General features: G+C 39.2%; 1 protein-coding gene and 1 long non-coding RNA gene across 2 annotated transcripts; one reads left to right on the plus strand and one right to left on the minus strand.

The window, feature by feature from the left end:
* Nucleotides 1–8982: 8982 nt before the first annotated feature.
* Nucleotides 8983–49229, minus strand: tshz1 (teashirt zinc finger homeobox 1). Its single transcript, XM_084739366.1, has 3 exons — nt 49011–49229; nt 48327–48895; nt 8983–13605 (listed from the first exon to the last, which is right to left on the minus strand). Exons 2-3 carry the CDS (start codon nt 48364–48366, stop codon nt 10256–10258), a joined length of 3390 nt encoding a protein of 1129 aa, XP_084595492.1. The 5' UTR covers nt 48367–48895; nt 49011–49229; the 3' UTR covers nt 8983–10255.
* Nucleotides 49230–50101: 872 nt separating this feature from the next.
* On the plus strand, nt 50102–66780 carry LOC146313100 (uncharacterized). The gene is made up of 3 exons (XR_014772106.1): nt 50102–50483; nt 53239–53315; nt 66486–66780. It is a non-coding gene; the product is annotated as an uncharacterized LOC146313100 (long non-coding RNA).
* The last annotated feature ends 77399 nt before the right edge of the window (nt 66781–144179 follow it).

Below are 144179 nucleotides of genomic sequence, written 5' to 3' on the forward strand. Positions count from 1 at the left end.
GTCAGGTTTGGACAGAATGTGAATGAGACTCGTCACACTGTCCAAGGGTCTAAACCCAACCGCATGACAGTGGTTTCTCTCCCGCACAGCTCAAGATGAAATAAATACGACATTTGACATTCAAACCTGGCAACCAATACCAGGAATAGTTCAAAATAATGAGGAATTTGCGAGAGGAACCACAGCACCACGAGTGTAACCTATTTACCTTTTCTTAGGTCCTAAATAGCACATATCCGAACTCCAATAAGACGACGCAGAGTCTGTTATTAAACACAGACACACACATCCTGCTGCCCAAAGATTTTTCCTATGAAAACATCTATTTTCCAGTTTGGAAAGATTATCTTTTGTTTGCAAGAGCCGATTCAGATCACATTGTTAATTAAAGTTGCAAGCAGCAATGCAAAGGGGTCGAGATTATGCACACCAATTCTGAAGTCGATCTGATTAATTCTGTTGGAGGAGTTTGCCTAAGTACAACAACTGTTAATGACAAAATGACAAAAATGATAACTAAATTCAAAATGGCTGACTTCCTGTTGGGTTTAGGCTTTGGGTCCTGAGAGGCTGCTGTTTAGAGGCCGTGGCCAAGCCGTGTCACCATTGCCATCGCCAAAACCCGTATCAGATATAAATTTTCACTTCCACTGACTGTCAAGTTTCATGGATTTTCACTCACATTTAGCCCCTCAAATATATTTGTTCAGTTTGAATAGGGTCCTCATACCAAGGGTGATGTTTGTGCCATAATTACATGAAGTAAAAGGTATTTTATAGCTCTAACTCATCTGAAAAAGCACTTTTTCACAAGAAGACAAAATCAAACCCATTTTCTGGTCATGAAGCAGTCCTAAATTGAAAATCTGTGGAAAAATACAAAAGAAATGTTTTTTTTTCTCAAGTGCTTTCTCACTGTTTTGCAGTAGGTCCACTCCACTGATTAAATAAATGAAATAAAACAATGTTGAAATTATGGTATCTACAATAAAATGGCATTATTGTATATATAAATGTCTCAATATTTCAGATATTTTGACACTTCACATCACACCTGTGGGCTTTACAACAATAGAAAAACAAGGGGTTTGATAGATCCTAAAAGACACTTCATCCATTCAGCGCGCTGGCAGCTGTCATTATTCTCGAAAGAATCGACTTTGTCACTTCTCCATTCTTCAAGAGCCTCTCCCTCGGCCTGATGAATTATGTCGTGTGTATCTTCCAAAACAAGGCTCATTCCTGACAGGTACACAACACTTTACAAGATGGTTTTGACTGCCTGCAGATCTCAGCGGGGACAAACGTGTCAACAAGCGATCGGATTGAACTCTCTGTCCATGATGAGATGTCTCGTGTGATTTTAAACCTTCAGCTTCTCTTCAAATCCTGCATTGAGGCTTAATGTTTTTACAAAAATTTAAGGTGCTATATTGTTTACCTGTCAGAACGACTGCAGCAGAAAGAAATGAGTCTGCCACCTCGGGTGTATTTATTTGTTTTGTGAGAAACACTTGTGATTGATGCCTTACAACTTCAGACACCATCAAGGTAGAATCATCATTTGGGATGAAGTTACCATTTGTAATAATAATGATCAAGAACACAAACGGTCAACAACATCTGAATATTCTTTTATCATTTAACTTGACCACCAGACTATTTTGAGAGAAGCAGTCAGCAGGAACAAGAACAATGAACAATGATGAAATAATTTTAGGGTTAAGAAGTTAAATGCTTATTAACAGCAAAACATGTTCTTGGTATTTTATCAAATCATCCATCAAGAATATTAATCAAACATCCTGGTCGAATGTGACGAATGTTTACTTTCTCTGTTTTATATCTTTGTAAACTGTATTAATTGCAAATATTTGGCTTTTGGACTGCAACAATGCAATATATCTGAAACTGTCACACTGGGCTCTCACTTATTCAAATGTGCCACCATTTTTTCGAATAAGGCACCCATTGATCATGAATTATAACTAATGGACGTATTAATGGTTAATCATTTACTTAAAGCTGATAATAAGAATTGCAAAATTAGTCAACAAAACGTTGCCACCCTATCTAGTCCACACCGAGTCGGTTAAACAAATTATTAATATTATATTTATGTGCCGGCGAGGTGGAAAGTGGGACAAAGATGGCATCTCATAAAACCAGCACAGTTTAATAGTATTTTGATGTAGAACATGAAAATAAGGTTGTATGCAGGATGTGTAAGAGTAAATTGGTGTATAACCACTTGTTTGGTTGGTATTGTTGGTGCTAGCGCTGATTACGTTAGTCACACTCTGCAAACCGATATATCGTTTACTGGCCCACCCCTCTGACGCCGTGATCCTGAAGAGATAACACTGTTTTAACTGACTGCTTCCTGAGTGTTTTATTATTTAAACTAAACTATTTAAATGTAAAATCTGTTTAATCGACAGAGAAATTAGTTGTTAAGAACAACCCTGATGAGAACAATATTTAGGTTGTCGAGACTCTCTGTGACTGAATGGACCTCCACAAAAGAGCATTGAGGATCTTCTTAATGCACAATTTTTAATTAATTACCGACATTTAAAAACATTATTACTAAACAGAAAGGAAAACAACTGCAGCCACAAGGGTTTTTCACAACTCATAAAACTTTTTTTTGTAAAAATGTGAACAGATTTGTAAAGCATTGGAAAATTATTTGTTAACAACTAATAAAGCCACAACCCACAACTTATAAATACTAAAAAAAAGGATAATTTATTAGAAAATGGTATAAATCCTGCCATTTTTACTGTTTCAGTTTGATTTACTTCCTGAAGTTTCTCCAAACAACATCCTCTTAGTGTCCAGCTGTCATAGTCCAGGTTAGTGAAGCTCTGAGTAGATAAAAATGTTAATAAGCTCATAAAAGACACCTTTGATTATTACTGTGCACTCAAAGCAATAAGTTTTTTGCCCTGTGCTCCACTCTCAGGCTACATACAGGCTGACCTCATTCTTTGATTGGGCGAGCTTGATGTGACAATCGTAGAGGAAGCTCCTGTCTGCGTTCTCCTAAGAATACAAAAAATTACATAGCATAGTTTTTATGTTGAATTATCATTAACATAATAACCAATTTTTGAAGAAACATGTCCCTCCCTATTTCTAATATCAAACCCACTCCTGTTTAGAGCTCTGAAATGAACCAAAAACACAGAAAATGTTTCCACTAACTACTGAAGCACATGAAAATACATGTTCAGTGGTACATTCTTCATATCACTGACATTACTGCAGGGGAGAGGGATTTTTATAGATATCCTTCCCTCTAGAGACCACGTGTGTTTTGAAAGTGAGGTCTTGTTGTACAGAGATGAGATCAACAGAGGGCTGCACAGAGAGCGGAGAGGAGGGGGCACATGAGCGTGAGGTTAATTCACCGAATCCTCGCTGTCGGCATGAGCGCACCTGATATGCATGTCACCAGGATTCAAACGCTGCCTGCACCATCGTGTGCATCTTGCTGACACCAAATACTTCATGGATGTACAGATGTTGCTGCTCAGTAGCAGAACAGCTTAGTGCGACTCAGAGCTTTCCATTGTGATTATTATAAATGGATAACAGTCTGCATCACGACGCCTCTTGTCATAAACACCCTTTTGTTTAACATCAGATTTGTGCTGCTGTCTCATGAGCCTCTGCTCACCTGGTAATGGTGATGACACGGAGCCAATTTATTTTGTGTTCGCTTTAAAGCAAACAAGAGTCGCGAGAGAACAAACAAAACATCGACTGCCTGACAAAGTCATACAGTACGTGCAGCTTTTGTATCTGCTGTGACAAGACAAAGATGGCTTGTTATGGAGTCCACGTGTGAAACAGACAAACATGTCTGGGGCTGCATGTTTACAACATCGTAAAAATGTACTGGCTGACTGATCCTAAACGGGACACCTTGATGAAGTTACTCTACAACGGCTGAAATTATATCTTGCATGTAACGGTGTTTCAGGTCTTTTAATCACCAAAGAGGTTATGTTTTTGGTGGTGGTTGTCTGTTTGTCAGCAGGATTATGATAAAATTACTGAAAAGTTTCATTTTCGTGAACAAAATTGGAGCAATTTGAATGGTTGAATGCTGGGGACTAGTTTGAGCCTACAGATAATTACACACAGTGTGAGTGGAGTTCCTTAAGGCTCCACTCTGGGGCCTCTTCTGTTCAATAACTACATGCTACCACAAGCTCAGATTATGGAAAACAACAAACTATGTTACCAGAATTATGCACACGGCACTCAAACCATATCACCAAGGGACTGTAATCCCATACAAGCACTCAGTTAAGTGCAGTGAATTAACGATTGGATCTGCCAGCAATTTTTTTTAAATAGGAGATACAATATAAGTCACTGTTTTTGGAGCCAAGGAAGAATGATTAAAAGTCAGTGCCGAGCTTCAGTCAGTAATGGTTAAAACTGTAAACCAAGCCAGAAATCTGGGTTTGCTCATGGACTGAGACATGAATTTCACCAGCCATATTTAGATGATTACAAAGTCAGCTCAACAACTGTAACTGTGTCTCTACAGGTCTCTCTAAAAAATCAATCAGACAGCTGCAGCTGATTCGAATGCCATTGCTCATGTCCTCTCTAACCCCCAAAAAAGTGGATCACTGCACTCCAGTTCTGAGGTCTTTACACTGGCTTTCTGTCTGCCAAAGAACTGATTTTAAGATTTGGGCCAAAACACATCTACTTTCTGTCCCCAAAGTCAAACTAAACCTGGAGGGGCAGCATTCAGTTTTTGTGTTCCACAACAAACTCCCAGAAAACCGCAGGTCTGCTGCAACGCTCAGTTCTTTTAAATAAAGGCTGAAGACTTTTCCGTTTGCCTCCACATTTCATTAAACCAAATCTTGGCTTGGCTTGGCTTGGCCTTGCGTTTGATTAATATCTTAAACTGCACTGTAACTTTTACTTTCCTGTTTAATCTTTTAAAATTTTCTGTGTAATGTCTTTTTATATTGTCTTATGTTGCTTTGATAGTTTGTCTTGCCTTCTGTGTTTAATGTAAAGCACTTTGCCTTGTTGTTGAAATGTTCTACACAGATAAACTTGACTTGTCATTCTGAATCATTGGGCGGATACACAAATTATTTATTTATTTATTTTTAGCTTTAATCAACATTGCGAGACGGGGCGTTTGGCCTTGGTGGAGGTCTGTGCTGTCCAAGTGGCCAAGGTTTTTATTATAAAAGGCCAAAAACAAGTGTCAATCAATTGTTTTTAATATTGGTCTTAAATACTTGTAACTTGTTTAGTAAAACAAAATAATCAATTCCAGTGGCCTGTCAGAGACAACCTATGCCAAAAGGTTTTGAGATTTCTTACGTAGTCTGACTGATAGTCTAAACAGATTTGACTTAAAGTATTAAGTTCATAATTATATCAAAAAAAGAAAATAAGCATTTTTTTAAAAAACTGTAATCAGGAAAATCATGTTTTTGCTGTTTTAAATGCCAGACTAATTCACAGATGGCAGTTCATCTGGAATCCCTCAGTTAATTTTCACTTTCCAAGGATCATTATCAACGTGTGCAGACCAAAATGCCTCTGTTAATTGAACAGACCTACAATCAAACAGAACAACAAAACAAGTGACGTGACGTGCAAGAGGGCGCGTTGCTTGGTAAAAATGGTCACAAAGTTTCTCAAATTACAGTTCAAGCACACTGAAATTTGAAGTGGGAAACAGGGAACGCTACAACAGAATCTTAATGCTTGTTTGATTGGCACTGCTTATTTTGACAGTTTTATTTGAGTTTCATGAGCTCTTGACGTTTCACCTGCCCCTTATTTAAAAAATGATTGTTACTGGCTCAAAGACATCCAGGACAGGTGGAAATCTGAACAGGAAGGTGGTCAGAGGCATCTGTCAGAGCAAATGAAACACAAGCTTTGCCAATTTGTCTGTTTTCAAAGCTATAAGAATCAAGTGCTAAAAGAAGTGCTTTCACCAACTTACAGGATCAAGATTACTCAGGAAATGTGTACAAATGCATTACATCTTTGGACAGAAACAAATTAAAAAGATAACACATTGAAACAAATGCATTTTTAACTAAGAAAGCTGTGCCATTTGGTCAGGGTAGGGCGAGATTTCTTGCTTTAAATGATGATATTGAATGATAATGAATAAAATATGTTCCGATATTAAAATTTATATTATCTGCCAACTTGAGGGGTTTCACTGCAAAATTCAAACACCACAGTACATTTTGATGAAACGTGAGAGAAAAATTTCATGCAGAGAAAGTAAACTAGAAAAATCTTAAAAGTGGGTTATAGTCGGTTATGCCCTTTTCTGACTATTTAAAGTTTTTTTAAACTTAGAAGTGTCTTAATGGAAACAATCAATGGAAATGAAGTTGATGATCCTTAGAAATTGACCCTGTTTATTGTGTTCAATCAGTCGTCCTTGTTGCTCACATTAGGCAGCGTTACATACATTCTGCTCCTGCACACTGACGTCTATCACTTCCATTGGTATGCCTCTTCTCTGCATTTCTCACTGCTGCTTCTTATGTTTCCCCGCCACACAGAGCACGCTGCGAGGCACTGGAACTCCATTGTTTCTTGGGAAAAATGCCTCAGGCTAGTGTTCAAGAGCTGCGTGGGGTGGGAGCATGTCGACTTAAATACCTTCAGTGGAGACATGCCATGGCCTCTTTTATCAGGTGTCTCACTAGCTGAACTATAAAGCTTAGCTCTATGTTAAACCATAAAGTCAAATCCTGTTTTTTTATGACAATATTTTATTCACTTTTTTCTCCTCTAAAAGGGATTATGTCTCTATTTGAAATTGCTCATACACATTCTCTGATTTGGAGCTCATCATGGGGTCTGAATTGAAAACCTCACATTCATTTAACACTATATGAAAACATGTCACACTGGAAACGAGGTGCCATGTAAAAGAAATATGCAAATATAAAAGCAAAAATGGAAACATTCTGCTCATTCAGTAATGCAGCAAGCAATGTCTATACATAAGCTTTGCAAAGTTGGCTTCCTTCCTACAGCAGCTGGTAGTACATTAGTGTAACTGGACCTAATCGACATAAAGATGGAAACCTGCTGTCCAAGAGCTTGGACTGAAGGATTAGCTTTTTGGAAAAAAAAAGTTTCTTAGGGTTAAGTATGCCATAGCCAGCTTCCAGTTAGCTTAGCACAAAGACTAGAAACGGGGGAAAAGCTAGTCTGACTTTGTCCAACAGTTACAAGAAACACCTACAGCACCTCCAAAGCTCACTATATAAATTATATCTTTTTCTGGTTAATCTGTAGAAAAACCAAGGTACAAAAATAAGTTGGGGTTTATGGGATCTTACGTTTTGGACTATATCACCAGCTCAGCAACTTCACAATGACAACAGAACTCCAGGAAGTCACTGTGTCTTGTCAAGAATAACGCCTGCACGTAACCTCCGGTAAAACTGCAACTTTCTGCTGTAGAAATAAATTGATTTGTGTCAAATTTTGTTGTTCAAATTTTCCATAATCTTGGCCTATGCTAGTTAGTAGGCATGTGACGATACATCAGTTTGGATCGATTTATCAACGATCCAATATGATTGATGCTTTTTGCTTTGCTTTTTTATTTGTTTCCTGTCTGCTGTTTTAATTTTGCTATGTGAAGCACTTTGGACTGCGTGTTTGTATGAAAGGTGCTATATAAATAAAGCTGAGTTGAGTTTTTTTTTGTGAGCTCACATAAATGTAACCAGATGTGTAAAATAGACAAGATATTGCCTGAACTGAATCAATATAATGGCATATTTTGTGATATAAACAAATATCATATCAACATCGAAAGAGCTCTGAAAATACACCCTTCCTAAGGTTTTTCTCCCTTAACATCTAAGTGTATTTTGACAGTCAAACATCCAGTGACCTTCATCGTCATGGTTACAATGGTCAAATGATTGTTGTTGTCATGGTAACAATAATAAACTTGTGAATATTGGGAAACTGTCACAGTTTGGTTAGATTTAGGGACCAAAAATACTTTATGTTCATGAAAAGATCATGGAGCTGAGTTGAGTTATGTATGGACGTTTGGAGCAACGGGTGTTTTCAAATTATGGGCCATTGGAACAATGGCAAAAAGATGTGGATTATTCTTTTGAGGCTGGAGCTACCTCACCTCCCTCCCTCCTCAGCTTTGATTCAGGGGCACAGCAGTGAACTCAAAACCTGCAGTCTGTTTCAGCCTCCTGCTATCCCTTACAAAACAATAAGGGAGCCCACTCTGGAAGGAGCCGCTATCATGCTCACCCAAGGGACTCAAGCTCTGTCTGGCACCTGAGGACACTGAGCTTGTAGCCGTGTCAGAGTCGGAGATCGCGACCCTGCAGGGTGAGGGAGGGGGAGGATCTTTGAAACCTGTTGCAGGGGACACTGTTTCAAACACCCTCCGGTTCTTATGGAAGCTGCTCAGATTAAGAGGAGCTGTGGCTCACAGTGGGAAAGCTGCTGCTCCCTCAGTGGGACCTGGAAACGGTCCAGAGTGTGCCGCAGCCCTTTGAGGACAAAAATTTAGCGGATTTGATGTGGCTGTCGCTGTGTTTGCCCCAATTAAGCTAGCCAAGAAGGTGGCTCTGTTGGTGCATCATAATGAATCCTGCCTGAAAAATGGGAGGGAGAACATGCTGGATTTGAACATACTGTTCCTCCCAAGAAGTTGTTCAAACTTAACCCTTTTTAATTTCAGCATTTAGAATTTAATTTAGAGTGTGTCGTTTAAGTTTTCCCAAAATCAGTAAATGCAGCAGAGAAACACTGTCTCTTAAGTCAGTAAGGAAAATGTTAATAAAACCTGAAAATAAATATTTAAATGAAAAACAACAGAACAAAAATGATAGTGACAATGTTGGCAATAGCGTGTAGTGTGATATTGTGTTTCCACACTCTTGGAAAATCACTCAAACAACACCAGTTAAATCCAGGACATGGAGTTTATTTTACAACTGAGGATAAAAGAATGCCATTCTGAATAATTAGGTTGATGATAAAACCTGGAAATCTATTAGTGGGTGAGAATTTAATTTTTTTTTTTTTCATTGTTATGTACAGTACCATGCATCAGAGCAGATGCCAGTAAAGTTCTGTCATTTTATGTAAACCACATTGAAGGACCTACTTTTCACTGAAAAAGGACATTGTGGTCCAACAATATTCTGTAGTTTTATACATTTCCCCCCATATTTGTCTAGAAAATAACATTATAAAAATGCACACAGTACAAATAATGTTGAACTGTAAAGAGCAAGATATGCTGACATACATGTATACATACTTGCTGATTATTCATACAATAAGTTTTAAACTTCATTAATTTTACAACGGTAGCTTCACAATAATAAAATTGGTAGCCTACTAACGCAAATACTGTACATGAAACAACCAGGAAATGATATTTTACTAGAGAAACAAATATTCTAAACATTTTGTAAGAATTCCTGTGGTTTAATGGCAAATACAAAACAATATTATAGTTAGTCCCCCAAATTGCCATATTGATCAAGGGAATTAAAACTCAAAAAGGGTGATGTGTTGTCATTTTTACCCATACATTTCTTCATCAATTTACACTTCCTTAAAGTGCTGAAATTATCTTAACATCGTCTGTCACATGGCTACTTTTATAACCATATACCTTCATATAAACATCTATATCCACAATTTGTTAAACAGGGATCAGTTTTCTTATCACGGTTGGAATTTCATTAGACACAATATGCTCACTGTTTTACATAAAAACATGCACAGACAGACTGTCTCATAAATAATATGCAAGTTGTGTTGAAATATATTTATCTTTAAAAAATCATTCAAAAACAGTGATCAAAATAAGAGCATGGTCCAGTTTTTAAAACAACAGATGGACTTTTCCCAAAGGCTCAGATAAGATGCAGTGCATTAGGAAAGCAACAATCAGTCAGTGACTACATAGTGCCATGGCTGCTGCACCAATTTGGTACGTTTATGTCACCAAAAATTCAACTTTCACAACGTAGCTCTGAGCCGCTGCAATGCAAGGCCCTGTCATATATGGATAATTGAATAATTACAGTATGTGGTATTAAAGCTACCATATTTTCATTACAATATGTGTCCTAACAATGCTCGATACAGTTGTGGCACTATCTGTTTTGACAGATTGTAGCTTAGAGTTTTAGTGCAACATTAATCTGTCATGCTATCAGCTTCATCTTCATTGTTTATCAAACTTTTCCAACTCTTTCACAAAGATAAGATGGTCCTCTGGTGACTTTCCATGCGTTTTGCAAAGGTGCAATTTGATTGCATGTTTGCTCACAAATGTCCGATTGCACAGTTTGCACTGATATATTGAGCCTGTGTCTTCTTCGGCAAGTCCAGAGGAACCAAAAGTCTTGTCCTCCAGTCTGCTGACTGCTTGCTGCTCTATTAAGTCTATGGAAAGCTTAGAGAGGTCCTTCAGGGTAAACCCAAGGTGGGACTCCAAATGGTGAATGTAGGAGGAGGGAGTCCTGAACTGGGAAGCACAGTCACTGCACAAAAACAAAGGTTGGCCAGAGTCAATGTTTTTTAGGAATTTTGTTCCCCCTGTCCGTTTTAACTGGTATTTTACATTGGCCAGCCAATGTGAGATAGTAGTCATGGAGAGACCAGTGAATTTACAGATGTGAACCCGTTCCTGGGGTCCTAAGTCACTAATCACAAACTTTCCTTCAGGAGTCTCCCTAAGACTAGAGGCAAACTGGGCCTGGAGAATCAGGAGGTGCTGGGGATTCCAGTTGGACTGCCTGCCTTTCCGTCTTTGGATGGGAGACAGCTCCTCCAAGCTGTCGTCAAACGTACAGCCATCAATGTCTGATTTTTCAGAGATGGAAGAAGGGGTCGTAGACTTCGGCGTCAAACGGCCCGTCAGATTCTTTACCATGTCTGAAATATCCATCAAAGCATTTTCCCGTAGCGGCGGAGATGAAGACTGTGAGAAGTTTTTGAAAACTGGTTTGCTGTTGTTTACACCATCATTGCTGCTTGGTGTAGAAATACCCTTAGGTGTACTTCCATTGGTGTTTTTGGATTTTGTCAAGTCCATGGGCTGATCATCATCCTCATGGTTCTGACTTACAGGCTCTGCTGACTTCATCTGTGCAGAGTTGCTGTTGATCTTATAAAGCATTGCAAAGGGGTCTATGAAGGGGGTGGTCACTTTTGCAGCTTTCCCCAAGTGGTTATTCATGATAGACTGCAAAGCACTGAGAGGGTTGACAAGTGGTTGTTCAGGTGAGTGATCTGTGATGATGCTCAAGTTATTGCAGCCATTGCTTACAGGCCTTTTTGGCGAATCAACTTCACTCTTTATTTGCATCTCTATTTTACTCTCTGTCTGCTCTCCTTCTTTGCCTCTTGACTCAGGCTGGGCCTCTACCGCAGTATTTTTCACCGCCTTTGAAAGGTTTTCTGGTTTGGGTGAAGCTTGTTTGTCCTTGGGATTTGGCAGTGGAGACTTTGCAGACCTGCACTTACTCTCTACAGGTTTTTCCTCTTTTTCATTCTTTACAGAGGTTTTCCCTGTCACTTTCTCAACTAGCTCCTCCATGGCCAGCACATTGCTCTTGTGACTTGGAGGTGGAGAGGGGCTATTTGGTGAATGGATCAGAGTTCCCGATTCAGAGGACAGTGCCTTCAAACTGTTGCTGCTGAACAAAGGTTGAACCTGTGCACATGAAGGTAAGGTAGACTTTAAGGATCCATGGAGCTGATAGGCAGCATGAATGCTGGGGTATCCACCCCAGGTTGGGGTGCCTGTTTGGGCCTTGCTGATTGCACTTGAAACTGTATTCTCTAAAGACTTCAGGATGTCCAAGCCACCTTTAGGTGTCTCTTCCAAGTCTTCCTCTCTCAGATATTGGTAGGATCTGGCCTTTCCCTGCTTATCAGCCTTTTCAGGGGGATCTTCCTTCTCCTCTTTTATTTTCTTCTCTGGTTCCTTAGTTTCCATTTTCTCCTCCTCTGACTCTTCATCTTTCTTATCTTCATTTTCCTCATCAGGGCTAGCAGGCTGCACCGGGGAGTCAGGCTGCGACTTCCCATTGGGTGCTGGAAGTCGTGTGGTAGTCGGTGGCAGAGGAATTGATTGAATTTTCTCCTCAACGACAGGATCAAAAACTAACTGCTTACCCTTTTTAGAGGCTGAGTTAGTTACTTTGAGAAAGTGTCCTGTGACCATCATATGGGCTGTCAGCTGTTGCAAGGTGTCATGTGAACTGCCACATTCCATACATTTGAGAATTTGTGCCTTGCGTGCCTCAAACTGCCAAGTGTAACTGGCGCCGTTTTGGTAACCATATCGATTGTTTGGAGTGACATAAGGATTGGACACTTTTTGGTCTTTGGGAGACTCTCCTAGGAGAATGCCAGATGAGACAGACTCTGGTGAGCTGGGGGACATCAAGTCTTGAAATGCTCTTTTTTTGGTTGGGGGTACCAGCTTTGAGGTGAGCGCTGGCATTGGTTCTTTTAGAGGCACTTTCTGATAGTGTTTTGTTTTGATCATGTGAACACTGAGGTCTTGCAAGGATTCGAAAGAGTGGCCGCAGTACATGCATTTAAGAACTTTCTGGGCATCTTCTTTGCCCTCCATCTCCATCAGCGATCGCTTACGTGGCTTGGACCACTTCTTGCTCCGATCATCCTCGGTATCCTTATTGTCATCACGGTAGTGGCCCGTCTCGTTCATATGCACTGTCAGGCCAACGAGAGTGTCATAGGCTGCACTACAGTCCTTGCACCTGAACTTGCTGGCACCTGTGAACACAGGGCCATAGAGCTTATTGTTTTGCCTGTAAAGCTGCACGGTGCTGAAAAGGCTTGGCTCAGGAAGGAGTTGGTATGGGGTATGCTGCAGGGTTTTAGCCAACGCTGCCTGGTGCCAGTCATAGGCTAATCCTCCTGTGCTGCCAGAGCTTACACTGGTGCCACTGTTGCTGTTGCTTGACACTGTTCTCGTGGTAGTACTGCTGGTGGTGGTAATAGTAGTGGCTGAGGCACTGCTAGTGCTACATCTGCTCTTCAGATTGATGCTGCCTGGGCTGTGACTGTTCATGAAGCCATTGCTGCCTTTGTGATTGCTCCCATTGCCGTTACTAGCCGAATGACTGTTCCCTTGTTTACTTTTAAGCATGTCCAGAGCAATGCTAGACCAGGAGGCATCAGAGATCAGGTTTGCATAGACGGCTTTCATTTGCGCCAGACTGTCCTGTAGCGAGAGGCCGTTGATGGACTCTGTGCTCTCCCCTAGCTTCTCTTTTACCTTGTCCTGATCACTGAAGGAGGACGTGGTCTTAAGGTCCACCAGTTGATCACTGGTGGTGCTGAGTGGAGAGGCGTAACCAGCATCTGGGTTAGTGCCATTGCTGAGTGGAGAGTTTTGACAGCTGTAATGGTCTTTTGCATCCTCGTCATCATTGAAAAGATAGTCTGCATCTTGACCATCCAGGGAAAGTCCGTCATCTTGCAGATGTTCCTCTTCATCAATCTTATCCACTTTAAATTCATCCTCAGGTCCATAAGCTGTAAAACAAAAGGGAAAAGTGACATTAGATACTTTTTATAAATATACTTTGTGATACATTAGAATGACACCAATTATGCATCTGCCATCCCACTCTATGAAGGCAGTATGTACAATAATCCTAAAGAGATTTTTGTCAATAGTCCCAGCAGAGGACACACGTTTGTGATAATAAAGTGGCAAACATCCATATCTTGACAATGACAGATAGTCCTCTTCACTGCACTGCCTAATGAAGCTATTGAACACTACAGCTCAGCAAGGGTAGAGAGCAGAGATGAGCTACAGCACAGAAATGTTTCTGCTTAGTTTAAAAACTAAAAAACAAGCAAAATTTCAAATTACACAAAGAGCAAATCCTCAGAGTAGACACTACATATTAATCATGTGGTGAGATCTGTTCCATCACAATAGAAATGAAGACAATTTTGTCTCCTCACGACTGAAAGAAATAACCAGAAACCAGAAAATATGCCTCATTGATCGCTGTGTTAAAGACTCACTTTGATGTTGCCTTCACAACATATACTCGAGTGGTAACACTGAATTAATAAGATGAATATACTGTATATGCACAAACCTTTCAGTATATTCATCAAATATAAAACCATTTTCCTTATCAGCAAATTGAAATGCCAGAGCAGCCCATAGGCTCATAGTCTATGCAGAGTATTTCATTGTCTATTTTGCCGCTGTATAGCAACCATAGATCTATTCCTGACACAGATTTGCTCTATTCATCCAACATGCCACACATACTATGGATTCACAAGTAAGAGATAGTGGAGGAAGATGCCAGCTGCATCAGCCGTGCCAAGCCATGGTTGGCTGGAGTCAACTTGGCATCGGCTGTGGAAGTCCTCACAGCGTGATGCTAGGAAACGGCCAGTGGACATGACAAGCTGTGTTGTTACTGCCTATGCTCCCTGAGTACTCACAGCTTCAAGTGTGCCATTTTAAAAGAACAGAGAGAGACTTATAGTATCAATGGAAAATGGCTGCCCGCTCTCTATGATTTTCTCAAGTCATGTGTTTGGAGAATGATAAGATCTACATTATAACTCCCTTTAATCTGCAGATGACAGAGATAAAACATTAAAGAAATGAAAATAAATCATTTCCTACAATAGCAGAGAGATGAAAAGGTTTACATATGATCCTGGAAGCAGATTAAGAGAGAAATATTGCAGAGAGGCAGGGAGAGGGGAAAAATAGAGGGTTAAATATGCTAAAGCAGCTCCCCCAATCCATTCCTCGTAAGATTCTTGTCTGAGGTGCCAGAATCAGTCTCCAGTGAGAAGGCAGATGTGCTGTCAGCTTCAAACAGCATGTAGCTCTCTATCCCATAATCGGAATGGACATAATACCTGATGTTTGTGAGGTGCCAGTTACTGCTGCCTGGGAAAAGCTGGAGGTCCAACAGCTGCAACTCTCTGCCGCATATGTGTGTGTGAAGAGGTGTGTGTGGTTGTGTGTGTGTATGTGTGTGTGTGTGTGCGTGCGTGCATGTGAGAGAGAACATACAAGCTCAACGTACAACCATCCTCTTCCTAATTAAACTATTCCTTTATTCTTAACTGTACGCTCTTAATTATACACAGACAACGCTGAAATCATTCACTTGAGTTAGTCACTAAATTATAACACTTTTAGACACAAGGGTTCCAAAATGGTTCTTCCTGAATGACTGAGGTTCTACCCAGAAACATTTGCTTCTGAAGAAATCTCAAGGGTTCTTTGTAAGACTAAAGGTTTTATTAAGAACCGCTGTTCATTCAACAAACCATTTTGGAAGAAAGGAAATCCTTGAAGAACTCTTCGTTTCGTTCTTTGTACCATATGAATAGGTCCTCAGTAGAACCCCCTGGGTGCTTTCTAGACAAAACCTTTGGAATGTAGAAAGGTTCTCTGTAGAACACCCTAAATTGGTTCTAGATGAAACCCTTGGAATATAAAAAGGTTGTCAGGTGAACCTCTTCAGTGGGTTCTAGATAAAATATTTGGAATATAAAAACGTTCTCTTAGAGACCCCTAGGTGGGTTTTGTTAGCACCCTTGGAAAGTCATAAGATTTTGGATATAACCCCAGTGAGGTTTCTGGGTGGAACCATTAGACCATAGAGGGTTTCTCCTTTAGAAAAGCTAAACTGTGAAAGCTTTCACAGTTGGTTCTAGGTATAACCCTTTATTGTCAGGTTTTAGGTAGAAGTCTCCGAAAGGTTTCGAAGTGGAACCTTTATAAAAGGACCCAAAAAGGAACAAGCCAAAGAACGCTTAATGATTCTAGTTAGTACCTTTATTTCTAACCTCTTGCGAATGCAGCTGCACAGCTTCCTTTCAACCTGTCTCGTCGTCCCTATCGAGCTGCAGCCCACTGTATTGAAATCAATGCAGAACTGAACCCATTCAAAGTCAATGTGGTGAGAGGAGCTAAAGACAAAGCAGCTTAGCTGACAAAGTGAGAGAAACCTGACAGCAGTACAAACACACACACACACATTCACCCACGGAGAGCACACTACCACTAAAGTCTAGTCTTTCCCTGCCATCCGCCGTATGTTGCCTTGACAGGCATCAGTGTCAGGAGTGTGTCAGTGTCAGCCCGAGGTGTCAGTGTCCACGCAAACAAGCCCGAGAAGAGGTGGGAGGGGAAAGTAACAACAACAAACACAAGTCAGCCATTTTTTTTCTCCCCCTTGCTCGAGCCTCCTCCTTCACCATCTGTGTCAGAAAAGCTGCGGGTGCCACCGCCGGCTAATAAGGCAATCAGAGATGGAAAAGATGCTGACACGGCGGCTTTCGAGCGTCACTCAGAACAAAAGAGGAAGAGGAGAGGGAGGGAGAGAGGGATAGGGAGGGGATTAAAACGGGGGTGGAGGGGGAGGAGGGTGGGGGAGAGGTGTCTGTTGTGGTTGTCAGTCAAAAACGTAAGCCCACTTTGTGCTGTCAGGGAGGATAGGGAAAAGAGGGGAAGTTTTGAAAAGAGAGGAGAAAAGATGTGTTTAGCCCAGCGAACAAGAGGTGTGTGTGTGTGTGTGTGTGCGTGTGTGTGTGTGTGTGTGTGTATGTGTGCGTGCATGTGTGTGCGTGTGCATGTACCTAACAGAAAAAAACATGACAGGGAAACAAGTTTAACGGCATCCAACAAACTCCGTCCGAGATATCAGGAGAGAGAACGCAGTGTAATTTCTGCCTTATGTGCGAGTTTACAGGTGCGTGTAAGCAAGGTGTGGCTGATCACTTGTGTGTGTGTGTGTGTGTGTGTGTGTGTGTGTGTGTGTGTGTGTGTGTGTGTGTGTGTGTGTGTCAAGTGTCACAGTGTGTCAGGTGCATGCAGGGATGCAATGTGGCTGGCGGGGGGAAAGCGAAGCCATCTGCGTCTGGAGAGGAGCCTGTCACTATTGTTGTGCCCAGAGTCCAGGATTTCCTGCTGCAGACAGGTGACACCACAGTAGGACATCCCCCCAGTCACACACACACACACACACACACACACACACACACACACACACACACACACACCTCTCCCCCAAACTACATCCCTCCCCCAAGGCAGGAAGCTGTGTGAGGACCACACAGACACAAACACACACAACACCTTGCTTTTTGTGCACATTTGAAAGAACAAATGCAACTGAGCTGAGAAACCAGTTGAGAAAATTATTTCCTTGCTACCAAAAAATACGTAACACACATAGATAATGAAAAAACACGTATACACGTAAGGAGAAGGCCTCGGTATCAAACCTCAGTATCTGTTGTTACCATCTGAAATGCGTCCATAAGAACTGTTCGAGCTCAATGATTAATAAATACCAGCTGTCTGTGACCCAACTTGAGATTCGTCATGTTTTATGTTGTTTAAGTGTTTATTTTGTAGGTTTTCCCGTTGACTTTGGTGCTAACATGTTGCTAATAGGGTGAGTATACAGTCCCAGTGCACTGATTTAATTAATGTAGAGATAATGTGCAGGTTTCTTTCCTCGCTGACCGATCTATTGGTTGAAGAATAGGCAGAATTTCAATCACCAACACATTATTTGGTTGACTACTACCAGTCAGTAGAGCTGCAATGATTATGCCTATTTTCATAATTGATTAATCATTTCAGTCATTTTTCAAGCAAAAATGTAAATTATTTACAGGTTCGAGCATCTTAAACGTAGGGACTTGCCGTGTGTATCATTTATGATGGCAAAAATAAGAGTCTTTGGGTTTTGGATGAAAGAAGTAATTTGGGGATTTTACTTTGAAGTGATGAGCTGTTTTTGTACTATTTTTTTTGACATTTTATAGATCCCTCGTTCCAGGGGTCAGCTACCTTTACAGCTCTCAAAAAGCCATTTTTGGCCTAAAAAGATAAATAACACTTTGGTGCAGCAACAATTAAATTCTGTATTTTTCTCCAAGATTTTTCTTTCTTTGGTTTGGCATCCATAGCAAACATAACATATGAAAACTTAATAAAAAAGAACTGTTATTCATTTCCACTTAAGTTTTTGTCAAAACTTGAGCCACTGGAGACGGACAAAAGATCCCCCGGATAAGTTGATCGAAAGGAAATTAGTTGCCAACTATTTTGATCACTAATTAATCGTTTCAGTCATTTTTCAAGCAAAAATGTCAAGGATTTGCTGGCTCCAAGTTCTTGAACATAAGGATTTGTTGCTTTTCCAGCATCACTCGGTGGATGTCAGACATCCTGACCAATACTGAGAGATAACACGAGACAGGGCGAGATAACTTGAGTATGACATGACAGTGGCACAGCCCCCCTCCCCATCTGCTTCATACAGCCCACACACACCAAACACACACTTTCCCCTCTAAACCTTCTTCATTTATTCATGTTGTCTCGGAGAAGAGGGCAATCCTGGCTCTCATTTGCAGTGCTAATGTCCAATTCCGCCAGCTTTCACCCTGCTGATTTACCCTGCGTGGCCGAGCGCTGCCTTTGGAGCGGGGCGGCCGGCGAAGGCTCCCTCACACCGTTTAGCGGCCCTTCAAAACGGGAGCTCTGGCGTGGCAGTCTTATTTCTCTCTCCCGTTTCGCTTTGTCACCGGCCCCTCTATTCCCTGCCACTCACCTCTGATGGCTTTGGACAGGCCTGATCAGTGTGTGTCATTGACCTGTACGGCGTGCATGAGTGTGTGTGTGTTTCAGCAGAGAGAAGGCTGTAAATAAAATGACATTATTATTTCCTCTGTCCTATCATGTAGAAAAGCCAATTATGGTAATGCTTAGTATGTCAGGCAATCTCTGTCTCTCTCTGCTCTCCCCCGTCCTCTTCATTCTTGCTCCTTTTTTTTCTCTGGGATGGTCGTGGCTGTGTTTCATAGGACCTGACACTCTCTTTGGACTCCTCTGTGCACGACGCACACCGAGGCTCCTCCCAGCCTCAAGACAACTACCAAACTAACAGAGCTTTTCATACAAGTCTGGGTAATAACAGTCCCTGATTTACAGTGTAAGAACTCTGTATGAATCAGGTTCCGTTAAAGTAATTACTTGAAAACCAGACTATGGGGAACAAGGGAGCAACAAATGGGTATTTTGGAGGAAAGGATAAAGAAAACTTTACTTACTCACAGCATACATCCTGCCTGGTTGGTACTGCACATGTGCAACTCTCAACAGAAATGAGAAGGCTCACTCATTAGCTGCTTCAATCATCAACTTCAATAAACCTAAGTCGTAACATTATTAAGACTTTTTCAAAACAAGATTTAACATCTTCTGGATGCAGTCTGATGAGCTATATGGTAAAGGTGTCATGATACAATTTGACATTCGATTTTAAGGTCACGGTTCAGTTCAGTTTTCCGATTTGAGCATTTCTTTGCACCGACTCTTATGCCATTGTTAGACTATTGAGTCTTGATTCGTAAACATCAAGAGATCATTGGTTTTATGCCCTGAGAACTGTCATTTACATTTACATTTTCAAAATCTTCTTTAAAGAAAGTCTATGTGTAATATAACGTCTGGTACGTTTTGCTGACATGTCCTGGATGCTACAAGTGGACGCGGGTGGGGAGAAAAAAATTATTGGGTGAATTGCAGATTCTGCTTTTCAATTCGCTTATTGAAATTCAAAGCTCATTTCAATCGATTTTCAATATTGAAATTGCGACACCCCTAGTAAACTGACTTCTATGTAGGCTACTTCACATCTGTAAGCATACATGTGTGAAACATACATGGACATATACTAGTATCTGACATATTTTTTTCATATCACATACCTCATAATCTGATCTTGTTTAAAAAAAAGTCTTCTTCAGTGACATTCTGAATTGAGCACAATGTTTTTTCTGATGACAATATCTTCTAATCTCTGTTGAGCAAATGCACACTACCAGTTGGGCAGCATGTATGGATCGGGTAGGAACTCAAACTCAACTCAAAAATTAAAGTTTATGAAAAATGGTATCAGCAACACTAATAATCTGAGGAACCTTTAAAGTAACTCCATGTATGTACAATTATAATATGCTACCAAAAGTGTGTGGAGGGTAACTGTTTTATTTCCCTTGCACTTTCCCCAAAGGTACCCAGAGTTTATAAAATTAAATAACACAAAATAATTTACTACCTTTCCCCTTTCATCTCAATAGCCTAATTGTTACTCTCTCGCTCCCCATCATTTTGTTTCCTTCCTCTGTGCCTACATCTAAGCATAAGAACTGGTAAGTACAGTATGTTATTGGCAGCTAATTCATACAACAGTTACACTGTAAATTGTGGGCTGTCTTATAAAGTGTTATCCAATTCCGCATAAGAATTGCCATAAGAGTCATTTGCACTAGTAGCACTGGTACAATTTACTAAAGGGTTATATCCAAACATATTATTTTCGGTAAAAAGATTCTGTGTAAAATAACAGCATTTCTGTTGCTTAGCATCTTTTCAGTGTGCAGAAATGCGGATGATGGAAGTACAAAACCACTGGGACAAATCTGAGTGTAACACCACAAGGGTAGGATGGCTTCCAGGGTCCTTTTTTATACATCTAGACAGGCTCCAGTCATTGGGCACATATGTGGCCAAATTTCAGGTCTGGCTTTTGATTAGTTCTCCCGATTTCCGCTGCGTCTCGTTTGTTAATCAAATCAGTGCACATTGTATCAAATGTAATAAGTTACATCACTTTCAGGTAATAATAACAGTTACATTAGTTATTGCATTTTTAACAGGATAACTAGTAATCTGTGACCTACTACAACAACAACATTTTCTTCTTTTTTTTGCAGGGTTAAATTCAAGTGTGTGTTTTATATTGCCGTTGCCTCCTAACACATAGATAAGTGTTGCCATGGATACCATGTATTAGCCATAATTTAACCCGCAGCTTGCTTGACCAGACATGTAAAAGCCTACCTAACAGGCCCCCGCCCTGGCCCCCACCCTCCCCTAACCCACATGGAATAGTCCACCATATGGCACAATAGCTCCGGGGCTTCTGATAGCTCGTGTGTCGTACAAATCCACCTTCTCAGCTTCCACAAGTCTTTCCGGTTGGGGAAAACAAAACAGCCAGCGCAGTCTGCTCTTCATGCAGGTAGCTACAGTACATGTGCAGACAACATTTGACGTTTTTTCTCTGTTACTGCAAAGAGTTTGTGTCACTGCTTTGGATCTTTTATAGAAGATAAATTAAGTTAAATTACCTTTTCCTAAACTTTTTGACAGTCCTGAGGGCTTTCACATATGTTCCAAGTAATTTGCAATTACTTGAACTCACATTATGCTAATAGCCTCTTTAAATGGGTCACATAGACAGTGCATTTTACCTCTGGCTCAGCTTCATTAGGCCACTATGAGTACAGTGTGTGTGAATCAGAGAGACCAGATGATAGCTGCTCGCTGAATAGATCTGAGATGAAAGAAAGGAACAAATGTGGGGGACTGCAGCTATTTTTTCCTAAAGAAATGATTTCCAAGTCTTTCTTGAATTGCTTTGCAGGTTTCTCCTCTTTTTCTGCTCCTTTCTTTCTTTCGTTTTCTTCCCCTGTTTGTTCAGATCTCCCATGAGCCAGTTTTGACACGCCATGACAGTGACTGTGGTCTATAAATCACCTTTTCCCTGAACTGTCAGTGCCTGCTTGTTCTGAGATGAAACAACAGCCATTAGATCATCGGCACCGCGGATTCCAGCCCCTTTTCTGCTCGACTCTCCTGCCAAACCCCCCACACCCAACGATCGAACGCTGCTCTGGTGCTGCACAGACATTTCAAACCATCTGGTTTGTTTTCAGGCAAAGTACAGATAAAGCATTACTAATGCTAATTAAAGATGATGTGAGTGAGATTTACTCAACCAATGCCAAGCACTGATTCAATGTAGGCTGCCTTCAGACAGATGTCATTTGTTAAACAGATTCTTTTAGTGCAAATATTGTCACGTTCTTTACCATCCATACCACATTTGTCATGCATTGTTTGTATTAGAGGTTAAAGTTATCAAAATTCAGATTTAAACAAATGTATTGTTGTAGTTTTACACTTAAGTTGGACTGTACATATCTTTAATTATTTAAAATGCGAGGTACTTAAGTTTTTCTTCAATCAAGGGTGTCAGTTACTTGACGGAAATGGGTTCTGTTTAAATCACAACAATGAATCTCAAAGCTAACATGCTAATAAGCTAACAAAATAACATGGTTTCATCCTTTCTTCATAGATGCCGTCTTTTGAATTCACCTGCATTGCCCCTGACAGTGGAGCTTCCTCCGACTAAACAACAGCTGCTCCCATCGCCTAGCAACAACCAGTTGATGGATGACCCCAAAGATGGATAATTACCATAAATCACTATGGTTGTGTGGAGAATAGAAGCAGAAAATCACTGTAGGCAAAAACAGGCTGAACCTGGGTGTTTAGGGTAACTTTGTCTCTCACGAATTTGGTGTACTGTTGTTGTGAGTACGTTCTCTGGCCAACAAATGACCCCTAAATTCAGCAAAATAAAAAGTGGCATTGGATTTGTCTATTAGGGTTGGGTTTTTGGAGCATTTCTTGAGAGAGTCCAGTGTTTCAGACTGAATGAATAGAGGCTGTAAAATGAAACCTGATGAACTGACTCAAAGGACAAAACCTGTCCTGAAGGAGCTGTGACAAAGAAAACAAAGTGTGCAGAGGAAGGAAGAAAGGAAACAGTGAAGAATGAGTGATGGCAACAATGATGAGTTTAGTGCAGCAAAGACGACGACGAGGGAGGGCGGAGGAGAAGACACACGAAGAGGAAGTGTATTTACAGACTAAACATATATGTATAGTTTATTTCTACACTGTGCGTGTCTGAGTGAGTGTGTGCAAGAGTGCCAGAGGTAGATACAGGGAGCGACTGAGAGGAAAACATGGAGAGAATAAAAAAGGAAGAAAATGAGAGGGCACAGGGCTAAAACAGGGTCACAACCTAACCAGTTCGGTCTAGCCGAGTCCGGTTGCACAATAAGCCATCAATCAACCTTCTCCACGCTGTCAGACCTCCCCTCAATTCACAGAGGCCATCCACTTTGTACACTGCTGAGGAACAAAACATAGAGAAGGAAAAAAGAGAGACAGAGGGAGAGAAAAGAGTACATACAGAGATGTAAGCACACACACATACAGATCCACAAATATTATCCTCTACGCACTGTGGGGAGGAAGCTTCCCAAAGACCAACTCAAACTGGAAAATGATACAGTAAGATTCATCTATGTGTCTTTGGAAAACATTTGGTTCTGGTAGTGTGGTGACTAGCTAAAGGCTTGCAAGGTTACTTGGTGATATCCTCTAACTGCTCACAGGCTAGCCAGCTAGGAGAGGTATATCTGTTGCAGAGAGTGCGATAACAGTGGAGCCCTTTCATTGGTCTATTTGTGCCTGCGCACTGCCACGCAAAATGGTTGCAGTTGGTTAGGTTTAGGCACAAAGACTACTTGGTTAGATCTTGGAAAACATTACGGTTTGGATTAAATTAACTAACAGTATGGGGCTTCTTTCTACTTGAGTTCTTTTTTTAACCCCTGTAATTTTGTCTTCAAGATTTTACAGTACTTCATTCAAGAGTTTGATTGAAGAAGGAATAAAAGCTCAGACCTAGTGAGGTTGCTAACTATAAGCTAGCATTCTCAGTGGCTACCAAGACACTAAGTTCACACAGTTTATTAAAAATACAGTCTAATACCGTCGACTCCTGTCTCATAACGGTCTAAAACCTATTCTTCCTCTGTAGGGCAGTTTTTACTCATAGAGAGACAATAATTATTGATGATTTTTCATGACCTATTTTTACTAAAGACTAGGAGAAAGAAATGTTGAATTTAACTGCCTTAATTTGAATTTAACCACTTAAGCACACAAGACTTTAATTTAGACTTAAATTGACCTTATGCATTGAAGTATAACTACTGAATATTTTATTGAAGAATTCTTATTGCTATTGATGTAGTATCTATTCATGATATATAAAAATATATATGTATATATATATATTGTCACGTGTTTTTAATAAACTGTGTGAACATATTGTCCTTTTAGCATACAGCTGGGCAATAAAACAATATTCACACAATCTAATCCTGTATCATAACTAAAAACTTCTTTTTTGGTCCAGTTTTTACTCCATTGTCAGAGGAGGAAAATTCAAAGTGGACAGCTGATGAGCTACATTGGTTTCCTCCAGTCACCGTCCTCACCAGTTGATGATCCATGCAGAGGACATAGAATTATGATGCAGCATTGTTGATGAATTGCAATGTGGAGCTAGTTGGTCCTAATGATATGATGAAGGAGTATAGGATTTAATGCCCCAGTTTGGCTGCTTAGCTTGCTTCATATTTTTAAATGGTGAGTTACTTAGTTAATCCCAAATTTTATCAGTCGGTCTGCACCGTAGTTTATTCAGTACAGTACAACAGTATCATGGTCAAAATACATGAAACCAAAAATGCCCCCCTTTTATTTCATATATAATAACACTGGATATTTTAATGATAGAATGACTGTCAAACTGGAAAAAATGTTGCCAGTTTTCATTTCTAGAAATCTGGTCACCTTATTTTGGACTCGCTCAAAGGTCAGCACTGTCAAGGCAGCTTGCTATTTGTCAATCACGCAAATTCACTTGTCAAAGTTTGACAAAGCTGAGCTTGATACAAAAAAATTGTGAGTATTCACTTTGCCCCCACAACTAATCTACTGAATGAGCCAATGTCAGCCACATTGGCTCATCAAGCTACAAGTTTACTGTTGTGACCTAAAAGCCAATGAGCAGTCTGATTTTAGACGGTTGGGCGGCGCGCACATACACATACAAACGCACATCATTTCGTCTTCCTGGATAAAAACATTTCATTAGATTCACTCCACCCTTATCTACGCCTCGGCAAGACACTCAAAAACAACACCAGATATGCAACACAAGGCTGAACACAAGAATGCAGAGGACATTGTGTGAACAGGACCTCAGAGACCTGACTCACATCCCTTTCCCAACATAAACAAAGACAGACAAAGAAATTAGAACTTTAAAAAGCATAAAGTCACTTCAGGGAAATTAATTAGAACTGCAAACCCTCCGGGCAGGAGGCTGCTCAGGACAACCGAACGTCCCCAAACATTTTAGTGCTTTTAACTGCATGTGTCACCAGGGAAATTCCAGCAATTGTGCACCATCAAAACCGTTATCCTTTATGCATCGCCACGTTTTCTTTTTCATTCTGCCCGCTCAAGTGACGAGTTAGTGCTGAAGTCTGGCGCTCCATTAAACAAAGTTCTACTGTTTCATTTCAACACTGGTTTAGGATTTAAAGCGTGATGAATAGCATAGGGGCGTAACAAAAAAATATAACAAAAGCATAAGCTTGAACCACACAGCAGTTTGGAGCGTGTGTGTGTGCTTGTGTGGAGTTTTTTTCCCTTCTCCTGATGACCATGGCAATAAAGTGACAAAAGAAGAAATGATAGGAGGGAGGAGGGATTAGGGGCTGAAAAAGGGTCCCTGGAGAAAGTCAGTAAATTATGTACTGGGGTTCTCAAAGTGGACTAGTATCAGTAGCCATCTCAGCCTAATTGCGTCTGTGAGCGACTATGCATGTGTGTGTGTGAGTACAATGACTATGAACGGCTTCACAGTCAGAGAGAGAGGCAGGAAGAGAGGAAGCAATCCTTCAACAGAGCACAATATCAGACTGCGGACAGACAACTAACGGCTGGAAGGTTCTGGAAACGAGAGAAAAGCCTGCCTCCCTCACATTTCAGCTCCCAACGCCGCCTCCCAAAGTGCCCTCCATCTAACACCAACACACACACACATAAATGGCACCATAACTCCATATCCGCAATCAATCTCTGCTATGAAGACACATCCATCTTCAGTAATGTTAATGGGAGGGTTTTGGGGGTTGGAGAGGGTGGAGGACAGGGGTAAAACAGAGGGTATGTGACTGCAGAGCTGACCTCAGAGAAGTGTGAGGTAATACTGTGTGTGTGTGTGCGTGATAAAGACAGCGTAAATGAATAAAAAGCCAGAATGGAGCTATGTGCATTTGTGCGCACATGTTAGTGTGTTTGTCTGCGTGTCGGGAGGTCAGGTGTGTGTGTGCGTCAGTGTGTGTGGGAGAGAGACTGATGGCTGTCAGCTTGCATCTGGCAGAGAAAATAAATTAGGCTTATGAAGACAAATGAACAGGCTTTGGAGAGAGTAAACGGGGGTGGAAGGGGGGATCACAACAGAAAGAAAGGGAAGAGGAAAAAGGGGAAGAAATGAAGAGGAGAAGAGGCGACATTATGGAGGAGAAAAGAAGAGGGATATTGTGTGTATGTGGTGGCATGGATATGAAAGGAAGGAGATGGAGCGGCGTTGCCAAGTAAGAGAGTTCCTTTCGGCAGCCAGTGACCGTTCATTAAGAAGGACGGGCACACAGACAGGCCTGCTGCTGGCAACAGGAGAAGCTTTGGCTGCGGCTTCCCTGGCTGCGAGGGAAACATATATGTGGGTGTATGTGTGGGTATGTGTGTTTGTAGGTCCAGTGCCAGTATGTTGAAAATCCAGAAAATGTTTTTTTTTTTTTGCTTTAGTTGAGCTGCTTTATAAGAGTTTTATTTCTTTAAACACAAAATATGTAAGTTCTGCCGCTAGGGGTGTCTCTTACATTAAAGCAATAAGGAAAAAAAAAGGTTTAATGACATTATAAAGTAGTGTGAGATCATACATGTTTTCTTCATTGCTTAATAACCACCGTTTTTGATTAAAGCCTGAGTTTTACTCACGTTATGTTTAGTTTCATTTGTCAACCTCTGCCCCACCTCTCTGACATATCACGTTTCCCTGGAAGTTAAATGGCAACTAGCAGCTGGTAGGAAACAAACATAATACATTTTAAATTATGTATTTCTCTGGATTTGACCATTGTTGGAAAAAATGTGAAAATGTACTAGGGGTTGAAGGAAAAAAAAGTCAATTCTGTTTAAGTATTGTGATTCTTATGTTACATTTCCTGAATCAGTTTTTTGGTTGCTGAATCATTTTTTTATATATACATAAGTAGTGCTTAGCCTGTTAGCTTGATGCTAACACATAATGTGCTGACGGAAGTTAGCATTGCAATCGCTGAAATATTATCTTAACAAATGGATCCATTGTCTTCACAAAAAAGACAGATTTCCTCTGCTCTGTGGAAATGAACTAACAGCTGCTGACTTTATATCACTAACTCACTCTGCGACACTGGCTTCAACACTCCACACTGACCAGCTACAGCAACCTCAAAGGGTCAAAACTCAGACTAAAAAATTCACAGTTTCAAAGTTCAATTTTATTTTTAAAGGGAAGTTAATTTAAATGCTTTTTGTGCTATGTGCTGTTTTCAGGAGCTCTATTCAAACAGAAATTGCAATAAACTGTAATATCGAACGGAATACTTGTAGAATCGCAATACTCAAGAATAGAAATACATATCAAATCGCCACGCAAATACTGTGATAGCACCAAATTGGGAGATAAGTGTATCATCCGAGCCCTAGTAAGAACACAACTCAACAAATGATGTAACATATGCCAAGCCTTTTTAGACATTTTAACACAGAAATGTTACTGTTTTGGACAATAGAATTTATTGTTAAACTGTAAAATATCCTGCCTCCATTACGTTCCATTAACTTTGTCACAAGTGTTAACCACTTTTGAGTAATCACTGCAAAAAACGTGTGTGTATATATTTTGTATTCTGTATATTATATTTTGTATCGGCCCCAAAACCCAGTATCGGTCTGGTCCTACTTTGAACACAGGCTTTTACAACCACAGTGTAGCTTGGATACAATGTGTGATCACTGGGTGTGTATCTGTGCTGGAAGTGCCTCAGTGTGTGTTTCCTCTGCTTGTGTGACGGTGTCAGCGTGTATCCATGTGTGTTCTATCTCCGCAGATTTGTCAGTGTCTATCCCATGACACACTCCCCTCGTTGCGAGTGGAGGAGAGCTCTCGGGGGGCTTTGTCACGCGGCGGTCTGTTCTTTTCCTGAGGCCTGGCGCCCCTCGTTTGATAAATGACACATGTCATTCTGTCAGCCCCTGCCATCCGGGCTGGGAGGCCCCAAGCTGATGTATGGCCGCCCAGGCTAAAGGAAATCAGAGTGTTTTGGCAGCGCCCTGAGAACACGGCCTCTTATAAGGGGTATGTGTCTACGGTGTGTATGTGTGTTTGTGCCTGTCTGTCTGTGATACTGAGTGCATGTTTAATTGTGTGTGTGTGTGTGTGTGTGTGTGTGTGTGTGTGTGTGTGTGTGTGTGTGTGTGTGTGTGTGCGTGTGTGTGTGTGCGTGTGTGTGTGTGTGTGTGTGTGTGTGTGCCTGCCTATTAGCGAGTGTCTGTGTCTCCCCAAGTGAGTGTGTGTGCATGTGTGTGTGTGCATGTTCTCAACCTGTCAGGCGGACGGGCAGAGGGAGACAAATCATCGTCATGGCCGCCCCAGCTGTTCCCCAAATTTGGTGCGAGGAGGAGAGCGAAGGGGGAAAAAAAAAATCCTGCCGTTTGAGTTTTAAACGGCTGATGCTTCCCAGAAACGGGAATGAGTGAGAGGACAAGTGGAGCTGAGTACACACACACACACACAACACACATTCACACAAACACACACAAACTGAATCAAAACTCTCAGTGCTGTAATAGGAATCAGGCCAATCGCAGAAGGAAGCAGCAGACAGCCGGAGTGGTATTCTTGAAAACAAACACACATGCTGCAAACACACACACATGTAAACACATGAACACAAACTTTGGACAAGACATTTGCACCTTAACCAAAACAAAAAGGCTGACAGGCGGGCAAAACAAAATCTTAACCATGTTTACAGAACTGTCAAAAAACCCTGCAGAGCTTTCAAATCAGAATGAATTGTTTCTTTGATTTTTGTCTTGTGAGCCTAGCCTTAAAGGGACAATTCAACCCAAAATCAAAAATACATATCTTTCCTCTCACCTGTAGTGTCATTTATGCATCTAGATTGTTTTGGTGTGAATTGCAGAATTTTGGAGATATTGGCCATACAGATGTCTGTCTTCTCTCCAATATAATGAGACTAAATGGCATCAAGCTCAAACTGCTAAAAAACACACAAAAAAAGCCTTGTGAAAAAAATCTATAGCAATGTCTCTCTCTGGAAATCAAGATCCAGTTACTCAAGAAAACCCACAACCCTTTTGTGATTAGTTTAATCAGTTTCATCACTTTCTTTCCACTCGAATGAAAGTAGTTCCTGTATATTCTACCTTAGAGAGAAAGTAGTTTTGGTAGATTCTAATTTAGGAAGAAAACTTAGAAAGAAAATAGTTCTGGTAGATTCTACTGTAGAAAGAAAGTAGTTTAGTAGATTCTACCTTAGGAATTAAATTGTTCCCTCATAAAACTGCCCACAAGAGGGTCTGTGGATTATCTTGAGTAACCAGGTCATGATTTTTGGAAAGACACATCACTGTTGAGTTTTTTTAAAATGTATTTTTTGGCACTCTGAGCACCACAACCAGAGTGCAACTCAGACCCATTATATTTGAGAGAAGGCAGACATCTCCAGACCCGATATCTTCAACTCACACCAAAACAGTCTAGATGGATAAACAGTACTACAGGCCAGTGGAAAAATAATGTATTTTTGATTTTTGGGTGAACCGTCACTAAAACTTTAATTCTAACACGAAGTCTCATCCTCAGCCTCGCAGGCTTTGCTTGTAAGACGTTTTCAAAAATTACTGTCTCCTGCTCCGAACGATCTTTACAGCTAAACACAAACATTTCCCTGGTGGAGGACAGTCCCACCTGGACGCTGTGAACTCTGTATGACCCCGTTTGATTGGGCGCCGGCCGAACTCCCTCCCCCACCCCTCTCCTCTCCCTCTCCCACGGAAAAGAAGCGGGAGAAGGGGGGAAAAAAACAGCGTCATTAAGCTGTGAGTGATGAGTGGCAGCCATGGGTGACATCCTCCCCTCTCTCTTTCTCTCTCCTCCTCTATCCAACTGCTTTCACTGTCTCTCCGTCTTTTTTTCTTCCCCATTGCCTTGATACTTTTCTCTCTCGCGCGCTTTATTCACCTCTCTCTCCATCCCTCAACCCCTCAAGTCATTTCTCTTTCACTCCTCTGTTGCTTTGCCTCCTCTTTTTCCACTCCCTCATCCCTCTCACCCCCTCCTCTTTCCTCCCTGGTTCTTTTTTGTCTGCTGTCACTCTCTTTTTCTCCTCTTTTTTTTCACCCCTTTATGCCCCTCCTCACACACACACACACAATAGTGCCTCACTCAGTCCTGTCTAGCTCTCTGGCCCCGGTCATGTAGACACTCAGCTCCTCCATACATAATAGATCCCAAATATCAAGAGGAGGGGTGCAACATTTTCACCCGCTCAGGATTGTGCCATCAGCACTGCTTCCACAGTAGCTCCACTGTCTGGCACTGCAAGGCTAAAAATGTCTGTCTATAGTTTTAAAATAGTTTTAAGGGTTCTTATGAATATGGGAAAACTTTTGCACAGACAGACCCGTCCAGTCATGTGGTTAATTTTATGTCCCAAGGAGAGCACTTATAGCAGCTTAGCACAAGTTTTCAAGCTTTTAGATGCTCTCAACTTTTAATTGACCCTTCCTAAGTCCCCTTTTCATTCTGTGTTCCAATGACAGTTAAGCTAGCTTGGTCCCTCGGCCATCTTTCTCTCGTCTTGTCTCTTGTACTTGGATATGCTACGTGCTAGGCTCACCTATGGTGAAAAGAAAAAGAAGAAAAAGATTTTTGATGGTTAAAAGATGTTGGTGGATTTGTAAAAACAACATATGGTCACATATTGAGTTAACTAATGTTAGCAAAATGCTAGCTAACGAATCTACATCAATCATTAGCTAGATAGTTCACTAGCATTTTGCTTAACTTAGCCAGCCTGTTGGCTTGCATTTTACTGTCATTAGCTAACTTAAGGAGTGACACTATATGTAGCTTTCATATGAAAAGGACACACCAAGTCTACTTGACTGTTATTGGACACCAGAGCAAAAAAGGGGCAGGACTTAGGGAAGTAGACTGAGATATCTGCCATTTCTGTTAGCTTCCAATAATCAGTGATGCTCCAAAAATGTCCTGGATCAACAATATCACAGCTGATACTTTACTCGAAAAAACAGAAAATGCATCAATCATGTTCCTTTTTTTTTATTTTTAAGGACCAGTGTGTAGGATTTAGCGGCATCGAGCTGTAAGGGTGAAATACCGCTTGCCTCACCCTCCCCTTAACGCATGCAGGAGAAACTACGCTGCTGTCTAAGGCTAACTGTGGTAACTACATTTTTGTTGAAATTGAGATATCGCTAAAAATGAACTTATATGTAAATATAAGTCTACATGTAAAAAGTACAATTTTGCTTTATTTTAGAGATAAAGATGTTTAAAACTTGCAGTAGGAAATGTGGAATTTAGAGTATTCTTGCTTTTCTCTGGTTGGCTAATGTTACACACTGCAGAGGAGAGAGAGTACCAAGGTAATTGCCTGAACTTGATAAACCTGATGTTAATCAGTGCGAGACTTTCTGCCCCTTGATCTTGTTTAGTTTGACCAAGCTTAATTAACCAGTCCTGACATGCACATTCTCAGATCCTGACAAAAGCTTTGCTCTGTGCGCACAAAAGGAACTTAATGTTATGGATGCTGTCTGATTCTTCCAATGAAATAAACTACGTAGGTAAATTAACATGGCTGTTGTTTATGTTGTTATTATTTTACAATCCAAACCTGAGGCCTGCTCTTACATAATGACATCACTAAAGCTCCTCTTTCTCACATAGTTAACATGAGAAGTTCAAAGCTCAATATTTAGTTCTTCTGTTTTGTAGAAGAATGATAGAAATCATGCTGACATGTAACCCGTGAGCCTATCTGGGTTTTGGACTGTTGGTCTGACAAAACAAATAATTTGACAGCATCACATTGGGCTTTCATAAGTTAGGTAATGGCAGCTCTCCAATTAACTGTAAATATTGTTAGCATTTCATCACTTGTTCATATGATATAACTTTGTCTATTTTCATTTTCTGCTTTCTAAAATCTGACAGGGGTTATTATTAAACCAGACAAGTTTAAGAAAGAGGCTCCAGCTATTAGGCAAGGCAGGAAAAGGAATGAAGTGACAAACTCAGAAGATGGAGAGGAAAAACAGATTAGTTAAGTTATAAAAAGTATGTCACACTCACCTAGAAAATGACTCATACATACTGGGAATGTGGCCATTCTTGGACTTTGAATTTAAGTCCAGACAGATTCCAAATATACTGTAAGTACTCAGCAAGATGGCAGATATATTACACAGACCTTCACAAAGGTGAAACAGCAAATGGTGCCCCAAGTATAAGGTGATGTGGGAGGTAGAAGCAGTTACTACTAAATGGACCAGTTAGACGGGATCCAGAGACCTTTCATGGACTGTATTTTGCAGGAGAATGCCATATTCATCAACAAAACAAATAAATATACAGTAAATATGAGGGTACATCCAGCAGCTGGTTAGCTTAGCTTAACTAAGCATAATGACTGGAAACAGCTAGCCTGGCTCTATTCAAAGGTAACAAACTCCACTTACCACTACCTCTAAAGCTTTATAATTAACACATTATATCTCATTTGCTTAATCCATACAACTAAAGTGTAAAAACACAATATGTGGTTGTATAAGAAGTTATGTTAGCACTATTTTTTGGCCTGGTGCAGTGATGATAAGACTCCAGTTAAGTAAAATAACTTCTAACTCGGGTAAAAATGACAAATGCATAAAATGTATAGAGACTTTGTTCCGAGTCCTGAGAGTATAATTGAGTGTAATTAATACATGTGTAAGCATCCACATGTCAAATTTAATTTGTGTCCATAAACATTTATATGTCTAATTACTATACAAAAGTGACTTTGATGAGAGAAAGTAGTAAGAATGCTAAAGTTACACTTGGGCGATATGCTTTGCCCCTTAAACTTATTATTGTGACTTGTGCTTAGGACAAAACTAAGCTAGAGAAGTAACAGTAGACAGGGCAAATACTCGCTGAAATGAAAAATGTATTTAAAAAAAACTTTTACATCACATCCCTGGTCATACTTTGCACCTATATAACGATACATGTTAAAAAATACAAAAAATATGTTGGTATTCTTATATCAATATCCAATCATCTTTTCTTCCTGTAGAAGAAAGTGTGCTTGCGTTGGCTAGAACTAACTAATTTCAACCAATAATATCTTGACATCCACCCATTAATAAATCTTCAGCTTTTAGTGGCACAGATCTCAGATTCATTCCTTAGCTTGCTAGCAACAGCATGGTACACTGGGTTATGACACACCCACTTTGAAATCAGATTCCTCCCAACATTATGGCCTGCCTGCCTATCCTGTTTCACTTGGAAAGACATCACGTTATGGAAGCTACATATTGTCGAGATACAGTTTCATTTGGACTATAAGTAAATGAAAATTGTACTTAATTACGGTTTTTGAGTAGATGTCATGTTTCATTCCACAAGTGGCTATTCTGCATTGTTGATGTTGATGCAGACTATCACACAAACATTATTCAATATCAAAATGTTTTCAGGGTAGCTAGTTTCATGTAGCAGCAGTCCTGTCATCGTGCACCATTGGAGAGGCAGATGGACCAGAGATAGACAAGTAAACAGGCTGACAGTTGGGTCAACAGACAGACAGAGACACAAACACAGACAGGTGATCAGAAACAGATGCTCAGGTGGACGGCGAACTCGACCGACAGACAGAGTTGGCGTGCCGTGTGAGGGGCTGAGCGACGAGAGGAGACATTTGGGTGTACAACAGGCCTCCCGCTGTTCTCTGGGAGACAGACGACTTAGAGGGACAGAGCTGAGCTTATACCCCCCCTGTGATTGCCACTGTCTGAGACAACGCGGCGGCTCAGGAAAGATTTGGGAGGAATTTTTTGAGGGGGTAGCATGTGGTGTTGTTGAATCCGAAGACATTATATCCCCTTTCAGCTGCCCATCAATCCGGCGACTGTTAAGTGATTACTTTGTGCAACCTCGAGCAAATTGTGGTCAATGTGTTCCTTTTGAATGAAAGGCTCAAACAAAACTGAACAACAAACTATGCTTTGATTCTCTTCCTGCACAACGTGCTTTATGGATATCTGTGTGCTTAATAGGAATGGAAATGGCTCTTGGGAAATACGTGACAGTCATGTGTTTAGACTTCAAAGAAGATGAAACAAGCCTGAACTGCCCTGTGACCTTTCAGATTTTTTACAACTCAGAAGTGTGACTGCAGGATGTCGCTAAAATCAGACTATATGGAGAGAGAAAAAAAAAAAGAGGTTCAACAAGACCAGCGGGCCTGAAAGGGTACTACGCTCTCCTTTTCAGACGTCGAGTTCATGTTCTTGTAACCAGTTCACTGACTCTTGAGCATCCGGTGCGAGAGCGATAGATGAGGGCAAGAGACAGGGAGGAAGATGAAAGAAAATATGAGCAGGGTAGAGGAGAATTGAGTCAGTAAGATAGAGATTGATGACAGATAGGAAGATGAGAAAAGGCTTACAGGGAGGGAGAGAGGGAGCGGGCCAGTAATCCCAAAAAAAACGAGGAGAGGGAGGGAGTAGACCGAGATAAAGATGAAGAGGTGAGGGGAGGAAAGAGAGATGGCACCACACCGGCCAGGCTGCAGTGTGACCTTCCCCAGCGTCCGCTCTCAAGGACAAAGTGTCATCTGTTAACTGTATCCGTTCCCAGATGGCTTATCTGCAGTAAACTAGTGTCCAAAAAAATGATATTCATTGCTTCTCAACCCACCTTATCAGTTAAATAAACACTCCTTTGGGGATAGAAATTTCCGCCCCCTGACTTTTGTACACTTGCACCGACTGCTGTTTGGATATGCTGAGGCCAGCTTTTATCAGACTCCATGTAATAAAAACAAGTGCCTTTCTTCTCATGATATACAGTGCTGCTTATTGCTCAGCATACAGTACAACCAAGGCCGTCTTGGAAGCTGGGAAGGTAAGAAGAAGGAAAGTTTACCACAAGCTACTGCTTAGTTTGCATACGTTTAATTAATGTTAATGTTCTCCTGATGTTTACAGGGGGATTATATTCAAAACACCTCAAAAACAGTATACAGTTATCATGTGTATACAAATTTGAGTGAATATCCCGCCACAACAAAACATGTACAAAATACACTAATTCTATTTGTAAGCCTCCAGCATTCTTAGGGTTTGCTTTATAGTTTGGCGTGAAGAATTGACGCAAGTCTCCATTACAAAGTTTTAATTTCCCTGTTCTCAACTTAAATGGAGTTTCTGCTGAGACACAATATTCAACCAAAAAACACTGCAGTAGTTAGAGCCTTGAAGTGACTTATTTCTACGATTGTCTCAATAACATCAATAGGAACTTTCCAATTTGTTCAGTTTTAAGTTTAAGAACTGAAAAGAAAATGGGAAGTTGCTAAAACTTTGGATGCACCGATTCAACTTTTTCTCGCCTGATACTAGTTCCAAGACGTTAACTCTGGGGATCTGCCATGCTTCTTTTTTCCAAAAATTTCAAATGTCTATACCGCACCACAGGGAATTAATTGAGATCATTTCATGTAAGATAACATGAGGCCGGTGGACTGCTGACATGACTTAAAGGGATAATTCAGATTATTTTAGGTGGGGCTTTATGAGGTACTTATGCACAGTCAATGTATCACCTACTGTAGATGCCGGTCAACATGTCCCCAGTTTGGAGAAGCAGAGAGGGGAAGCAGCAATGAAGCAATGAATTGCTGGACAAGGTCAGCATCAAAATGCATTTTAGGAGGTCCCATCTAAAAAAAATCTGTGTCAGTTTAAGTGTTTGTTATATTTAGTACATGTTCACCACCGAAATCAGTCATCTTACCTTTCAGAACACAGGAGTTGCTGGTCCACTGCTGCTTTGATCTATTTTTTTTCTATTTTGTTTGTGTTATTGAGTGACTTCAGTCTTTTAAAAAGAAAGAACAACAACGCAAACAAATGAACAGACTGAGGCAACGGTAGACCAGCAACTCGCATTTTCTGCAAGTTTAATTTAATGGCCCACAAAGTTATATTTAACCCATAAGGCAACAAGTGGATGCTTTCTAAAGTTCTAAAATTCTGTTCGGAGGTTCCTAATGTCGGAATGCCTGGAGCAGAAGATAAAAATATTTCCATTCATTTCATACTACAAAACATAATTACACACACTTTCAGCCAGAGAGCTTCACCTGTGTGAATTTTTCATTTAGAGATACAACTGAGAACAACATTTCTTGAGCAGCCACTTGCCACATTAATGGTGGAAGTGAAGTACAGCCAGACTTGGTATTATTTAAAAGACTATATTTTAATCCACAATATGTAAGTTCTCTCACATTCAAATAAAAAAAACCAAAAAAAAAAGGAGTTTGATGACGTCTTGATGTAGCGTGGGATCATACGAGCTGTTTTCTTCATGATTAATCAACCACCATTGCTGATGAAAACCTATCTGACATGACTCAGGCAGAAATCAAGTTCATGGACAAGGTATTTTAATTTAATCCAAATTGTGTCACTCTCTGACATACCCCACGTTTTCCCGGAAGTTATAGCATCCAGTTATCGCACCGAAAAATTTACAGATTTCTCTGTGTTTGGCCATTGTTGGAAACTTCTGGGATAACATAAGCACACAACTCAAAAGACTGATTATGTCTAGCACTTTCAGATGTTTAAACGCAGAAATGTTACATATCATAGCTTCAGTTAAAAGACTAAACTCTGACAAATGTGTTTCTTTTTCTCCTTGCATGTATATTTAGCTCTATGGATAAAATAAATCTACCTGGCAACAGCAAAGCAAGTGCATCCATTGGTGTGCGTGTCTGCAGCACAGCACAGGCACATATAATCAGCGGCTAATAACAACACTGTGGGAGTCGCTGCCCCACCGTAAATCAATGGGCAAAATAATTGCTAATACACTGGTTATCGATTAGTGTGCCCGCCATGCACTCATTTTCTGGGGTGACCGTGGCTAAGCGCTAAAGCAGTGACAAGGGTAAAGTGTTATTTCTCCAAAAGGCACGCAGACAGACAGCTGGGCAGGAAAAAATGACTACAGGGCCTGGGCAGTAATTCTTAATTGACACCTGTCAGAGCAATGGCAGCAGTCACAGCTGCTGCAGGAGAACGTCTACCCAAGTCCTGTTCATCTGTCACTTTTAATACCTTTTCTTCACAGCCCCTCTTTCTCTCCCTCTGTTGTCTTCTTCCCCTCACTCACAGCCTCTCTTTCCCCACCCTGCTTTAACCCAGATGTTCAAGGCCGGATGTTACAGGGACTCCAATGGCGACTCACTAACCTCAACACTGTTTTTTAGTGTTTACTTTACAGATCAAAGATACTTTTTCAGTCTTAGTTTAACTGACTGAGATCTTGACTTAAGCATCAGCGATATGAGGGAGCAAGAGATTCAATAAAATGGAGCAGTGGGAGTAATTTAAACTTCACCGTGTCTGCTTTGGTGGCCATGTATCTCCAAGCTTTATCTCTAGTATGATCACCGTGATTACTGCAACAAGCGCCGCCTCAGTGGCAATTTCTGATACATCAAGTGTAGCACGCACACACACAAAAAAGAAAAGGATGCTGAGTAATTTCTGAGATCACCCGAGCAAAACGCAGAAATGAAATATCTGAATCAGAGCAGAGTCTTTCTGGCTTTGGACAAATTCGATCACAGCAGTGGCGTCTGTCTGAAGTCCAGTGCATCAATCATGCAAGAACACACACAGATACACCGATGCAACATAACACTGGAAATCGTAACTAAAAACATAAAGTGCATTTATGCTAACATACTTAGACGACAAGGACATGCACGACTATTGTTTGCCAAAAGGAAAAAATATGAAAAAGCAACAAAACACTCACAGTAAACACACTGTAGACTGGAGGCAGTGGAGACAGGGGCTCCCTTAAGCGCACACTGACCTCTGAGTGTACTCTGGACCTCCCGTCTTCTTGCCTTAAATCATGACTTGCCATTTTTCCTCTTTCTTTCCTTCCCCCATACTTAACCCAATTCCCTTCATCGTTCTTGGTCTGATTCTTAAACCGCCTGAATTATTAGAGAAACTGTCAGTCCAGTGTGTGTGAGAGGAAGCAAATGCAGCTGGCCCACTTTGTGTGTCTGATTGCTCACAGTTCTTTGCTGTTTTGCTAGAGACTAAAGAAAAAATTCCAGGTCTCAACAATAAACAATGCTCACTTGCTTGGAACAAATAAAATGCCATGGCAGGCCAGTAAATCTAGCAACTCACTTACCTGATGGGCCAAGTGGTAAAAAAAAAGAATTAAACTATTATAGTATTTTAATAATTGATTATTTGTGATTTTTCATTTTAAATAAATCTGTTTTTCAGACCCTCAAATATGGAGATTTCCCACAAATCTTTCTTTATTATCATAATGAAATTAATATCTTTGGATTCTAGACTGCAAAATAAGACATTACAGACATCACACTGGACTTTGAGAAACTGGGACAGACATTTTTCACTAGTTCCTGACATTTTATAGATGTTGCAACCCTTGATTAACCTCAGTTTTTATTGTTATTTACTAACCATTAATAAATAAAACAATTTGTAAAGGGGCAAGTAAAAATTGACTTTGGGCTAGCAGATTTCTGACCCCTTAACGTTGAACCCTGTATTCTGAAGTGTGCAGCTTCATGCAGTTGGTCGGTTGCCTCAAACTCAAAAGTCTAAATAACTGGAACTCTTTGTTTTTTAACATGTAGAAAATAAAGAATCGATTATGTTTAATCGCTAAATAGAGAAGCAACAATTACTTGATTATCTGATTAGTCGATCATCAGAAAATTAATCAGAAAACTATTTTGATAATCAAACAACTGTTTGTTTGTTTTTTCAAAGCAAAAATATGAAACATTTGTTGTCTTCAAATCCTCTCAGATGTGAGCAGTTGATGCCTTTCTTCATCAAACATGCTGGTAAACTGAATAAGTTTGGTTTTTGGGTTGTTGATCAGAAAAAACAAGACATTTTAAGATGCCACCTCTGGCTTTGTGAAATTATAACAGCTATTTTCTGACATTCTATGGACAAATGATTGTTGATTAATCAAGTAAAAAACAATTAAAAATAATCGTTAATCGCCTATTAGTGAATTCCCATGGCCAGGATGAAGGCACATAACCACATACGCTGCGTGAAATACGTATGTTTGTGTTGAATACAAGGGTGAATACATTTTAATTAAGTGTATACATATAAATCCATCAATAGAATTAAGTTTCTATTCCAGGCCTGTGACATCACCTTCCTCTCCTTTCACCCAACTGGCTGTTTCACTCAATCAGCAGGAACAGTTTGCCAATATGGTGTGTGTCTGCTTCTTAGTAATCAGCAACTGGTGCCCTAAACCCCTCAAGGACAGTCATATGGGTGATTTCATTCTTGTTATTATTCCTGTTATTATTTTACATCCCCACTGTTCACTGTGGCTTTTGTTGTGCAGCTGTTTTGAATCGGAGCCAAAATATGTCTGTGAATGGAAAACAGACACACTGCAAATCAGAGACAATAAATACAAGCAGGATGTATTTAAGCGAGTGAGGATGCTCGGGAGTTTCATTCCCGTAAAAATGACCTTGTTTTCTTTACTTCTTTGTCAAGGCTCCTTGTGTCGCGCTTGAGTGAAAATCCAGGTTTTCCTGCTTCCTCTGAACCTCATTAAGCTCTGGGATAGTTTTACCTCGCGGCTGCAGCGCTGAATGCCTTTACATCGTCACCCTGCTTGGCGAGCCTAATTCCCACATATTTTCAATTCGACCCTCTCTTTTCCATAAGAGCAGTCATCGATCTTCATTTGTCACTTAACCTCCACGAAGATGAGGACAGAGAGCGTTAGTTGTGCGAGTGTGCGTATTAGTGTGTGTCTTTGATTTCCTGGAGGCCTACTCGCTCTGACATCACATGCAAATGAAACTGCGGGTGTAGCGGAGTGTGGGATAGCAAATATATCCACTGACTCCTTCAGTCAATGTCACCTGTTAATGACACTTTACATACACTGCCTTATCACAGGATCAGAATATTTCACACACACACACACACACACACACACACACACACACGCAGGGCTGCAAAAACTCAGGGATGCACACGCACACACACGCACGCACACACGCACACACACACACACACACACACACACACACACACACACACACACAAACACACAGACTTGCTCTGTTCTCATCTACTCTTCATTTCAAATAACGTTTTTTTTTCCTCACAGCGCAGCTTCAACTCCTGACAAATGTCATTAAATACTTTATCAGAAGCATCCCGATAAAAACCAACACAAGTTTTCCGAGGTGCTGGCACCTTAGCTGACAGGTGCCGTGAGCTAAATTTCTGCAGAGGAAACACAATGCAAAGTAACAACAACAAAATGTATTAATGCTGCTTGGCTTAGAACTTTGTTCCTGTTCTGTCAAACAAACCAAAAAGCTGTTACCAGAAAGATCAGAGGGAAAGCATTAAGAAAATCTCTCACATTCATTGCACGCCATATATATTCACCTACACCTATTAAAAACTACCTGCAGTGCACATACTGTCTGACTGTTTACAGTGAGAGCTCCTGTTCTCAGCATAAGCAAACGCCTAAGTTGATTGTATCAAGGCAGCTTGCAAGACTTGACACCTTGCTCCAATTTGTTCCCGAGTTCCCAAACCTGAACGTGACGTCTTGAAATTGTTCATTTTGTTTTTGGACCAGCAGTCCAAAAAACAAAAATATTGAATTTACGATTACTTTAAACAGAAAAAAGCATCTGAGGAATAAAAAACTGAGAATGTTAAAACACAGGGTTGCAGCGGTACACTGTTCTACTGTGCTGTGAAAATTGGTAGTTATCATACCATGTAAATTTGCTTAAAGCTACTACAGGAAGCTTTTAACTTGTTATGAAACTGTTTCAATTTAATATTGATGCCTTTAAATGATCTTGTTTGCTTATGTAGATCATTTAAATGCATCATTTAATATTGATGCCTTTAAATGATCTACATATGCAGACAAGACCATCAGTGAGAAATCTGGCTATTTCTATACAGTTATTCTTAATTCTCTTCCACCGGGTCGGAGTCTCCTTGAATGCAGATGAAACAAGCCTGTGATTACATTTTCCCAGGCAAAGTTACAGTGACTAGTGTGTTAGCCAGTTAAAATGAAGCAGGAGGAGATGTTTAGATTTTATTTTTTATTTGTTACGGTGGTGGGAAAACTACTGCTTTTGTCCACAGGGGCCTCTAAAGTCAACCAAATGTGAAACTTTCTTGTAGTAGCTTTAAATATGGAATTAAATTCTACCATAATCAGTTTTATCGAAAGAAAAAAAAAATTAATTTATATCAAGTTTCATGTCTGTCAGGACACAATATTTTTTTTTAAATTGGGCTAAAATAAAGCATTTGTGGAACCAAAGAAAGCACTTCTATTTTCATTCCAAGTGTCAAAATAACAGTTATTAATAATGATCGTATAATAACCTATACCCTAATACCTTGATATTTTCTGAGATGGCTGTCAGACTGAAAATCTCATACAATCCTGCAATCCTTATATGTAATGATACAAAGAATTACGCGATCCTAAAAATTTGGAGCAAGACATTTTCTTTAGCTCAAGTATTTGTTTCAGTACTAATTTTGATTGCTCAAGTTTTTTCAAGGTGCTGGCTTCTTAGCTGACAGGTGCTGTGAACGAAATTTCTGCAGAGGAAACACAATGCAAAGTAAGAACAACGAAATGTATTAATGCTACTCGGCTTAGAACTTTGTTCCTGTTCTGTCAAACAAACCGAAAAGCTGTTACCAGAAAGATCAGCACGAATGTATTAAGAAAATCCATATACATTCACCCGCACCTATTAAAATCTACCTGCAGTGCACATACTGTCTGAGTGTTTACAGTGAGAGCTCATGTTCTGAGCGTAAGCCAACATCCCAACTTGTAACCTCGTTACAGGAGGTGTTTGTGTCCAGCACGGTGTTGGCTTCACATTCGTCACACTGCGTGCAACCTCTGCTGTTGACTTTACACTGGAACAACTGGGGGTGCGTATATGAGAAGTGGCTAACACCGAGTTGATTATATCAAGGCAGCTTGCAGACTTGACACCTTGCTGAATTTGTAAGCATTAATCGGTGGGGCCCTGTCACTGATCCGTCAGCTACCTGGATAATTAGGGACCACGGCTAACGATGCCGTCGGGAAGAAGGGAAGCTCAACTTCTCCCCCACCCGCCCACCCTCAAGTCATAATTAAGAGACTCCTTTTTGCATTGAGGCAGCGTTAGCGGCAGTATATGTGTTTAGGAGAGGCGAAGGCAGATGTCAGTGGAGAAGCTCACAAGGCAAGTACTGTCTGTGCATCCTGTTCCATCAGTGTGTGGCTTCAATCTGGACATGTTGCAGGGTGCTTTAATTAAACATGTGCTGAGCTAAGCTATACAGACAGATCATTAAAACGTAGCTCTGAAGTTCGTTTATTAGAGACACTGAATCATACTGTACATATTAAAGAAATTAACGGCATCTCTCACTGTAACCTGGATGCTTGATTTATGTTTAGAGTGCTAAACTTTTTAATTAGTGGCATCAGAGTGTAAGTGGCCAGGCCCAGCCGGTTGCCTTGAACGTTTCTATCAAGACAGCAGACAAAGGCGAACTAATTACCGTCTTCAGCTATGAAGGAACACATTTCTACACGGTCATGTTTGACAGTATCACAGCATGTCACTTTCTCTGCCTTCATGACCTGCACTAATTCTGTCAGTCCGGAAGCTGCTCTTCTCTGCTGTCAGTGCAGATGAGAAACCAGCACAGGATCAAATGTTTCTAAACTTTAACACCTAACAGCGAAAGGAAACTCAGATGCTCTGCTTAATTCAACCTAAGAACACTACACCAGTATAAAGATGTTAATCCAATACTCTTGTGTCCTGGTGAATCCCACTGTGGATTGCTCCGCCTCTTCCTCTGTCTCCGTCAGTAAAACTAATGTTTGTTGTCAGGACAGATAATAAAAAAAAAAAAGGATATTTTCTTTTGCAACTAGACCTTTTTAACTCCTGTGCAATAAATTGAATATAGTGTCACACTGTAATCACACTGACAAGTTGAATGATTAGTTGACAGATTCATTACTTAGAGTGACAGTGTTTGATTTAAGATATTGCAGCTGGCAAACTAAAAGCAGGAGTAGACGTGCAGCAATGCCATTAATTTTCCAGTAGTGATCAAAAGTGTGACCTCCGTATCAAAGCAAATACAGAATTATAGCTTCTTTGTCTATCTTCCATATAACATCTCACCTTTACTAATTAAACTAATTACAGGTTATATAGCTTTAATGTCTATAGTATGTTGTCATATAGAACATGCTGCCACTGATGCACACAGTTTGATGTCATGCAGTTATTCAAACAGCCATAAAGGAGGTGTTGATTAGCACTACTTCCTGTCAAACTCTTTATAGGTATCAAGTTGGTTCTGTGCTATTTAAACCATTTATCACTGCACTTCAATTAGGGTTGCAACTAACAATTGTTTTCGATTAAAAGATCAGTGTATAAAATAAAGGAAAATGTGTTTTAAAAGTTCCCACATTTAGGGCAGGTTACTGAACTTTGATACTTTTATGGCACAGACCAAACTGCTTCAGTATTATCGAGTATCGAAAAATGCCTTTTCATTCGGTACCAGCTTTTGATACCATAGGAGTAAATCTTCAAGTTGTGCTTTTTATGCACTGAGTGGAAAAATCCCAAGGTGATGAACATAAAAAAAATTAAGTTTAACTACTTGTGGTGAATAGGTTCATATTTTTACGTTACATAACTGATTTTAGTGTGTAAAAAAAGAGATGAAACCCAAAACTAAGATTTGTACTGTAATGTATAACGTAATTTTCATTTTGGTTTGTTAGTTCTACTCACATGTCAAGGTCTTGTCTGACCTATGGTCCAAAAATTTAAATATACAATTTTTGATTATATTAAGAAGCAGCAAATTCTCACATTTGAGAAGCAAGAAACAAAGAATGTTAATACATCAGGGTTGCAGCGGTAAACCGTTCTCATGGTGGAGATGTATAATAGCTTATCTATAGCATTGAATTCTACCATATTAGTGAGAAGAAGAAAAATGAAGTTTAAATCAAGTTTGATGTCTGTCAGGACAATATTTTGTGTAATTACAATACAGGGTTTGTTCAAAAAAGTTCTGTTTTCATTCCTTGTAAGTTAATAATAATAATAATATTAACAAAGGTATCTAAAAAGGTATTGAGTATAGTTTTATGCTATTATTAGGGGCGTCACAATTTCAACATTAATAAAAAAAAATCTATCTAAATGAGCTTTCAATTTCAGGAATCAAAGCAAAAGGCAGAGTCGGAGATGCTCCCAGTATTTTTGTTTTGTTTTTCTCTCCACCCCCACCTACTTAGATTTGGCGACCAATGACGTCCCCAACTAGCGTTGCATCAAAGTTTAAAATTCTGGTATTGTGACAACTCTACCATGAAAGTGTGATATTTTCTGAGACAGGTATCGTAACGTGAAAATCTCACAGTATTGCAGCAACCCTAATGCATAGTGTAAACGATTAATTGACTATAAAAATTGTTGGTGATACATTTTCTGTTGATCGACCAATCACTGCAGCTCTAACTTTGATTGCACATAATTAAAGATAACATCAGCACAATAACATTAGTTTTACACCTTGCTGTCTTTTACTAGAATGGTTAACATGAGTTGAACATATAAAATTCATAACAAAGAGAAAAACAAAAATCACTCACAGTCGCTGTCCCAAAACTGGTCATATTTTTTCAAATTTCACCTCCTCCTGCATTAGTATTCTCATCACAATTACTTGATATTACTGCATTATTTACCTTTATTACTCGAGGTCCTGCGAGAAATACCTCTACACAACTCCACTTCAGTGAGAGGGGACAAAATAAAACTGAAAATGACGACAAATGACTGCAGCAAAAGTCTCTGCTGCTCAAATTGCACTGCACTGAACTCAACTGCCAAAACTAACAGATGCAGTAATGCGGTTCCAAATGAAAGAACACTGATGTATTGTCACTGGTCATAAACTAGATAGGGTACAGCGCCATTACAGGGTCTAAAATCATCACTGTGACTGATGAAACAGAGCCCATTTGAAATGGCATACAAAGAGCCATTGAAGCCTCAATCTCTCTCTGAGGAGCGTATGCAACATTTTGTTTTAGTGCAACTCCAAAGTGACAAATCGAGGTGGTGGAAATATCTGGTAATGCATTGTAAAAATAGCCTCGCGTTTATAGGTGTGTGTGCACGGAGGAAGTGCACACACACATCAGTAGAGGTGTTAAAGTTTGTGCATTGACCATATGTCATGCACTGGAAATAATGCAGAGACAAAGCCTGCCAGGCTGGGATTGACCATTACTGCCTGTGATGTATGTGTCTGTCACAAAAACAGACAATTAAATCAATATTCAAAAGCTGAGCGGGAATGGGGCCACTTCAGAGCTCAACTCAATGACCAGAAGAGGCTGGAAAACAGGAATACTTTTCACAAAAATGCTCTCTTTTGGGGATTTCACCACTATTTGTGGCAGAGGAGGTATAAACCGACACTGTTCTGCAGGCTCTTCAAACACATTTCTCTCTATCCATCACTAAAGCCTCGCGTCAATTAGAAATTACAGCCCCACCGAGTTCAAAGTCTTTCTGTCACAACCTTGATTAAGTCTGCTTAACCTCACATTTCCACCGCCTGCTTAACATTCTACAGCTGTTTTATTCGGCTTTGGTCATTACTGCACCAACTTCAAAGGGTTCCTCCTCTTTTACCCCCCCCCCCATCCACGTCATTTTGAAAATGCACGTCAATCACACACATCTCCCAGGGATATCAAATGGATTCAGGCAAACATGCGATTCTCTGGCAGAACAGTTCACGTCTGGTCAACTTAACGATAACATGTAGGCACGAGTGTCAAAAGGCAAGATGTGCGGGAGGAAACGGAAACTGCAAAGAATTTCTCTGAAAATATGCAGTCATTTACTGTTACTGAAGTCATTTACTCGGAAAACACACAAAAAGACGCTTGTTAAATAGACTCTCATCTTTAACACAGATAAAGACTTCTTACATTAATTTAGAGCTGCAACTAACAATTATTTTCATTGTCAATTATTTTCAATGTGGATAATTTTCACGCTTAATTGATTAGTTATTTGGTCCATAAAGTGACAGAAAATGGTTGATCAGTTTCCTAAAGCCCAAGATGACGTCTTCAGATGTCTTGCTTTGTCCAAAACCCAAACATATTCAGTTTATTGTCATAAAAGAAACCAGAAATCTCATCAGTAACACACCTAAATACTTGAATTCACATAATTTTAGGGCCGCAACTAATGATTATTTTGCATTGTTGATTATTTTCTCGATTAATCAGTTAGTTGTTTGGCCTTTATAATGTCAGAAAATGGTGATGAATGTCGATCTGCGTTTCCCAAAGTCCAAGATGACATCCTCTAATGTCTCCTTTTACCCAAACATATTCCCTTCACTGTCATAACAGAATAAAGAAACCAGAGAATATTCATTTTTAAGAATATGAAATCAGAGAATTTTGACTTTACTTCTTGGGAAAAAAATCAAATTGATTAATCAATTTTCAAAATAGTTGGCCATTAATTTAATATTCAACATTTCTTAAAAACATTATGTGGAGTCATATAAACATAATTCCTTTCAACCATCACTTATGACCCACTAGACGTGTGGTGGCTGCTGTCTAAAGAGTCATTTCCCTCTGCCTGTATTTCTTTATTTTTCTCTCTATTTTGCTCTGCTCGTGATGCTTTACCAACTTAAAACATCTGTATTTCAAGCCCTGGCATCTTTCTGGTGCATTTACAAACAGCCTGGACAAATCCTACTGATTCTACTTGTAATAATCGATTCATAATCGATTAATCGTTGCAGCTCTCTGTCATTTACATGTTTCATTTGATTTTAGGTTCATAGTTAACAGGTTTGTGATGACAGAAAGTTACTTCACTGGGTTTTAATATCATGTAGGATCAATAATGTTCTATTTTTGATGTACAGAGCAGGTTTGTGGTAACAAATAGTAATTTTACACACTTTATCTCCTCATTAATCGTTCTTATACTCATAGTTGGTGTCAGGTATTCAAACATTTATCATTTCCTTCCTTTCTCTCAGAGATGGGCACAGAGGTCAGGTCAGGAGGTAACCTCCCCACTTCATCCTGCAGTGTTTTTAGGACTATTTTTGCACAAGATGCTTCTCTGTGATCTCGCTACGCCCCAGCACCCCCCCCACAACCACCCTCCTCCTCCCCTTGTTCCCTCCCCCTCGGGTATTAATCGCAAAGTATTTATCCCGCTTGAGAACTTTTCTTTCAATTTGTCTTTTCTTTTTTGCTCCTCGGCGGGGGCAAAAAGTTATCCCTTTGAGGGAGTCCAGCTGCCGGGGCGCATGCGTGTCTCTATGGTGAATGATTTACTGATGTTTATCAGGAATGAATAGATCAAAGGCAGTCGCATGACAGGCGATCAATCAAGCATCAAATCAAGGATGGCAATCCCGGAGCGGAACACAAGCTGAAAAATACGCCACTTTTCTTTCTTTTCTTTGCTTTTTTCTCACTGGCACTGACACATCAAACACGTTAGCCTGTAAAAATGAGATAAGATGAGCTTTGTTTGGAGAACTTGTATGCTGGCAACCTAAAGGAGGATCAGCTTTAAAGCGTTAAAAGTGATGTGCAGAATTGGCATGCGTAAAAGACACAGTCAAACACACCTCATATGAGCAGAAATCAACTTGTTATGGCTGTCCAGGTGTTTGGAAATTATGCATACGTGCAGAATTTACCTGACACTTGGTTTTTCAGTACACTGAATGCACATAACTGTCCATGAGTTTTCCTGTTGTCCTTGTATCCTACATCAGGCCTGTGCGCACTAATTCCTGCCTGTTCATCGTGCCCGTGCTGAGGAATAAAGTGTGTGTGAGTGTGTGTGTGTGTGTGTGAGCCGGGGCTTACCTGCTGACCGCCGCGGTGCTTGCTGCTTTCTCCTCGGCATGCTGCTGCAAGACTTTCCGCTTGACTTTTCATGCAGAGATCAGAATAGCGGACGGAGCTGGAGAGGAAAGCGGTGGAGGAAATCACAACCAGCAGCGTTTCCTCTGCTCTTCAGCGGGATGAGGACGAGATTTAGTAAAGTGTAGATCCCTCGCAGGGGTGAAGAAGTCTTATATTATCGATGCAAGTGGAGGTTTAATCTCTGCTGATCATTTTATAATCGGTATGTCCGCTGAGAAAATGAAGATTACAGAGAATTTAAAGCGTCCGTTAACTTCTGCCGATCACAGAAACTCATCGCAGGCTGCCGGTTCGGTAAGAAACTGGCGGAAAGCTCCGTGCGGATCTCAGTCTATCGAGGAGCCTCACCGCGTTTCCATGAAAATAGGCTTACACCCTTCTCTGGTACTGTTTCATACCTCTATTCAGGGCGAAAGTGAAGAAAACGGAGCTCCTCTTCGTGCGTTTTTGGAGTCCAAACTGCGCTGTAGTGTCTCGTCCGTCCAGGTGCCAGTTCCGCTCTCCACGGGCTTGAAAAGAGAGGAAAGAGTGACACGTTAGCCGGGCTGGGTGTGTGTCAATCAGTCAGAAAGAAGCCCGCAGCAATCAGCTCTGAAAACACCCCCTGGATCATGAAATACTCACATATGCGCCGTCCGTCCGATTGTCAACACGGACACTTGACGAATTTCTCAGAAAGTCATCCCCAAAAACAGCCGCCCTCTGCACCACAGACTGCGCCTTATTGTTTTTTACTTATTATTATTTATTCTAACGAGAGTCCCTCCGATATCCTCCGCAGTGAAATGTGCGCACATTGGTGATGCGCGGTGCGTTCAGACAGCTCCCACTGATAGACAGACACATCCAGCTGCCTTTCCGGCCTCTCCTTTACTCCACCCCTCCACAAGCGTCACCCTGACAGTCAAAGCCCACCTGTCAATCTGCGGCTCTAATTGTTCACTGGGATAGCTTTCATTTCAACGCCGTCCTGTCCCCCCCGCACACACAAATACAGGCAGAGAGACGCGTCCTGCCCCCGTACGTCAACATACGAGCGGCCGATTTGTAAAGTTGCACTAAAACAACAGAATGAGAGGTGCCCAAAAAAGTTGACGTGTAGAATATGTGCGTGTGAAGAAGACATTTATAAAAATCTCTCAAATCAAAATGAGATTTGGTGCACTAGTCGCTGCCACATCATTTCACTGTCATATTAAGTGAGTATTTGGTGAGGATTGCGATCATATTTTTCACTGGCATTACCAATGGTCCAATCAAACCTTTTAATTTGGAAAAAATAAGAAAATAAATAAATAAAAATAGAGATCTGCATATAAATCGACGAATAAACCTATTAGACTTTGTTGATCCTGCAGAAGGAGGATAATCTTTGAAGCAAAGCAAAACCAGGCTTGACTGATTATTGGGATTATACCCTGAAACATCAATCAATAATAATAAGCAGTGTGGCTTAAAACGCAAATGACATTATATCAAGTTTTTCCTCGGATGAAACATAATTTTATGTCACTCCCTGCTCATTTTTCACCCTCCAGCTCAAAACTGAAGAGAACTATAAGGAGTTTCAGTTGTTCAGATCAGCTCTTCGGTGTGTTTCAAAGTTTTGCTCAAATGTGGATATTTTCGGTGACCTCTTTAGTGGGACAAAGGAGGCTGCAGATCGATTCGTTACACCTTTTTAGTGAGGCTTCTGGTGAAGGGGAGGGGCTCTGAATCCACAAGAGGCTCCATTAATAGCCTACACTCCATCCTAACTATTATCCACCATAAAGTGTTTATAAAGGGCACACAACTGGGCTAATGTTATCTCCAATGAGACAGCATGATATATCCGTTTACTGCTGGAGAGGGGAGAGAAGACGAGGGAAAGAGAAAAAGTCTAAAGTTTGTTTTTTTTTAATCATAATCACAACAGAACTTGGATGGCTTGAGAAGTGGCTCAATTCAGACTGGATGCGTCTGCGGCCACAGAGGACTTTATAGGACACCGTTCACCGAGCTGCACCGTCTCCAGCTGCGACCGGATCATCTACAAGAAACTGGATTACAAACTTTCCGCGGAGCGTTGAGCCAACCCTGCTTTAACTGATTCTGGTGAGTTTCTGAATTTACACCCTCCACAAGAAAAAAACCGTCTCCTCCTCATTACGCACAGCGGCGAAGCGTCTGTGAAGATTTCTGCGTCTTTACTTTACGCTCGCTATTTTCGAGCCTCTGCCTGTCTGATAATCTGCGCAGAGAAGGTGTCTGAGGTCGCCTATTATGTGGTGAAAGAAATACCAAGTACCGCCCCAACATCTGTCTGTCCCTGTCTGTCACTGCGGCCTGCCCGCTGATTGATGGAGCCGAGCTACGTCACAAATATTTCCATCCCAAAGTCTGCAGGCAGGCAGACAGACAGACAGACAGGAGAGCTGCAGCTCACTAATTACTGCCTCTTGTCTGGGAGATGTTTTATGCAAATTTTAAATGTATGTCTGTTAATTCAGGATGGTCATATTTAGGTTTAATTACTTAAAATATTAATTAAACAGTGCAGTTATCACATGGAAACCCAGGTTTAACTATAACTTAACACTTTATACTGCAGCCTGTTTGCTTATTTAAAATAACTGTGGATACTGTAATTGAATATAAAGTAAAGCGCTTGAATTGCTTTTCAGTAATCTGTGTTTTGTATCTGTCGCCTGTAACTTTCTATGAAACCTTTTAAATTTATTTTTTGCTGCCCATCATGACCAGGACTCCCCGGCAGAATACATACTGTAGCTCAGTGGGACCTTTCTGGTTAAATAGACAAAAAATTAGAAATAAAAATGAAATAAATAAATAAATCTCGTATGACTGTACACAATGCAGGACTGTTTTTTTTTTTTTTTTAGAAAGGTAGTTGTTACTGCAGAGCCTCATCCACAAAGCAAAAACATAAAAAGGCTAGCTGTAATTACATCATGGATGCAGATGTAAGCTGCTCAACAGCTTCTGAAGTGAAGTTAACATTATTTTTTTATTAGATAATTTCTTTTACTAGATTTAGTGATGCAGAACAATATCACCCACCTAAAACGGAAAAAGAAAAACAAGATGCTTCATCATTTGCAGAACAGGATGGAATATCTTATGGTCATTGAACAAGTACAACAAAATTACGTTTGCAGCTTCCTTTCGATGCTATGAGACAACAAATAAGAACATAAACAGTGGAGCAGAACAGCAGCAGTAAAATAAAACAGTATAAGAATAACACAGACAAAATAAAATAGTAATAAAGTGGCAATAAAGTATGAGTAACAGTATAAAAAGTGACTGGCAGTAGTGCAACAACTCAGAGGTGTAGGGGTTTGAATAAAATCATACTTTCACTCAGGAAAAAGTCAATGATTTAAAACTAAGAGTAAAATTAACTAAACCATCTGTCACAAATCTACAATATAAACTAGACTATATTGATATAATAATTTTATTTTTTGGTGTCATGGTTTAGTAAGTGAGGCATCTTTTCTTGCTCTAAAGGTTGAAGGTTTTTAGGGGGCAGAGACACAGCAGAGAAGCTTGTGCAGGATCTGATCCTGGGCCAGCAGGGGGGGACATGTGGTTCAAGAGGCAGGGGTGGTAGTAACCATCTCTGCCCTGAAATATCTGTACAAGAACCAGACTTATTCAGAATGAGCATATACTGTACACTCAAATTTTCATTTTAAAATACAAAGAGTTTTCTGTTATTGTGATCAACTTTCTGTCTTTGTATTCAATTTCTGTCAATTTGTGTCTTTTTTGTAGTGTTTTTCTCATGTTCATTCAATTTCCTTCGGTCTGTTTTCTTCTTTGTCCCTCATTTCTTTACATGTCATATACACAACTACTGTAAAAGTACACATTTTATTTCCATGTGTGTCATTTGATGTGTGTTTGTGACCTCAGAGCTGAATTGTTCCGGTTTGTTAAAACACACACACACACCCCTCATCAGTTGGGCTTTTATTTTAAAAAAAGATTTCCATCAAATGGCTCTGCTCCGTGAAAGTCACAGATAAAACGCCAACTAGTGTTTATTTTCCATTGCCCATTAATGTGTTGATAATTTTCATAATTAATCGATTGGTCATTTGGTCTAAAAATGGTGACAGAATGTTTCAGGGTATCCCAAAGCTCAAGGTGACGTCCTCATATGTCTTCCTTTGCGACCCCAAATATATTCAGTTTCCTGTCATAGAGGACTAAAGAAACCAGAAAATATTCACATTTAAGAAGTGGAGATCAGAGAATTATGACTGTTTTTCCTTAAAAAAAATTACTCAAACTGATTAAACAATTCAAAATCAAAATAGTTGGCGATATTTTCACAGTTCACAACTAATCGATTAATCTTTGCACCTCCAGTCGCAGATATTATTTAAACTTTACAATCAATATAAGAAATACACTATTTGAGAATCTGAACTACTCTCTTTCAAACCTATTACTAATATATGGATAAATACAATATGTTCGATATGTACATATTTTTAAAACAGCCAGTCACAAACGATCAGGACATTATGATCCAAACTGTTTGCTACAGAAGTTACACTATTCATGATGCAGCCACCCGTGTCCATGTGCATGTACGACAAAAGCCCAACACACAAACAGTTGTTTCCCACCGACCCCCCCCCCCCCCCACAACTTGTATACATGAAGCCCCTCTTCCACATACTGCGGCACAGTGACAGCGTGATGACATGTCGTCCTGTTTCCGTCTCTTCTGTGCGATGTTCCTCCCTCAGAGCGGGTGAGAACATCCATGTAGTCGTCATGTATATTTACATACATTATTCTCTACTTTCCTTTGTCTCTGTTTTTTTTCTAGGTCTGACATGAAGAGGAGCTGTTTAAGAGATCGACTGAATCCTGACTGCAGAGGAGTCCTGCAGGTTGTCAAATCAGGTGAGGGACCTTGTTTGGAAAAGTTTACACTCCAAAAAAGACAAAAAAAATTACTCTTTTTCTTCATGTAAATACTGTAACTTTGAGTAACATTTTGTGGTTCATGTACAGGAATAAAATAAAATATTGGAAACAACATGCTACCAATACACATTTATTTATTGAAAATAAATGTGATTAATAACTCTTCAGTAAATTTTATAATGAGTGAGAGACATAATTAATAAAATGTCCATGTAAAATATACATGTTCATGACAGCATGAATGTTTCTCTAATGTAACACACATTTTTCACACATGAACCCTCAGAATTACAATTACTACTAGTTACATCCTCATCTGTATGGCAGCTATCAATGCTGGAAATTATTTGTAAAATCTAACAAGTATTTCTTTTTTTAAAGAATAAATAAATGAAACCAAAGACATGACGCCTTGAGGTTTGTGTGTTCACATTTTTTTTTAAATCCCTCACACACGTCATGGTGTGTTACCTGTCATTCAAACAGGCAACACAAAATATTAAAGCTGCAATAATTAATCAAAGGTTAAGTCAACTATTAAATTAATCAACAATTTTCATAATGGATTGATCTTTTTTTTCTTAAATGTGATAATTTGCTGGTTTCTTTACTCCTCTATGACAGTAAACTGAATATCTTTGGGTTGTGGACAAAGAGGGCTTTGGGAAACACTGATCACCATTTTCTGACATTTTATAGAATGAACAACTAAATGATTAATTAAGAAAATGATGGACAGATTAATCTATAATGAAAATAATCATTAGCTGCAGCCAGGGTGGGAAATTAGCACCAGCTACCAGCCAAATGCTGGTAAAATATGAAAGTGGCTGGTAGATTTAAAACACAAAATAATGATTTAGTGTTGAGTGGCTGGTGACGTTGAACATTTAATTTCCTACCCTGGTTGCACCCCTACAGAAAATTCAGAGTTTTAAAAATGCCCAGGAACACCACACCGCTATAATCCTTATTTTACTTTACTTTTCCTGTTTCTTCCTCTTTGCCATTTCTATCTTTCTCTTCCCCTAGTTTTATCCTCATCATGGCTGCCTCAGAGAGCATCACATGATCCTCTTACTTTGTGAGAAAGAACTGATTTCACACTAAAAAAATGATATAAAATGTGTGTTGGAGCCACACACTATAGCATGGTTTAATTCATTTACCATCCGTATTTGACACCGGTAAACAAGCTGAAAAGCAGTTTTAGTGGAACTGTTTAGTCTGTAGTAAAGAGAAGTTTTTATACTGACAGATTTCTGCATAAATATAACCCTTTCAAGTTGCAAACATGTTTTATTTGATAAAATTGGCACATTTCAGTAACGTTTCAGGGTATATTTTGTATTATCATGCTTATGGCAAAGTATATCAACAGGAATCATGACATAAACCAAGAATTTAATGCCTACCTCTTAATATTCATAAATAATTAATGTTGTATTGCAGATTTTGGCCTGTGGCTAACCACACGAGCTACTTTGCTGCCATAAACCTCTGATGTCAAAAGGTATGGACTCTTTTGGCATGCAAGTACGAGTAGTGCACCGCAAATTTGCTGTCAGGGGTCTGTGGTGTTAAATGTCTCCGTGATTCTGACAAACCTCTTCTTTTTATGTATTTTACTGTTAGTTGTGTAGAGATCTGCTGCAGCGCTGGACTCTTAAACTTAAACTTGCAGGTGGACTGAAATAGAGCATAATCTTTTCCCTCGGTGCCATTCAAATAAGTGAACATTTGGAATGATGAAGGCTTACAGCTTATGATAATGCCTCTCTTCATAATCTTGAGTAATCTTCAATCAATGATGGGTCCTATCAGATTCCAGACACTCATTGACAGCCTGAATATAAGAATATATAATAAAAAATTAATAAAGAAGAGGCTCTAACTTTGACACGAGCTATATCTCCACATCTATCAGATAAGACTGCATAATTAAAATGCCAAGAGTGAGTATGGAAGGAAGGAGAGACAGAGAGAGCAGGGTTTTGATATTTTATAGAGATTTACTTTTCCACGACTTGTTTAATGTGTAGACTTAAAAAACGATATGTTGCTGTATAGTTTTGACAATGCAATTAAAGGTCTGTAATCCCCATCTGAGCTTTTTTGATTTTGTCAGTTTGGACGACGGATGTGATGAAATGCTGTGCAGCGGTGACAGATGCAAGTTTATTAAAGGATTCGAATCTCGCAGGGATTCGAGGTATTGTTTTATAGCAGCGAGAAAGAGGAAACTTCAGCTTGTTTACATGAACTATGAAATAATTGTTCAGCAGAATATATACAGAGCATCACAACGCTTTTAAACATAAGCTGCATTACAGAACTCTATCTGAGATTTCCTGCTTTCTGGAGCAACCTTGCTAAAAATCGTTCCCAACTCGGGCTAAAGAAAGTGACACATTTCACGTTTCAAAAATACCAGCCTTTCTGACATGCACACTCCTTCCCTCTCCTCCTCCCTTGCCTTTTGTTTTCTTTGACACGTGCACTCCAATTAGCATTTTTTAGCCATTAAGGAGGAGAGAGAAGCAGCCAAATGTTTGTCTCACCGAGCTCCGTTTTTTTTTCCCCCGACAAGACTCTTTGAGCCCCTGTGTGAAAAAAAAAACACTCAGACAGACTCAATATTATCCTCAATGTTAACATGATCTTCTTCACATAACAATTACCACTAGCTTTGTCTGGGAAACTGATGTGACAATGCGACCGCTAGTGTTCATGAGAGCCGTTGTCAGTCTGCATTTGGAGCAATTAAAATGATTAAAATTACTTTTTATGAGGGAACACAAGCAATGAGGATTATTTTCTTCCTCAGTGACATCCTGTAATCAGTTAAACATTTTCATTTTGTAAATATTTCCATCTCTTAGATGGTGGAATATGTTTCCATGCACAGTATGACTTCTCAACACAAGGAGATCCTTATAACCTTTTGCGATAAAACACACAACGGTCTCATGAGCATTGCGTGCAAAAACTGTCTCATAATGTTTATTATAGCTGTACAGTGAGACTAGATTTACCAGTCAAGCTATTTTGTTATCATGTCAAATTAGAGCATCCTAATCTCTGGCTTTATTCCTAAATTTAAATCTGTGGATCTTAAATTGCACAGATCCTTTGCTGCCGACTTTGGCTGCAAAAATCTGTCACTGCTGCTGCTGTGCTGTACATTAAGGGAGAAAACGCTCTTAAAAAGGTGCTTTTCTGACATTAAAATGACTTGTGTGCACAGCGCATGTCGATTCGTGCAGTTTGAGGCATATATTTATGAATAGGAACCTTTAATTAGGGCTTGTGTTTCCTCCCTAGTCACATTGAGGGATGGTCCTCGCCGACATTCATTAATGATAATCACCAAGAGCGATGGCATAGCTACAGGCCAAGTCTCGGGGGACCCGACACTTGAAAAGAAGCATTAAATTACACAGAGGGACTCTTTAATTGCAAAAAGGAAAATATATAGCCATCATTGTTAAATATGATCTTTTGTAAGCCTTTACTGGTTCAAGGATTTGTCTAAGGGTTTCTTATCCTCAAACTCTTTCAAAGGAATCTGGAGCCACATTTCTGAAATAATACACCACGGGGCCCTGTTTTAAAAACACTTAATTTTACCCCTCTTGGTTTTCTTTATTGCAAGCCAAGCAAAAACCGTGAATATATGACAGCTTTATGAATTTGCATTATGTTGTAAATTCAGATTTGACATGGAATTCAAATTGCAAGTCGCATATCAAACTGGTCGTACATTCACACTTTCAAAGTTGTGCATGGCTTAAAAATAAATGTGAGGAAGACGTAAAGGAACAAATCTCAGAGGAGTTTAGGCCTTAAAGTCTACTCATCCACAACCCGTCTTAAACATGCAGTCTTTCAATTCAAGATTGTGTGTTCGTTTCATCAAGATTGTGAATGATTAAAGCACGTTTGGAAATCCATCTTTAACACTTTCTCTAAAATGCAGAAAAATGATAAGAATAGTAACTTTTTTTTATTACACTTTCGGGGGATCTCCATGTGATGTTCACATTTGTAGGTCAACATGATACTTCTGTTCACCACTCTCGAAGAAGATTATTCTGCTTTAAAGTAGAAGGAGTCACTGCCACCTGTATACGCACATTTGTTAGGCTGTAAAATACATTTAATTAGAAAAGATTCAGGATGTCTGGCAGCCATTTTAACCTCTTTTGACTCAGACAGAAGCAGATAAACTGAACTTGTAACTAACTTTTTATTTTAATTCATCTATTTAATCATTGTTGTTGCTATTTTGTCTTTCTTCATGTTTCACCCGTTATTTTACTTATTTATTTATTTACAAATATGAATATTTTTTATTAACTGTTACTTGTTTTCTTGTCTGTTCTTGTAGGTAGAGGGAAAAAAACATTTGTTTCATATGTTGTATGTACTGTTGTTTGTTAATGAAAGGATCTTGATCAAAAAAAAAAAACTGTGCATCAACACACACACACACACACACACACACACACACACACACACACACACACACACACACATTTGTACTCACACACACCCAAACTCCTGACCTAATTGCTCAGTCTCACTCAACTAATTAATCACAGCTGACTTAACATGGTGACAAGGTTAGGTAGGTGACATTCTCCAAAAATCTGTCTTTCTGCCTCCTCTCTTTCTCTCTCTCTCTTTCTCTCTCTCTCTGTTTTTTTCTTTCTAGCCTCACTTTTTCATTCCTTTGGTTTATTATTTCTTCATCTCTTTCTTAGCTTCTCTCCATTTCTCCTGTTTTTTCCTTTATATCTCTCTTCCTATTTCTTTCTTTTATCCCTTCTTCCTATATTTATTCCACTTTTCTCTTTGCTTCTCTGTATCTTTCTTTCCATTTCTCTGCTTCTTTATTTATTTGATTTCACATCTTTTTTATTCCTTCCACATCTCTCCATATTTTCTTTCTTTCCTTGTTTCTTTCATTCCAAATCTTTCTCTTTCCTTTTTCATACTAAATTTCTCTTTCCTTCATTCCACATTTCCTTGTTCCATATTCCTTCTTTCCTTGTTCCACGTCTTTTCTTTCCTTCTTCCCTTGTTTTCCATTTCCTCTTTCCCTTTCTTTCTTTTCACTCTGCATTTCTTTCCGTCCTCCACATTTATTTTCTCATTTTCCTTTTCCCTCTACATTTCTCTCCCCTTCTTTACATATTCCTTTCTTTCAACCCTTTGTTCCACATTTCTTTCTCTTGTGCCTGCGTTTTCACATTTCTTTCTTTCCCTTGTTCCACATTTCTGTTCTTCCCTCCTTCATTTCATTTTTTTTCCCTTGGCTCCACATTTCTTTCTTTCTTTCTACTTCTTTATTTCCATCCCTTATTCCACATCTCTCTTTCCTACGTTTCACATTTCTTCCGTATGTTCCACATTTCTTTCTTTCCTTCCTTCCACATTTCTTTTTCTTTTCCTCATCCCATTTCTTTCTTTCCTCCTTCCTTACTTTGCCTCCTATCAGATGATGTCTTCTACCTTGAATCCAAATGGAGAGCATAACTTGGCCCACATCTATTTTTACCTGTTATTGGGGGGAGAGGGGGAGGAGGAGGGTGGGGGCTTTGCAGAGGTGAGAGTGGGCATGCTGGGAAAGAAGGAGGGTTAGGGGCGGGGTCACAATGCTCCATTAATCAAAAAGAATGACACTCATGTCGTCGCTGACAACCATCCTGTCTGTTCCCCTCCTCCTTCATCCCACTCAAACAGGACAACTTTAGTGATGGGGAGGGTGAAGAGGGAAGACAGAGGGGTGGGGGGGGGGGGGTGAGCGAACTTTATTAATCAAGCATCTCAGATTAATTGTTATGAAGTGTCACCCATAAATTCTCCATTTGGATTTAATAATCTTGGAGGTAGACTTAACAATCTCTGTCGTGATTTGAGTTTTATTGAAGAGGCTGCAGAGAGAGAGAGGCAGAGACGGAGACGGAGGGAGATGCAGTGACACAAATAGCTTCTCAGCGGACAGTCCCTCTCCGCATGACAGTTATGAAATACAATTATCAGTGAGATCTGCTTAAGAATTCATCAACTGCACCCCTGCCTTCCAAGGAGAGAAGGGAAAAAAAATCCTACATACAAAGCAAGTCTTAACTGATAAGACTTCTCTTTTCCCCGCAGCCCTTAAACTATCATTTCAATTTTTCTCTGTCTCCGACATGTTAAGTCACTGTAAAGGTAAGGTACGCATATTGCTTTGAAAGGCCCCTGTGCATTATATTAAAGCATAAATCATTAGGTAATCAGGGAATATGGTAAATGACACACCACATGCAAATCAGCCAGATAGTGAGAAGTTTGTTTGAAATGTATTACCCGTTGGTTTGCATCAGGGTCAATAATAGCAGTTAATCTCCACGTGCAGTGAAAATATACTGTCAGTGAATTGTACAACACCCTGTCAGCGCTCAAAAGTAACCGAATCATAAAACGCAAATGATTTCAATCAATTGTCGTCTAATTGCAGTCATATCTTTTGAAATGAACGAAGAACGGCCACTATGTAGGTTGACAGTATGCATAAAATTAGCATAGCTTTGCATATTGCAATGCCATTAATGTTAGTTTTATTGGAGGCTCGGGTTTTCCTGCTTCTGTGCACAGTGGCATCGCCTTAAAGGAACATGGACGAAACACAGCCATGGAAATAGTTTAAAGGAGAAATCTGTAATTTACTTGCAGTAATTAATCATAAAATGACCAAAATATGCTAACAGAAATTAGGGAAGCGTTACAGCCTTGATGTCCTTTGGTGTCCTTTGAAATTTCCATTCTGGGCTGGAATAACTGTTTTAGTTTGTCTGTGTCATGTTAATTAGTGTTCACATTAATGCTGAGTTGTGATTTGATATCATTAATAATCTTTTAGAAGGAGTAGATGTTTATAATGAGCAATGTGTTAATGGAGTCCAGCCGGCAGTAAGGCAGGCAGTCACAGAACTCCAACTCCAAAGTGTATATTTTAGTAGCAGTTGACTTTTCTTTAACACGCTTAGCTTTACATTGACAGACAACTGACAGTTATAAATAGCTGATCAAGTTACAGTGCAGGACTCGTTGTCACTTGTTATTGTCAATTTACAATTTTAAGTTGACTTGCACTCCTGCATTGTTTTATACTACAGTAATAAGTATAAAAATAAACCAGGGAAGGAGGGCTAATGATGATATGTTAAAAGTAGATTTCAACAGACGGATTTTGAGACCGGTAAATAGGATTTCATCATATTTAATATACCCATCTATGGCTCCAGCTTGCTATTTGGACTGCTGTACTCATTTTTGGACTGGCAATTGCTACGTATTGCTCCTTTGACTCAACTATCATTATGATACTTTAACAAAATGAGGCTCATTTCTACCTCAAAGAACAGCATGTGGCCTTGTTTCTATGTGAGAACAATATTTTGTCTGATCCAGGAAAGCTGTTTCCTGAGAAAAGTAATCTGCCCAGTGAGGATGGGCTGACAAAAGACAGATCTGAGGGATAGAAAACGACTTTGTCTTTGTTCAGACTAATAATGGAAAGTCTTTATGTGACAATTTTTGGGGAATGCTGGAGAAGCTTGTTAAACATGTGCCTTTAACTACACGTTCCCCTCCGCCAGATATCATCCTGATCAATGGCGCCCCGGCTCTGTGAAAAATGACGATAGCCGGAGCCGCTGTAAATGTTTTAGCTATCAACACTGCTTCATCCCCCGTCACCCAGCACCACGGCCAATCCTTCACTGACACTACACCGCGGCCTCGCCCTGGTTAAATCCAAGCCCATCTTCTCCCATCAGTAATTGCAGTTGTCTGCTCGTGATGTGCGACTTCTGAACGATTCCTTCACTTCAAGCTCATCCGTTTCAGTGAGTCGGGAGCACTAATTCAATGAGATGGTGGAGAAATGTTCAAATAATGTTGTGACACTTCAGCACTGCAGGAGGCCGGACTGCAGGCAACCCCTTGGTGTGTTTACATGCACTGTAATAATGTGATTAAGACCAGAGGAAGACAACACAAGTGACTACATCTATCATGTTAACTCTTTCAGTTAGATTTAGTGAATTAAGGTCATAATCAGGGTATGGAGAACTTGATTAACAGAGCACGATTACACATCTCTCTTTCAAATTACTCCTCAAACCCTTCATCGATAGAGTGAACTGAGAGTGGTTTATATGAAGTAGTGTATTTGAAGGAAGGGCATCGGCTGTGAATTTACAAACTCCCTGCATTCTTTTTATATTGGTATTCCTGTTAATCTTGTAGGCTACCTACAGGATATTAACTATCAAACTACTAATATAATCTGGAATTATTAGATAAGCGAGCTACACTATGCCTTAAACAAACTACAACCTCAAACTGGGTATTCAAGATAACTGGGTTATTTATGCAGGTACAAATGTATTGATTGCTTGAATCAATATTTAAGACTGCCATTAAGTACGTTTCTTCTACACACTTGGAAAGGGAAGGTGAGGCGAAAGGTATTCATTTAGCCGTAATCTACGACATGACCTCTAGATGCCACAAAATCCTACATGTTGGCCTTTTAAACACAACCACGACTGCCACCTAAGATTTTACCACATGGTTATTATTGTAACCATGATGACAAAGCTGCTTTAACCTTAGTAATTCATTCATTTTAACATTAACAGAATTGTTTTTTATCCTAAACCAAAGCAAACCGTAACCATAGTGGTGTCTATGGGTATAGAATCGTTCACAATATATTGCCATTATATTGTGATAATAGCAATATTTTACGGTGGAAGAGTTGGTCCAAAAAGGGGTGTGACTGCAGTAGTGCAGAAGCAGTTTGGTTACAATAGATCGGTTGTACAATAAACCACAGTAATATGTAAGAGTAAAAGGGGGCAATACAGCAAACTAATTTCACTACCTCAAGGAAAAGCTCCCAGTGAAGTACGAAGAGAGCCAAACATCCTGCCAGGAGAGCTCGCAGCTCACAGCTATTGTGAGTTCTAAACCAAAAATATTTTTCAGCAATTTGTTGTATCTTTAAAAGTATCATCAACACAGAATACCCTAAAATTTGGTGATACTATTTTAGGGCCATATCGCCCACCCCTGGTGTTCTCCCATCATAAAACAGATTTGTTTTTCCACAGTGGTTAGAGTTTTCGAAGGCACAGACAAATTATATTGTCCCACAGCAACCGATCAGAAAGTGCTACTATTGTTCTAAAGGGTTGTTATAATGTATTTTGTCATTTACCTTAAAGACACAGCAGGCCTATGTATTTTCTGCCACTAGAAATATCCTGTATTTCCCCGCAGGTTAAACCAACTACAATTTGAAAAGGGGACATGATGCTATTGACACCTTCAATAACATAAGTATTTCTGTGGGTTTGCAAATTGTTAGAAACATTTGGGATAATGTAAATACACAGCTTAATAGAATATGTTAAATAGGTCTACTTTCTTTCTAGAGATTTTAATCCGGTAATGTTACATATTATACCCTTGCAGGAAGTGTGTGGCTCACTGCGCTTCATGCAGGAGGCCATTTCTGAACATATTTCATCTTATTTTTGTTCACATTCTGCTATTAATTTGTTTGATCTCACTGATACAGAACATTTTGAGCTGAACAAACAAATGGTTAAATACATCTTATTTTAAAAGTCTTCTCATATCTACTTGCTTCTTCACAAATATGCTGTTTTTATCTATTTTATATAATCTTAAAATTCAATAATTTCACAGGTTTAGACAAAACAAGTAATTTGAAGACTATGGAGCCCATTAACTGACAGGATGTAAGAATCAGAGAAATCAAAAATATAACTAAATACTTTAATGAATAATGCTGTTGAAAAATTAAAATAAAAGAACTGCTGAAGCTCTTCTTTTACAGCCTTCTTTTGGTGGCATCTCTCCATTTCTTAATAATGTGCCAGAGTGTTTTCACATGCATAAGATCTGAGTTTTTAAAAAAAGTTTACTTTTTTATGCAGTCAGCGAAACTGCTATTCAGCAGTCGGCGTTAAAAGAAAACACAAATCGTGAATCTTTGTATGTGTCATGATACAGTGTCCTTGAGAAATTATACAGTATCACAAAGCATAACATCACAATACTCAAGTGCGTCAATATTTCGTACACCCCTCAAATCAAATATGTCAGTTTGTCACATGGTTATAGTTATAACACACTCTAATTCACAGAATTTTGCACATTATTCAGAAATTAAAACATTTTATGAACTCTTGCAGACACTATTTTTAACCACATCACACCCGCAAATCAAGAATTTAAAGTAATTTGAACAGCATGATACATCGTTTCTACTAAATAAAAAAAAAAATAGATGATGCAACTCTCCACCCCACTGCCCCCTCCGTTCATTGCGTCTGCCCCAGTGGTCAAGGACACCCATATCAGTGGACGTCAGGGTAGGCCCCATCCATCAGAGGACTATGGGTAATGGAATCAACCAGTGACAATGATCATCAGCACTGCAAACAATGGCCCATAAACATCCCTTGACAAGTGGTCAAATGCGAGAAAGGCGAGGTGGGGGTTGGGCGAGGGGTTTGAGGGATTGTATGTGAGCCTGTGTGTGTGTGTGTGTTTACGTGTGTGCGTCCACATGTGTGAGTCAGTCAGACAGAGAGAGGGAGAGGCTGTAACACGAGGTGAAACGGTGCTGCAGAGTAGCAGAGAAATGGTGAGGAAGATATCTCCCTGGGGATGATGTGGTGGGCCAACATGCTACCTCTGAAAACAAATGTCCCCCGTGGGTCGGAGTTCAGACATGCCTCAGCTCATTTTAAGAGTTCTCTTCCTCTACTTTCTCTCTATCTTCCCCTTTTTCTTGTTCCTTTAAGATGAGTATTTTATCTGAGCTTTATCAGATCACTCGTAGCGGTGAGGGTAGGGGAGGAAGATTTATATATACACCTTTGTCTGCTTTTTAATGAAAATTCCTTCAATATAGGAAATTGCAAAAACTTCTAAATGGATAAAACACTTCTAGTTCAGGACTAAAACTGCTTGCTCCTGCCAAAAAATGCTGTGTCCAATCATTGTTTCCCTTTCCCTCTCAGTCAGTGCTGAATGAAACCCAATTAGAGAGAAGTTGAGGATTTCAAAGAAAGCTGAATTTTTTCCTCTCTTCGTGTTAAGTTTCCATGGCAAGAAGTAGTTGTTGCTTTTGTCAAGCTGGGTGTTTCGTCACTCCATTTTTTTGTCAGCTGGTTTCTGTCTCTGAAACACACACACACATACACACACCCCCACACACACCAGTTTAATTAGCCATCGTTTGTCTCAGCTTTCCCTCTTTTCCGCTGTTTATCCAAACGTCAGGAGTGACACTGGCCAATTAGTGCAATGAAATAGTTTAACCCTCTCTAACACTTGGAACAGCACAAACCAAGTGGGATATTTGCTCGGAGCTCAAGGGCTGGTGTGTTGCATGCATGCATCAGCGTGTGTGTGTGTGTGCTGAGGTGAAAGGAAGTGGGTTCAAACAAAAGGAAATTGTGAATGAGAAAGCAGAGCGAGTGTTTGGTGAAGATATTTTTGTTGTTTTTCTCCTTTATTAGGTCAATATTATTTGAATTTTTATTTCAGGCTCATCACACAGATGAGGGCTGTGCTATTGTCACAGAACATGTGTGATAGTGTGATAGAGAATCATTATTTTATGTTTTGTCATTAGTGGCAGACTAAATTGACCCCGAGATTGGCTCGCACTTCAAAAAAAAATCAAAAAATCCAGGGCAACAGCTGGATAATGGGTGCCGTAGTGATTTACTAATTGTCTTCAGGATTCAAATTAATAATTGGCAAAGCTTTAGCTGAAGTGCACATCTAAGTACTCTTTGTCGCTCACTTGTATCTTCAGAAAAAGGCGGCTGAGACGATATCATTAACAGTCTCTCCAAATTGAAACAGTCATCAAGAGTGTCTTTAAATGTCTCCGGAAGCTTTTTGTTGAGTGCAAATGACATCTCTGCTCATTTTGCTGGTGGCTACATGACTGATGTGCTGAATAAGAAAGTCCGTTTTGACGCTTTTGAAGGCTGCGGGGTTTGAAGTATATGATTCTGAAGTGCCAGCATATGCTTAGCGAGATAAGTAATTTGACACACAGACATCACAGCCTGCAAATCTTTCGTCTGGCTGCCTTGAGTGTCCACGTCGGGCGCTTTTTCAAGAACACTTTACAACTGTCACAACTGACTGTCAGCGCGCAAATGACACACGCAAACGAGCTCATTTTGAACACAGATTAAGACAGCTGTCATATCAAGAAATATAAATTCATCCAGACTAAAAATACCATTAATTTTTATCTGGGGCGTTTTAAAAAATTAATTTGCTATTTAAGAACCAAAGAATCCTCCTTTTAGCATCATTAGAGTAATTAAATTAACTACTCATCCTCAGGAGAGAAGCTAGATTTAAGGCAGGAGTCATTGAAAGCAGCACGGCAATAACACCACCATTCAGATGACAGAGAATCTTCTCTTGTGGTTATTTCTCCCTCTGAATAAGACGTTTGACTGAGCTACCTAGCATAAAGACACAGAATACTACCAGACGCAAATGAAGACACAATATATACATGCTTACACACAAACACATGCCAGCTGAAGGGGTGGGGGGGTGGGGGTCAGAGCTGCAAACGAAGTCGCTGACATCGTGGCACTTCTTTGGCAGCATTGTGCAGGTGTCGTCTGCACACAGGCTTCTGAATAAATGGATCTGAAATGATTTACCTAGGGTATCTGCCACCTGAGCACAGACACACACACACACACACACACACACACACACACACACACACACACACACACACACACACACACACACACACACACACACACACACACCACAACATACACACACAACACAAGCTTCTTCCCTCCCTCCCCGTTGTTCATACAGAGACGCTGACGCAGAGATACACCAAGAGGGAAAAAGGGAAGAAATCTGGCAGAGCAGCATGCTATTGTGTCGTCCTGAGTCACATTATCTGACAAATACAGATTTACCAATGCACAGTTTTATCCTGCAGTTTAAGACCCTCATTTTGCGATCTGCGTTTGATTCATACCCATTTGTTTTCAGACATAATGGGAAATATGAGCGAGGTCACGCTAAGAATAGCCGATTCCCTGACCTCAGCTTCTCCAGCAACGTCTGCAGCGTTATCAGGTGAAATATCCACTATTACATGCTAACAGCAAGAGACGTCTGCACAGAGGCAGCAGCACACAGGACGACTGGCTCAGGGCAAGACATCCGGATCACAGCGGCTGTTGTCACCTACAAGCCACTTGCAATCATCCTGGAGAAGAGTGCATCGCTTTGTTTTTGTGATGAAAATGCTGCGTGTGTGAGTTAATAAATACACTGTGCAGCCATAAAATCAGCTGTGTATAAAGCTTTGTCTTTGTGTGTTATTTTACTATATTCTAAAATTATATGATGAATATGATGAGGGTTGTGTCTTGGCAAGAATCTGGTGATAGGATATGTATCACAATACAGGGTTACAGGTTATGATTGAATATATCGCGATATATAGCAATACTGTAAGCAAGGTTATATATTGCAAGTTTTTCAAAATCTAGTTTTTGGAAAACTGTCACCACATACCACTGTATGTATTAAATCTGAGTTTAAAAAGTTTATTTTTTATGCAATCATAACAGTGAAAAGGCGAAATCTGTAATATGTTTACTTTAATAATTCATAAAATGACCACCAGATATCATCAGAGGTCAAGGAAATTGTTAAGGAAAAGTTGAAATACTTCTCTAACAACAACGCTACAGCTACGATGTCCTCTGAAATTTCTATTCTGGGCCAGAAAAACTATTTTATTTTGCCCATATCATGTTAATTAGAGTTCAAATTATTGCTGAATATTTGCCGAATGAATAAATGTCTGTTTATGAGTTGTAAGAAACTGTTAATAATCTTTTAGAAGGAGTAGATGTTTTTAACAGCTAAACTGTGCAATATGTAAATGGAGTCTGGCAGGCAGTGAGACAGACTTACTTAACTCAAAGTCCAGAGTGTGCATTATCGAAACAGTGGGCTTTTGTTTTCAGGATAATGGGTAGCTTCACATTGGCAGACAGTCACAGACAGTTATAAACATCTTACAAACCTAGAGTGTAGGAACTGTTATTGCTCGTTATTGTCATTGTACGATTTTGTGCATGTGTTCCTGCAGCCTGCGTGGCTGTGGGTCTCAGAATTCACATATCTACTCCAATTCTCCTGAGATACGTGGCAAAAGATCACAAGCATGACAGAAAGATCAGAGAGTATCTCAGGTTAAAAAAATAATATTGTGATTGTTTATTTTCCAACTTAGTGTGCATCTTAGCTTATTGCTTTTGAATCACTGGAAACATATTGGATTTGTTCAGCAATTCAAAATAAATGTCTCTACATGATGCCTTTAGGTCAGGAGATTCACATTCAGTGAGTTTTTGCATATTGCAGGTAAACGGTGGCTCCTAACATACGTCTGGCACTGAAATGGAAACCTCATGAGGGTGATTTCATGGTAAGCTTCTCTATCAACATATCAGATTTCAGCTGTTACATTAAAATGTCCTATTTTTGACATGAGTTGAAACAAAATTTTAACATTTTCTAACAAATGTTTAGTCTTTCATTTAAATAGACTTTAACCATTTGGATAAATGGCTACCACAGATGTAAAGCCTCACAACTGTCACTTCAAATGTAGCCAGTGTTGCAGAATAAGGTGGAAAAATCAATTTTCAGTGAATATTTCACTGATTATGATGAACATACAACCAAAGAGAAATGTTTATTGTGCCCTGTTGCAGGTACACAGAGGGTTAACCATTTGACTGTCCAGCTCTGATGGGAGACACGTCCTTAGCAGATGGGCAAAAAGTTGACACTGACGCAAAGGAGAAAAACAACAAAGTCAAGAGGTGAAAAACGGAGGCATCAGAGAGATACATCATCATCCCACCTCTCTGACACTCTGTAGGGCCTGACCTTACCAGGCTGCCGGGTTGTCAGAGTGGCGTAATCAAGTAGTAGGCAGAGCTGCCAGACCTGCCCTGGTCTGAGAACATGCACAGCCCTGACTTCATCAGTCCAGCTGATACGTGTGCATAAAGAGTGTTTTTAAATGTGGCCATTTCACCTTTCTTTCATATTCAGGTTGTGTTGTTTTTCACACAGATGGCACAGGGAAGATGTAGGTCAAATAGAAAAGTGAGGTATGAGATATCTCATCTACACTGAACACATGTACAAACTGAAAATAAAGCAACATACTTAAACATAAATATACACTTGTCTAATGGAATTTAACTTGCTTGTAGGTCACTTTTTTAATAAACAAGGATGTTGCCTAAAACAGCACAACACTTGTATTGGCAGTGTCTTCTGTTTAGTGGTCGACCAGTATGTGTTTTTTTTAAAGGCTGATGCCAATATTTTGAGAGCAGGGCGACTGATTGCCAATATATAATGCTAACATCAAAACAAAGGAAAGCCTAAATTAAGCCTAAATTCTCTATTTTCTGCCCTTGCTTGGTCTAAACAACTTCCACATCCACCTTCATATTGGACCTACATTTTGATCTCAACAAAGTCTCTTGTGTATAGTCAACTTGCATGGAAATACCTTGATTATGTCTGTGCATTTTACAGACACACACAAACCCTTCATTTTTCAAGATACAGAATGCCTAGTGCTAATTCCACTGCTCTCTACAAAGTCCAATTTAAAAGCAGTGGCTAAGAACATGAATATCATTACAGTCGTATTAAAAAATATTATTGACCTTTCCCTGGTTGTGTGAGTGGACATCAAACCCAACTTTTTAAAGTCTCACCCATGTAGAGTCCTATTAACATATGCCGGTCTTAATAAATTATCTCTGTCATATTATAAAAAAAATTAAGCACAATTCTACAATTTTATGAGCCTGTAAAGGTGAAGGCCATGCATATTAAGTTTTTCATGCACCGTGAACTTTTGAGGTATGCTACAATAGGTTATATAATTAATTTCTGCCGGGATCCCTGAGCCATATATTCTGAACAAAGGGGTTATAGTCGCTTGGTCTTGGAGACTGTAAAACTGAGGGAATCTTGCAACAAGGTTCAAAGTTCAAAATTTTTGACTCTAAAGCAGAGAATTACCTTGGAAACAGAATAAATGAGAAGATAAAGTTACACGTTACGAGAAAATACGGATAATTACAAGAAGATGATGCAGATGTTGTCATATCTTATTATCAGCAATTCACCTGTTATAAATGACCTTTAAAAATTTAACAGGGGTAAGTCAACATATGCAGTATTAGTGTACAACGGCATTAGCAGTTCAGTTAAAGGATGAGGATTTAAGAGGATCTACTGACAGAATATGGCAGAAATGGCATATAATATTTACAAGTACGTTCTCAGTAGTTTGTAATCATATGAAAATAAGAATAGTTCTGTTTTCATTAACTCAGAATGAGCCATTTATACTACAGAGGTTGCTGGTCCTCCGCCATGGGGGCAGCCATATTACACTGCTATATTTCTACAGTGGCCCTGAAGGTACAAACCAAACACTGGCTCCAGGAAGTGCCTTCCACATTTTTTTTTATGAGTTTTGCAGCCATCGTAATTGGTCCTGAAGTTATTGTTTGTTTTATCACTCTCTCCAAAGTCACCAGACTCCTTTGGACAAACCTTTGCTGCTCTACTGCTGCCACAATCTGTTAGTTTGCTTGTGTCATTGTGTGACTTTGGTGTTTTATAGAGTTAGTTCAGATTCACCACAGTCACAAGATAACACAAACGAACTTATGAAGGCAATGGCAGACCAGCAACTCCTGTACCCTGTGAGGTAAAAGTACTGGTTTTGCTAAAGGAGTCTGGTGGTTTTGGAGAGAGAGATAAAATGAAAAAGCTGTCTAATGGCAAGGTAAAACAGTAAAAATATTCTAAATATAGTGTACACTTAAACTGGGATTGCCAATTTTGTGCATTTCTTTACCTTTTAGTTGAAAACACTAACAATTGATTAAACAAACAATTAACAAGATACAAAAGAACCTTTTTTGTCTTTGTTTTCTCATTTTCATTTTCCTTATTCAGCAAACGGCTTCACTAGAGAGACACTTACAAATAAGGTGCAATTTGAAATTTTCTAGACTTTTGCTTAATTATCAATGAGTACATTTTTAATTGTTTAAATTCTTAACAGTGATTAATTGATTACTGATTAATCATTAACATCCCTAGCGAAAACAGATATTGATATATGTATTTATTTTTGGACTGGCCGCCCTTTAAGAGCTTCTTATACCAGTACTACTTCTGCTTCTCCAAACTGGGAGTATGCTGACCACCATCTACTGTAGGTAATACACTGGCTATAGATAAGTACCTCATATAACCTCACTTTAAAAAAAAAAAAAAAAACAACTATCCCTTTAAGCAGAAAGCAGTGTTATACATATAGCTGTCAGGTCAAAGGTTTATTATTTTCAGCACTGCAACATGAGAATATTTAAGGAATAAAAGAAGTGCTTATTTGAAGGTCAGTGTGAAAAACTATTCAGAGCATAAAGCAGACATACCATGCTTGTCAGTCTTACAAATCTGTACCTGCACATTCAATCTATTTGCATTTAAATGCAGGAAACACAGTCTGAGTGCATAAAGAAGCTGGCTGTTTGCTCAGAGCCCTCGTCACATTGTGGTTGTTTACTGAATGTAATCATCTGGTTTACTGATGGAGTTAATTTAAACCTGCACGACATCCTCTGCGTGCATAAGAATGTGAAATCATTTTGCTCCATTTCTTGTGATAATTGGTTTCTGGGGCACTTTTTTTCATATCTTAACATCACTCGCTTTTCTTCATCCTTTTCCTCACAAAAGATTTTCAGGTGAGGAGTGACAAATTTCAGGTTCGAGACTCATTTGAGTTGTTTTACATGTTCTTAAAAGCAGTTAACATCAAATGAGGTGATGATGGTAACGAGGTATGATGATTAAAATCTGATGTGTCGATCTTTATCAGTTTAGTGCCATTATAATACATACATTAATTACTCTCAATAGCCTGTGATAAAGGGCATCTTGGACACTTAAGAATACTAGGTGTACCATAATTATGTGCAGTTTAAACATGGGCAGACTCGGTGAAGTCATCATGCTCTGTCCTCTGAGATACACACAAGCGCTTTTCCATCTTCAAATCATCCAGTTTAGTTTGGTTGACAGTGTATGGCGTACAAACGGACCAAAAGCGTTTGTTCTCTAAGCAGTGATACCCTGTTGTGATTTTCATTTGAGTCACAGTGTGTAATACTTGATAATTTGATAAGCTCCCCCTCTCTCCCTCACACACATTTCCTGTTTTAAATTGCAGCAACCAGCTAAAGACAATGCTTGCATTAACTACATCATTACAAAATTAAAAAAAAAAAAAATACAAAACAAAAAGTTTTTGTTCCAGACACTTTACCAGCCCTCCTGCTGATATGGATGTTTTAAGGCGCTTTGCTTTTAACTACTTTTTAATCAAGCTCCTTCCCAGGACAATTAATGAATTGCGATGACAAAGCAGAGTTTGAATTATTGGGTTTTAAGTTTGTTTTAATGGAACATATTGCTGACATTTGGGTTTGGCATCTAAGCAGGATGCCCCATGGGTGCCTTCCTTAGGAGGTTTTCCAGGCATGTCCAACTAGTAGGAGACCCCGGGATAGACCCAGAGCATGCTAGAGAGATTACATATCTCACCTGGGCTAGAAATGCCTCAGGATCCCCCAGGAGGAGGTGAAAAACGTTGCTGGGGAGAGCAAAGTCTAGCCTACCTTTCTCAGCCAGCTGCTGCCTGGTCCCAGATAAGCAGCAGAGGATGGTTGGTCGGATGGACGGACGGATGGACCTGAAAATGAGACACAAATATATATTTAATTTTGTGACAATGGCTCCAGTGAGCTTAGCGCTCTGCTCGTTCAAAGCTTTCTCTCTGAGTTGACTAAGTTGCTCTGAGAACAAGTGGTGTCAACAAAAACAACAACGAGGCAGAGCTTTCATTCAGACCTCTTCAATAAACTGTGTTGTCAATCAGGAAGCAGGTCCAAAGAGCATACCTGTGGTGGGGGATGAATAATATTTCTAATTCTTTTTTTCTTTTTTAACTTGTTCAGTGGTGTCACATACTGCAATTTCTAACTTTTTTTTATGAAAAGATAAATTCAGTGTTTCCCTTACCATTAGAAACAAAATACTTTAAATTTTATTACAGGTTCATGTGGTGCTTTCTGTCAGTTGTTCATGATGTTGCACCGTCTAGTCCAGGGGTCGACAACCTTGAAACCATGAAAAAAGCCAAAAAAGAGGGAAAGAAATTCAATTCTGTATTTTATTAAATTCTCTATTTTCTTCAGACTTCTTTTTTTATTTGGCAGCCATAGCTAGCCATGGAAGACTCAAGAGTATCCACTGGCAAAATTTAGAGGAAAAGGTGCCAAGCTGTAGACGTAGGTTATGACATTTATTTAATGAAATATTAAGGGAAAAAATGCGTATAGGCTACTTATTTTTACAACTGGAGAATGTAAGGCCAACAATAATGATAAATAAACATTAATATGTAAAAAATAAATAAATAAAAATCTTATTATTATTTTTATTTTTTTTTGCACTTGGCTCCAGAGCTTCAGGTTGCTGTCCTCCATGTAGTCAATAAGGAATAGTTTCAGTAATTAGCCTCGCTAAGATTTAAGCTAACTGACTAGCCTAGCTAGTACCTCTCATGTTATTGTGGTATTATGGGTATTTTCATTTTTGTGCGCTTTCCCTTTTGGGTTTGAATTGTCCTTGCTTGTGCTTGGACATTTATTATGAAAATTAGGCAATTAATTCCACAAAACAATCATAAAGGAATCTGGTGGCTTTAAAGAGAGGATAGATGGAAGCTTCAGTTCCCACAGCAGTCCACAGCAGTCCATAGCTTCTGTGTTGGGACTCCAGAGGGAAATGCCAATCAAACCTGATCTGCCCACACAGTCTGGAGAAATGGTTTAAACAGCACAATGTGTTTTGAACTAGGTTGTTTAATTGTTTTGTTTATTTTCACTCAGATCTCACAAATTACAATTTCATTTAGCAGACGCTCTTATCCAAAGCCAATCTTTGCAGATGTTTAATGAGAAACTAAACTTTGATATCATATATGCATTTTTACTGTTTGAGTCACAGGTTTAAGTCACATTTCTGGTTTTAAATGCTATTAGCTGGCTTTTCAAAACTCCCCCCCTCCCATCCTTCTACTGGCAAGAGAAGAGAGCGTGCAGCTGTTATTGGTGTATCTATATTGCAGAAAATGAGTATAGAAAAAGTTTCAGATATATTCAGAATGAATATGTATTGAAAAATCAATGTTTTTGACAACACTACTTTTCTGAATAATGTATCTGTATTCGATTAGCACAAACTTGAAGGTCCTGCAGAAGAAGTACTTGTCCACCCTCTTCCTTTTTCCACTTTCAGACATTTCACACATCTCTGCCCACCGTTGCCAGCTCTGCACCACAGACAACACTGCATACAGGTGAGGTTGCACTCTGGAATCTGCCTCGACAGCTGAATGACGTCAACACGAGCAGCCAACATTTCTATGTACTTGACCCCTTCCCAACTAGTACGAGCCGACACCAATATTGCTCGCTGTTGCCACTCAATGCATGACAGCTGAATGGACACGGAGGGAAAGTTTGGTTCTGTTTCTCGCTCTTCCTTATCTGCCTCTTACAACAGAAAAAACAAGCAAATCCAATGCACTCGGGGAGGTGGGGTGCTGGTGGTGGTGGTGGGGGGGGTAGGGGGACGACATGCAACAATAGCATCCACCAATAGCACTGTCAAACAACGCCATCTCTCTCGGATGTTAAAAGCTTTAAGAGCTGAGGCCTCTGTGACATCCATAGCCTCTGGATGTCAAAGATGGTTGAAGACTTGAGAGCAGGCCTCTGTTTTAAAAATACTATGTGTGGGTGTGTGTGTGCGCACGTCTCAGAGCAGCAAAAGTGACATTTGAGGGGCACTTTACAGAAGCCGGCGGTTGCTAGGGATCTTCTGTATCACCTAAAGAGCCTTTGTCAGTCATTGGAAAGCTGTCACCTTTCGGGGGGCCGATACGGTAGGGGGAGCCGGCTGACAGGTAGGAATTAATGAGAGGTGTATGACAGCAGACCTCGGTGCTCCTGTGCGTTTGTGTGCGTGTGCGTTAAGAGTGTGTCCACATGTGTGTGAGTAAGGTCCTTTGTCTCAAGAGGATGAACCACCCTCTTTGTCGTTGTGATGCTGGAAGAGTAGGTGGAGTGATGTTAGAGACAAAAAAGACGACTCGAGAGATTTCTTAGTAATTTGACACAGACAAACCTTTCAGATTTTAGTTTCTGTTTGTCATTTTCTTGTTTAAGTGCGTGCTTTGTTGGCATAATGAGAGCACCACACAACAGAGCAATCCCATTTCAATAGCCGGTCCCTCACAGCCATACTGATGTGCGATTCTCATAATAAACACCTGAGCACACACTCCAGCGGTGTAGGAAGCAATCACCCAGCGTGTTTTCACCTCCGCTCACCTCTGCCTCACCGGCTACATGAGACCACAAGCGCAAATCCTGGCAGAACAATTGAAGAGGCTCTTCAAACATGGTGCCAAATTACATTCTCTTTTACCAACATGTGTGTCTGCCCGCCTTTGTGTGTGCATGTGTGTGTGTGTGTGCATTGATGTAATAATCTGTGTTCCCTTCCACATTACACAGTTCTCCATCGCAGTAAATGAGTTCTGTCAATGTTTCTGCATCTCAATTACACAACGGAAATAATAGGCAGCGGTGTGGCGGAGGAGGAGGAGGAGGACTACAGGGGCAGCTCATCTACACCGACGAGAGATCAAAGACTCTGTCAGTGACACTTGGTGACTTCTTCTCACTCAGTATAATGTTGCCATCACTATTTACAAATAAGCAGTGTTTTCAAAATCAACGTGCAAAACTGTGTTCATACACTGGTTACTGTGGCTGACAGATGATGGAATCCAATATGATAACACACTGGTCATTTAGTGGCAGATGATGATGTTTATGTTTCTAATGCATGTGTCTATATGTGAGGGTATGAAATGAGGGTCGCATTCATCTTTAATCTGAACCAACAAATCACTGCTTTTCCTCTGAGGCTGCATTAACTCTTAAACCAGACGACAGTCATGGCAATGACAAGTTATACAGGATTTTATCAGCTGCAGCCGAGACAAACCACGTTGTTGACACATGTTGCTGTAGGCTATGTGAGGCCTTTGCAAACCTCTTATGATATGGAAAGTATTCTCATTTGGACTTCATGTGCTAATTTATGCTGACATTAAAGATAACAGAGGCACAAAGCAAATTCTTGTAAACAAAAACCAAGTCAAACCAATAGCAAATGTTGGTCTATAAGCAAAGTGGTGGTAGTGGTAGCTGGATGCAAAAAAATTCACTCTAAATATCAACCAAAGTTAATACGAGTCCTCTGCAGTCTGATTTTGGCCAAATCAGACAAAATCTACTGAATTAATTAATTCCCACATTGTGTTGCCTTGTTGAGCTGGGTGAGCAGATGCATCCAGATGTCGCACCCTAACAGAATCAAGCATTAAGATGCTATGGCGAACGTGGTCTTGAAATACCAGACAATCTGATATTTTGCCACTTACTGCTCGTCTGGGGATTTCTACTGCAAATGCAAGGTAGCTGTGAGAACAGCAGCAAGTCGTTGACAAACCTATGTCCATTACATTTTTTCAAGGACACGCCTTACCAGAGATGATGCCCTGATGACTTTAGATTGGATAGATAGATAGATAGATAGATAGATAGATAGATAGATAGATAGATAGATAGATAGATAGATAGATAGATAGATAGATAGATAGATAGATAGATAGATAGATAGATAGATAGATAGATAGATAGATAGATAGATAGATAGATAGAGTTTTTCTTTAAACCCCCTTATTGTTTCCATCCAGTTTTAGCAACAAAAGCTGGGAGACTGTCCTCACTCTCTACTGAGTGAAGCAAAGATAACCACTCAGTTTGGCTAATTGTGGCTGCTGAGGCCTTATATTGGCTTTGGATTAATTTTACAATGCATTTTTGCACAGATCTAGGACTGATTTCAGCAATCAGTGACTGTTTTTTTTAAGTTAACATTGCATGTCAGTGCTGTGAGATAAACTTGAGAGACTACAAACTTGTCATTTAGCTCTGTGCAGGAACTTGTGTGTGGTAACTTTTGCAAGGATGTTCCCATGTTTCCCAGACAGACAGAGAAACTGGGCTGTACTGGTTACATTCAAGACTAAAACTGCTGACAGTTGTGGAAAGAAGTGGCCACATTTTTAACTACTGGCACCAAACTGAATCTTGTCTGAAAGTGAATGTTGTCACTAAATACAAGCCTGTTTACGGGATTTTTTAATTTTTTTTTTTTTTACCAGCAAGTGTTCATGAGGACCACAAACTATGACAGGCTACATCAATACTGTCACGCTGTATATTATCTGTTATTGAGTTAAACTAAAATAACCTCACCCTTCCATTTAGCTTTGAGCTGCTTGCAGGGATTTCGCCTGACTCAGACTATAAAACCCCCTCCAAACTGAACAACTCCTTTGAAATCCAAGAACATGTAATGATTTCCATTGGCATTTTAAAATATTTAAACATTCACTAAGGATTTCTTACGGACAGTGAAAGCCTGTCTGAAATATGTTTAAGACAGGATATAATTGGCCCACTAACAAGCTTGACTGAACTTATGAAGCTAAAAGAACAGCAGATTTATTTTAACTGAATTGAACTAAAACAGTTTTCACACATGCCCTGTACCTTTGTAAATCTCTTATTCTCTCACACAGACTGAGAGATAAACATTTAAAAAAATCAACATTTCTGACGAACAAAGTCAGAAAGCCTGAAAAACACACCCAAGGACAAGCAAAAGTGAAGAAGAGGAGGAAAAGATGTTTAGATGTGTGTGTTTTCATGTGAGTCAGTAAATTCTGATAGGAAGATGTTGATTTAAATAACTGACTCTCTAAGGAGCTGACATAAAACTGGAAAAAGAAGAAAGAGATAGAGGAAAAAAAACGAAAAAAGAAAAAAAAACACAGCCTTCACCGAGTGAGTTTATCAGCTTGGCACCTGCTACTGGAACATTCTTGATGAACCAAAGGTTGTCTTCATTAAGCGCATTAATATTCATGACGCATGGTAATTTTGACACAGAAAAGGTCTTGGTAACCTTTTCGCGTGTGAGGAAATTTTTTTACTTCTCAAGGAAATTACAGTCCGGCAATGACTTAATTAATGCTCGCTTTCTTGGCCACGGTTTGAGGGCCTGTCAGTTTGGTGCGGCGCTGGCTGTCAGGCACGCCGAGGGCTCGGGGAGAGAAGGATTGAAGGCGAGAAAAAGACAGGAGAGGAGAGGAGAAAAGAGAGCAGACAGATGAAGTCAACATGCACTCGTCTTCCCACCAGAACATGGTAATAGGTTTGCCTTTTGCCTTTAAATTTGTTTTTTTCTTCTCTCTCGCACATTTTATTTTGCCCTTTTACCCTCTCCGGCTTTTCGACTTTTTGATTTACGAGTAGTTGACCTGAATAGATTAGAAACACATTTATATATGTGTGTGGTCTATTTGAAACCAAGATTAAACATATTCCATATACAGCAGCGTTGCCATTTGTAACTGAGATTAATCTATCACTCTTGATTTTTTCCTCTAATTTAAACCAACCGTGCGAGACTCACGTGCCTCGTTGCGATTATGACTGACACGACTTAAGGATCTATTGAATCAAACCTCTATAGAACTGTCTAATGGCTGACAATTTTACAACAATATTCATGTTCATTTTCTCTCTTTCAACCACCCAGCAACACACACACACACACACGTCACACACTACACAAACTAGTTTCCAATATAGTGAATCATGGCATGTCCTGCTCTAACATTGGGCAGTAAAAAATGTGAACATAAGGCAGCATTTCCTTTATCATGTCCCATAAAAATAGCAATTTGCCCAAGCCCTTGTAGCACAATATGGAAGGCGGTGTGTTTGGATGATAATGTTGAGATGACAGATCGTTCCATACAGGGAGGTTTCTCTGCTGTCTGCCTGCCCCGTGCAATAAATCGCAGAGGAAGACCAAAAGAGAGAGGAGAGGGAGAAGGAGGGAGTAGTTGGGAATGAAAGAGGAGGGAGGGCAAAAGGAGTGACAATGAGAGAAGATGAGCCGGGGTCAGGGATGTTGTGGAGGATAAATCCACCCACATTACCAAGCTATATTAGAAAAGATACACACCTGAACACAAATTCATTAAGAACAAATTATCTAAAATTTCACATTTCTCTTCATTTTGTTGTCCTCTTTCTGTTATCTATCACCCATCTTCGCCATCTCTTCTTTCACTGATTAACAAAAGCTATTGAATTTTACATTGTGCACAATTAATAAGCTTCAAGGCTCGTATACACTAACAGCGCCACAAATAAATAGCACAAAATTGAGAATATTTTGGAGTCAGCTGGTTGCAATTTTTGCAAGTTTTCTGTACACCGTTGAAGCTTGATATTCACACCATCCTCATAGTGAAGCTCATTGTCTTTGAAAGTTGTCTTTGAAATCATCATACTTTAATTTAACATATAAACTAGAGTTCAGTGAAACATGTATTGTGAAAGCTTGCATTGGATACATATAGGTTCAAAAAATATTATTAATGTGCAAATTAATCAGAAAAAATGTGTCATGGTGAACTCCAAAGTGTATATTTTGGAGCAGTGGACTTTTGACTGCAGTATTCATTTTTGGACGCGCAATTGTTACATATTGCTCCTTTTAATCCACAGACACGCAGCTACATGTCACAGTTTATCACTTGCATTGTTTAAGTGACATAAATATATTGTCACTCTGTAAATATTTCACTCATCACTTAATAAATTAATGTATTTCAAACAAGCGCCTAGGATTCTAGTGTGCATTTGTGGATGTGACAGTTTGTTGAATATGTAAATGCTGTTGAGTCAGATCCTGAGACTGATAAAGTAGCTCTGTCGATGTGTGTGTGTGAGTTGTACTTTTTTTTTTTTTGCTCAAGATATGTGGGTGTGTGTGTCTCTTCTGCTGTGCTTTGTTGCTTTGATCACGCTCACTCGGCTCATCGCTCACTGCAAAACCTGCCTCAAGGAGTGTGTGTGTGTGTGTAAACAACTGTGTCCTAACTATGTCCCTCCAAAGTTGAGTTTATTCGTGTCAGCACTAAGATGAAGAGTACATCTCTCTTCTACCTTGGCTGCTGTGATCTATACAAATCCACTTCTACAGTACTTAACACAGTGTTCAAATATGTGTTTTAAATGCTGCAAACAGACTCAGACACACATCTGCAGCCTGAACTACTGGCACAAAAATACCATTGTATCTTATGCCATGGCAACAGAAAATATTTGTTTCTGATTTGGCTGCTTGGTGTCCACTAAAATATAAAGACTCTTCAGACAGTCCAGTCAGCAGTTTAATCCTTGTTCTAACTCACTGCTGAGGATATATTAAACTACAGGTAATAATAGCAACAATACTTTAGCACTGGGTTAGGGCAGGGTGATATGAGAAATATTTTTTTTCAGTGTTTATATCATGATATAAACTCAATGACCAGTGTGTAGGATTTAGTGTCATCTAGTGGTGAGCTTGCAGAAAGGTGTGAACACCTCCCCTCACCCTTTATTTCCAAACATGTAGGAGAACCTATGTTTAGGGCTACAAAGTTTCCAAAAAAGACGCTGCAGTTCAAGGCTGGATTGTAACACTTCTGCAAGTGATATGATTGCACCAAAGCTAACATTACAGGTACCGCTATTGTTAAACCTTCCTGCTTACTTTGGGGCTAACCCCATTCACTTTTTCAGCAGTTGATACATAACAAGACTTTTCTTGGTCTTGAGTAGTTGCAGTGTTTATTATCAGACACAGTGTAACATGAACTGTACATTTACTGCCAGACTGACAAAGGTTTGCTATGTTTCTGCTCCGTTAGCAGCACCGTCACTCTAAGCCTGCTGCTCATTCCCTCTCCCTCACTTGCAAACCACACACACAGTACACACAGTACACACTGCCCTAGTCCTGAACTGAGCTACACTACGCTTATGAAAGTATCCCTCAAAGTCCAACAAAACATACTTATTTAGGCAGTCACAGTAAACCGCCATCCTCCGCAAGAATATAATGCTGAATCACATTGGTAAGAAAAATCCATACCATCACAACCCTACTTACGGTGGCTGTGAAACTTGTAAAAACCTTGAAAGACCCTCTCAAGAGCTTGGTTTGTCTCTTCTGGGCTACTGTAGAAACATGGCAGTGCAATATGGTAGCCTCCATGGAATAAGACCTGCGCCCTCTTTAGATAAAAATAGCTTATTCTAAGGTAACGAAAACACACAAATTCTTGTTTTCAGATGATTATACACAAATGAAAATATACTTAGGAATATTATATTCCATTTCCATCATAATCTGCCAATAGATCCCCCTAGATTTTACACATTGCACCTTTAAGTCAATACTTCTGGTAAATTTAATCATTGTCTTACGCTTAAAATTCCCTAGTAGTGGCATCCCCATGGCTCAATGCGTGGTCCATGTGCTATCAGTCCTCAGTAGCAGCCATGAGTTTGATGCCAGCCTGTGGTGTTCTGATGGGTATCTTTCCCCCCTCTCTCTCCCTTATTTCCTATCTATAAGCTGTCCTGTCAAATAAAGGCTAAATGCCTAAAAAGTCCCCTAATGATAGCTTCTGTGCCTGAAAATGAACATTAATTGTGTGCATTATAGTGAATTTCCCATGTGGTATTTCCTGTCTTATTTGAAACAGACTTCAAGAAACCTTAAGAACACTAATATGTGTCACATCAGACTCCAAGAAGCCTAACCCCATCTGGATCTGTGTCATTCACTTTGTGGCCAAAAGGGGCTTTAAATAGCCAAAATGTCAGCATACAAATGAGGCCTTGTGAGCTTGTTACAATGAAGGAGCGCTTTATCTCTTCCATCTCAAGACATTTACAGCCAGAACAATAACATGTAGTGTGTTTAGTGAACTCATCCAACCTTGCTGTGCCTATTTTGGAAAGTGGGTTGTCCAATGCCAACAGACTGCAATATAATTTTTAGAAACAGCTTTGATTTAGTGTTGTGACTGGTCTCTAGTACACTGACCAAAACGTGTACAATGAACAGCATGCTGCAGTTTTCTTTCTGAGCAAATGTTTCTATTGCAATCAGTTTCTATGGCTCAGCCCAACGTTGTATTAAACGGAATAAAAAAAAAACATAAATAATGGAAGACTCTTTTGCAAACTGGTCACCTTAAAGTGCAAAATGCACTGCACTAAGAAAATAATAAATCTGAAATAGGAAATTCCACTCTGTGTTGCATTGTGGCGCTCTTCATCTCCACATCATTGATTGTCATCATATATCAGAATGTCCCATCATGTAACACTGGCAGACAATGTTGGGGACTTTGTTTGTTTTCTACCCACCCCAAATGGAGGAACTGTTTTATGAAGCAAATCTTCAGAGTCAGCAGTCCATTCAAATACACAACATCAACTGTTACGACTGTCCCTAAAACAGAATGGCCAGCTAACACTTACATTTACTGTTTGTGGGATAGATACAGTACATTAGTTTCAGAGTTACAGGCCTGTGATGACAAATAACACAGAATGACAAGTGCGGTATCTGCCTTTGTGCCTTTTCCAAACGTGATACTCAACCCTTCATCTGTCCTGCCTACTGTCTTCCTCCCTCTTCATCTCTCTTTCCCCCCCCTCTCTCTGCCTTGTATCTGTCTGCCATTAGGCAGATAGTTGCCGGTCTCATCTGTATCATGTCTCCGACCGTCCCCATAGGAGCACCACACAGTTGCTTGCTTAAGGATTCAGGAGCCACAGCCCCGTCCCACTCACCGATCCCATGGATCAAACTGACACTTGGTCAGCATCAGCACATTATGAACTATGGCCACCTGCCACTGCAGACACATTGTTCCCTCTGTAGTAATGTGAGGAATATAGAGGGGACTGGCGAACTCAACCCGCTGACAGCTTATTCTCTCTCTTATCTCCACTGTGGTGTGTGCCTGTGAAAAGTGGACGGTTGGACTGCATTGAGATGCGAGGGTGTGGATCATCCTTTAGGCGTGGGTTACCTTTCCTGTATCCTGACCTTTACCCAGAATTTAAATGTTTCAACTGGAGCCGAGGTCAGTTTTGCTCGTGCATAAACCAAAGCTGAGATGAACTGTTCACAGAGATCCCCTTTAAAGGGTGTGGTGGAAAATCTGAAAATAAAGACAGACAACATTGCCGAGATTGTCTTTGTGGTGTTTCAATAGAGCTTTGCAAAGGATCAGCACACAGTCACACAGAAAGTGTAAAAGGAACTGATAATGAGTCAAGAACGTACACCTGTCAAATAGGTTTAGGAGACTAAGGAGGTTGGGTCAAGATGGTCCTGAAGTGCTTATCAGGAGAGTCAGGATGTGATTGTGTTACCAGAAGTTGTTCTTTCAAAAGGAGAACAGCTGTGTGTTCAAGGATGAGTAACCAGTTAGTGCCTGACAGGACATGAGAAGAAACTATGAGGAACAACAGTAACCAGTTCAGCATATAATTTTCCCAGTAAAAGGGATAGTTCAGATTATTTGATGTGGAGTTGTACCCAATTACACTGGACAAAACAAAATAATAACACCCACAAACATGTGGCCTTTGACTTCAGTGGGAAAGGGTACAATCAGCATTTATTCCCAGGTTAAATACCTCTACAAAAGTCATGGGTATTCACCCGCTCCAGCTCCTGTCGACAATGATGTAAGCATGATATCTGCGGGGACACGTTCATTTTTACCTCTTTTTGGCAGAGGCAATGTAGGCTTTTCACCTCTGTTGGTAACTACTGCAAATCTTTTGTACACATGTGCTACTTAAGTGCTTGACTTGGCATGTCACTCCAGCAGAGTGGAATTTGAACCCACTTAATGTGTTTTTACTGAGGTGCTCTTTTTTAATTAAGTGCCTTAAATGGTAAAACGGAACATTTTATTTCCTATAAATTCCTCACAGTAAAAGTCCCTTGTTATTTTGTTATTCAAAGGATTTTATTATGAAGCAACAAAATCAAGAAATGTTGGGTTTCATCAGCAGTAAGTTAACGCGATTCCTAGAGAACATGAAACAGTGAAAAAAAGCAGATACCTGAAAATACAAACAGCAATGCAGCAGAGAAACTAAACTTCAAACCACCGAGATTCAGATAGACGCTCCAAAAATACTAAGACCTAAACACACAGTTCACACTTTGAAAATAGGGCTTTCCAGTGCACATCAGACAATGGGAAAAGGCGGGCAACACGACCCCAGTTTGGAGCATCACAGAGGAGTACCAGTACAGAAGCTAAACAATGAAGTGCTGTAGACTTGGGTCAGAAGAAAGGCATATTTTAGCCACATCAGTGTTTTTAAAGGACAGTTTGGATTCACCAAAGTCACACAATAGGAAACAAACTTATAATTAAAGGCAGCAGGACACCAGCAACTCCTGTGTTCTACGAGACACGAGTACTGATTTCCACCATGGAGTCTAGTTGCTTTGGAAATAGTAATATTTGGCTTATATAAGGGCAGTTTTCCATTGTAAAAAGGCTCTCTGAGAGCAAGGAAATGCATTGAAAACATTCTAAATATAGCTTAAACTGATATTTTCTTAGGTGGGCCTTTCTTTAAGTGGCTAAAATACATTTTTCTGCTGACTTGTAGTTTAGAGCTTAGCTTCCATGCTGGTACTCCTTTCTGCTTCTCCAAACTGGGGGTGCCAGCAGGCATCTACTATAAGTACTACACTGCCTACCGAGGAATACAAAGGAAGAAAGCCAGGGTCAATTCTTTTTTAAACATGAATTTTGATGTTGTCTCTTTAATTTCAGAATTTACTCTGCACTATACAGAAGAGACAATGTGCTAGTTCTAACCACCTTGTTTTCCACGTGATCTGATGTAGAAAAAGAAACTGATCTAGATTCACACCCAACTAGGACTCCAGCTTGCATCTGGCTGCCCCCAATCATTCAATCAGCCAAAACACATAAAGTAAGGCAGGACTTGAAGTAACAGATTGTAATAAAGCTGCACCTTCCAACCCCTGTGAACACAATTTCTTTGGATTTTCATCATAATGATGCAATCTCCAGTGAAGGAGATAAAAAAATGACCTAATTTCCAAAGATGAATCGGACCAACACAGATATAATCAATTTCTTTTATTTCCTATCTTTCAAAAAGCGCACACACCATCGCTGAGCCAGACAAATGTGTTCCTGCCTCTGCTGAAAATAAAGAGGTTTCTCTGGACTGGACTTGCCACGGCTCCGCTTTAGGATGTCGCACTCCTCTTCAGACCCTGGATCCCATTGACACCCTTCATGTATGACCAGGTGGCACCCATCCACTGAATAATGAAACAGGTGATTAAAGTGACTGATGTCCGGCCATCTATTCTCCCAGGTCTCCTCTTTAATACCGCCATTAGGCTCTTGTGTCCAAACTTAGCTCATCAAATGGCCTCATTTATGGTGAACTGGCAGTGTGCAGTATATTGAGCCAAGATTGAGGAGCACTTCACATCATCCACGTTTGGATTTACATTTAACAGATTAATGTGACAGTGACACTGACAGCATTAAATGTATTTTCTCAATATTCACCTCAGCCTGTATATACAAACCAGGGCAAGTGTTACTGACCTTGCAACCAGGCAACCTAACTAACAATATGTTCATTTATTGTCTTTTTTTTTTTCACAATGCGAGCAAATCCCATGAAAAGACCAAAGCCAACTGTGAAAAGGTTGAACGCGTGGCTGAGGTGGAAAAGTTGATTTACTGATAAAGGTAAAATGTGATAAGATTAAAGGAAATAGACTTAGCTAATTTATCACAACACGGATTAAAAAGAGAATTAAAACATGCACTGAAGACACGAAAAACAGCACAAAAAACATCACATCAGTGTGAAGAGATGAAGAGACTAAAAACTTCCTCCCATGAATACATAAAACAAATATAAATGCCACACTTCTATCATGTTTTCTGTTTTTTCCCCAATCATTTCAGCTTTCATGCTTCATTTTTTTAATTACATCATGTCCTTGAAACCCAGTCATCCTAACTGGAGAAGGGACTGATCTACAGCACTATTAAGAACAGAAGAACAGGTGGCAGCAAGCCTTGACTGCCCCCCCCCCCCTTCTCTACAATTTTGAGTAATTTCTGTTGAATTTCCCAGGAGTGCATTTTTGCCTCTGTTTAATCAATATATTTTTAAAATAAATACCACCTTTTTTGCACATACTCCTGCCGATCAGTTTCTGGAACATCTTCTTTTCCACTACTAAACAACATCTAAACCCCATTACACAGGTACTCTGTCCTGAGCCCATTTTTCCTACTGAAGATGTCAAAATCTTAACTACCGGATCACAAATATATACTTAAGTTCTTTGAAAAAGTTAACTAGGCAATATAGTTTTAAGCAAACTACTAAATTTGTGCAAGTAGTGCATTTGTTTTAGAGACTATTTTCAGTTGCGTATATGGAGCTTGTGGAAATTTTGACAACATAAAGCAGCAGGACGGTGAACTGTATGTGGGAACAACTCAAAATAAACTGCAGGACCTCTCATCATCGTAAAAACGTAACAGGTCTTGGACAACAGCGGAGGTCTATGTCCCAAAGAAATAACAGCTACATGAAGCTAAACAAACTCTTCAAGGGAATTTTAGTCAACAAGAAAAATATACAGTGGAATATTACCAGACATAAGATTATGTATGGACAAGATTGCAACCCTATTTGGTCAGACAGTTGTCTCGACAATGTATCACAATCCAGATGTCAGCAAACTGGCCCTGAGCCCACAGCTGCAGCACATCAGGGCTCATATTGCATGGTATATCTCCCTCTTGTATTATTATCGCTTAAATGTTAGTGTTGAGACAGAAACCCAGTTCTCTTTTTTTTTTTTTAGATGGAAGAACAACAAACCTCATCTCACACGGCCTCCAGAGCAGAGGCACCGTTTCCTGCCACATAGTGACATTACTGTCACCTGGCATGTCAGTCCTGTCTATCAAGAGTGGTGCCTAAGTGGAGGAGGGACCCAAACGTGTCACTAACACTCGGGCACTACAGACAGCTAAATGTGCTAATGGCCTTGCTAATGCAGTGGTATTCACCAGTGGGTTGACCACACATGCACGCAGTACACATGCATGAAGTGATCCCTGCGTTCACTCACACTCATTCTGTCATTTAGTCAGAGCTCAGGTACAAAGATATTCACTCAGACATTAACACACAAAATCGGAAAGGAGTTTAAGACACACATATAATGGATGTCCAATCAGCCCTTCTGTCAGTCACAGGAACAAATACACACTTAACCATGAAAAAGCTGAGAGAATCTATACATTTTGACCAGTCTTCTTCTCTTTTTCTTCTAACAAATGTATTTAGTAAAAAAGAACACAGATTACTTCACAGTAGAGCTGACACAATTAGTCCATCAACTGATTAGTTTATCAACAAATTTTTAAACATTTTAGTTATTTTTTTCCAGTAAAATTCCAGTAAGTATTCCCTTGTCCCAACTTATCAGGTGTGAAGATTCGCTGGCTTTCTCTGTTTTATGTGATAATAAATTGATTAGGCGATGGGAAAAAAAAAAAAAAAAACTATGTTAAATGAATTAAATCAGCCACAATGAACTGAGTGACTCTACTGGTAGCCTAAATGGGTGCTCAGCAAAGTTACACAGGACATTAATTCCTGCAGTTTGACCATTTCTTTTTCTCACCTAGCTGTGTCCTCACCTTCAGGCCACGTCTATCAAGTCAGTTAGCATCATATACTGCAGTAACACAAAAACACACACACACAGCGGCAACGAGGATCACAGAGTGGAACCTGCTGGCTTCTGCACAACACCACAACTAATGCAGCTCACACTGCAGTATAAACTTCCACAAAAAGCAATGAGGTTTACGTTTACACGATTGTCTTCTCTGCTGTCCCTCAATATTACAACATTTAGTCCAGCATTGCCTGTGCAGCCACATTAGCCACATGCTAGTGCCAAATTCAACAGGATAACTGACAAATTTAACACTAAAACAACATAAAACATGGCAAAACTTAAAATAAACTTTTTATCGACTCAGCTCTTCTGTCCTCTGAGGCTAGGGGCTGATGTAGCAATCTGTGCTGCTTCTCTGACACGGTGTCAATTAGTTTGGAGTTAAGTAAATAGCCTGTAAGTCAAAAACAAAATACATCAGGTCTGCATATGTTCTTCCTCCCGGCATTAATGGGCTAAAAGGCATTTCTCTTGGTATTAAAGTAACACAGCGCCCAATGAGAGTTTGGTTAGACAAGAGCATAACGAGCAACCAATTGACCAACAAAGCACAGCGTGTCAGCCCTAAATAAATTGTGTATTATTTGGTTGTCGGACTGCTGGTCACAAAAAAAAGAAGCAATATAAAGACATCACCTTGGACTGTCTGATCTTTGAATTATGAAAACTTTGATTCCTTGGAAAAAATAATGAACAGATTAATAGTATAGTATAATAATATTAATAGTTGATTAATCAGTTTTCACAATAAATTAATCATTTCTGTCATTTTTCAAGAATCTTTGGATTTTAGACAATCTGAAGACATCACATTGGGATCTGGGATTGTGATGAGCAATTTTCACAATTTTTTTGACATTTTATAGACTGAACAATTGAATACTCATGAAAATAATAGGCATATTAATTGATAATGAAAATAAGTGCTGCAGCTTCACAGTTCACCTTCTAAACCTGTGAAAGAAGATTTTAATGCAATCATATTGATCTTAAAGTGATTTTACATGGTTTGACTGTTAGTTTCTCTGTCTCCACATACAGAGCTGGTGTGCAATATGTACATTTTAACCTTTTACAGAAGGACTGGATCACAAAATCAATATTTTCTGTCTCATATACTGGCATATTACAATATCACAAGTGGTTCTGCACACAATCATGAAGCCTTTGTCATAATTGATAGATTTACCTGTACATGAAGGCATAGCTGCGAGGAGGAGAGCAGGGAGAGAAGCCATACTAAACCAGCTTGGACTCAAGGCTGCTCTTGGCTAATGTCCATAAAATGAAATGGACAAAATAGGAGATATGTATATAAATTACTATACGTTGTTTTATTTTAATCAACATTTATCTTTGTATATTCTTAATTAAATTATCTGTATAAATGTTAAATGTGTGTGTAGCGTGAAAGGACTAGAGCTTTCTTTTCGTTGTGCAACCCTGTGTTGTATAATGAAAAATAAATTACCTTGATACACACACGTCTGTACACCACATTCAAAGTCAACATTCATAACTAGTGTGCAGGAACAGGAAAATGCCACACATGACAGTTAAGTCCTGTCTCACTATAATAGTTACTTCACGCTGTCGCTGTTCTAAATACAGCCTGTTCTCGGTCAGCGTGCCTGGTTATGTGAATATGTAGAGAACTTCCCTGCCAGGTCCTGAAGATCAAGACTTGACATCCGCGCATTTGTAACAAGGTTCTACCTACGGCATCTCTCTGTGGGACACTGTACACTCTTGTGGAAAGACGGTAACACTGATGCAAGGCTTTGAAAGCAGCAATTAGCACTCCTGGTGGTCTGCACTGTTGTGTTTTTTTCTCCTTTTACCTTCCCCATTCTCTTCTTTAACTTCCCCCAGGGAATAGCTGTTAAGGGGATACAATTAATTTTTTGACACAAAAATGAAAGTGTTAATTCACCTGTGATAATTAGAGCTATTCTTACCGCATGTTGATGAATGTAAAAATGCAGTGTTTATTTATTAATTAATTTCCGCCTTGCCGTCAGAATGAGAGCTCTCATAATTGTGTGATCTCGACTTAAGAAGGAAGTCTCAAAGGAAATAGATTATAGACCTGCCCAACAGTAATGAAACATTGTCAAAAAATGTTCAGGAAAGTTACAGCATCTTCACTTTGATGTTCCTTTTTTAATACATGTCTGAAGAATGTTTGATGGTAAGGCCTGTACTGAAGAAATATCAAGGATTTTCTGAATTCTGTGGAGCACACTGATGAGCTGTATCAGCCTTTACATCTTATTGAACGCATATTACAATATATTATCGTTACCACATTTGCAGTATTAGACTAAGACTATGAACAACTATGTGTGATGTGACACTGAATGGAAACACTGAAGAATGAAAAATAGCTTATTGTTAGATTTATAGCCAAATAACTTCTAATTTATAGAAAATAACAATAAACCATTGCAGAGTCGTCAAAGAACCTAAAAGAATGATTACAGACTGGAGGGGATCATGTGATTGCTTGCGTGTGTGCGCACAACAGACCTACAGCTTGTCCGCACCTAATCTCAAATACTACTGGACCGATCAACCTCTTTTTTTTTGTGCACATTCATGACTGTATGCTGAAGAACCTCTGTGATTCAGAATTTTTGAAAAACACTGAAAACCTTCGAAAACCTCCACGCCGAGAACAGCTGTGGTCAGTGGCATTATGTTTTAAGATCATCCCATGCTTGTGAATTTGATATTCCAAGAATGCCTCAGAGGAATTGTTTCAAACTTGGTTCAAGCGTCCACTTGGACGGTCAAAGGTCACAGTGACCTCACAACCCCATTTTTGGCCATAAGTCAAGAATTCATCTGCTAATTCTGACAAAATTACACACAAATATCTAATTGGCTAAAATGATGATGTGATGACATTTCAGTTACAGATCATTATAGTGGTAAGTTCCATGATTATATGAGCCTGAACAGACATGGATGTGAACTGCAACTTGTGTGGTTGGTGAAGACATACAATTGCATGACAGTAATTCTATTTTTTTGTCTGCCCTGTTTATACGACCATTGACAGCTGACTTATCAACTTCTCAACTCGGCACAAAGAGCCGCAAGTGATCAACAACTGCAAGTCTTGTTTCAACTCAGCACAACATATATGGAGGTCATGTTATGGTACGGTGGATGCATCTGGCAGTTGTGGCGGCACTGCAGTAAGTGCTTCACCACTTGTTGCTTGGTGTGCACTCTTCTTGTGCACAGTACACATTATATGCTCTACATCACCATAAATCTAATTTCCACAGGGAATCTTTGCACCATTTTCTCAGTGTCTTGTCAGAAGACAGGTGTTAATGTGAGGCAGCAAGAGGAAATGCTCAGCTGAAGCACATTAAAACAGATACTCAATATTTTCATGATAACAATGTGACAATGTGTAAGGTGTTGCTTGCAGTGATGAACCTATAGAGTTTCATCACCTGAATCTGTAGATCCCTGTGGAGCCTCTGAGGAAACTATTAGCAAGTTTCAGCTCATTGTTCAGCTCTCCAGCAGCAACTTCTGGCTCACTCTCACTGCTCTCATATGGTCAATTTTGGTCACAACAGGAGGCCGCTCAAGCAAAAAAAAAAAAAAAAAAGGCTCTAAAAGCAACTGAACACTACCTGCTCAGTGGGGCTGGGAAGTAAGACAAGATATCATCTTAGATAATGTTGTTTTCCTGTTTTTAAAAGGGTGCATTACAGTAAAGTGATGAAATTTAATGAACTTATGGGACTGTTCTAGCTGTTTGCCTTTACCCGGTTAGTCATTGTATCCATTAATAAAAAAACAACAGTCATTCTACTTTGTTGTTGAAATATCAAGAGGTATCTGATCAAAAATACTCTGTTTGATTTTGTCCATATTGCCCAGCTGTACTGCTCAACACCAAACAACAGACATAACTAATGAAAAGCTAGAGAACATAGTGGAGTATTCAGCTGCTAGAACAAAAATATTTCCCAGAGGAGTTGGTAAAGACCAAAAACAGAGCAAAAAAAGGAGTAAATACTCAACTTCATTCATCAGAAGACAGAAACTTGACTCTAAATGAATGATGATGAGATTAAACCAACGAGAAAAAATGCGGGAGTGAAACAACTCCAGTGGATCCTTATTGTACAGTATGTTACACAAACGCTAGGAAGTAATGAAAGAAGAAACAGAAACAAATCCTTTTAGAAAAGTCATTTTCTCTGTAGAAGCCTTCAGTATATAATCGATGCACATTAAGCCATCAGTTTACCATGACGCCACAGTTCAGCTCGGCTCCGAGGGCCTTAATATTACAGGTCAGAGCTGTTAGCCCCTGATTTGAGGGCACAGTGGGAACGCATTTTATTTCAGAATGCCACCCACGCCATAACTAAAGCATGCTATACTGAGCCACTAGATAAGGGACATGACTCTCCTGAACCGAGCCCACATCTCTGTGTCCACTTGACTCATGGCAATAATCACACAAAAAGAACACTCCTGAAATTTGAAGCACATCCGTACTATCACCTATTTTAAAAAGAAGCGAAACAAAATCACAAGACAATACTCTGTTAGAAACACCTCACTGAGGAGTGGTCTTGAAGCACTTTTGACTCAGTCAGCCAAGACAATCACTGTCCAGCCAGGCCCGTCCCGCTCCATCTTGCCTGGCAGACACATAAAGGCAGCCATCTTAAATCACGTCTCACGGCGCACATCTAATGACTACTGAGCCCCTGCATATTTCAACATTAATTCATTAGAGGCGGGGATTGGGGGAGGGAGGAGGGGGGCAGGAGTGAAATCAGCGGCAGCAGGGAGAATCCTCGGCGCACTCTGATTAAGGCCGTTATGTTTTATAGAAGCCATTTTTCAATGCCTCCTCTGACAGCACTTGAGGTTATTAAATTGCGGGCTTCAAGGAAAGAGTGAGAGAGGGTGAGAGAAAGTGGGAGGGAAGGAAAGAGAGGGAGAGAGAGATCATGGGAGGAAGAAAAGGGGGAAAGACAGATGGAGGCTGGAGAGAGAGAGAAAGAACGATTAACAATAGCGAGGAGACAGGTTGCCAGGTCTCCTTTGGCTGCTGATAAAGTGAACTTCTTGTGATTTGTTTGTGTGTTACCTGTGGTTTCTGGGGTTATCTATATCTCATAGGGAATAGATTAGTGTGTGAGAGAGTGTGTGTGTGTGCGTGTTGTACTGTACGTGGAATGCAGCTATTTTCTCTCTGTCAGTTGTGATACAGGGATTGAGTGAAGATAAGCTGTAGAGGACACTATTATGTCCACTGAACGACCTTGAATCAGATCTCTGTGGAGTCTGCCACATACAGTACATTCACATACTGTACACAAAGTTACACAATCCCCCCAGAAGCTTATATTCCTTTTCCTGTTTGTTGTGTGGTGGTGTGTTTTTCTTCTTTCCATTGATAACTAAAAAAAAAAAAAACAGAATAAAAGAAAGAGATCTGTATATCCAGCACAGAAAAACATCAACCTTAAATGTAAGGTTTTGGATGGTTAAGTGATTGACAGCAATGAAAAATACAGATGGATGATACAAAATGGATCATACTGTTGGAAGGTGTTTGAGAAGCTTTTATGGACATTTTGATACTTTTTTTCTGCTGTGAAAATGTCCCTTATAACTGCAGCCAATTCTCCCTTCTTTGTGAAGAAGTGCAAATTTTAAGCAGCAACGTTTCAAAGCTATATGCAGGTCATGTGATGCCGACTGTGGGTTGAGCTCATTACCATCCTCACTGCAAAAATTAGCTTTGCGCATTGCAGTTGACATCAAAGCTACACATACAACAAGGCAGGAACATAACATCTGATTGGTCAACACTAACAACATGCTAAGCTTGTAAAAAGTATCAATACTTTTTCAACATGAAGTTTAAAACAATGCAATATCTCCAGTGACGAAAGTACCAAAGCTATTAAAAAAAGATCTAAGTGCTCATTCAAGACTTTGGTTCAGCTATTTATTTTCCTGCCTGAAAACTGGCTTGCAACATAGCAAAATTTGAGGCTAACTCCCTTCACTTTTCCAGCAGCTAGGACACAACAGACAAGATTTTTCTTGGTCTTGAGAAGCTGCAGCGTTCAGTAACTGACACACTGTAACCTGTACTGTACATTTACTGCCAGACTGACAATTTATTGCTAAGCTTCTGCTCCATTATGAGCACCACTGTCAATCTGTCTGCTGCTCGCTCTCCATAACTTGCACACTGCACACACACTTTACACATTGCCTTATTCCTTTAAGGACCTACACTACTCTTATGACAGTATACTTAAATAAAGCCAAATAAAACATAGTTATTTGGGCAGTTGTGAAATCACACAAAAGTGTGTAGAATCAGTGCAGTCGCAATCCTGCAGGAATATCTTTTGGAAAAATGTAAACGTTCAACAGTGGCCCATTGGCCATGATCATCCCTGCCAGGCAAAGGCCACCACTACTCTAAACCAGCTAGGAGGGGCCGCAACTCATCAAAGACAAGGCTTACCTTGTCTGTTTCAGGCCACATTTTGGCCTTTGTCGTAACTCAAATGTTTTGTCTTATCTTAAACCATCTGCAGATTAATTTCATACCCATTATGTCATTATCCAGTAAAGTTAGGTCTTATAAGAGATGAATATATCTCCATTTTTGTTATCCTCATTGCCATCTAGACTGTACCACACTGGTCACTGCTGCATGTTGCCACTTGGTGTCTGTGCGGCCACCATATCGGAGTGTTTCAGTCTCTGAATAGCCATAACTTCTGATGGAACATGCAGGCTCAGACCTGTGAACAACATCAAGTCTAAATGATTTAGAATCCTATATCCATTATTTTGTTGTAAAGCCACCTGGTTGCTCATAATGTGGGAACAGTGTTGCTATAATACTGCCATAATACCACAGTAAAATGTCACAGTGGTATGAAAAAACAGATACCACCTAAACTTATTTAGTATAGCAGTAAATGGGTATAGATATACCGATATCAACTATTTTCTTCTTCAAGGGAGCATTAGCATGCACAATAAATTTAATGCCAAACATGCAGTTCGAACACTAAAAACACTTTTGGTCAAACACAAACTGATAAGTTAACTCATGAGCAACAGAATAACACTCTCCTCATACTCAATATAAAACAGGCACAGCCTCTCTTTGCTTGAATTAATAGGCAGTGGCAGTTCCTCATCAGCCAGTATCTCCTTCAGTTTCCAAATGGCTGCTCAGTGCCAGGCTTGTCAAGAAATTGAGTCATCACATCCTGACAGCTGTTGCTTTTCTCCCTCTCACACACACTTATATGAAGGGCATCTATCAATGTATTACACAAGCATTTATAGCTAAATTAAAACAAGATGTACAGGGATATAACATATGCATGTTTGACAAATTCCCCTTGGATATTAATAGCATAGTTTCAATGGCAACCAATCACTTTATGTGCGCACATAAATGAACACGTACACACACCCTAACCACATCAGATTGGTTGGCTTTAACTTTTTAATTTTACCATTTTAAGTTATCTAAATCTTTGGCAGTTTGGGTAATGCCGGAAATTTTGAAAAATCCCTCTCTTCTCTATCATTTCACCAAATATTCCTAGGAACCTTTTCTCCAGATCCCCATCCAAAAACATTGGCACACAGTCTGCATTTGGCTGCATATTTGGATGCCATATATACAAGCTCTGGCACTCTCACATCCCAGACAACAATATCATTTTCCAGGAGAAGATTGTCTGGTATCTGCTCTCCATTTGGTGATCAATTTTGTTATGCACTGTGAATGACACATCTTGAACGAGGTATACAGGGTACAACTTTAGGGCTTTTTTCACTTTCCCGGTCGGGCGTATGGATCAGAAATCTGCTTGGCCAATATATATACAACATGCATACAAATTTTTTAGTGGTTATCAAATAACAACAAAAACCAAAGTTAATTGTCATGTTAAATATGGGGCTGCAACATCTACAAAATTTTTTAAAAATAGTGGAAAAAGTCCATGTTTCAGAGGCTGAAACAGCATTTTCTGCAATTTTGCATTAAAAATTACTTTGAGGATTAATCGATTATCTAAGTACTTTATAGATTTTTTTTTTTTTTTACTTGGTTGGGCAAGTGAGTTGCTGATATACTTGTCAAACATTGCATCTGACTTCCCCTGGGCAAGCAGGGAATCATTATTGTTGAGCCCTGGAAATCAATGATGAGTGGATGAGAATGCTTTTGTATATTTAAATAACCCTTTTCATCATTTATCCTTTTTACATACAGTGCTAAGTGTGATTGTTTAAATCTTCACTGACCTTGTGCGCATTATCTAGCACTTTGCATTGTGATTATGCTGTTGAAATGTGGTCTAATACATCTTATCTCTGGTGCTCTGCGCTTAAGTACAGTAATATAAACATGCAAAGTGCATACACTGCGCTAAAAAAGACATTCACACACACAGCACCATGTTACAGTAGCTTCTATGTCCTTATCCCTGCTTTATCCCTGTCATCTATGACAGTTAAACAATGTATCTGTTTGCAGCCTGCCAGCGAGGTGAAGATATAAATGCATTCATTCCCAAATCACAATGGCCATGAATTGTAAGGGGAGCTCATGCTCCAGTCTTAAAATGAAAGTACACTCCTGCAAAAGGCAGCACTTGATTACACTACCAAGATCACAGTCATGATTTCTCTCACTTTGAGTGTGTTCATTAGGAGCAGTTCCCAGGGGCTGAAATGGAGCGCTGCAGAAACACAACCTAAAACCTGGAAATGAGTTGGCACATTACAGTAGCGCTTCCGGTTCAATCGTCTCAAAGTCAGTGTTCTTTTAATGTGATTTTGGTTGGATGGCTGAATAAGGTCTGCAGTTAACACAAGCTTCAGAGCTTACATTTTGTTCCACAATGCATCAATACTCCACACTCCATTCTGAAGTTTTTTCATGTCTTGAAAAAGATAGTGGCTAAATGAGACTACAGAGGTTGTCTGGGACATGTAACGACATCATGCTGAACACTCGTTATTTTTACATTTATACTTCAAAATCATGTAAGTGTCGTTCATTTGTAAAGATTATGTTGCCAAACAAAAGTTTTTCTCATGGTGGACATCATGTAAAAATGCTGCTGGCTTTCTGTGGAGGGAACCAGATTGATGCTAACTTCCGGGCTGCCCGACAAAAATATGTCATCCCTGCAGCACTCCGTGTGCTATCATTAATTGTGAAGAGAGCACACTACTTAAACCTGGTTGACTTATCATGACATTTGTCAAATCATAGCCCAAAGAAATAAAATGTTGGAACAGGCTGAATATAATTATAGGGATTGGACTTGTGGTTTTATTTTAATCAAAAACATGTCAGAACATTAATAACAAACTTACTTTTATGATGGAACTGGTGGTTGGATATTTAATTGAGGACTTTGTGCTCTCAGGCATATTCTTTTCATTGGACACTGAAAATGAGGAGAAAAAGACAGAGATAAGATTTGAGTGAGAAGACTGATAATACACAGAGATTCTTAAGGTCAAGATGAAGTATGAGGTCAAGATAGATTTTTTTTGACACTTCATAACTTAAAAGATGAATGAAGCAAAACATCAATACTGGTATCTCAGTCAATTATAAAAGTAATCATTAGTTGTAGCCCTGTTTGGTATTCAGTAATGTATCATTGTCCAATAAGACACGAAAAGATTAAAAAACTGATCAATAAGATGGGTTGGGAGGTGAGGAGGGTGCAGAAAGAATGAATGAGACCACCTAGGGTGAAATCAAAGAGAAAGGAGTGAGACTGAATGTTTGTACTGTTGAGAGGCAGAAAGGATGGCGAGAGAAGAGATGGGGAAATAAAAGGCAATACAGAGTGTCAGGGAAAGAAAAAGGCTCTTACAGGCTAAATGACGCCTGATTCCCTGGATATTTGGGCTCCCTCTGGGGAACATATAGTAGTTGCCTGGCACTGACAATTTGAGAGGCTCCTGAGGGAAACAAAAAAAAGACACTGAATAAGGCAGATGAACACACACATCTCTCTGTGGTGCAAACTGACAGACAGTCCATCCGCATGTCCTAGAAACCATCACGCCTGCAAAATCCCATGAAATCTCCATTTAGAGTTAGCAGGCTGCATGCTGGTGATGAGGACAAACTGTCGCAAACTCGAGTCGGTTAAATTCAAAAGAATAAAACTAAAAATGAAAGTTCTTCAGATTATAGAAAATTTTCAATCTAATGGAATTGCAGGGCCTCCAAAATATCAGCAGAATAGGAAACTGTTGGAGAGAACAAACATGAACACATGCAAGCTTTTTACAAGTGACAATGCCAAATTGTCAACTGAGATGGCCAAAATTTATAAAAGACAGGAATTCAAATGTCCATCTACACTCTTATTTGCCAGGAAGTATGGTTGGAAATCTGCCTGTCACAATCCTGTTGGAATTGTCATTTTAAGTACAAAACAAACAAACAAACAAACTCAATATGTGCTATTTACTGTGCAGATTTCTCCAGATTTTAGAATACCAAATTCAGACATAATATAAAACTGAATATCTGTCTTGCAATGGTTCAACGTCTCCATTTTGGAGCGCAGAGTGATGCATTTTCCAGACACACTGGTGGCGATGAGGATCAAAAGAAAGAGCCAAACCGGGTGACATACACATGCAGCATAATAAAAATTCATTGAATCTACTCCACAGGCCAAAATGGATGGTGGCAGCTAGGTCATATTGCATCTGTGCAGATGGGGTCAGAGGTCATGTAAAGTTGTATGAGAAGACAGTGTGCTTTCATGCATCATGTAGCAGATAAAGATTTTTGGGGCTGAGAGAGAGTGGAGGTTGGGGCCAGCTCACAGCAAACAGCAACGAGGAGTCTGGGTCTCTGGAGCCACCATCTGCACGTCTTTATGCTTTTTAGATGATCAAGTCACCTCTCAGATTTTACATGTCACATGAACTGGCCATTTTTAGACCTGCTAAAACAACCAAATAGACCAAGGAGTAATACAGAAACACTAAGAAATTTGAAATTTTAAGTATGGCACACATGCATCTACAATATGTTTAGCTTGTTGTCCGCAAATCCCATGAAAAGACAAAACTCATTGATGCATCAGTCCCTACTCCAAGCCCAACTGTTCCTACTGAGGAGGTAAAATGAATAAAAATGTGTATGAAGACTCATTTTTAAAAAAAAAAAAAAAAGGCTCACTGTTTTTTAAACAGCTGGGCTCTGCACTTTTCAGCAATCATTACTAACACAGGACAAAAGTTCTGGCCCCTTCCACTCTGTGCTCCAATGACAGTTGAGCAAGCTCGGTACCTCTGCCAACCTTTCCTGTTTCCTGTTCATAGATATGTCATGTGCTAGGCTTGTCTATGTTGAAAAGAAAACCAAATTCTGAAGATGGTTAAAATATGTTGTTGGGAGACCTATAAAAGAAACATTAAAAATCTAGTATATTCACATCTTAAGTTGGCAAAATGCTAGCTAACTAGCTAGTTTGTCTACATCAATCACTGACTACCTAGTTAGGTAGCATTTTTCTAGCATTAGCTAGCTTTTTAGGTTGTGTTTTGCTAACACTGGTTAACTTAAGATGCAACCCCATGTGTTGATTTTACAGGAAATGGAGAAAGTTGACCAAGGTGCCAGGTTTCCTCAAAAGTGGTGGAAGTTTGGAAGGGTCAGTTGACATCTCTCAGCATAAGCCAGTAGTTCATCAACTTTTTTCAATGATGTACCCCATTTGAATTAACATTCTGGGCAACAACACAGCAGTGCCCCATCAGTTTCAGCTTATTTAGGTAAATTCGATTCCAAAGTATTTTTCCTGACACTGACGGTATTTTGTTGGCTTTGTTTTTGCCGTCTTTTTCACCTCTTTCACTGTATTCCTGCTTCATTCCAACCACAAATCCATTTTCTTGATTTTTGTTTGTTATTCAGTATTGAAATTGAATTCCATTCTCACAGCAAACATGACTGCAAAAAACTGCCAGCTATCAAAAAACCTCACAGAAAGAGAAAACAAAAAAATAAAATGAAATAAAAATTAATAAATAAATAAATGCAGTTAACAATAACACTGAAAAAAGGAATATGGAATATACAATGTGTTCTAATCGAACTAACATTTACATTTTTAACTGAACTAATTATAGTGTATATACATAGTATTTTTTGGCATTATTATAGTATATATATTATTTTGGGAATTATGTTTGACTGATATTTTTTAAATAAATAAAAAAGTACCCATAGGGGTTTCTAGTGCCTCCATTTGAGAAAAACTGTCATAAAGAAGGAGGCTTTGGCTAAAAAAAATAGTACTTATCAGTAGGATTAATTCATTTTGCATTTTGTTGACAATAAAGAACAAAAGAATACTGCCAGCTCTGTCCTTTGTATGCACAGAGATAATTTGGTAGCTATACTGCTGCAGGTTTCATTTGTCTGTTACTTAAATTATTTAAACTCAACAACTGAACATCACTTGCTATGATTACAGTAGTTAGTTCTCAGTTAGTTAGAATCAATATACAAAAGAAAAGACAGGAAAATGTGAACAGGTTAGGTGATCAAATTGTGATGTATTTCTTATTTAGCCACTATCAACTTAACGCAAAGTAGGAAAATCACTGATCATCATAATTACTATACTACTTAATATTTTTAGAACTAAATACATGTGTGTTTATGTGAATGCAAACGATGCATATTTGACTGTGATGGGAAGGAGTGAGAAAAAGAGAGAAAGTGAGGCACAATACAGGCATCTGGACAGCTGTAAAGCCACTCATTTGACTTCTTCACTTTTTATTCAAATAGCCCTGACCTATTTGTTGTTCGATGCCAGCCCTTATTTCATATGATCCACCAACAAGCCCAGAGCGATTATTCCAGCACAAATGGCATGGACTTGACATGGGGCCCAAAAGCGTTCATATACCTCTCTGGCCTGAGGCCGCAGTTTGTCATAACACAGGGAATTATGTATTATGCCTGCGCCCGGTGATGACATCACAATAGCAGGATGAAATATAAGCTCTGATATGGCTAGCTGATTGTGGAGAGCTGCGAGGGCTTTCATTAAAAACAGCATATCGCTCATAAAAAGATTAGAGCTGGACAGCTGTTTCCTGATAGTATGAGGCTTCTGTAGTGGCTTCATCATAAACAGGCACACCTGAAAAATATAAAACGCTCCAACACTTGTGTGCACTGTGTTGTACTGCTGTGCAGGTTTGTGGCAGCAAACAACAACAGAGACTTAGCAACAGGGAAACTTGTAGTAGTGCTACATGTATAAATACATATCAGTACTGAAGATAGAACAATAAACTGTCACACATGACTAATAGCCTTTATTATTAGACATAATGACTAAGAACACAATCCATCCTATCCAAGAAACAACTTGAGATCATTGCCAAAATAATCTACTCTGACCATAAGAAATACTCAGTATGAAGTAGCATCAAATTTTTACTTAACTAATTGAGTGACTGTGCTTATTTTTCACCACTATTACACACCAATGACATAACAGAGGTAAATATTGTACCATTAGGCCACAACATTCATTTGACTTACATCCACAACATGAAATACATATGTATTTTAATAGATTAAAACACACAAATAAATACAGTGGTTGAGCCCAACTGATATGGATTCTTAAGGTTAACATTTTCCTAACTTTGTTTTTTATATAGATGTATGAATAAATATACATTCTTAATAAGTACCTCACTGTATTGATACTTTCATGACACAATAAGCTTGTGAAAGAAAAAATGATTAACTGAATAAATGACCATCTCTGTTTTGTTGCTGTCACGTGTGCGTAAAAACAGTCTGTTAAATGTGTGTATGAGGTAAAGTAACTTAATACTGATCCTTTGGAAATAACCGCATGCACCTAACATTCGTAGGAATGTGGTGTTTCTGCCATCCTAGACACAAAGAAGGTGCCGCACCTGATGAGAACTCTGTATCTGAGGGCTTTACCACTCCTCCGTAAGGATAACTGGTTTGGACATTGTAGAAACATGGCAGTACAACATGACAGCCTCTGTGGAAGAGGCCCTGTCCCCTTTGTAGATATAAATGGCTCATTCCAAAGTAAGAAAACACAATTAATGAATGAAATGAAAACATACTTTTATTTTATATTCAATTTCTGCCATGTTATACCAATAAATCACCCGATCTTGAATCTTAATGGTATGGTATGCTTATTCCACCTTTATAAATAATAGATCATGGAAAAACAAGACATGTGTAACATAATGGACATGAAGCAAGCACTGGTGCAGAGACAAACTACCACTGGTTCAATTTAAGTGTGTGCACTTAATCAACTAGGTAATAATTACTATAATTCAATAAACTGGGTATCAAGGACTTCACAGTGCATTTGCTTTTTCCCCCAATATCCATCAATGTGGTTCTCTCTTTTCTACAACTCAGTTCCATGCAAGCCCCTCAGTGAGCTGTACATAATGAAACAAATATGTTATGTGGTAGACAAACAAGAGGAAAACAGGAAGTGCTGATTGTTTAAGAATAAGGGAGGTGTACAGGTGCCATTTCTAATTTGGTGGGAGAGGCCGTAGGAGGACGGCCTTGAAGAGCACAAAGCAGCTGGAATCAGCCTCATAAACTCGCACAACATCAAAGGCTCTTTAGCTCGTTTCATCAAAGGTGCCTTCGTTGCTCGGCTCTCACTGTCTGTGAGCGCACCGTGAGTGTGTCACTCTTGGTATGAGTTTCAGGAAATCTTGGCATGAAAGAAAAATTTACTCTCGCATCCACGAAAAGTGATATTCCTCTAACACAACAATGTTTACATAAGGAAATGAAAAATGAAAGAAGGCAGTCATACACTCATCCATGCTCCCCCTTTTTTTTTCCATGGGTAAAGAAAAAACATCTCTGCCTTCGTCAGGGGGAATGTAGTGAAATATGACATTTAAACACCAGTGAGAGCACTCAGTTCAGTCTGTGACAGGTGCGTTAGACGTGAATGTAAATCAGTTTCACATGTTTTTTTTTTCCTCATTTAGTTCAGAGCACAATGAAGCATGCTAACAAAAATAAATAACAATGAAACAGCATCACAGACTGACTCAAATTGGCTTTACTGTTGGATCTATGGCACGAAATAAAATTTTTTGTACTTTCTGACATTAAAAAAATCAGTTGGTCTGCACAAACTTGAGGTTACTCCCACGCTCAGCAACACCAGTGTTAATTTAAAGAACATTTTCATAGGAGTTCTCTCATCTAAATTAAACCATGACACTGTACTATTATCCAGTTGAAAGCATGTCGGTGCTTATAGGTTTAAGGGTTTCATTATCTTTCTTTTTAACTCCAGCAAGAGTTGGTCTGGACTACTGTGGTGGGTGAGACATTTACAGCCTAAGTTTCAGCCACAGTCTAATCTTAATGTATCACCCAGATCATATTGGTTATAATGTCAATAATGAATCATTAATCAGCAAAACTATTTAGATCTGTCATTGCTGGATTTATGTGACAGTTTTTGAAAACTGGTCAGAATTTAATATAGCCTGACTTCAGATCCACTCTTCTGATTTGCTTGGCAAAAGGTTTTGAATGAGGTCATCCCCCCGCTTAGAGAAACAGTCGACCAATCAGAGCTTTGTTGGGGGTTTGAGAATGGGGAAACCAATCTTACTAGCTACATTCATAACAAAATAATGACAAATATGGATGGAGGTGAGGCACCTGCACTGGCTGTAGGTCATTTTACACTTAATCACACTTGCTGACTTCCTTCCTCACTCTTACAGATCTGAAGTATCCAATGTTTTCCTGAAAGTTATAGCAACCCGTGGCAAGTAGGAAATGCACCGTTGCCTTGAATAAATTACAGATCTCTCTGAGTTTAATGATTGTTGGAAACACTGAGATAATTTAAGTACACAGCTCAAGACAATATATAACATAGGTCTAGTGCTGTTGGATATTTTAGTGCAGAAATGTTAAATATGATCATCAAATAAGGATACTTTTTTAATCAACATGTAAAATGTTAACTTTCCTATTCCAACTACTGCTGTAGCTTCCAATTCAGTACAGTTTCTTTAAAGTTAAATTACACAAATAGGAACTCTTAAATGTATATGTATATCTGTAAATGTTAAATTACTATTGATTGATTAGTATAATTATAGCACTTTGTTTCTATGAAAGTTGACTTGATAAATTTAAATAAAATAAAGGCTCAAAGTAATTTTTCTTTGACAAAGGCCATCAAGCTTTAACAGATAATCATTGACACTAAGTGTTCTTTTTTTCTGACATACTATGTACACATTAGAATCATTACATATAGAGTGTCAACATTAGAATCATGAACTTAATTAATACTTCTGATTAAAATAACTCACTCACTGTATTCTTCTTCTTCGGTTTTCCACTGTTATTTCTTGGAATCGTGTTATTGCATCAAACATCTCAATTTGTACACTTGCTATTACGAAAGTGAAAGGGAGAGCCAAGAGACAGAAAATAAATTGCCTATGTAGATAATGGAAAACTGAGCACAATTGAGAACAATGATAAGGCAGAGGAAAAAGAAAGAAAGGGAACAGAGACAGAAGACAGAGAGATGTGGCCATTACAGGTGCGCCTCATCACCGAGGGTAGCGCGTGTCGGGAGGAGAAAAGAAAGTTCCTGCTGGAAGACAATGGCTTTGGACAGGCACACAATAGCTTCATTAGAGGGTTCACATTATCAGGTCATGGGAGATAGAGGGGAAATATCAGAGCGGACACATTCGAACGATGCCCATCGCCGAGGCCTGCCAACTTGGCAAGCACGAGCCTCAGCTGTGACGAGGGCTGATTTTTTTGTTTGTAATCCGATGCTCCTGGAGTTGGCAGTGATGGGAAATGGTCAAATAGGTAAAGTGTGTGAGGGGGAAAAGGGGTAGAGTGGGAGATTACGGGTTACGCTATGGCCATGTTACATTCCATTGTAATACCATGCTCTCTCACTGTCCCCTTATCAACTCCCTTTCACAGCTCTGACAGAAGGTTACAGGTTGTAAACAACGTGCCAGAAAGTGGGCTGGTTTGTGAGTGGGAGTTAAGTTCCATTAATAAAACCAATTTCCAAACGGAATAACAGCCTGTTCCTTATTTTGTCTCTTGTGTGAATTTTGCCTCCATGAAGGACCCAAATGTCATTTCCTTGCTGCAAGACATTTAAAGAAAAAAAAAAAAAATCAAGGCTCCAAAAGGTTTACTAGATGCTAAAGCATTAAGCACGGAGAATAATTACACCAGCAGGAAACCCACACACATGCCGCTTACCATTAGCACCGGACGTGAACCCTCTCTGAGACACTCTCTGTACACCAACCAGGCTATTGATCAGATGGATCAATCACCAGCAGCTGGTGAGCAGGCCTTTAAGTGCCCACGTCACACATGTTCACCAGCATCGGGGGAGCCGTCATACAACACTTACAATCAATTACCGAAATTAGCCCCTTAACCCCCATGTGGCGCTCCAGACTGTACTCAAACCCAGAAATGATGGACAGCGTGAAGGAAAGCATTTCGACTCCAATGGAGCTGATGAGAAAAGGAAATGGACATTTTTAAAGATCGTGTTTTAGCACTGATTTCCATGTGGCAGACTGTAGAGAGTAGGGAGAGGAAACCAAGCAAGACAGAGAGCAGAGCATCCTATATAATAACAACAGAGTCTAAAGGAAATGACAAATATACAAATCTTTACTGCATTTTTTTGGTTACTTAATGGTTAAGATATTCACTAATACCAATATATCTACAATTAGAATTACTGCCTCGCGGTTGTCTGCATCCACCAACCAGTCAAGGTGCTGTTCACATACATGTCCATCCAGACTGATATAATATATTTCATGAAGACTTTGAAGATATTAATTGTATTTTTTTTTTTTTTGGCAAAATGGAAGTTAAGTATAGAGTTAAATACAGAGTCCTCTGGCTAAATACCAATTAGGTCTGCCCCCTCCCTCCAAAGCAACTAGAAGTTGTTTGTTAAAGCCATAAGTCAATTAGTTGTGACATGTTTATATTAATTTAATTCATTTTGAATGTTTTGTTGATTTTTTTTCAACACAGACTAACAATACAAGTCTCGCTCTCAAGACATGAGAATAAAACTTCCAATTTCACAAAAACAAATACTCGCAGACTTATTAACATGATGTATGATGCATACTTAGGAATTAACTTGTTTAATTACAAATTTGCTTCTCAACAGCTCTTTACCTCCTGTCACCACCTGAACCCACCTTGTCATCATCATCCCAAGGGGTCATAGTTCTGGTCAGATCTGCTGTAAATCACCCTGGTGCAGTATTCCCTGTCATCAAACTGGCCTCCATCAGTCTCACAAGTTTAGTCTAATAGCACCACTAACTGAGCTAACCAGCTAATGGCAGCTACAACACAACAAATATTGGTGCATCCCGAAAAAAAAGGGCAAATGAGCAAAAGATAGGCCAGTATTGTAACGGTTGCAGGTAGTTATATCATACTAAAAGTTTCTTTTATCTTAGTTTCATTGCCAACCCTCACAGGCTAAATATTCATGATCAACACCATTGAAGCACGTGCGGTTAGCATATCATAGTGCTACACTGCATTAACAGTGAATCACATTTCAAACCTCACCAGATACTGAAGGTGACACCACTAAGCAGATGAAACACCCCAACTGTGAATTCAGGCCAGTGGAGACGCATCAGTAAAGTGTCCCCTAAACTCAGAGAATCACTTATATTGTCACAGTTTCCTCTCAAGTTTTTAGTCTCTATACATACATACTGTATATACAGCGCGTGTCCAACACACACACATACACAGACAGCTTCCCCTTCAGCAGGGAACAACCTACAAGGTTGCAGCCCCTCCACGGATGTGCCCATGTCAGGGACAAAGAGTATTCTAATTTCAGCCAAGTTCACTCTCACCTGTATGCTGGTAATAAATCTTGTTTGGTGACAAAAATAGATGTCCAATTAAAGTAAAAATTGACACAAAAAGAAGTGAATGAAGATAGAATGCCACTCGAAGGACAACATGGCATGAAATGAAAAGGATAAATAAGTGTAAAGCATTATTAATATAGAGTAATTAAGCAGGTTTTCTTATCATATCGACATTCCTGAGATTGCAGGAAAAGTTATGCACATTTCCTTCTACACCAGTGACTTGAAAGCAGCTTTCACCTCAAACTGAGATCACACCTGCAGTCTCAGCTCTGGTCTATGCAGCTGTGTCTTTCTTTGTTTGCAGCCACATTAATACTCAAATGTATCCCTATCAGAGGTTATGTGTAACGGATGATAGATTTTTAGTGTGATGACAATGCATAAATGGAGTATGACACTCCTATTTCTGAAATTTGGGAACACTTATCCAGTGCAAATTAGCCATTAACAGAAGTCATGTGTTAACAGATACTTTTCAAACACACTGTACTGAGAACTAATCTTGTCTGAACAGGTCGTAAAGCTGTTCTGGAGGGAAGCTTTAGGGTACTCCTGATGCGAGATGAACATAATGTTTCAAGGTAAAGGAATAAGGTAAAGCTAAAGGTAAAGGAATAAGGTAAAGGTCCAGTGTGTAAGATTTACAGGGATTTATTGGCAGAATATGGAAGGAATGGAACATAATATTCACAAGTATTTTTTCAATTGTGTATAGTCACCAAAAAATGAGATCTCATCTGTTTTTGTTACTTTAGAATGAGCTGTTTACATCTGAAGCAGGCGCTGGTCTTCCATGTTACACTGTCATGTTTCTACAGTAACCCAGAACAGACAAACCAAGGACAGCCGCCATAATTTCTCCTACACGCTTGGAAAACATACTATATTATAGGACTGTGTATTGGCAAGAATCTGGTGATACACTATGTATCACAATACCCACGGGTTATAATTCACAATATATCACGACAAACTGTGGCACTGTGAATATATTGTTGGGTTTTCTTTAACCTAATTTTAGGAAAACTGCCATTGTATAAAGAACACACCACTGTATGCACATCTGCATAAAATTAAATTGGACTTAATTTATGTGATCAGAACAGTGGGATCATCATTTAGATTTATCACATTATAGCACTACTTTTTGTGCAGTCTGATCAAAGATATGTAGTTGCTTCTTGTATCAGTTCATGTTGTTACCTTGGAGCGGAAGACTGAAATGGCTTAAGATAGATTACAACACTGCTAGGAATCTCAACACAGTACCACAGAACATAACAGCACAATACTACCACATTAGGCTTTCTGCTACACCAATACTTGCTGGTGAGATACATTCATTGTTCATTTTATTTTATTTTTCAGAATGTCACCAGCTGTATCTTTTTTCAAATATAGCGCTATCAACAACAAATAATTGCATTCACCTCACCTTGGTGTTACTTTGAACTCTGAAGCCAAAACTGAAACACACATACAGGTGTTCACAAGTCAACAGAGACATTACACTGATTGCATGCTGCTTGAGAGACTTGAATAAAACAGTTACAAGCTAGTCTTAAGTGAAACTCCTCGAGTGATTCCATCAGTGGAGTTTATCATTCAGACAGCCTAATGCACAAAGGCTTTTGCCATTTACTGTTTTTGTCATTGGTGATCTTCATCTGGTTATAAATGGAGCTGTCATGATAATGTTATGAAGGATCACGCTAACCCCCATTTACCAATCTCTTCGTCAAATCCCAAAGGGTGGAGCTTTGATTACTCCCGCAATTAGCGATGTCAACCTCCTCTATGAATTAAGTATTCAGGTTTGTGTTTTCAAACCAATTAGCCTACTCTCTTGCTATGACTTGTTGATTAATTATAGATATTTAGTTAGGAAAGGAGACATTAATTATTAATCAAAATTGAATTATGTGGCATAATTAACCACAAAACTTTTCTATTTTTTTCCTCCATCTCAGCATGTTTTCATTTATATAATCTCAAACTGTTTGTGACACGTGACAAAACTGAGAAGAATATGTGACCTTGGCTTGTGTGAAAAGGCGTTGAAAGCATTAACAAGGCGCTAATAGCTTTTGTGGGAGTGTTTGCTGTACTGTCAGCAAGTTGCTGTAAGTGCTCAACGTTAACACACACTCTCAAATCCAAAATCAATGGGCTCTTAGAAAACTGTTGTACTGATGCACTGGAAGACTCTATTCATCACTTGTTTATGGCTACATGCTATGAAGTGAGGTAATGGCATTTATGGGTATTTACAGGTGACATGTTGAGTCCTTAAATAATATTTATTGTGTCTGCCACTCTGCTGCTATTGTAGCCAATGTCCTTGCGCAGATGATATAACAGATATCTGGTCTTATATTGAGAGAAAGGTGTGATTTATTGCAAGGTCACAGAGGTTACAGAGTGCCTTACTAGCAAATAACAGAATGTATCATCAGCTTTGTTGCAACAGCAGGTCTGAGTTACTTCACCGTGTAATTAGCTTTGACTGACAGGTTATTAAATATGAAGTTTGTGACTGAAATGCTGTAAAATATTAATGTTGATCATTGTCCGTTTGTTGCTGGGCAGATTCACCGTTGTCGCCTGTATTGTGCAATGCAAATGTGACCAGCGATTGAAAAAGGATTGCTTTGGCCAGTGGAAAGCAGCATGAGACCGTGCAAATATTTGTCATCATCGAGACTGTAAGGAAATATAAGGCAGCCAGCTGGTAAAAACAAGTGTGAAACAAGGCTTACACATTTCTTCTGCATCTGCGATAAAATAACTGCACCGGTAAATGCACTTTTAGCAGATTCCAACTTTGTGATTGATGTAGTGGGTGTAGTTCCACACCATCAGCATAATGGTGTGAGGGGAAACATGGGGGAGAAAAGACTGTGGCATTAGTTGCAGTTTTGCTCAATTTCTGTGTGTATTGATGCATTTCATAGCACATTTCAGTAACCAAAGAGACTGTGATGAGATAAGGAGATTACCGCACTTATCATAATCACCATTGAACGGCTCGGAATTTGCATGAACATACAGTTTATTGCTTCGGGATGAGGCTTACAATAGCACTGTAGCATATTTGCTCATAACCACAGGTAAATCTGAATGACAGCTGTAAAATGTAGCAGCTAATGGAATGCTAAATTCACTCAGGACGCCTCAGGAAATGCAGATTCACTTTCATTCCTTTACCTAATAAATTAAATGGATATATCTGATAAAGCTTGGAGCATACGCACAAAGACAAAAACACCACATTAAGGTAGCACCTACCTTTATAGTCAGCCTGTCTATACTGTCACAAAGTGAAGGCAATTGACACTTGTGAATTATGTTGATATACATTTGAAATAGCAGTTAACTATATTGGCTTGTCTTATGGCAAATAAATTAAACAGGATCCACTTGATTTTTACTGTTTTTACAGCACTATAATGTACAGGGGCCATACCAAAACAGAGACGGCAGATTTACTACTACTGTATGATGATAAAAAATGTATCTCTTATAAATTCTTAAAGATACTGTGTAAAACAGCAAAATGAATAGTCTTAAGTTACCTTACGTTATTGCAAACCTTTGCAATGACAGATATTGTATTTCTCCACTTGTTCCTTTTCCATTTATTTCATGCATAAAATGGGAACAAATCACCCATACTCCCATAAAGCACAATAATTCCTGAAAAGACCAAGTTTGGTCTTTGAAACTGTCTGAGAGAGATATACCCCTCTCTGTAATGAAAATGTTCGGTCAAGCCAATTAAAGCTGAGCCATTTTGTCTTTGTGTCTTCCCTTCCTCTGCAATTAATTAAATGTGGTTATAAAAGGAATATTCTCGTGGTCTGAATGCCTGCAACAGACCTCCGCTGGTCATGTGCTAAGGTTGAATTACTATGTTGTCAATGAAGCTATTATGTGAGAATTAGGTGTGAGCTTGCCCCCTTTACAAAATGCTATTGTACGATACGATGAATGCTGCATGAAGGCGACTGACTCCAGTGAATGTTACAAGTTGTGAATGTGAATACTATTGAAACCTAGTCACATGTTCTAGCATTTTATTAATTCCATCAAGCTGTACTTTCTACAGAGATTCATTCAGCTCTCCTACTGTCATTAATCAACTTATTCTGTTCATTCTCTGTTTCTCTTATGGTCAGCGAGGATTAGAAATTAAAATCTATTAACAAACCTCCACAGAGGTTTAATATAATTATAGTCTCTAATGAAGAATGTTGGATAATTCATGCATATTTTGTTTATTATAAACTACTGTTTATTCTTCTTAATAAATATGAAAAACAGGAAATGCAAGTAAAATATAAGAATAAATGCAGATTAAACATTGTGTGTCTTGTTGAAATGATATTACACACACAGAGATGCAGCTATTGTAAATGTTTTAGACTCTACTGGATATGTGCTATGATTTGCAGTCCTGCATAATTTTTTTCATTTTTTACAACCTACTCATTATTTTATGCTGTACATAAATTTATAATGCCACAAAAGACAGTTTGCTTATAAAGCTTAGCAGTAAACAGTAAACTACCATTTTTATAAACTGAAACACCAACAGGCCAAGCCTGTTTGACTTGTGTGTCCACAACAAAGTTGCTTCTGGAAACAGCTATACGGTGCTGAGTTACAATTTATGCACTATAATAAAAGCATCAGCACAATTAAAAGTGGCCTCAACAGCTGAACAATGCAGCCGTACCAACGCTGTTTTGTTTTTAGGCTGATACCAGTATACTGTATGCCAGCTCATAATCGCTTTTAACATAAATACATATACAGTGAGTATGATAAACAAATTTTGATTAGAATCCCAACATGTTTATGAAATATTTGTGACAAAAATATATATTAAAAGGGACTCAAATTAAAATGCAAGCATGTAATGATAACACTGTTTCTAGATTACCTTAAAGACATATTTTTTGGCATATCTCTGCCGCAATTTCATATTATACAAAACATACATCTGCCACATACATGTATCTGTGATAGGCTAACATTAGCAAGGTCATGCTCTAAACTCTGGGGGTGGGAGAACTGGGGAGGAGCACTGTGATTCCTTTTTGTAACATCTTATACAGGTCTATTTAACTTCACACGCTAAACATAAAACACCATCTGTGCTCATACTTTCAGTATGCACCTTTGAAAGTAAAACAAATAGTAACATTCAATGTTCCTGACTAGTGACGTCAACGGTTAACCACAGAGAATAATTTTGACTCATGTTGAGTACCCATGTCGGTCTATAGGTTAATATGCCAACACACACACTCCATTAATGGCTTTGCTAGCTAGAAGTCTGAGGTAAAAGTGATGCTTGCTACACAAACCTCGATTTGGGAACATTTCTTTCAGAAAGGGAACTAAGTCCAATGTAAATTGTGTGATGCTACTCTTCAGTTCAGCAGTAGTATTAGCATTACTGTACCACACTCTGAACATAGCTTGCTGCCATCATTAACTGGAGAGTGAGGGATTCAAAGAAATTTTAGCTAAAAGTCAAAGTAACTGTGGAACAGCTCTCCCAAACATAAGCTGTGCCACAACTACTTTGTCAGTGGTGACTGGCCTGTGTCCACGATAACAGCAAAAACAATGCAGCAGCTAACTCTCCTTCTCCAAGTTAAAAATTATTTTAATTTGTTATCTTTAAGAAATTGTAAGCAAAATTAGAAAAAATCCTGACATCAGTTTCTTTTGTATCAAAGAACATACCTTTTCACTTTACAAATGTTATTTATATGGTATTTGGAGTGATGAATCCCTATCAATTATTTAAATACTATGGCAAAACCCAGTCTCAGAAGCACACATTTACCAACAATATGCCTCAACACTTTGTAGAGTTTCTGGTGGAGGGGTATGCATGACTGGTGGGAGTTAAAAAAAAACAAAACACATTTGACTTTGAAAAATTCCATCTGTTTAAGTAGCACAGTGTTTGTAACTATGACAATGGTTGAACAAATCATGGGCCCACATGAGATTTCAGGACAGCTGAACAATGCATATTTCATCGTGTAAAATGAGGATATAAGAAGTGTCCTTGAATGTGGATGCGTCACACTCAGTGTGCTGGGTTAGTCATCCCTCCCAAGGTGATGGAGTGTCTGGTCATGGATCATTGACATTTTAGGCTCTTGTCACCAAGACTATCCTTTAAAGTTGCACATACCTTTAATTTGAGCTTTTGACTCAGCTAATGTATATAGAACAAGGAGGACTTTTTCTGGCACTGAAACTGCTGGGAATTCACCTACAGACTGTCCTGGTACAAACGCCTTAAGGCACAGAGAAAAAAATATATACAAAAGAGAAGAGAAGAGAAGAGAAGAGAAGAGAAGAGAAGAGAAGAGAAGAGAAGAGAAGAGAAGAGAAGAGAAGAGCTTATTTTAAGGACATATAATCTTAATTTTATGTTTAAAGGCCTTTGCATTGCTTCATACAGTGCTGCAGACATTACCTTCTCACCTTTTTATTTTAATAATAAGCATAAGCATCAGGTGCTCAGCACGGACAGGAGTGCAGACCTCCCAGCCTCACCACAGGGCTACTTAATATTATTAACATCATTTGTCTGGATCTCTTGCTGGTTCAACAGACACTGCGAGGATGACATGTTAATAAATGACCCTGGGTAACTCTTTGGCATAGGCCTGTTCCTCATCTGCCCCCTCAGCCTCATCAGCAATACACGTGCACAGACACACATACAGTACATCCAATCCCCAACAGGGACAGGAGGTGGCGATTTGTTTTCCTGAAGGTCCCTACTCTGTCTATTGTTGTTTGCACTGAAGGGGACAAATTCAATTCATTCTTATGACAAGAAAGCTGTGATACACAAGAATAAAGAGAGGAAGGAGGAAGGAGATAGGAGGCAGGAGGTGGAAAGGTAGGAAGATGTGACTGTCCAGGAGGAAACAAACAGATGAGGAAGAAAATAGAAACTTGCTGAATGCAACAATAAGATACAAAGTAAAACACAATAGCAGAGCGAGTTGTGCTTGAGGGAGTTGAGGGCTACAGCTGTTACAAAGGTGTAGTCTACTTGTTTTTATTGATTTAGGAATCGTGTCTGATGATAATATAGCCAAGGAACTGCTGTGCTGATTTAAATCACAGCAATCAATGCCACTACTCTACACACACCTGGTCTGACAGTCACTCCTACAACCTCAAACAATGAAACACAGGTGGTTTTACTGGGAGTAATGACTTCAAATCACAGAAAAACTATATTTCAGCCTGACGAGATAACAATATGTATCCCGAGTCACTTAATTCTCAGTATGTTTTTTATGAATTAAATTGTTTTGCTATTATCACTAAAAATCTAAACAATTCTTAAAGGCGATCAAATCCTTGTCTAACATTTGTATCATCAAAACGTTTTTGATAATCAATTAATCATTAAAGAATTTTGCATCCAAAATAGCAGAAAATGTTTGGAGATTTCTGTCTCTCTTGGTTTATGATCATATTAAAGTTGCAAAGTTCAGGTATCAGAATCAGTATGGGGAAGCAAAAAATGGTGCCAGAACATCTCTAGAGGCAATACTTTTATTTACATAAATATTTATTTAATACCTATCTGACACATAGAAATAACAGCTGTAGCCACCTAAATATGGCGTAGGATTTTGTGGCATCTAGCTGTGTGTTTGCAGAATGTGAACACCACGCTACACTGTTCCCACCCAAATATGTTGGAGACCCTATGGTGATCACAAAACTGGCAAAAAACTTTAAAGGCTTTATCTGGAGCCAGCATTTGGTTTGTCTGTTCTACTGTAGAAACATGGCAGACTCAACATAGTGGAGTCCATGGAAGAGGACAGACACCAATCAAAAACATATTTATGAATATTAAATTACATCTTTGCCATATTCTGCCAATAAATCGTTGTAAATCTTACACACTGGACCTTTAATGCAGTTCAAAAGAGAAAAATATTTAAAAAGCAATGCCAATGTTCAGAATACTTGCTCTCCTAAGTCATTAATCTGTGTCTTTTTTGGATTTCCTAGAGGCAAAGTTTTTCTCACTACTATGTTCACTCAGAGATGGTGGCTCTCATCGCTCATCCAAACTGCACAGTTTCTTACAAATGAAGAAGAATATTAACATAATTCATGATATGGAATAAAATATGGACTACTGGTCAAGCTGTCATTTTGAAAGTTTCAAGAAAAACATGCCCAAAGCACATTTGAACAGTTAACAAGAAGCAAACATTATGCACTTCCCTTTTAAAACCTACCTGCAAAAGAAGCTTCTCCTTCTGAATCTCCCTATGATGCCTCCCCAATGAACTGTCACATTAATAATCCTATGCTCGTATTCAAATGTTCTGTCGAGAGCTAAAGAAAGATTGAGTGCCTTTGCCATCGTGAGGCTAAGATTGAAGACATGTCCCATTGACATTGTTAAAAGTTTATGAAAATATATGAATCCTCAAATGTCATTGGCTGGTGGGGCTCCCAACTCCTGCACAGTTTCAGGACAAAATCAGTCTTTTAATCAAAATGATTGAATACTAGCGAGTTGGATTCAGGGATGTGAATAAAACAAGTAGGCAAGGGTCGATGTAGAATGTGTGTGCGTACTTCTTATATGGTGGAGGGTGGAGGCATGGTGGGGTCAGACAATAGATCTTACTACACACATGCAACACAAAGAGATGTCTGATTTTGCTCATGGTCTGCGTGCACATGTTGGGACCAAATTTTCAAATTAGCATGATATGATTCCGACAGAGAGTCAACCCTCCGTCAAATGAAGACATATGGTGTCACATCTGTATGCAAAGCCTTGCATATGTTACACATATCACACTCTTTCAACCTGTGAGCCTAAATGACACGAGGATAACTCAGTGACATCGCTCTTGTGTCCTTGCATTCATAGTGATGTCTATATACAAAAACAGTGGTTCGGTTTGGCTGTCTTCTCCTGCTGTCGTAGTTAGTAAACACACAGGACAGGACATACTGATCTGAGTTTCTATTATCCAACACATCATTTTAATTGTTAAGGATTAAAATGAAAAGTATGGATTTGAAAAAGAGCTTATCTAATTAATCCTACAGAGAGAGTCCTAAGAGTCCTTGCCTCTGTGGCTTTTATACGACATGCAGAAACATAATTCTTTTGTCATAAATTCAGATGCAACCTAATGGTGTTAAAACAAATCACTAGTTCCATAAGTGATTTTTTTAAGGCCCTTTTTAAGTTTTGCATCTATTTTGTCAAACCTCACCAGAAGAGAATGATAGCCTCACACTCCTCCAAGTTCCAACCTTTGTTAACTTGGCTGGGACTGACAGAACGGACTCCCGCCCTCTGTCTCACTGGGAAAATGGGATTTTTCATTTTTAAAACAAGAGCAGAACAAAAAATAAGCTACTGCTTTTTTCAGTTTTCTTGCATATTGTCCTGCTCATCTTTGCCTACTAAATGCACCAACTTATATATGCCTTTAAAAAAGTTATTACATCTTTAGGGGGACTATACATTGTTCTCACAACCCATTATTCAGCAAGACTAACAGTCTGAAAAATGTCTCACTGGAGGAACAAACACCCATTGTTCTGAAAATACACATTTCTACAGTTGTTCCTGGCTATACTTCTAGTTTTACCCCACAACGACATTTCAAGCAATTTTACTGTTGCAGACAAATTTCCAATGTCGGGAAAGAAAATCATAAAATTTTTACCTCAGCACTGCTATGCTTGTACATTTTTATGAGTTATACTGTTTTTGTATCAAATAAATCATTATCATAGATGCTTTTTGTCTTCAAGTATGGATAAAAAAGATGCAGAAGACATTGACTTTTTCAGAAAGAGACCATGTACAAAGGACCACAAAGACACAAAAAATGTAGGCTAGTTGTGAGCTGATGAGGTGTGGTCCATCTAGTGAACTTGCGAGAGCGTAATGCTATTGACAATACCTAATAACATTTTCCATCTTCTGTCACTTTATGGATCAATTGAAAAGGGTTTCATTTGGGCTTAAATGTAAGACTGAACAATTTCATTCATTCTACACAGGATAAAGCTCAAACATGTAAATCGTTCCCATTTCAGAGTCAATAAAAAGGCAACATAATACGTGAATTAGCTTGGTTTTATAAACCTCGTCTCTGGAGACATACAGTTGGAAGTACAAGTATGTCTAAAATCTGAAGTTACCAGGTGGAGTTATCGTTGCTGGCAGTCTGTTGGGAGTGGGTGAGATGGAGCTCTATTGCGGGACCGGGAGAATGATTGAGTGCCGCGGGCCTACAGCAGTCGTCCCGTCTGTTCTGTTGCCACTCTATTCCATCATCAGCACATTCACCCTTAAGGGAGTCTCCAGAGAAAACGGGTGCTGACCTTGTGCACCTGTGCTTCCCTTGATATTGGGGGAGGCTCACTAACCCAAGAGTTTGCTGTTCCTGTCCTCTACCTGTTTGGTCTTTTAATTCGGATTATGATTTAGAGCAAGGACAAAATGGCATTCTAAAGAGCTTACTCTACATTTAGAAATGTTCCACCTCTCACTTATCTCCTGTATTAGTAGGAGGGAGCTAAAAAAAAAAAAAAAAAAGATGTGAGGGACTTTCCATTAAAAAAAAAGCTACTGCATCTCTTAAAGCTTCATTGTGACTGAGGACAGATCTAATGTTTCATCACGTCCCTTTTCAAGCTCTCATTATTGTGTGGGTGTTCTTGATGAGTGGGGAACTGGAAATTATCCAGAGTTAGAGCGTCAACATGGAATGTCAGTCCGTTATGGCCTGTCATTCAGTGCAGACAGATAAATTACTTTGCTGTCAATCTGGCTATCAAATTAAACAACTTGTGAGAGTAATCAATGACAAACAGGAAAATGAAAAAAAAAAATAACTCCCCATTTCATCACTATGGCATGAATACATCAAATGGTAGATGCATTTTTTGCAATCAACTCCTTTACAACTATCCTCATTTGCACGCAATGCTACTCAACCATCCCAATTAGGGCTACAAAGAAGGAGGTAATTGCAGATTAAAAACTAGAATGCTATATGTAATCGCATGGATCAAAACACAATTAAAACTTCATCTCAACCTGTTATAGCTGGCTGACGAGCCCAACCCCCCCTCCCTGATCTTAATACTTTAAATCATATAAGGGAGGGTCGTTTGCCGACGGACAGATGAAAACACCTCTTGCGCCCAACAGTAAATTAATCGCACCAATTATTCACCACCAAGAGACATTTAATGCAAGCCTTTGGAGAAACGAAAGCCGGGCACTCAAATCCTCTCATTTGTAATTGGCTGTCTACTTCAATAATTGATTGGAACAAATGTGAAATGGATGAGAGGGTCTAAGTGTTCTCCATCACACGCTTTCTGGTTCAGCAAGTTCACGGGCGACTGCTCAAAAAGGAGTCCCACCGCACAGATTTAGCTGATTTTTATATCATCTGATTGCTATGGATGTAAGTGGAGGTAATCGTAGTGAGCCATTTATATGATAAGGGTCTTCATAGGACAGTTGGCCCTGATGTACACATGTGATGCTGGAGGCCCTGTAGTGTCAAATGTCAACAACTGAGAGACAATAAAACAGTCTATTACTGTACCACTAGACTCCATACAAAGTCTGTCTATCGGTGGGCATTTACTGTATATTAGCTTGTTGTAAGCTGGTCTCAAATATCCTAATTTACTGGAGTAACCTTCTTAAAATAATCTATCATCAGTAGTTACTGGTGGTATCGTAAATTCATTGACAAAACAGAGCTAATGACTTGAAAGCTTTATGCAAAAAAACACTGTCATTACAAGCCACAGATAAATGTATAGTCAAAGGGCCTTGAGGAAGCTCCGCTATATCTTATATCCCAGTAGCTACACCATCACAGAAACTTATGAAAAAACTGTTCATAAGATGTAATGCTTTTAAATCTACTTGGTCCAGTACATGCAGAATCAGATTCTTCAGTGCATCTGTTTTTCAGTGTGCCTGCGTGCATGTTTTTCCATGTATGTCAAGATGTCTTCACGACCGTGGAAGATGAAGTCATGAAATGAAAACCAACATGCCCAGTGGGGCCCTAAGGCAGAAAAATGAATCAATGACGCTAAGCAAGAACGGCTTAAGGGGGCATGTGGGATGTTGTTCTCCTTTCACTGTCTTGTTGAAGACAACAAAAGCACAATACTACAAAGTGTATGCAAAATGCAAGCACATGCATGTAGCCTACACACGGGCACTGCAACAAGTCTACTGCAACATCAAGAGTATTATGAATGAGCAGAATGAAGATAATGGGATATAATTTAATAATGTGATTACTATGATAAGATGATTAGTTTAACATCCAAATATAACCAAGGTAATTCCCTACATTTCTATATACTATTACAACAAAGGTGTGAGGTTGCATCCCCTTGGAACAAAGCAATGTCTATTTTTTATATGTTTAACACGTTATTGTGCTTTCCTGATTTCTGGATTCTGTTTAGGTGCACCTCCTTCCTAGACATTCCAGCTGTGCTAGTACTGTACCAGGCGGATAATGGCAAGTACCCAAGAAAAGGACGATGAGAATATTTACCCCCCTTTTTGAAATAAATTAGCAGTGCCGAAATATTTGCAAACAATGCCATTACAAGGTGAAACACTCAGGAAACACGAAAACCTGATGGCGTATCTCACTCGGCAGTCCGCTATGTTGCTGATCTCACAGCCACAATATTAATTGCTCTGTTTCATCGAGTGTCGATTGAAAAAATGTGTATGAAGGCTGAAATTCATACAGGTTTCTGTCAGGAGATGCAGTGACGTAAACCAACAGTGCAAAAAAAAAAAAAATTAATGTATGTAATTTGTTAAGTTATACGTTGGGGAAAAGTCAGCTTGCCGCTAGGCTAATTCTTGCATTGTAATATGCCATAGGATTTAGCAGCAAAAAGCGGTTGTATTGATTTTGTCCTTATCACCCACCTCTAGCAGTAGAACGTGTTTTTGATTCTTTCCAATCCCACTGATTATCTCATGACCCCTCAGATTTATTTACGATCCTTTTGGATGATCTTATAAGCCACTGATTTAAAGTGTAATCGATCAATTAACTGTATCTTTACATTGCTACATTTGTGTTCAGTAATGCTCCTCTTTCTCATCTACTCTGCTGTCACTGTACAAGGGGAAAAATATCCTGTCGCAATAATGCATGATGGGAAAGAGAAAGCAGGTGCTGAAATGATCCCCTTTCATGCTGAATAATTGCACCGACACCCCTCCACCTCCCACCCACAGTTGCTTAGCAAATCCTCCCCACAAGCCTTTGCTGCTGCTTGCTGTGGCGGGTCCCATCCACCTGCCAAGGGCTAAACACAAGTCCATCCATCACTGCACCACTTGACAAATACATTCCATAATAGAAGTTTATTTTTTATGGGAGGCTGAATCAGAGGCCTTCCCATGCATACAAAAACGTGTCAAAGTTATTTATGGGACCTGCTGAGAAGCACAATATGTCATATCAAACTCCTATTTTCCCTTTCCTACCACCACATCGCCTGTCAATATCACTGCAGCTATCAATAATGTGGAACACCGGCAGAGATAAAGCCCTGTGGAGCTGTGGGTCAGATGGAAGAACGTCCTCTCCTGCCGCTTGAGGAACACATACACACATACACACGCACACACACACGCACACTGATAAGACCACACGTACACAAACTGGCACACAAAGATGTACACATTTCTAAAAGGAGCTCACTGGCAGATCTTCTCCTCTGTGTTTCGAAGTACTACACAGACATTCAAACATTCATTTGTGATGTATTCATTCTCAAACACAGTGCCCAAGAAATGCACACGCTGACAGGCAGAGGGTGGGTCAGATACTTCGATTTAAAACGGAAATATTCCAATTTGACACACAGTTTTAGAATGTTTGGATATGATATTCTGCTTTGGTTACAGTGTTTTCCAATAAAGCAAAATGGGCCTATAATTGTTAAAAGGTTAATTATAAACACATTAAAAGGCAGTGACCAGCTCTTCACATTTTCTTTACATATGTCAGTACATCCAGGCAACACACACTATTTGGTCCACCCCACATGTCCTGTAGTCCAATGTTAATCCAGGTCTGTTAAACTGTTAGGGTGAACTTCTGGAGGCTGTTTGAAGATTGAAAATTGCACAAAATTGTCATTTCACCCTAAAGCTGTAATAACTTAACTTACAAAAGCTATAATGACGTTTTACTCCAGGCACAGTGGGATAAGTAATGGCGACCAAACAATGAGATCACTGCAGCTGTAAAATAATGAAATCTCACTCAATAATTCAGTTTAAATATGTATTCGATAAAAATGATTCTTGCCCATTAATTAGCTGATAATAGACTCAGATGGATCAATATCTGAGTATATATTCAAGTGTGACATTTATACCATCAAGTCAATAGCATATCAAGTAGTCAGTGTTGCACTGTGTGTAAGGTGTAGTTACTGTATCCTTGTAGCATGTACTCTGCATATAACCCCGCAGGCTGTCGCTGCACTACTGTCACCAAGACAAATGCCTGCACATCTGTTGTACATGGCAAATAAAGCAAGTCTAGAATAGAAATTGTCTTTTTTTATCCTGAGGATTCTTCTTCCTTGTCAAAATCTGGTGCCTACATTACCCACAAAGCAGTTAAACCAACAGTTCAGTGTGAGATTTGGGTGTGTCATTATCTCCACATGGCACAACCTTTAAAAAAACCTTTTTTGTGCCTCCACGGTCGTGGCCACATGTCCAATTCTTGTGAACGCGACATCTTAAGTCGCGTTGCCGGAATTTCCTCAACCTTGACATCAATGACCACCTGGCCTCAAGGATGAACTGCTTTGATTCTGGTGGTCAAATGTCACTGTAACCTAACAATACACACTTTTACTCAAGAATTCATATACTAATTATGGCCAAATTTCAAGGAAATTTCAAGTAGGATACTATATGCTGGAGAGTAAGTGCTTATTCTCACAACTGGTCTCATGTAATTAAATTAAAAAATAAATGTAATCTTTGTTACTGACAAAAATGTGTAATAAATTACAGTTACTGATCAAAGTGTTTCATTACAAAGGGGTTGCATCCAAATTCTCTTTCTGGGTTGCCTGGTGGACAACTGCTCTCTACTGAGGACGCTTTTCTAGTATATAGATACTTCTAATATAACTCCACACCCCCAGATTATTTTCATTTTCAACATTCAAGTCTTCAATCAACACTGACCATGTGACATCACTTGAGGCAAACAGAGTTCCACACAACTCCCTCTGAGCCACAAAAGGCTTTTATATAACTTTTTACGCAAATGCAGATGTATTTCCTATGACCTGTAAACAGTCATTCATCAGTGGAGTTCAGTGATCAGTGAAGGCACATAATGTTTAATCACATCTTGACTGTCCTATAAATGGCATGATTTAAGAATGCAAACTGAAACTAACTCCTTAGGTGCAATGTGTGCAAGAATGTAAGGCTTAGTTCAAAAGTTACACAAATAGTGGCAAGCTGTGCTCCAAGAGCCACGGTTGCCAAGAGCACAATGGAATTCAATGCATTGACGGCCTCATCTGTCTCAAGGTGTCCAAGTAAATTCATTCACTGATGCATGCTCCAATTCCATTCCCAAATCCAAGTTGAGCAACATATTAATTGAAATCGAACACCGTGCACCAGTTCACCTTGGACACTTTATGTTAACAACAAGGTCCAATAGTGTCACTATGTTAATGATCCTACTAGATCACTAATGAACAGCTTTGCTGAGCTTGGTACAACAGGGAACAGACATGAGGGGCAATACAGGGAAGGACACTGGATCCTGGTTGTTTTCAGACTGTTGTGCAAAGAAATATTGGAGACATAATAAATACAAAGCATGCCGTGGAAAAGTGGCATGACCTTTTATGACAACAACTAAACACCACAAACAATATCAGCAAAAATATAATCAGTGGCTTTGTTTGCAGGTAATTGTTTGGTGAATTTGAAGCAAACTTTGGAAAGTAGCAAAATAAAAAAAAAGAAAAAAGAAAAAAAGAAAAAGAAAATGCTAATGAGGTGCAAACCATCACTGGTTTGGAGCAAGTGAACGGAGCAAGTTGACAAAACGACGCTTTGCACAGCCTAATGCAAAGCATAGTTTGTCAAGTTGGTCATGGTCATGACTGTAAGAAACAGAGTAGAAGTAGTAGAGCTCACAAACGGCACACAAAATCAGTTATTTGTGAACCACCAATAAGCCTCAAAAAAATAAGAAGAAACAAAACCAGTCACCTTGGCCATCTAAGAGATGGAGAGGTCTTTACAAATTCTTTTCAGTTCGACAAGTTGTAATTATTCTTTCATGTCAGTTAAATTCATGACAGCAGAAATCTTTTTCTTTTTCTCTCAGAGCAGAAACAACTGATGAGTCAAATGTGCTATGTAAGAACTTATTCTGACAAAGTGTTTTGATTTAACTCGTGCATTAATACCTATTTTTTAAAAAAGGCAAAACAACACCTAAAGCTACGCACATACAGCAACAATTTAGTTATTTCAAATTAACGTCATTTTATATCAGAATGGACACATTTCAATAATAAACACTGTAAAGTTCTTCTGGCACAATGTGCAAGACAGCAGTTTACTGAAGCTCTGCACAGTAAGTCAGTGTAGAAACTAAGTGATGATTCAGTGATTTCTGATAATTATATATTAGTAATTAAATGTTAGATGGAACTTGCTGCCCATCATGTTACTGTAAGTGAGAAGTCAGCTGTTAAACACAGATTTTTAGGGTGGAAATGTCTGTCGGTCTGTTGGCCTCTTGGTCCATGAACCAGTTTGATTCAAACAGAAATATCTCAACAATTACTAGATGGATTGAAATGAACCTTCGTAGATGAGGATGAATTCTACTGACTGTGCAGTCACTGAGTGCAGTGGCTCAACAACTTCTGGATCGATTACCATGAAATTACATTCATTCATGATCTGACCAGGATGAACTGTAATCATTTTAGTGATCCTTTGAGTTTTCATCTAGCACCATCATGGCTGTAGATACAATTACATAGCAAAAGCTACTGATGCAAGTAACACTGGGCCTCATTCACAAACAGCATGTATGCACAAATTTGTGCTTAAACCATGCATACGAAGATTTTAGGCACAAATCTGGGATTCATCAATATTTTCTTACTTGAATTTATTTGTATAATACTGCCTCAGACCATGCATAAATGCAAATGATGACAGTCTGGTTATCTTAGAAAATGTTGAAACACCTTTTAACTAAATGTAGAGCATATCAAAAAAGCGCACTCATTAAAAAAAACAATCATTAGCAGACAAATCATTAGCAGATCAACACTTTTTACACCTTTACCTCATTCCAAGCGTGACATACTATAGATTCCAGGGAATTTAGCCTTCCCTTTTTTGTGAATAATTTCCTACTGATTCTAGTTAATCTATATGTCAACCAAAAGATGTGAAAGAAGACATGTCTATGCGGTAAATGTATCTGCATTTTAAAATGTAAAACCACAAAGGATGTTAGGTAATTTATGGTTGAGTTCTGAGAAATAGAGCTGTTTAGTTGAGTGACTGGAAGCACAAACTTAATGTAAAACCTTTCCAAAAGAAACCCACAGTCTTTTGACAATGAACTGTGCATCATTTGTGGAGAACTGGGTTTGATTTACACTTTTCCAGAGGACAGTTGCAGAGAGAGCTGCTGGGAATCATTGCTTTTCCACACAGGCCTGAGGCCTGTCAGTCATCTTGACAGACATGTCCTTTCAGGGTAAGAAACTGTACCAAATAGGGTCCCCAGATAAAAGCTGACAAACCAATCAAAAACAGACAGAAATTAGACTCTCGACTTGAGAACTGCCAGTCACAGTGATTGGTAAGCTTTGCAGGTGACTCCTTGTCAATCAACAGAAGGAAATGTCTGTTTTAGATCACGATTCCTGAGAAGGAAAATGCAATTAGTTTTCTCATTTTGATTTTTCTTAATGACTCATCTACATCAACGTTTAACACATGTTGGGGGAGATACGGTTGCCACATCTCAACAGAGAGAACATACTCTGGTCACTAGTCAAGGGATCTAAAATTATATGCATGTTCACCATTGTAAAGGCAGCTAATATTTTATCTACTTCAAAAAGGACGGTGATAAAGGTAGTTTGTATGTGAAGGAACTGAGTTGTTATCCTCATGAGTGGCACCTCATCATAATCCACTGTAGCCCATGTGAAAATGTTATATGTTAAGTCAGAGAAATAAGATGTTTCTAAAATAAAAAGGTAAAATTCAACCTTAATCTCCTCACGTGAAATTCATTTTATACACCTCACAGAAGTGTGAATGAGCTTCCCCCTTTGTAGAGCTTCCTTTCAGTGTAATCTCATTTGAGTGGCTTTCTTACACTATTAATTAGGTCATGGAGAGTTAATTGTAGGAACCTGCCTCCCATATTTTGCTTGTACGTATTTCTTTCGACTGTAGTGGCCAGACCTATTTATATCTTCCTGCAGCGGAATTCCCAGAAACATATGCAGTACTTTCCTGTACTCACTGCCAAGTTAAAGAGCATTTAACTAAAACAATCTGCAGAATGCAGAGATTATTTGTGGATGCAGTTTCTGTGTGTACGTCTTTTTGTGAGTTGAAAAATGTACTACAACATTATTTTATATTATAAACCCTAAGAAATCATTCATCAGCAATGGCTAAATGGTAAAATACTATATTACTATCTTAATCGACATTTCTTGGTATGAAACAGTAACTTTAAATTTCTATTGGCTTAACTTTTATATAGATAGACAGACATGCATGGCTACCAGGCAACAGTAAATCATCAAGCAATTTCATGTAGGAATTACTTTTCATTATGTTAGAGAGGAGGCAAACATCTTTACAGCTGACATCTCTGAGACTCGAACCAAAAAAATCTAGATGTACAAATAGCACAATAGAACAGGGGGAAAATATGTATTCTTTCATTTAGGGGTGAATTTTAAGTTGAAAAACTGGCTTCTCTGACAACAACGCAACAGCTATAGCCTCCCAGGATTCTGGGCCAAACAACTGTTTAAGTTGGTTTCAAATTAATGCTGAATGTTCACTGAATGAGTATGTCTTTGTTTATGAGTTGTAAGAAATCATTTAGTCTAGACGTTTGTAAAAGTTAAATTGAGCAATATGTCAGTAGAGTCTGGCATACAGTGAGACAGGCAGTTACTGAACTCCATCTCCAGAGTGTGTATTTCCGTAGCAGACGGCTTTTTGTTGCGCTCCTGCAGTGTTCCTGCAGCCTGCCTGAGCTTCCCCAAGTCTGGGAAGGAATGGGTGGGGATAAACAACTCGCTTCAACCATAGAATCTTATATTTAATAGGATTTCAACCTATTTAATATACAGTCTATGGCTCCAACTCGCTATTTGGGCTGCTGTACTCTTTTCTGCATGCACAACTGCTAGATATTGCTCCTTTAACTTACAGGCTAACACTGGGCAAGACAAACAAGTAAATAAAAACAAATCAGTGAATGCAGTGGGTTGACATTTTGTACTATATGTGGATCCTGATAAAATAAATTATCTACCTATACTTAAATCCACAGATAAAAACATGCTTTTCACTCCAGTGAATGGAAGCCAAATATCTTCCAAACCTCCCTTTTAGAAGTTGAGGACTAGTCATCTCATCATCAGGCTGGATGTATTCTTTCATCATGTGAGGCGCTGCTAAGGTTTCACCTCAAATCAATAAATGATCCTGTGAGCAGTTTGGTAAACAACTTGTCTTTTTTATATTTGTACACAAGTCAAATATTGGAATTTGTTCTGACAGCACTGTTCTGTCCCATTCTACTCCACTCGCTCTTAAATTCACTCCAAAAGAAAAAAAAAAACCCAACCCAGTTTGCTGTAAGAGAAAGAATATTCTGTCATTTTTGGAAGACGTTTTTCATACATGTTAATGTTGAGTGAGCTGTCTGAGGCTGTAGGAACTCTTAAGTGAAATGCCCCAATATGAGGAGGTTGAAAGAGTTAAATGAAGCAAGCAGAGAGGGGTGAACCAAAGGGCCAACGCTGTTAATCATAAAAGACGGCTGCTAATGACAAAATGTAAAACATCAAATGACAAAACTTTCTCAGCCCCTTGACTAAGTTCCCTGGCAGGGGGGCCCAGCTTTCTCCCTAAAGCCTCATGTTAGCGAGCAGCTCATATAATGATCCACAAATCCCCTACAGTGCTCATGACAGACCACGGCCTTTAGTTCCTTTTATGTGTTAATCCTTACAACATGCTTGAAAGAAACAAAACATCTGATGCTGATGGGGCCGAGTCAACTTTTCCACTGATTATCCGCGCAAGTGTGTGTGTGTTTGTGTAGAGGGGTGAAGTCGGATGGTCCTTAACAGCTTGACATGAGTTGGGTTGCAGCAAGGCCGGCGTCACATTATGAAATGAAGTCATGTTGAAGGGAGAGAAGTGTACGTCAAGCTCATTTTGCTCTCTGTCTAATGCTGTCTGGGCCTATGTAGTGTGCAGTGACACTCAAACAGCTCTAAATGAGCGCTGATGCCCTGAGTGTTGATGTGTTATGCCATTTGCCGTTTGCCTCATTCATAACTTATGATATTACTCATGGTAATGGCGCAGGCCCTTTTGCCAAACATAATGAAACGTGATCAGTAAAAGGAATCTCAAAGTTAGCTGTCATTTCTGTCTCAGTGAATAAATTTAAGTAAGTTGCTGCAAATCAAATGTTTGAATTCCTTGATCTTATTGCAAAAGTGTAACTTTTTCTGAGGCACATCTCAAACAGCTAAGTGGATTCAAGCTTTAAAACATTAATCAATAAGCTTCAATTTGCATCAGCTGTATATTACAATATGTATTCGTTGGCAGAGGGATGCCTTTTCGGTAACATCTTGATAAATAAGAGGGCCTTAGAAAAGTTTTGCTCCTTAAAACTTCTGGCATGCACAAATCATTAAAAGAAAGATTTTGATTGAGTCATTTAAGTACATGTGTACAGTACATGTGTTTTTTTTGTTTTTTTGAGAAGTACAGAGGACTGTTAGCTTCAAGTGTTTTATACAACATTATGATGTCAGAATGAAGGTGTTCTTTGACCTTTTGGATATAAAATCTCACCACTTCATTAGTTTATCCCATTAGAGATTCGTATAAAATTTTGCCATAATTAGCATATGAATTCTTGAGTTACAGCCAAAAATGGGTTTTGTGAGGTCATGGTGTCTTTGACTTTTGAACACCAAATTCTGATCAGTTCATTCTTGATGTAAACTCTTGACAGTCAGATTCCCATCCACCACTCTGACCTCTACGCTTCTCGCCTCTCGACATGTAGGGCTTACCCTGCGAGGCAGCTGGATTTGTGAGATCACAAGATTGGGAGAATCCACCTTGGCAAGCGTCACGTTAATGTGCTTTTGTCAAAATGACCTTTCTGATCAAACAGCATCCCACTGGCAGCTATGGGCATGTTTTAGGTGCGGCTCCTAAACTGAAGAGTATTTCTTCATTGATAGTAGAGCAAAGAACAGCACTGAAGGCTTGTCTTGATGGAAATTATGTTTCTGCTCTTCTCCCGACTGGCAAGAGTTCGACTAGGTCATGTGGTTCATTGATATATATCAGTGTTTCTCAGTCCTGGACCTCAGGGACCACCGCCCTGCATGTTTTAGATGTTTCCCTGCTCCAACACACCTGATTCAAATGATCAGCACATCATCAAGCCTCTGCAGAAGCCTGATAACAACCTGATCATTTGAATCAAGTTCAAGGGTTGGAGCAGGGAAACATCTAAAACATGCAGGGCAGTGGTCACTGAGGACCAGGACTGTTTCATTCATGAGGACCCCTGACCTCATGAACGGTTGAAGTTAGCCAGATGGTTCATCCGATCACCTGCAAAGTATTTTTTTGAAAGTGCCAAATAGTTTCCAAGGACAACTTCCCAGGCATCAGGTTAATGAAGGGTACACTTCTTCCTGCACTAGTCCTGATTGTTGGCACTGGATATAGACTGTGAACTGTTGTGTCTGACCGGTGATTCATTGGCACTCTCACCGTTTGGACCATTATGCGAGTGGTTTCATACAGTTTTCTAGCCGCCATACTTTTCTTTCATTGCTAACTATGGTGAGGTTGCGGCCTCTTCAGGTACACTGCAGAGCTATTGTGTCCTGAAGCATTAAGTTGTATTTCATTGCTCATACAGCATTACAATTACTTTGATGTTGACCTCATTGCGGCTGTTTATGTTTACAAGCTCTTTCACGAACACAGTTTTACAACACACTTTATTTACTGCAGCTACAGCGGGTTTAATGTACGTTGTCTCATAAAAAACACACAATAAAAGCAGCTGCACATTTACTATTACTCTCTGGTGGCTATTCAGTCTTGTCACACATACAGAGGCCCACACAACAAACAGCTGTTTTAAGGAAATGTATGTTTTAGAATAGAGTGGTGAAGTCTACTACTTTTCTGCACCTGACTGATTTTAAAGTTGTGTGTAGGTGCATGAGTGCTTTTGTATTGCTTGAAAAGATTACATTCAAATCTGGATAAGGAATTACTATAAAATAAAACAACTTTTAATTGTTTAAAAAACTTAGAAGATATTGTAATTTGTGTTATTTATGCATTATTATTCTAACACCATATAACTTTTCCTCATGTATTCCTTTTATTGCTTTAATATGTACACTTTGATATATACTTGGCAGATCACAGCTGTATAAAATGGCACTACTTCATTCCAAACCATAGGTGTTTTATCAGTTTGACTAATACTGTCAAAATCCCTAAAAAGACAATTGTCATCACTATTTTATCTGCTTAAAAAAATGTCAACCATCAGCACTATTGGGAGATTGAGCAGAATGAGAATCCCTCGTCCTTTGCTAATCAAAATTTCCATTTCCTATCATTTGGGAGTTCTCGATGCGGGATAGCCTATGCTTTTATCCCAGGTGGAGGTTTAATTTGAAGCGAGGAAAGGAAATTAAAAAGCCAGCCTATGTGTACCCGTCAATCAATCGTTTGTTCATATGGGAAGCTCTCCCGCTTAGGCACTGACAAGAGTGAGCCTATTTGATCTGGGCTTTTCAAAGAGGAAAAAGCCTGGATGGCCATCAGAAATCATTTGCTTCTCACCAGGACATTTAAGTGCTATCTTGACAGGACACAATCATACATGGGTTAAGGCAATATCTATCTTGTTAATCTTTTTACTATTACAACTCATTTTGATTTTATATTTGATTCTTTTATTCAATCAAAACTTGTTAAATAACTTTCAGTTTGCACTTGGAAGTGGAAAGTTGAGTGAGTGAGCAAATCTACGCACTGCACTACACTAAAATGTGATGTAATGGAGTTTTGCAGCCTGAAAACGTGAACAAAAATTCGCTGCTATTCCAAAATGCACTGAAGATGGAGCATGATGTTCAAACTGACAAACAGATTCAGATATACATATGTAATGGTTAGTAGTTGTGTATTGTAAACACAAATGCATCTCTGACTGCTTTCAACAAAAGCAAATGGCTATCCTTGTAGTGTGTTATAGCATAACAAACTTCCCAAACGCAGCCGGACACGAGTGGTCTTTAAAGGGACAGTTCACCCAAAAATCAAAAATAAGTATTTTTACTCTGCTATTTATGCATTTAGATTGTTGTCAGTTAAGTTGCCAAGTGTCAGAGATATCAACGACAGAGATGTCTACCTTCTCTCTAATATAACTGGAACTAGATGTCATTCGGCTTTTGGTGCTCTCTTTCCAGAGATTAAACTGCTAACAACAAGGTCTTTGGATTATCTTAAGTAACCTGGTATTTTTTGGCACTCTGAGCACCTTAAGCCATGTGCCATTTAGTCCCATTATATTTGAGAGAAGGCTGACATCTCTTGGACCAATATCTCCACTCACAACAGAACAATCTAGATGGATAAAGAGCACTGCAGGTAAGAGGGGAAATGTGTATTTTTTATTTGGGAGTGAACTGTCCCTTTAACTAGGCAGACACTACAGATTATGCCTAATTTTAGCCCTGAACTGGTCACCCCTGACTAATTTTAGAAGTGGGATAAATTTCTAAATTGGAGGTCATATGACAAGCAGTGAGAGGAGGATGCAATTATCTTTTTTTTAAATAAACTTTATCTGTGCTTAAGCTCAATGTGAGCTCCATGTTGCGGCTGGTCATCTGATTCATACAGTGTGAACCTTAAAGTCATAGGTTCTGGCCCTGTAGAAAAGCAGATTAAAACATGTAGTGTGAATTAACACACCCTCTGCTGAGCTTTACATAACACAAACAAAGTTCTGAAGTTTCTACAGTAGACCCACCCAGTTCCATTCTTCTTGTATTGCTGTTTTTTTCCCCTCTATTTTATGTTCAAAGTGTTCAATTAGTTGGTCGTTTGTGGGAGAGTTGTTATTTAAATGAAATTAATACTTAAATGACACATTCTTTGTGTATTTTTTATTAATATAATCATCATAACATTATGTCTAAGACAATATTTGATAATAGAAAGTGTATCATAAAGCAGAAGATAATAGGTTTGTTTTGGTAGTGTTTGTCTGCTTGATTGTAAAAATAAATAATAAATGATAATCTGTGATAATTATAATTCATGAGGTGAAATCACCTCTGTAAATTAAAACTCAGATGATTAACTTAGAGATTTCTGATGTAAAAAAAAAAACTCCTCCTGACCTGAGTCTACATGTTCAGATTGTAGGAAAAGAAAAGAAATAACTCCATTTTAGTGATGTTTGACTCTCCCTCAGCGTCATGCTGAGGTAAAGCCTAAGAAGAGAATACATCCTTTGAGATCACTGGCACACAACTGGCTCAGAAGTGAATTGCTGTAATCGCCACACTCATAAAACATGCATAAAAGAGTATTTAAGAGTCAGCCTACGTCAGTATCATAAAGAGTGGATGCACTAAGAAATATTATAGAGGCCAAGTGAGTGCACAGCATCTGTAACCAGGATGAGGAATCATTGCGGAAAAAAAGACTCTATAACCAAAACAGGTTAAATAGCACATTTTATCAGTCTCAGAAGTAGAGGCCTGGAAGCTCGTCTGGACCTGACATGCTGAGTCCATCTGAGCTGGGCTCTGACTTTTTTCTTTTTCTTTTTTTTAACAAGTGGATAAAGGCAAATATTAGAACAGCTAGAACAGTAAGTTAAGTTCAGAAAATTTCATCGTTTTACTGTAATGGAGCCTTTAAAATGTAAAGACATAGCATGCCATATCATGACACAATCGTATGCAAAATCTAAGGTGATGATGATATTGATATTATATCAATATATATCACCCAGCTCTAATACAGATTATATTATAAATATTTCACATCAAGGAGAACTTGGAGCATGGGGAGTTCTTAAAAGTTCCTCATGCTTTACAGTTCCTCATGTGGCAAAACAGCTTCCTCTAAGGTGCTAGGCAGCCGCCCACCACTATTTGGGGCTGCGGCCCCATCACATGGCAGCCCCTCTTGCTGTACGCCATAAGTGCATATCCCCCTGATGGCCAATGCAACCCTGGACGTTTTTAATCAGCAAAGTTGGACAGATGTCAGCTTGTAAAAACAACACAGTTTGGTCGTGTTCTGATATAGAAATTAGAAATAACTTTGAATGTAGACTGTGACAGAACAAACTGGTATATAATCACTCGACTGGAGCAACGTGACCATATTCAGCACAGACACGGACGTTAATCTACAAGCAGAGCAACAGCTGCTGCTAGCGCTGCTAGCATTAGCCACACTGTGTGGGAGGCTGGCAATTAACTTCAGCTTCGCATTATTTACCCACCAACACTTTGTTCCTCTTCGGTCTGAAAAGGTGAAGCATTTAGTGACTTGTCATGTTTTGTTGGTTTCTATGTTAAATTTGTATTGCACAGCGCAAAGTGGCACACATTTCAGCAGCATTTAGAATACGACTTGCTGATTGTAGACTGTGATTAACGGCTTCAAATAGCTCTTAATACACAGTATATTTTCAGACAGTTTAACTTTATAAATTAGTAAATTGTGCTCAATTTTAACTGCTTTCTGAGTGCTCACTTACTGTAAGACTAGTTGTCTAGTCTGAATTAAATTTTGCGTTTAATCGACAGGGAAATTAGTCACCAGGAACGTCCCTAGTGTAAAGCACAGAATAGCATTTCAATCATATGGTATGTCCCTTTAACACTGCACACAAGAAACAGTCAGTATATTGTACACACTGATCAAACAACACAACGTATTGAGTCACTTCCTTTGAAGAAACAACTTCATACTCTTAAATAAATACAATAAGTACAGAAAGCTTTTTTGTTATGATTCATGTGTCAATATGAAACTTTCTCCACCTGTGTTCACAGGTTTGTGTATTTATTTGCTCTGCCTTTTCAATGTAGACAATCTGTATGTTGCACAAACAGGAGCAGCATTCAAGCCATTTGATGCATAATTCATATTTATGTATGTACGTTAAAAATTCAACAGCTCAACAAATGATTTTTGAAAAAACAAACAAGAATGTATTGTGGAGCATTGCATGGAACGCATCGCAATGTTTAATAGCATCCACTTGGTTTTCTAAACTACACGTGACAGCACTGCACCTGCTTATTCAGCTTGGGAAATGGTTTCTTTTGCTCTTTATTTTTATACAGTATAAGTACTCTTTTGTACACAAGTTAAAACTACTTTGTACATCAGAGTTGCAGTGTTTTGGTGGCTACTGCTCTATATTTCCAGGTGACAGAGGGATTCTCTTTTAACAATGTATGATGTTCTCCATTGGGATCCTGTGGTTATATACTGAACTATGGCCACGCCTCTTAAAGACAGGAGCTGGTACACATAACACTCCATTTTGCAATCACAACAATATTATTCCACTTAAGTCAAGTCAATTGCTCGGACATTTAAATGAGATTTAAATGAATGCAGACAGATTAACGAGGACACTAATCACATGATGAGGGGTTTGTCCTTTCCAGCTATGTTAAATTTCTCTTGCTGCATGGGAACCATACTACACGAGTACCACATGGGAACCTGACAGTAGCCTCCCATACCAGCTGCGATCTACTCCACAATGCCCTGGGCAACAAAAATGTTAATTGGGCATCTAATATGCAATTTTACCAGCCACAATCTGTAAATATCACTTAACATCAATGGAATAAAGCAAGCAGAGTGATGTCCAAACCTCTCTGTCCCAGTTTGCCTTTATACTAATAATCGTGGCAGCTCCTTGTGGTCATTGACTATGTAAAATAAATGCATAAAAAAAAAACCACACAACAGTATTTTCCCTGTCAATTTTAAATGATGCCAGTGCAGTAATTTATCACAATAGCATTCTAGCATTCATGTTATTTCTGATTTCAATTAATCAAAATGTGATGCTATTACTAGAAAAAATGTATTAAAATGTTTAAAAAATATACAAAAGCACACATTACATATATTGTAACAGATACCCAACACTTAAATACAGGGCACATGCAAATCATTTATGCTTTACTGCACGGGGTTGACTGAGTCCTTGATCAAATCAATGTTGAAAAAAGGTACAACTTTTTACAATTACTTTAGTGGCATTAAAGGCGCAGTCAATAAACATTATTTATTAGTTTAAAAGGGAAATGCAGACAAAAAAAAAAAAAACTGGTTGTGTTGTAATTTCCCAAAGTTAAGCTCACTAGAGCCTTGGAATATATGCAGACAGACATGCATTATTTTGACAGTAATGCACTAAAATGGCCTATCAACAGCAACAACTGTTCATCTCCCTGAGACAACCTATGCTGCTTATTGCTGTACATTAAGACCTTAAAACGCTGCGAGAACCCCATTAATACATCTCATTGCATAAAATTTCCATTTGATTTGTATTCAGAATTTTAGATGACCAGTAGAGCACCAGAAAACCCTCATTATTTCATATTCAATCAATCACTCATCGGCGAGCGCCTGTATTATGCCAGTTCTGGCAGTGTGTGGTTTCATCTTGATTATGGAGATTGGCATTAAAATCAGAAGAACAATACAGCCTCCTCGCGCATGGCCGTTCTTGAACATGTCACAATTTCATTACTATTGACAAGCTGCATTATAATGTACTTATGTGTCTTCCTGGGTCTTTATCGGGCTGGAGTCAAATGGTTGAAGCACGTGCATGCCTTACAGAAAATTCACCTCACTTTAAATGCTATGAAATCGTCAGCATCTTCACCACATTACATTGTATATTTGCAAATTTAAAAAATAACTGAACGCAACAAGCAAACATTTTAACGCTATATTCATTTACCTACAAGTTTATGTTTTATGACGAAAATAATTCATACTCAAGTCATTTAATGTTTTATTTTAATCTAGAATCTACATGAAAAAATATTGAAAAATAACTACAGTCCTTGTATCAAATTATGAGACAAAAGTGACAGTACTGCAGAGTTTCACAGCACGGTTTTGTTTGGTTTGTTGAATAATGTAAGCAAATGAACTATAATCTGTATAGCACTCCACAGCCACCACAGGCCATACAGTATGTGTTTGTGTAGCAGGAAAGACTTGGAGGAAAAGACAAGAGTTGTGAAATGAGAGGAGATATTTTGGGCGCCACTGGTTTGAGTAATAAAAGTCCCATTCATTTTCCAGATATTAAGTGGCTGATGGAGCACCTTCCATGGCTTGGATAGGTATGAAAATCCCCCAGTGTCTGTGTGCATAAAAACATGTGAGAAGATAACTACAACCTCAAAGATACAGCTGAACGTACTGTTTTATTCTGAGTCAACTTTGGGAAAGCCATGACTCAGAACTTAGAGTGGGTCATCTACTGATCACAGGGTTGAGGGTTTGATCCCCCCTCTTCCTGTCTACCTGTCAAAGCGTCCTTGGACATATTTACCCCTCAGTCTGGATAAATATAGGGTCCAGTATAAAAAAGGCTGTATCAAATCAAATGCGCAGATCATAAAATCAGACTCTCAAAGCTGGGGAGGACAGGACCAGGTTTGTCAGTGAGACCTAGTTGATCCCGTGTGATGACCCATAATTGTGGAGAAACCAAAAGAAGATGACGACTTGGGGTCAAGTTTTGATGAATTCAGCAACTACAGCACTAGAAGAAGAAAAATAAATAGCTTGTTCTTTCAGGTTTCAAGTCCAACATTTTGTTGACCCATCCATCCACCTCGACCTTCTCCCAGTGTGCACTGTGGATCTCTCGATGTCACCTGACTTTTGCTCCAGTCATAACAACTATGGCAGCTAGAGGGTTTTGTCACTTGAACACACTTGCTTAAATGACCAATGCTGTTTCTCTTCTCTATAGTGGCAGTGGCTGAAGCTCATGGGTACTGTAGTATTTAGAGCAAACTGCCATTCCAAACTGAGAGAAAAACATGATTTCTCAGACACAGATGAAATTATTAAAACTAACGGTCATACAGCATTTTTAGATTATTCGTGAACCTCCAGTGTTTCTATGTCGAGTGACCCTCAGGGATTTGTTTTATGTTTTTATTATTCTAAAGGATGAAAGTGATTTGGCAAGTGTGGGGAGGCAACAGCTGGATCCGCACCAGGGCATCAATTCGAATGGAGTGACTGATGAACTTCCAGAAATACAACGTGACAATGAAAGTTATTCTAGCAAACACTGTCATAAACACATTATGTGTTCACTCAGGTGTCTGGGACAGCACTTTCATCACCACAGCAAAAGTGCTGCTGTCACACAACAGGAATCTTGGGGTGGAGCAGGTGGGGGATGGGGGTGTTTTTTCGTGGCCACAAACTTTTTCAATTTCACTGTCAATTTCCTGGGTAATTACTGGTGCTTTTGATGGACTTTTTATGACACAAGCTCCCCTCCTGTGAGACGCTGTACGTGCTTAGCTGCAAGAGGACGTAGCAGCAGTTCCCACTTTTGACACCAATTCCCACCTCCCATAAGTGGACCTTGTCATCACTGGTGACCCCTGTGGCGTTCTCTCAACAGGATGAGTCTGGCCAGTGAGGCCAGCTGTACTTTATCTGCACCGCTAGGCTGAAGATGGGTCGACTGGACCATGACCTCTTTGTGTGAACGTGTGTGTGCAGGTTTGCTTGTGAGGGCAAAGTTTGGGAAGAGACACAGCAGTGGAGTTTTACGTGCACTGAATTTTAAAGTGTCCTAAACTGTCAGGCTGGTCAGTAAAAATGTGCTTTGATGATATCTATGATGTATAAATAACAAATAAAAAGGAGCACTTAAACATCTATTTCCTCTTAATCTTTCCAGATCAGCGGGCTTGACAAATCAGCCAACAAGAAAAAGGGGGCGAGCATTCAGGGCTTATTGGCCGGCACTGTCTGGATGGCACTCTGTCTAAAGAGATCAGAACACCAAGCACATCTCCCGCGAGATCGATGGGCCGACAAACAGATGAGCCCACAGGCCGGGGGTCACAGATCATTAAAAGCCATCTATCAGCGGCTTTCAAGGCCTCTAATTCCCCCCAAATCGAATATTTCCATGTAAATATGTCAAAACAGGAATGAAATTAGCGTGGTAGTTTATTGACTGTGATAAAATCTGAAAAGCACCACTGCACATAATTACATACTTGTCAGAGCCATAAAAATTAGCTTTATTATCAATGGAATGGTTTTGTACAACTTCATTTAGGTCCGATGTCTTCCAGATGGGGCTGCTCTCTGCACTTGAGCAGTTTTTATGCAGCGCCCCCCCTCCCCCTCCCCCTCCACACACACACATAGACATACACACACCATCGTCTTTTTCATCCCTTTATTCCCATGTTGAGGGGAAGAAAAAAAGGAGTGAAAGAGGAGCTGATATCTCTGGCGGAGTTGAGGGCCACATCAGCTGTGTCTGATAGCACAAGTTTTTGATCTCATTAATGATACTGGCCTCCATTGTGAACCTAATCGCACGCAAATCAAAAAGTTGGTGATGTTAAAGATGCAAAGGGTAAGAGGGCAGCTGTTTCATTCCCTTTTAGAGTTGATGTGCTACAACAAGAGAGGATATTTCAACATATTCTCTCATTTGCTCACCACTGCACGACTTGTGAGTAGCTGCACGAGTACTCTAAGCATCTCAGGCAGCTTGGTATGTGGTGTGTTTCGCTTTTTCTGCCCCTCTACCCCCGCTGCCGCTTCAGTAAAGCTAGCGTGTCAGTCAGCTGCACTAACAGTTTTACCCCCATCTTTTATTTAGCTTTTCATTATTATTTGTTGCTATTGTTCCATCTTTTCCTAACTCCATTATCATATCAATTATCATCTCAGTCACACATCCTGATTTCCACTCATATCACATTTACATCAAGTCGATAATGCATCCCTGTTACTGAATTATTTAGTTAACAACTTGAACTAGAAGGGGTTGATTCATATTTAAAACAGACACCTATTCTTAATGGCAGCTTCTGCTTAATCCTTTAGGAGAGTCGACTTGCCGTGATTCTGTCTCACTTGACATGCACATTTCTCATGCACATCTCTCTGTCTCCTTTCAAGAAAACCCTCCTCTCAAACAGTGCATCAAAACACAGCCAATAAACTGATAAGAGTCAGAGAAAAAAACACACCTTCCTGTCAAGCTCAACTATATGCAAAGCAGTTATTTCTTTTTTGTACAATGTTTAGACCCAATGGAAAGAAAATATGACATTAAAAGTAGCCTGCTCAAGTTTACCTTAAATGAGGTACTGTTGCTGTAACGCGGGCCTTTAAAATAAAACTTAATAATCCATTTCATCTCACATGCTATATGTTTGGCCTTATTAAAAGAAGGCAATATTAATAACACTGTGGACTATAAACCTCATATGTCTAATTAGGTTTAATGTTTTAAATTAATTACGTGCTCCTCCCAGAAAATTAAACACCCTTAAATTCTTCCTCAATTAGTTGGAAAACCTCAAAAACGTGCGGTGGTCAAGCCAAAAGTGAGGCCTTTTGCACAGACACAGCAACAGAGGATTGATAGTTCTTTCCTCAACCAAGACATCAGCATGGACTTTGATTGTAGTGGATATTTTAATTGTTGTTTTACAGTTTTTTTTTTTTTTTAATAATCTGAGGCTGAACATTAAGCCATGCAGATGATGTGTGTTCCGTCATGCTTTATCCATGCTTCAGTCTATCTTTCTCCAATTTCTGTGAATTACATCCATAAAGTGGACCTTAATTTAACATCTAAGATAAAGACAGGACAGGGACATCTGAAATAATGTCAGGTATTTATATGCAACACCTACCACACTCTCTATAGGCACTGAATAAATGGTAGAATTAGAGCTTGCTGGTTTTGTTAATCAATAAAAGGAGCAATTTGCTTAATCTCCTCTCGAGCATGAACACACCTCAAAATGTGTATTAATTAATTTAAAAACACAAATCACAACCATCATGTTATTTGAATGTTTTACAGACAGAAACTGCTGGATCGTCAAGCTAGCAGAATATTCAAGAGTGCAACATTTCGACATGTGAGTTAGCCTAAGGGCCGGAGAAAATGTTTAGGAGATCGCCGCCTCTCACCCTTTGGGACAGACCCTTGGAGAAATGGTGCCTTCGCACAGAGAATTTGTTTGATGGAGGGATCTCATTACCCTGGACAAAGGATGCAAACAGCAACACACAGTTTGTGATTATAAAGCGTTAATGCGCCTCCCATGTTGCCTATCCTGGGCGTTCAAACAGCTCTCCAATAGCTTTACCTATTCCTAATGAATGTATTAATGATGTTTCTGCTCTTGAGAGTCACTTTCTAGGTTGTTTGTGGGCACAAGAGTCTTTTAAAATGAACTCTCCTTTTGAACATACTCAATCTTAATGCTTCCCCAGTGTGCCGTGATAACATCTTTAAAATCTCTTAAACTGCTGCAAGTAAAGTACCAGAAATTCCACACAAGTACAACATTTCAGGGTCAGATTTCAAGTTAAAGGATCAATCCTTAATATAGGCCGTCACAGTTTTAAGATCCACTTGCTTAAAATATTTACAGTTATCAAATAATTTTGTGTATTCTTCTACAGAATTAGTTAATTAATAAGGAAGTAACAAAAAGTAAAAAAAAATAAATGTAAATCTCACTTTAAAGTGAACAAAAAATGTTATATGAAGTACAAACCCGAATTACAAAAATGTTTGGATGTAGTGTAAAATGATAATAAAAACAGAATGCCAATTGCAAAAACTGTATGACCTATATTAAATTGAATACAGTACAAAGACAAGCTATTTAATGTTTAAGGTGATTAACATGATTGTTTTTTTAATGAATAAACACTCATTCTAAATTTGGAAACAAGTTAGGACAGGGGCATGTTTACTACTGTGATGCATCACCTTTTGTTTTTAACAACACTCAGTAAGCATTTGGGAACTGGGGGCACTAATTGTTGAAGTTTTTAAAGGCAAATTCTTTCTCACTGTTGCTTGATATATGACTTCAGGTGCTCTACATGGTCTCTGTTATCGTATTTTGCACTTCAAAATGCACCACATTTCTTCAGTTGGAGACAGGTCTGGACTGCAAGCGGGCCAGTTTAATATCTGAACGTTTTTTTTACTATGAAGCCAGGCTGTTGTAATATGAATATAAATGTCTTGGTATTGTCTTGCTGAAATAAGCAGGGATGTCTGGATGGCAGGATATGTTGCCGGCTTTTAAAGTGCTGGAGTCTGGATGGTCTTTGCCTCTTTAGCCTGGAGGTCATGACATCCATGATTTCTGAAAACAATCTGAAATGTGGACTTATCCAGAAATGCTGTGGACTTCTCTAGGGTCTGAGCTCATCTGATGTAAATTGGAAAAGTGTGCTGTGGTCTGATGTTGTGGATATTTGGCTTTTGCTTTGCATGCTAGAGTCTTAACTAGCATTTATCGCTGCAGCAATAAACTGTGTTTTTTGAAATTGGGGTTGTAGTTACAGTATTTCATACATGCTGTTAATCCTACCTGCTGAACTTAAAGTCTATGGAAAGGTTGTCATATGTGGAAATAGTGATTATCAAAGACTCTTCTTCTTTCTTGGCTTATACGATGTTTGCAGTAACATTGTTTATTCTCTGCATGATTTAAACACCTTGACGACTGCCCAAGGAGCCTGTGAGACTGTGATTTGCATTCCCATTGGGACAATGGACTACATTAAATCTAACACAAACTCTTTAAACTTCAACCAAAGAACTGGTCTCTCTCCTGTATTAAGAAATGTATGACATCCCATGCTGCATGTCAAACAAATGACTAGCCAAATGACATAGATATTTCTGTTACTAATAACAGGCACACTACGGATATTCATGTTATTCTGCTGGGAATAACTGTGCTTAACTAACCTGCTAACAAACCCTTCCTCTCTCCTCTAGAAAACAATGACACCAGTAACAAGATTCAAATGATTAAAAAATTGCATGCATCAAAGTCAACACAGAAATTGTTGGGCGAAGAAACACTGACAATGATATTTGTGTGTACTTCAACGTGTTAGTAGTGAGCTGTGAGAAGCTAACGTGTCTCACAGACATTTGTCACAGTGCAGGAGGAATTAACTATCATTTGATTTGACTTGTGTTCTTGTTTGAAACGCTTCTTCCATTTGTTTGTCCTTTACATCAGTGACTGAGCGCTGAAACAAACATCCATTCCCTGTACTATATTTCTATAAGTCACCCTCTATTTCAGATGACCATTTTCCCAAGATCCTTCTTCTCCCACTTGTCTAATTACCATAGAAGTCTTTTTTCAAACACCCCCTCCATCTTTCCCGAAGGAGACCACATGCAACTATAATTGCCTCCCTCATTAGTTATGTTTTCACAAGACGGGATAGGGGGCAATTAATTTTATCACTTAATTTTGTCACCGATATTTCCACGGCCTTAGTATTGATGTGTCCACCACGGCCAGGCCCATTTTTCAGGAAAATTAATTGACAAAGCAGTAAAATTTATCAACATATCACCAGATTAGGCGACAAATTGATGCAATGAGGGAATCAATTGTGTTTCTGTCACCGGGGTGCAACAGCGCAACCCAGAACAGAGCCAGACGAGCTAGACCACTGTGAGAGTGACTTCTGTGGCAGGTGCCGTGATTTATGTTTTTATTTAGACAGGGGGCATAAATCAGAATGAGTTACAAGTGTGGTGCTACCTCCCCTTGAGAGTCACACGATCGCCTGCACAAAGCGCATGCAACACACACAGAGATCACACAGACACACACATGCATGTGCACACAAAGGCACGAACAAAGATATAATCAAAGACCAAAAAAAATCAATAAGAGAAGAATAAGGCAAAGGATACTGACTAGATCAACTGGAGCTAAAACAAGTACTACTGAGGGATGAAAGACATATATTAAGTACTATGCGGACAGATTATTTTCTTTAACAAAATAACCATTAACCTTTTTTTTTTGTTTTACATGCAATGGGTTTTAAGTCCTGCTAAAAACACATCTGCAATGTAAATGTGTGGTTATGAAAACTCCTTAAATTATTTGGATAAACAATTGTCAGATATTTTATGAGAAGCAACAATGAGGAAAAACACCTTAAAGGTAGGTCTGTTACGGTATGAATTTTTTCTTTCCGCAAAGCAGCAGGGTGTTTTCACTCTAAATGAGACCCCACTTTACAAAAGGATGCTATATAGAAGAAGACTTGAAACTAGCAATTGAGACCAAAGAATTCAAAAGAAAACTGGTTACTGAGGTCATAAATCAAGTGAGAAGAAGGGCTTTTTTGTTTGTGTTGGGCATTAGAAAGAATGCAGGTATAAGTCACTTCCGCACTGGCTTCACATTTCAGACCCCGAAGCTCAGTCCACTATTTAATACACCGTCCATGGGATTACCATAAAAAAAGATGTGGCAGTGACAGTAATGAGCTTATCCCGTGGTAGGCGTCACATTAATGCCACCATGCATTTATTGTCATAGTACTCCTTAGTAGTCTGGTGGTTGCAGTCCATGGTGTGTGTCCACATTGTCTTGGGTTCGATTCCAATCACAGACCTTTGTTGCTTGTCATACTCTCATACATACACTATCAGTGGCTCAATATCTCCAAAAACTCCTTGAAAAAGAAAGAATAAGTAATATGAAAAAAAGAAAAAGAATTCTCCGATCACTACAGATGATAAGAAAGGAAATTTACAGCAAATCAGCTGGACTCTCAGCTGAGGTGTCTGAAGGCCATAAACCTAAGTATCATTGCGCTCCTTAGAACAGCAGCTGAACCAGCTACGTTTATTGTGTCTTCTGCAGAAAATGAAAAGCTAGCTGAATAGTTTTAATGGGAACGTGTCTGTTGTGTGACCCTATCAGCACATGCCTGCTGAACATTGTGACCTAGCAGTTGAGAAACAGTATCCTACATGACCCCAGCTGTCTGCATTACATCTGCTCAGCACGGACGAAACCGTTTGCGTGACAGTTGGTCTATCAAATGCATTCAGTTGACCCCCACACAATACTTCAACGCATGGTAAGAACAAATTGAGGACAAAATGGCCACAGCGCATCACCTACTGTTCCATCCTCTCAAGAGGGCACACATTTTTATCCTCAGCAGAGGAGAGAGCGCGACACAGGAGAGAGAGGAGGAGGAGGAGGAGGAAAAAAAACTGTATAACACAGCGTCTAGAGAAGCAAGCAGGAGAATTGCTTGGGCGCCGGGACTGTCATGTCTGTATAAACAGGCATTGATTTTTCTGTCCAGCCCTGGCACCTCAGCCATTTATTCTCAGCTTTGTGGTTGGGGCCCAGCGGGGCTGGAGAAATTCTGTTACAGTCCAGTTAGGCCCTTGAGGCCTGTGTGTGAGAATAGATTTCACCTGTAAACGAGGAGAGGGACTGGAGCCACTTAACAAGGGCAGGCTGTGTCACCAGAGGGCAGGATGGGTGAAGTCACACTGGATGGATAATGACACATACTGTGGAAAGAGAGGGAGAATGAGAGACACAGAAAGAAGGAATAAGAGGAAAGGGAGAAATGATTGATAATGTGGAAGAAGAGGAGAAACAGGGAAAGGAGGTGTTCTAGTGCTGCGTAGAAAGAAAGAAACAGAAAAAAAAAAAAGAAAAAATACATTTATGCAGCTATTAGAATACCAATTTGATTTTACATATACCAAGTTTTATCACTAAGTTACAAGACTAAACTTAAACAATGTCTGCCAATGTTTCTTGACAACACTTCAGAGAGTAAGTATGATGTATATATCCAGATGATTTTTTTATAGTCTGCAAATTCTCCTATAACACATAACTGCTAAATCCCTCAGTGGTTGCACAGAGTATATGAACAAAGCAAAGTGGTGTGACATTAGCCTTGCTCCGAATGCCATTTACCAAATGAAAGACCCTCTTCATTTCATCACTTCAGACAGTTTGTAT

This window comes from Lutjanus erythropterus, chromosome 16 (assembly GCF_056507025.1).
Source record: "Lutjanus erythropterus isolate fLutEry1 chromosome 16, fLutEry1.hap2, whole genome shotgun sequence".
Classification (NCBI taxonomy): Eukaryota; Metazoa; Chordata; class Actinopteri; order Lutjaniformes; family Lutjanidae; genus Lutjanus; species Lutjanus erythropterus.

What these genes read in the sequence shown, in the direction of transcription:
- tshz1 (XM_084739366.1), bottom strand. Translation starts at nt 48,366, where the DNA reads ATGCCGAGGAGAAAGCAGCAAGCACCGCGGCGGTCAGCAG. An exon ending in AGCACCGCGGCGGTCAGCAG is followed by an intron (nt 13,606 to 48,326) that starts GTAAGCCCCGGC and finishes TTTGTTTTACAG; the next exon opens with CTTATGGACCTGAGGATGAA.